Here is a 144,179-nt window from a genome sequence, read left to right as displayed (position 1 = left end):
TAATCCACATAAAAGAGAGCACTGGCTAAAATCTGATGTTCTGTCAGATCGTAAATACATACTTGCATTTAGCTCTGTATGAGCCCCTGACATCTTCATATCAACAGTAAGAAATACAGTGGATCCTCAGAGTTACAAACACCAGCGTTATGAACTGACCAGTTAACCATACACCTCATTTAAAACCAGAAGTACACAATCAGGCAGCAGCAGAGACAACAACAAAAAAATACATAAAGCAAATATAGTACAGTGCTGTGTTAAACGTAAACTACTAAAAAAACCAAAAACACAATAGAAAAGCAGCATTTTTCTTCTGCATAGTAAAGTTTCAAAGCTGTATTAAGTCAATGTTCCATTGTAAACTTTCGAAAGAACAGCCATAACATTTTGATCAGAGTTACGAACATTACAGAGATATGAACAGCCTCCATTCCTGAGGTGTTTGTAACTCTGAGGTTCTACTGTATAGACAACCTGGATCTGACAACAGTCACTGCATAGAAAGGAAAAACTTTCAAAATCTTGCTTTTTTCCCCCTTTATAGAGCCATTTCGACAGATCTGTTATAAAATGTAATCCATCAACACTGGAAATCAATGTCATTATTGCGAGAACATGTTGTTTTGGCTCTGAAACGTGCACCCATATGGCCAAGGCAGGAGATGAATTATTGAATTAAAATCTTGCACTGCAGTTCCTTACTGCGTTGTTCCTCTGTACCAAAGCGTTTGTGCGGAGTAACAAGCAGAGCAGCTCTCTTGCTGGCCGGTACACGTGCATACCTGCGGGCTGTGAACTCATCCGTTTGAATAAATAAGCAAGGTTGAGCCTAGTCATTGCTTGGATGGAGACCTTTAGGGAAAATCCACAGGGCTACAGGAAGAAGCTGGTTAATTACATTCAATTTTCAGCCCTCTGTGGTTCTTGGTCTCCCAAGGGTGAGAGAGCAGCACTGCTGACCGAATGGCCATTCTCATTCTATCTCTGATTTGTCTGAAAGCAGAAACAGATTTAACATTTTTATTAAAGTTAAAAGGTTTTAAATTAAATATACACAAGTTAAGAGCAGGGCCAGCTCCAGGGTTTTTGCCACCCCAAGCAGCGGGGAAAAAAATAAAAAAGCTGCGATCACGATCGGTGGCACTTCGGCGGCAGCTCCGCCGCACCGTTTCATTCTTCGGTGGCAATTCAGCGGCAGGTCCTTCCCTCCGAGGGGGAATGAGGGACTCACCGCCAAATTGCCGCCGAAGAGCCGGATGTGTCGCCTCTTTCCGTTGGCTGCCCCAAGCACCTGCTTGCTGCGCTGGTGCCTGGAGCCGGCCCTGGTTAAGAGGGAAGGTACTGTACATCTGGGGTCCGGCTTGAATTATGAGGGTTTACAGCTATCAGTTACAAGGATCACAGGATACATACATATCACATAACCAGCATAGACCCAGATTGGGGTGCGTGGGTTTTTAAAGCGTCAGTGGATAAGTGGGTTTGGGTAAGCCACCCATGGAATGTATAAAGAGTCCAAGTCAGTATCAGTGTCGCGAATAAGTACATGGGTGGAGTGTGTCCCTTGGTCCGTCAGGGAAAGAAGTGGGTTATTTCCCTGGTTGGTGGTCTTGATTACTCAATGTGGTATTGTCAGTGTCCTACTAGTACTAATGCCAACCCAGGAGCGAGAATTCTGACAAGATTGCTAGGCCAAAGGAGCTAATGCAAGTTCAGCATCCAAACCTTCTGAGCTCATCTCCATGAGGTCATGCAAGTTAGCAGCCTACCCGCTAACATGGGAAGTGCAGCCCAGTGCAGGAATAAGTAACAGGTACCCCAGCAGTACATATGCAGGCACCGTGTCGCCAGCTAATTACATACTTGTAACCTAGGGAACAGAATTCCTGCGGTTTCACTCTGAACTCTGGTCTCACAAGTATTATTTGTATTGCAGGGGCCGACAGGGGCTTCAGCTGAAACTGGAATGCCATGGCGCTGGGTGCTGCAAACATATTGAGAGAATCGCTCACTGCTTGAATTGTTTACAGTCTAAAAATAGAAAAGATGGAAAAAAACATGAGTGAAGGGAGAACAAGTGACTGATCCAGTCAGACACAATTCCAGATTAAAATCCACCATGGCCATATCATAGAATCACAGAATATCAGGGTTGGAAGGGACCTCAGGAGGTCATCTAGTTCAACCCCCTGCTCAAAGCAGGACTAACACCAACTAAATCATTCCAGCCAGGGCTTTGTCAATCCTGACCTTAAAAACCTCTAAGGAAGGAGATTCCAACACCTCCCTAGGTAACCCATTCCAATGCTTCACCGCCCTCCTAGTGAAAAAGTTTTTCCTAATATCCAACCCAAATCTCCCCCACTGCAACTTGAGACCATTACTCCTTGTTCTGTCATCTGCTACCACTGAGAACAGTCTAGATCCATCCTCTTTGGAACTCCCTTTCAGGTAGTTGAAAGCAGCTATCAAATCCCCCCTCATTCTTCTCTTCTCCAGACTAAACAATCCCAGTTCCCTCAGCCTCTCCTTATAAGTCACGTGCTCCAGCCCCCTAATCATTTTTGTTGCCCTCCACTAGACTCTTTCCAATTTTTCCACATCCTTCTTGTAGTGTGGAGCCCAAAACTGGACAGCATTCCAGATGAGGCCTCACCAATGTCGAATAGAGGGAAATGATCACGTCCCTCAATCTGCTGGCAATGCCCCTACTTATACAGGCCAAAATGCTGTTAGCCTTCTTGGCAACAAGGGCACACTTTCAACTGATATCCAGCTTCTCGTCCACTGTAACCCCTAGGTCCTTTTCTGCAGAACTTCTGCCTAGCCACTCGGTTCCTAGTCTGTAGCAGTGCATGGGATTCTTCCATCCTAAGTGCAGGACTCTGCACTTGTCCTTGTGGAATCTCATCAGATTTCTTTTGGCCCAATCCTCTAATTTGTCTAGGTCCATCTGTATCCTATCCCTACCCTCCAGCGTATCTACCACTCCTTCCAGTTTAGTGTCATCTGCAAACTTGCTGAGGGTGCAATCCACGCCATCCTCCAGATCATTAATGAAGATATTGAACAAAACCGGCCGCAGGACTGACCTTTGGGGCACTCCGCTTGATACTGACTGCCAAATCAACATGGAGCCATTGATCACTACCTGTCGTGCCTGACGATCTAGCCAGCTTTCTAGCCAGCTTTCTATCCACCTTATAGTCCATTCATCCAGCCCATACTTCTTTTACTTGCCGGCAAGAATACTGTGGGAGACCGTATCAAAAGCTTTGCTGAAGTCAAGGAATAACATGTCCACTGCTTTCCCCTCATCCACAGAGCCAGTTATCTCATCATAGAAGGCAATTAGGTTAGTCAGGCATGACTTGCCCTTGGTGAATCCAGGCTGACTGTTCCTGATCACTTTCCTCTCCTCTAAGTGCTTCAGAATTGATTCCATATGAATGTTCTTGATAGTGAACTTGTTTACGAGGATGTTTTTTGAGACCATGAAAGCACCATGGACCCAATCACAATGAAATCACTAAATGGTGGTAGGAAATGTTTTCCAACATTTACCCAGCTTTGCCAAAACCTGATTGGGAATTGCGCATTCCCCTCAGAGACTGCTGAGAAGAGAGTAGCACTCAAGGTGCCAAAAGTTCTTGACAAACACTTTCAGGTGTATTTGAGTGGCTGCCTGTGAAGCATTCAAAATCTCTTGTTTTAGATCTTCTGGGGTAGTCTGAGACAGCATCACTTACAAATGCTCTGTCTATGGACTCTCACCGATTCTCTCTCATGCATTCTAATGAGCTCCACTGAGCAACATTTCTATTAGGCCGTTTCCATCTTATGACAGTCCCATTTTCACAGACTTTGCTTCCCTGAGGCAAAGGAGACGGTTTCCAGTTCAGTCAAAAGAAGGCAAACGGAGCGGGAAGAGCACCTCTGTGGTCAGCTGTGCCCTCCTTCCCTCAATATCGAGCACTGTGGAGTCACAGATTCCGGCTGTGATAACTGTACAGGAGAGCTTTTCCCCACAGTACACAAAAACCACCTGCTGCAGCAGGACGCTGGTGCCTGGAGGACAGCAGTAATTGTGTATTTAAGGTGCTTTTCTGAAGGGACATTCTAGGCAACATTACAATAGGCACAACAATTAAAGGGTTATTGAAAAGTACAGGAAAAAAACAAACCCATTTAGATGAAATCAAAACACCTCAACCCCTGTATTGTGCCAAAAAACAGAGCTAGAAATGGGGCTGAGCACTGATTAAAGGAGCCGATTCAACCGAAGAGTGAGGAAATGCCGTGCCAGGCCTCAGACAGAAATGTGGACAGTGCTCCCTCAGTATAAAGGGGAAACACCTACATGCAAATGAAGGCTGATTTGCACTGCAGAACGGTCACAACCAGAAAACATCAGGCATTGATAGGAAAAAGCAAACTACCTTGGCACTAATTTTCCGTACTGCCTTTTATTTTTGCAGATAGCCGTATATGAACGAGCGCTTTCTCCATTGACACCAGATTTTCCTTCAGTTTGGTCCTGCCATGAAGTCATGAGTAGGTGTATGATATTGATTTATGCATTGTGTTTATTACAATAGTGACAAAGGGCCAGTTGAGAACAGGGCCCCATTGCAATAGGCTCTGTACTAACACAGAGCAGCAGACGGGCCCTTTCCTGAAGAGCTCACGGTACAACTAGACCAGGCAGAGGCTCGGTGAGGGAAGGGGCAGAACAGGCCTGCAGCGTGAACAATGGGATGGCAGCAAACGTCATGTTAGAGCCACAATTTGGGGGGCAGAGAGGGACGAGCTAAACATGAAGGGGAGGAGAGGGTAAGAGGGCAGGTGTGGCAGTCAAGAGACTGACTGGGCAGAGGGCTCGAGCTAACAGCCCATCAGCACAGGGCAGAGAAAATCCAGTCACACAGCTCTCTGAATGCCAGAGGAGGGGTAGTGCTGTTGGACTGGGACGGATGAAACGCAGGATGGAGCTACTCTCTGGCATGTCAAGAGGGATTCCCTCCCCCCCCCCCCCCCCCGATGCTCCCGCCGACACATGCACACTGACCGCCAAGCCCAGAGACGCTTTCTGTTCCCCTCACACTAGTGTGCCAGCAGGGTACAGAGCAGCGCTGGAGGAGAACTCAAGAGGCTGAACCGGACTCTTCCTGCCCCTCCACATGGAGCCAGAGAGCGGAGTGGAGCCAGTGGGAGTGTGCTGCGCTCGCAGGGGGGTGGGGTGGGGGATGGAAGTCAATGTCTGTCCCCAACATGGTGGGGCCCACCTTCTTCCTGACTGCTCCCTTGGGGGACAGCTCTCTGGGGAGGAGAGGGGGTCCCATGAACAGGAGGCTAGAGCCTCGCTAGCACCCCTCAGCTAAGCACGTAGTAGGCCCCTGGGCCCCACTCCCACACAGGCCCCAACAAAGTGCCGTAAACTTTAAATGAACTAAAAGAAACACCAAATAAACAAGCACGCCCACTCACCCCAGGAATCTGTGCTCACTCCTTCAGCAGGCATCTCCCACACGTATAGAACTGCTTCTTATTGCCTTTGACATCCATCACGAGGTGTTACTTGGAGATATACATCAGAAATGAGCGGCTTTCCCCCAGACTCAGCTCAGTCGCTGGGACAGTGCCTTGCCTTGAAGTTTCTGTAGCAGCTCCCGCTCCTTAGTGTCTAGCGGCAGGCCAGCTACGCTCTGCCATACCCATATGTATTCACGCGAGCAGCAGCAAATGCCCTCCTGCTGCTATGCAGTACCTTCAATATGGATGCCTAGTGTGACTACTCTTACACTGAGCATGCTCAGTGAAGCCCTATTTGGCTTTCCCAACATGACCCGCTATCTTGCCTTCACTCTTTGGGGCATGCTCTCTCGAGTGAAAAAGCAGCAATGGGCATTTTGCCTTTGGCTTCATGGGGATGTGGATCAGGTGCTAAAGTAGAATGGGGTGTAATGATATTTCTGTGCTTTTCAGTCATCTAGCTTTTTAAAGCTATGCTGTACCCAACTACTCCCTGAAGGAGAGGGCCTGGAATTTCACCTCAAATCCACACGAGGAGCAAAACTTGCTGACATTTGGAGATTTTCACATTTACGTTTTGGATCTTAATGCAGTGTTAGAATTTTCATGTTCAAGGAGTTAGCCTAGATTTCTAACCTAGATTACTGTGACTGTTTAGTCTAAAGCAAGCTGCAAAAATTCAAAGATTGGTTGAATGTTCCCTGCAAAGGTTTTCTAGTTTTTGGTTGTGGAAGTCTGTGTTTAATCATAAATCACTGATGTGTTTGGTCTTGGGAATATTCCTAGAGAGATCAGCAACCTCAGCTTCTGAAAACAAACTACAAAATGTGGAGAGTTCTGTTAGGTCACAACACAGTAGAAGAACAGGAAGGCATCATACTCTCATCCCTGTCTCTAGACATTGGCAGATACGTGAGATTAATGCTATGATATGTTAAAACAAATAAAGTAAAACCTTCTTTTAATGATTTTATCCAATTACAGCTCTAAGCTGTGACCTGTCTGTCTCCTTCAAGTCATAACAAGAGTCTTCAAACACAGGCCCAGTAATTAAAAGGTGCTTTACACAGGTTACATCCAGTCATAGCAGAAGGCTGGTTCTAAAAAATAATCACTAGAGTAAATTCAGGCAAAAGCATCCTAAATTTAGAGGGACTTATAAAGTACAAACAAAAAACAAACAACCTTTTCTTTTTAGAAACTTTTTGGATTTAAAAATAAATTCCTACATTTCTTATCAATTTACAAAGATAATCAAAACACAGAAACAGAGAGCCCCTTAAAACCAAAAAACAAAAATAAACCCTTAGGTATTTTATCCTAGGAGAAGTCCAAACAAGAGAGTTTTTTCCTCTGTCCACTCTGTTTCTTCCGTTAAAAGCAAATACCCTCAGAAACTCCATGCAGAAGCAGCAGCATTATCCATGCATTCACAGCAGTTCATTTGGGGCCAATCGTAAAAGCTGAACATGAAAGTTAGCCTAACTTGCTCTTGTTCTCTGAACCATTGCACTATATATGTAGCGTGTACAGTCTTACATAAAAGTGTTTTAAATCTTTGATACATCCTCAAGACACATTGTAACTTGAGTAGGTCTTATTTCTCTGGTGAATTACGAGCATAAAAACAGCCATACTGGGTCAGACCAATGGCCCATTTAGCCCAGTATTCTATCTCTGACAGTGGTCAATGCCAGGTGCCCCAGTGGGAATGAACAGAACAGGGCAATTATTGAGTGATCCACCCTCTTGTTCAGTTCCATTTTCTGGCATTTGGAGGTTTAAGGACACCCAGAGCACAGTGTTGCATCCCTACCCATAGTGGCTAATAGGCATTGATGGATCTATCCTCCATGAACTTATCTAATTCTTTTTTTGAACCAAGTTATACTTTTCACCTTCATGACATCCCCTGCCAATGAGTTCCACAGGTTGTCTGTGCATTGTGTGAAGAAGTTCTTCCTTATGTTTGTTTCAAAACCTGCTGCCTTTTAATTTCATTTGGTGACCCCTGATGGTGGTTATGTTGATATGAGCAAAGGCTGAAGTAACTGGGTATGTTTAGTTTGGAAAAGAGGAGATTGAGGGGGGACATGATAGTGGTTATCAAATACTTGCAAGGCTGCCATAAAAAAAGATGGAGAAAAGTTTTTCTCTTGTGCCACAGGGGCAGGACAAGAGACAATGGGTTCAAACTACATCATAGCCAATTTAGATTAAATCTCAGGAAAAACTTCCTAACTGTAAAAACAGTAGGACAATGGAACAGACACCTAGGGAGGTCGTAAAAGCTTCTTCAGTGTAGGTTTTCAATAAGAGGCTGGATAGCCACCTGTCTTAGATGGTTTAGACCAGTGATTCTCAATTTTTTTTTTTTTGGCGGACCACTTGAAAATTGATGAGGGACTCGGCGGACCACTTACTGATCTTTCCAAATGTTGTTTGTACCATTAGCTAACTATTGTAAAGTGGTTTGGATAAGCATGCTATATAAAAACCAATAATAATTTACATGTTTTTGTTCTACAAATAAAAGCAAACAACTCATATTTTAATATCAGTAGTCTTACCTTTCGAATGTGATGGATGTGCCCTCTCTCCCCCGCCACGGCAGCTCCAGAGCTGGGGCTGGGAAGGAGGGGAGTCTCTCCCCGGCAGCCACAGCCCCAGAGAAAGTCACCTCTTTCTCTGGCCGCCACAGCCCTGCACATCCCAAATTCCCCCCCACCCCCTCTTCTCAACCCACTGCCCCCTCCCACCTACCTCCATTTCCCCCCAAGGCCACCACCTCACCTTACATGTGCGTCTTCTCCAGGGTCCAGGAACCTAATTAGTGGAGACATGCCTATGTGGCTCCACTAATTAGGTGGGTGGCTCTTCATTCTCTTGTGTGCGGCCACCCAGGCGTGCAGCTTAGAGGGAACTACCCGCGGACCACTGGTGGTCCATGGACCAGTTTGAGAACCTCTGGTTTAGACACAACAAATCCTGCATCTTGGCAGGGGGTTAGACTAGATGTCACTTGTGGTCCTGTCTAACTCGATAGTTCTATGATTCTGTGAGGGAGTAAATAACACTTCTCTATTCACTTTCTCAACATCCATTCATGATTTTAGAGACCTCTATCATAGCCTCCTTTAGTCATCTCATTTCCAGTTGAACAGTCCCAGTCTTTTTAATCTTTCCTCATATGGAAGCTGTTCCACACCCATCATTGTTTATGTTGTCCCTTGTGGAATCTCCATCTTTGGAGATTTTTAAGAGCGGGTTAGACAAACACCTGTCAGGGATGGTCTAGGTAATAAGTCCTGCCTTGAGTGCAGGGGACTGGACTAGATGATCTCTCGAGGTCCCTTCCAGTTCTAGGATTCTATGAAAGAAAGCTGAATGAGTGGGCAACACAGTAGCAAATTAAACATAATGTATATAAATGTGAAATAAAACATACATTGGAGGGAGAAATCTAGACAACATGTTACTGCTGGGTGGAGAAACATAATTCCATTTTGAGGAGGATTTTATTATTTCAAAATCTGGTTTGTTCCAGTTCAACTGCCCTCGAGGCTGGACACTGGAAATGTAGGCTGACGCGGAGCCAGGAGCCTGGGAACTTGGAGCAGGGGGTCTGAGGGCTTCCAGCCTCACTCTCAGCCTACCACGGAGCTGGGTGAGTGAACTAGCAGGAAGCAAGGCAGTTTTCTGGGGGAAAGATACCTGGCAGGCAGGCTTCCATCAAACCTTTTCCTGGCTTCCACTGGAACTCTGTCAAAATGTGATCAGTCTCCGTAAAACACTTTGATTGGCAATTTCCAATGAAAAAATGTTTCAATAGATTTGTTCTCACTATCTCTACTACTCATTCACCTTTCAGGTTTTCAATTTAATCAATTCAAGAAAGGGACCTGGGCATCACTGTGGACAGCTCAATGGAGACCTTTATTCCTGATTCCTATTCTGAGAAGCACTGCTCAGCAGAGACGGGATCAACTCGTCATGGAAGGGGAAGAGCATCTTTGAATACAGACTGGCTAACCGAGGGAGGATGGCTTTAAAACAGGTTTGATGGGGACAGGAGATAAAAGTCCAAAGGTAAGTCTGAAACTGGGAGACCTGTGTGAAGGTTCAAAATCTGGGGGACGGGAGGAGATATTGGAAATCACATCATAAATGAAGGAGAGAGAAGAGGGAATACAGAGGGGAAATCTAATGAGCATCTTAGAGGTCTGTATGCTAATGCAAGAAGTATGGACAATAAACAGGAAGAACGAGAAATACTAGTGAATAATCACAAATATGGCATAATTGGCATCCTAGAAACTTGGTAGGATAATTCTCATGACTGGAATATTGGTATAGACGGGTACAGTTTATTCAGGAAGGACAGGCAGAGGAAAAAGGGGGAGATGTTGCCTTGTATATCAAAGATGTATACAGTTGCACTGATGTGGAGATAGAAGTGGAAGGCAGACATGTGGAAAGTTCCTGGGTAAGGCTAAAACTTGTAAAAAACAAGGGTGATGTCATGGTAGAGGTCTACTATAGACCTCCTAACCAAGAAGAAGAGGTGGATGAGACTTTTTTTTAAGAGAGAAAAATCATCCAAAGCAGATGTAGCCAATTATTTTAGTTTATTGTTCATTTTTTGTATGATGTTACGATTGACTAACATGTTATGTCATATATAATCATTGTATGCTAAATAGAGTTAAGTGGTAGAATTATAGAAGTATAAGACTGATCAGTAGTTAGAAGGAACATAAGAACGACCGTACTGGGTCAGACCAAAGGTCCATCTAGCCCAGTATCCTGTCTACTGACAGTGGCCAATGCCAGGTGCCCCAGAGGGAGTGAATCTAACAGGTAATGATCAAGTGATCTCTCCCTTCCATCCATCTCCATCCTCTGACAAACAAAGTCTAGGGACACCATTCCTTACCCATCGTGGCTAATAGCTATTAATCAATCATAGAATATCAGGGTTGGAAGGGACCTCAGGAGGTCATCTAGTCCAACCCCCTGCTCAAAGCAGGACCAATTCCCAACTAAATCATCCCAGCCAGGGCTCTGCCAAGCCTGACCTTAAAAACCTCTAAGGAAGGAGATTCCACCCCCTTCCTAGGTAACCCATTCCAGTGCTTCACCACCCTCCTAGTGAAAAAGATTTTCCTAATATCCAACCTAAACCTCCCCCACTGCAACTTGAGACCATTACTCCTTGTTCTGTCATGACTTAACCTCCATGAATTTATCCAGTTCTCTTTTAAATGCTGTTATAGTCCTAGCCTTCACAACCTCCTCAGGTAAGGAGTTCCACAAGTTGACTGTGCACTGCGTGAAGAAGAACTTCCTTTCATTTGTTTTAAACCTGCTGCCTATTAATTTCATTTGGTGACCCTTAGTTCTTGTATAATGGGAATAAGTAAATAACTTTTCCTTATCTTCTTTCTCCACATCACTCATAATTTTATATACCTCTATCATATCCCCCCTTAGTCTCCTCTTTTCCAAGCTGAAAAGTCTTAGCCTCTTTAATCGCTCCTCATATGGGACCCGTTCCAAACCCCTAATCATTTTAGTTGCCCTTCTCTGAACCTTTTCTAGTGCCAGTATATCTTTTTTTTAGATGAGGAGACCACATCTGTACGCAGCATTCAAGATGTGGGCGTACCATTGATTTATATGAGGGCAATAGTATATTCTCCATCTTATTCTCTATCCCCTTTTTAATGATTCCTAACATCCTGTTTGCTTTTTTGACCGCCTCTGCACACTGCGTGGACATCTTCAGAGAACTATCCATGATGACTCCAAGATCTTTTTCCTGATTTGTTGTAGCTAAATTAGCCCCCATCATATTGTATGTATAGTTGGGGTTATTTTTTCCAATGTGCATTACTTTACATTTATCCACATTAAATTTCATTTGCCATTTTGTTGCCCAATCACTTCGTTTTGTGAGATCTTTTTGAAGTTCTTCACTGTCTGCTTTGCTCTTAACTATCTTGAGCAGTTTAGTATCATCTGCAAACTTTGCCACCTCACTGTTTACCTCTTTCTCCAGATCATTTATGAATAAGTTGAATAGGATTGGTCCGAGGACTGACTCTTGGGGAACACCACTAGTTACCCCTCTCCATTTACCATTAATTCCTACCCTTTGTTCCCTGTCTTTTACCCAGTTCTCAATCCATGAAAGGACCTTCCCTTTTATCCCATGACAACTTAATTTACGTAAGCGCCTTTGATGAGGGACCTTGTCAAAGGCTTTCTGGAAATCTAAGTACGCTATGTCCACTGGATCCCCCTTGTCCACATGTTTGTTGACCTCTTAAAAGAACTCTAATAGATTAGTAAGACACGATTTCCCTTTACAGAAACCATGTTGACTTTTGCCCAACAATTTATGTTCTTCTATGTGTCTGACAATTTTATTCTTTACTATTGTTTTGACTAATTTGCCTGGTACCTGTGCCATCTGGTCCCGGTGACTTGTTAACGTTAAGTTTATCAATTAATTCCAAAACCTCCTCTAGTGACACTTCAATCTGACAGTTCCTCAGATTTGTCACCTACAAAAGCCGGCTCAGGTTTGGGAATCTCCCTAACATCCTCAGCCGTGAAGACTGAAACAAAGAATCCATTTAGTTTCTCCACAATGACTTTATCGTCTTTAAGCGCTCCTTTTCTATCTCGATAATCAAGGGGCCCCACTGATTGTTTAGCAGGCTTCCTGCTTCTGATGTACCTAAAAAAACATTTTGTTATTACCTTTTGCGTATTTGGCTAGCCGTTCTTCAAACTCCTCTTTGGCTTTTCTTATTACATTTTTATACTTAATTTGGCAATGTTTATGCTCCTTTCTATTTACCTCGCTAGGATTTGACTTCCACTTTTTAAAGGAAGTCTTTTTATCTCTCACTGCTTCTTTTACATGGTTTGTTAAGCCACGGTGGCTCTTTTTTAGTTCTTTTACTGTGTTTCTTAATTTGGGGTATACATTTAAGTTGGGCCTCTATTATGTTGTCTTTAAAAAGCACCCATGCAGCTTGCAGGGATTTCACTTAAATCACTGTACCTTTTAATTTCTGGAAATAATCATGTATTAGGTATCTAAGTAATTACGGCTGAAACGCAGGGGTTCTGGGTGTGGTTCTATTCAATATCTTCATAAATGATTTGGATAATGGCATAGAGAGCACACGTATAAAGTCTGCGGACGATACCAAACTGGAAGGGGTTGCAAGTGCTTTGGAAGTCAAGATTAGAATTCAAAATGATCTGGACAAACTGGAGAAATGGTCTGAAGTAAATAGGATGAAATTCAATAAGGACAAATGCAAAGTATTCCACTTAGGAAGGAAAAATCAATTGTGCAAATACAAAATGAGAAATGACTAATTAAGAAGTATTGCAGACATGGATCTGGGGGTTAGAGTGAATCACAAACTAAATATTTATTACCAGGAGAGTTGTAAGCAAGACGGGAGAAGTAATTCTTCTGCTGTACTCCGCACCAATAAGGCTTCAACTGGAGTATTGCATATAGTTCTGACTCCACACGTCAGGTAAGATGTGGACAAGTTGAAGAAAGTCCATAGGAAAGCAACAAAAATGATTATAGGTCTAGAAAACATGACCTACAAGGAAAGATTGAAAACTTGGGTTTGTTTAGTCTGGAGAAAAGAAGATGTGTGTGGGGGGGAACATAACAGTCTTCAATATGTAAAAGGTTGTTATACAAAAGGGTGATAAATTGTTCTCATTAACCACAAGAGAAAAAGAAATAGGCTTAGTTTGCAGCAAGGGAGATTTAGGTTAGACATTAGGAAAAACTTCCTAACTGTAAGTGTAGTTAATGACTGGAAGAAGTTACCTAGGGAGGCTGTGGAATCTCCATCACTGGAGTTTGTTAAGAATAGGTTAGAAACCTATGTGGGAGGCAGACTATCCCATCTGCTTGTTCAGTGTTCTTATGCTATCCACTAAAACATTTGTCACTGTCAGAGACAGGATGCTGGGCTACATTGGCCACTGGTCTAATCCAATCTGGCAATTCCTATGATTGTGTAAGAACATAACATTTGCAAAATTCGACCAGATAACTACTCCACCTAACGTCAGATACCAGGCTAACAGTCAGAGCCAGAGTCTAGGGTTACCACCGGGCTGGTATTTGACTGCCTGGCCAGTTATTTTATGTAGTTGCCAGAAAAATAATTTAATGTGCTGGTTTATTTTTTTTTTTTTTTTTACATAGGTCTAAAGATTTGCATTATTTTCACAATGCACTGGGATAGCTAATGTTAAAAGTGTCTGTGTCCAGCTAAAGATGCTGCAGTGTTCCCACTTCTGCAGTTTAAGCAATAACAGATCAAAACTTGAAAATACAGCAGCTGTCTGCCCACCAATACGCAAGTGCGGGTGTGTGAAAGAGGGTTTGAGTCACACGAGAATGAGCTCCTAGAAGCTGCTTTTCAAAAAAACTCTGCTGCTTGAGTGTTTGCTCTGTTCTGCTCTCACTGATGTTAATTTGTCTACAAATGATATAAGTAAGCCAGAGGATTTAATTACTTATTGGTATCAAAAGTAATCACATTTTAATGAACTAGCTAAAGGCTTTGTTGTGCTAATTCTAATTCTTTCCTTCTGACCACTTTAGAGGAAGGAAGGGTCTAAATACACTGAAGGGGGCATATGGTCCACAAGTTTGCTTGCCTTGCAGTTTTCACTTGTGTGACCAATCTGTCAGGGTAGGCCCCAGGTGACTTAGCCACCAGGCAGGGTAGGTTCTAGTTCAGGGAAAAGCACTTGAAGGGAAGACTCCTCATGTTTGTTCATCAGGGTAACAAACTACACAATTGCATAAGCCAACTCACACATCAGAGTTGAACCTAGAGGCACTGGGCCTAGCAGTGCTGAAGAGAAATGTCAGAGCAGACACATCAGCTGCATTATCACCATCAGGCTCTGTGAGATGTATGACTCTCCTTGAATGTTCAGAGCAGCAGCAGGCCAGCCAAAGCTCCCAGGAAGTAGTCTTCCTGTATCTGGTCCCAGGCTCCCCAAATTAAACAGCCTCTCTATTAGCAGAGGAATAGGTATAAAATTAGCATCTGTGCCAGAGAAACAGCAGAAGCATCATCATCCAGGCCGGACGTGATCAGAGCAGCAGCAAATGCCATGAGGATAAAATGACCGGACCTGGGGTGCAGGTCAGAGCCACGACTCAGAATGCACGTCTGCTCCATCAATCACAGAATCTGGCTTCAGAGATAAAGCTCCTCGGGTGAGCTAATGCTTCTGGAACTGCAGTGGACACCATGGTATTTGAGACACAGACAGCAGAAGGTGATTAATGTACAACAAGATCACAAGCAATTGTATTTTTCAGGTTATCCATAGAGATCACCTGCATCCTCATAAAAAATGCCAAAGCCCTCATTACCAAGATAAATTGCTCATTAAGAGCACTATGATTATATTGCCATTAGTAATCACCTGCATTTTCAGATCATATGCACTGGACGAGGCAGGACTATTCTATTCCATTCTCTGTAGTCATCCCTAGACCATCGTTATACCATGCTCATCACCATAGTATCTGAGCATGTTTGGTTGATTATCCACTATGACCCCCAAGTTTTTTTTCAAAGTCACTGCTTCCCAGGATAGACTCCCCCATTCTGTAAGTATGGCCAACATTACTACTGGCATATATTTAGCTATATTAAAATGCATATTGTTTGCTTGCACCCAATTTACCAAATGATCCAGATTGTTCTTTATGAGTGGCCTGACCTCTTCACTATTTACAACCCCCCAGTTTTTGTGTCATCTGCAGACTTTATCAGTGATTATTCCAAGCCACTGATAAATAGCAGTCTGCCAACAACATATCCTTGCGGGACCCCGCTAGAACACACCCACTTGAAGATGATTCCCCATTTACATTACATTTTGAGACGTATCAGTTAGCCAGCTTTTAATTCGTTTTGTGTGCGCCATGGTAATTTTATATTGTTGTAGACTTTTTAATCAAATGATGTGCGGTACCTAGTCCACCTTACCAAAGTCTATGTATATTACTTCATAAGAACATAAGAACAGCCATACTGGGTCAGACCAAAGGTCCATCTAGCCCAGTATCCTGTCTTCCAACAGTGGCCAATGCCAGGTGTTCCAGAGGGAATGAACAGAACAGGTGATCATCAAGTGATCCATCCTCTGTTGCCCATTCCCAGCTTCTCGCAAACAGAGGCTAGGGACATCATCCCTGCCCATCCTAGCTAACAGCCATTGATGGACCTATCCTCCATTAATTTATCTAGTTCTTTTTTGGACCCTGTTATAGTCTGGGCCTTCACAACATCCTCTGGCAAGGAGTTCCACAGGTTCACTGTGCGTTGTGTGAAAAAATAATTCCTTTTGTTTGTTTTAATCATGATGCCTATTAATTTCATTTGATGGCCCCTAGCTCTTGTGTTCTGTGAAGGAGTAAATAACAGTTCCTTATTTACTTTCTCCACACCAGTCATGATTTTATAGATCTTTATCATATCCCCCCTTAGTTGTCTATTTTCCAAGCTGAAAATTCTGAGTCTTATTAATCTTGCCTCAAATAACACTAATACCTTTATAAACCAAACATGTAACCTCATCATCTTAGTTTCACAGGATGTATATTCTAAAATCCCATATTGATTGGTGTTAATTACATTACTCTTATTTGATTCTTTATTAATTGGGCCTATATCAACCACTCCATTAACTAGCCCGGGATTGATGTCAGATTGACAAGCCTATAATTACCCAGATCATCCCATTTACTATTTTAAAGTATTGGTACAACATTAGCTTTCTTCCAGTCTTCTGGAAATGGGGAAAACTTCCCCAGTGTTCCAGATTCATTGAAAAAAAAAAAAATCATCCCTTAGTGGGCCAATGAGCTTCTCATCCACCTATTTTAAAATTCTATAACAATAGTACTGTGGATGTGTTTGCACCCAAAATATTGCTTAATGTCAAGAATTTGTGCCCACAAAATTTCATACAAGCCAAATTTGCATGTACAAATCAAGTAACTTACTATCCAACTACTTGATGTTCAGTTGACCATTTGTCCATGAAGTTTGGGTGTATATATCAACATTCGTATATGCATTTTTGCAAGTGAAAAAAACAGACAATGCAGTCTGTCAATAGGAAATTTGGCCCTGAGTTTTCCCATCTTTTCTTACATATATAGATAAATGTCATGAATAAATCAGCTAGTATGTATTTATACCTATGTATACACACACACACACACACACACACACACACAGATACAAAATGTTACATCTACAAGTGAGCCAGGATACAATGTGAACTTGGAATGGCTGTAGTACTCATGATCATGTAATGCAGGTCAACCCAAGGCATGTCAATACCACCTTTATGCAACACCACTCTGTATCTTGTACCCATGTTACAGAAAAAGTATTTTACTAACACTGCTAGAGAATTTTAAGCAATGTGATTAGTCCGGTCTTCTGTAACCCTCTGCTCTTGTTACTCTGAGTCTAACACCCACACAATGGAGGTAAAGATAAATGGTAACTAACACATTTTAGCAAACTCTGAAAGTGGTTCAGTTAGTTTTACTACACATCATAATGCCATGATTTCAAGTACACTATCCTGGAACTAAGGGGCCAGGAAAAAGCCTTCTATTCTACAAAGAGAGATGTCTGGCCTTCATATCACAAATATTCCTATTCCCAGCCTAGTGGGGGGGAGGGGTCAGAAATGATTGGGCCTGGAAGTTGTAACAAGACCAGAAATGATGAGTGCCTATCCACACTCTTGGACCAGTGTCACTGTTGAAGAGGGGAAGAGTCCATATTTAGGTGCAAAGTAGGATCGGTTTGTCTGGCAAGTTGTGGGGCAGAGCTAACAGACAGACGTTTTACATAGGGATTGCCAGATTGAATCAGACTAAAATCCATCTAGTCCATCTGTATCTCACCAGCACCAGTTGCTTCAGAGGAAAATTCAAGAAACCAGGCAATTAGCAGATATGGGCAGAATAGTCTCTGGTGGATCACTCATTTTAGACTGAAATGAAGACTGGCAATAATTCCTGGCTGTGCCTCCAACCCTTCCTAAAAATATTTGTGTTTGTGTTGTTAACAGATCTGTGCAATACTAAAATATTCATCACAATGGTAGCATCTTCCATGGGCACTGCAGTGTCTGTTTCTCACGTACTCTCTCACTGTTGGGGCTTGTTTACATAACACTTTGTCTATTCAGTATGTTTGTACTGCCTTAGAATGACTGTGCCATGTCACTCATGATCACTCACCTGGAGAAGGGCTTACTGCCAGAATCACAGTGTGGCTTCCGCAAGGGACGTGGGATTATTGACATGATCTTCGCTGTGCGTCAGCTACAGGAGAAATGTCAAGAGCAGAATCGTGGACTCTGCACAACTTTTGTGGACCTCACGAAAGCATTTGACTCAGTCAGTCGTCAGGGCCTGTGGAGGATCATGTCGAAATTTGGCTGTCCAGACAGATTTATACGAATGGTACGTCAATTTCATTACGGTATGATGGCTCGTGTCCTGGATGACGGTGAAACATCTGAGGCCTTCCCAGTCACCAACGGCGTCAAGCATGGGTGTGTTTTAGCACCCACTTTGTTCAGCATGATATTCTCTGCCACTTTGACTGATGCCTTTCAACACTGCACTGAAGGAGTAGGCCTGAAGTATAGAACTGACGGGAAACTATTCAATCTGAGGCGACTGCATGCCATCACCAAGGTGAAGGAAACTGTACTTCGAGACTTTCTCTTTGCCGATGATTGTGCTCTGAATGCTAGTACAGAGCCAGAAATGCATGCAGTTGAAAACTTGTCCATACTGGCTTTCAACAACTTCGGTCTCACTATTAACATCAAGAAGACTGAGGTCATGCACCAGCCAGCTCCCCACGCTCCGTACTCAGAACCGTCCATCACTGTAAATGGACAGAGACTTCAGACAGTGGACCCCTTCACGTACCTGGGCAGTACCCTTTCCCGAGCAGTGTCAATCGATGATGAAGTAAACTGCAGAATTGCTAAAGCCAGCTCTGCATTTGGCCGATTGCGCTCCAACGTTTGGAAACATCGAGGGATCAGCCTACCAACGAAGCTGAACGTCTACCGAGCAGTGGTGCTTCCAACTCTGCTGTACGCCTGCGAGATGTGGACTGTATCGGAGTTATGCACGAAGGCTCAATCACTTCCACATTTCCTGTCTGCGAAAGCTTCTAAAAATCAGATGGCAGGACAAAGTGCCCGATACTGATCTCCTTACTAGAGCCAGTCTGCCGTCAGTTCACACATTGCTGATGAGAGCCCAGATCAGGTGGGCCGGACATGTCGTGAGAATGTCAGACGAACGCATTCCTAAACAGCTCTTCTATGGAGAACTCACTCAGGGAAAGCGCTCCCATGGAGGACAAAAGAAGCGGTTCAAGGACACGCTGAAGATCTCTTTGAAGTCCTTGGAGATCAACACCGCCACATGGGAAACCTTCGCACTGAACCGTCCAGCATGGTGCAGCCTCATTCACACAGGCAGTAATACCTCTGAGGCGAGGCGTATTGCTGAGGCTGAAAAAAAGCGTGAGCTGCGCAAGTCCAGAGCTGCTCGTACATCATCGACAGTGCCATTACATGTCTGCCCGACGTGTGATAGGACATTCCATGCCCGAATTGGACTGATCAGTCATCTTCAGACACATAGAGCCCGGTCATCGAAAGAATGAGTTGTTGAGGTCTTCATTGATAACGATGGACGAACATCATCATCAGAATGATTGTACCATGTTATTAACTATAGCCGCTGCACGCCCCAGACTTGCATCAATGAATTAGTTTGAGACCTTGTACAATCTCCTCTCTATGAGATTTACATGGAAGAAGAGAGGGTTGATTTTCAAACACTTAGTTGTTAATAAATCGTGACAAAAATATTAGATGCTGGGCCTGTCCTAGGAGCGAGGTAATTTTCAGCTGCTCAGCAGGCACCATGGGCAGGGAGGATATTCCTCAGGCCTATTCTGTATTTCATTTACAAATGTCTCCTCCTTTTGCTCTCCACCTGCTGGCTGTTAACATGCTATAAATGCAGAACTGGTTCTGAGAAAACCGGTGTTGGCTCAAACCATGGCCACTCCCACTGCTGCCAGCCCTCAGATCCAACCTCCAGCCCTTGTTGTATTAGATTCATTCCATATATATTAAGAGCATCAAAGGTGTTAACATGACCCAGTTGCTGTCCAACTTTAAATAGTTTTATTCAAGGTTTGGGGTTTGGCATACAGAGACCTCAACCTGCTTAGTACCATGGCCAACACCATGAAAAGTCCTTTGAAACTTTTATTAAAGGTACAGAAAAAGAGGGGGAAATAGTGAAAGCATTCAAAGTGTAATGTATTTGTCAAGGCTGTATCCCCACTTTGAACTTTAGGGTACAAAATGTGGGGGCCTGCATGAAGACTTCTAAGCTTAACTACCAGCTTAGGTCTGGTCCGCTGCCACCATCCCAATGGATTCCCTTCCCTGGGAAGCCTTGAGAAACCTTTCACCAATTCCCTGGTGAATACAGATCCAAACCTCTTGGATCTTAAAACAAGGAGAAATTAACCATTCCCCTCCTTCCTCCCACCAACTCCTGGTGAATACAGTTCCAACCCCCCTGGGATCTTAAAACAAGGAAAAAAAAACAATCAGGTTCTTAAAAAGAAGGTTTTTAATTAAAGAAAAAGGTAAAAATCATCTCTGTAAAATCAGTATGGAAAATAACTTTACAGGGTAATCAAACTTTAAGAGCTCAGAGGTCTAGTCTTAGGTTCAAAGTACAGCAAACAAAGATAAACACTCTAGTAAAAGGAACATTTACAAGTTGAGAAAACAAAGTAAAACTAAGATGCCTTGCCTGGCTATTTACTTACAAGTTTGAAATAGGAGAGACTTGTTTAGAAAGATGTGGAGAACCTGGATTGATGTCTGGTCCCTCTCAGTCCCAAGAGCGAACGCACTCCCAAACCAAGAGCACAAACAAAAGCCTCCCCCCACCCAAGATTTGAAAGTATCTTGTCCCCTTATTGGTCCTTTGGGTCAGATGCCAGCCAGGTTACCTGAGCTTCTTAACCCTTTACAGGGAAAAGGATTTTGGAGTCTCTGGCCAGGAGGGATTTTATAGTACTGTACACAGGACAGCTGTTACCCTTCCCTTTATAGTTATGACAGTATTAAATAAGGCTTTGTTTTAACAGCATCCCTTGTTCCCTTCCCTGGAGAGAATTTTAGAAAGAAAGGCCCCGTGGCTGGAGGAGATCTCTGTGCCGGCCACGTCCCTAGGGCTGGAGTAGCTGTCCTTCTCCATTGCTCACTGTAACGATCCCCTAGCTTTACTGAACAGGGGTTCACTATAGCGAGGGTGTACTGTATCTCCACTGCTACGGTGATCAACACCCCCCACAACACACTTTCAAGATCCATGGCTCCTACACCTGCCTATCACAACACGTGGTGTACCTCATCCAATACACTGAATGCCCCAATAACAACTACCTGGGTGAAACCAGATGGTCGCTATGCTCTCGAATGAACTCATGCAGGAAAATGATGGAAGAAAAATCACCACATCACCTGTGGGTGAATACATTTCACAAAGCGATCACTCTACATCTGACCTATCAGTCTTCACCCTCAAAGGAAACCTGCACACCACTTTCAAAAGACGAGCCTGGCAATTTAAATTCATAACTCTGATAGACACTAAAATCATGGTCTGAACAGAGACACTGGATTTATAGCTTATTACAACAATCTTAACTAGGGCTGTCAGGCATCTAAAAAAATTAATCACGATTAATCGCACTGTTAAACAATAATAAAATACCATTTATTTAAATATTTTTGGATGTTCTCTTCATTTTCAAATATATTGATTTTAATTACAATACAGAATACAAAGTGTACAGTGCTCACTTTATAGTTATTTTTGATTACAAGTATTTGCACTGTAAAAAACCAAAAACATAAGAACATAAGAATGGCCATACTGGGTCAGACCAAAGGTCCATCTAGCCCAGTATCCTGTCTACCGACAGTGGCCAATGCCAGGTGCCCCAGAGGGAATGAACAGAACAGGTAATCATCAACTGAACCATCTCCTGTCGCCCATTCCCAGCTTCTGGCAAACAGAGGCTAGGGACACCAAAATAAATAGTATTATTCAATTCACCTAATATAAGTACTGTAGTGCAATCTCTTTATCATGAAAGTTGAACTTACAAATGTAGAATTATGTACAAAAAACTGCATTCAAAAAGAAAACAATGTAAAATTTTAGAGCCTACAAGTCCACTCAGTCCCACTTCTTGTTCAGCCAATCACTCAGACAAAAAAGTTTGTTTACATTTGCAGAAGATACTGCTGCCTGTTGTTTGTTTACAATGTCACCTGAAAGTGAGAACAGGCATTCTCATGGCACTGCTGTAGCCAGTCTAGCAAGTTATTTATGTGCCAGATGTGCTAGAAGATTCATATGTCCCTTTATGCTTCAAGCACCATTCCGGGTGACATGTGTCCATGCTGATGACGGGTTCTGCTCAATAACAATCCAAAGCAGAACGGACCGACACATGTTCATTTTCATCATCTGAGTCAGATGCCACCAGCAGAAGATTGATTTTCTTTTTTGGTGGTTCGGGTTCTGTAGTTTCCGCATCAGAGTGTTGCTCTTTTAAGACTTCTGAAAGCATGCTCCACATCTCATCCCTCTCCGATTCTGGAAGGCACTTCAGATTCTTAAACCTTGGGTCGAGTGCTGTAGCTATTTTTAGAAATCTCACATTGGTGCCTTCTTTGCATTTTGCCAAATCTGCAATGAAAGTGTTCTTAAAATGAACTTGTGCTGGGTCATCATCTGAGACTGCTATAACATGAAATATATGGCAGAATGCAGGTAAAATGGAGCAAGGGACATACAATTCTCCCCCATGGAGTTCAGTCACAAATTAAAATTAACACTTTTTTTTTAAACGAGCATCATCAGCATGGAAGCATGTCCTCTGGAATGGTGGCCGCAGCATGAAGGGGCATGCATATATTTAGCGTATGTGGCACATGCCAGATACAAAAGTGCCAATCAAATGCCTGTTCTCACGTTCAGGTGACACTGTAAATAAGAAGAGGGCAGCATTATCTCCTGTCAACGTAAACATACTTGTTTATCTTAGCGATTGGCTGAACAAGAAGTAGAACTGAGTGGACTGCACGCGCTGAAGTTTTACATTGTTTTGTTTTTGAATGCAGTTATGTAACAAAAAAAATCTACATTTGTAAGTTGCACTTTCACGATAAAGAGATTGAACTACAGTACTTGTATGAGATGAATTAAAAAATACTATTTCTTTGTTTATCATTTTTACAGTGCAAATATTTGTAATAAAAATATATACTTTGATTTCAGTTATAACACAATACATTATATGTGAAAATGTAGAAAAACATCCAAAATATTTAATAAATTTCAATTGGTATTCTATTATTTAACAGTGCAATTAAAACAGCGGTTAATTATTTTTAATCATGATTAATTTTTGAGCTAATCATGTGAATTAACTGTGATTAATCCACAGCCCTGTATACTTAATGTGTAATATAGTGTGTACATAGGATTCACTGTTTATATAGCGTGTCTAGGTTCCAGAGTAGATTAATCTAATATTCTCTTCTGGCCTTAAAATCTATTAATCTAATCTGATTTCCTGTATAGCTCAGGAAATATAATTTCAGCCAATTATCGCTGTACTGATCCCAATAACTTGTGCTAAGCTAACATCTTCCAGAAAGGTATCCAGCCTTCATTGGAAAACATTAAGAGATGGTGAATCCACCACTGCCCTTAGTCAGCTGATTCCAAGGGTTAATCACCCGCCCTGTTAGAAATATGTGCCTTATTTCTAATTGGAATGGGTCTGGCCTCAACTTCCAGCCATTGGTTTTGTTTTGCCTTTCTTGGTCAGACTGAGGAGTGTGACCTTCCTGCTTCTGATACCAATGAAAGAGCTTTTGGACAGAGTCTAGGCTGACGCAGCTGAACTGATGGTGTGGGAGGCTGTGTGCATTCCAGTTCCTGCTTGGTTAGACATAGATCCAGACTAGAGAGCTTATATCTGAACCACCTCAAAGCTCTCTGGGAATCAGATCTACCGCTCGGCTTCAGGCTCATCTAAGATCTCGGCTACATTAGCTCTGCAGGACTAACCACTCCTACTTCCACTGAATTTACTAGGAGGAGGTTTGAACCCTTTTTACATCTCCTTCACAAGCAGGAAGGGAGCTCAAGGGGGTTGGGGAAGCATTGTGGCCAATGAGAAAGTCCCTGTTTCTACAGAGCCATTCCCCACCCCACCCCCCGAAATATAAGATTTCAAGCAAAAACAGAAAGGCAAATATAAAACATTGGAGTAGGAAATGTTGAGGTTGCATCATCCAAAGGCTTCTGGTGTTTGGATCTGTGTGACTCTCTAACCAACCTTCAGTCAGGGTTACCCACCATCAGTTTATTGAAAGATGATACCTCTCTAGTTCCCTCCCCAAACCTTTGTTTTAGATACTGAGGTCTGTTTTAATCTGTTGTTATGTTACAGACACATTAAAAAGGCCTTGGTCAGGTAAATAGATGGCAAAGTGACAGGCACTTTAAATAGAGAAATACACCCTGGATTTGGGGTTTGTTTCTCCCCTGTATCTATGCGAGTGTTTACGACAGCTGCTCTAAGTGACAAGGATCAACAAAGTTATATTGAAAAAAAAAAAGTGAGCAGCCAGGCCTCAGAACCGCACATCATGGCAACACCACGCTGGTCCTTTCAACTTCCCAACACTGGCCGCAGATTGCTAGTGACCAAATAGACCCACTAGCTCCACAAGGTAGTCTTGTTCAGAGTGAGCAATTGCCCAGTCTACCAAAACCATCATTGCTATTAGCACACCTCTTGGCAGTCTCAGCAGTGTAGCCAAGGAATTGATGGGCATTAAGTCCGAGGGCCTGGGTTTCAAAGATATTTGGGTGCCCAAGATTGCAGACGGGATTTTCAGAAGCACCGAGGCACCTCCTGAGCATCTAGAGGGAATCCAAGCTGTGTCACTCAGACTCATTGCCAAGTTTGTTTGGATGCATGCTACTCCAGCATTATGGGGACTCTCACAGTAAATTCCATAACCTGCAGCCGTTCAGCTGGAAAATGTTGGAAATTTCTCACCGTTTCCCCATCTTTTGGGTCAAAATTTCAGGAAAAATTCTCACAAAAGTTTGAAAAACTGACCAGCTTAACTTACCATTACACGTTTTACATCCTGAAGGAATGCAGAGTGCACAGGGCCAGCTGAGTTCAGTGAGGGTGTAGGAGGCCAGTTTAAGTCACATGACAAGAAGCTACAGTAGAGTGTCCCAATAAAAATAATGGTTGTGAACAGTGGTCATCCCACGTTAACTTATACCTTCATTTGGCTCCTCGGGGTGTAGTTTACACCAGTTCAGGCACTTCCTCGCTCGTTCATTGGTAAGTGTGTGTAGATCAGAAGGAATCAGTGACGGAGTACATGTGACCTATCACTATGGCAGGGAGACTGGGTCACTTTTCTCCCTCCAGTCTGGGCACAGGCACTGTCAGATGGGTGGGAATCTTGCACGATCAGCCCTTTTTATAGTTAAGATAACTTTGAGCCAGAACCGCCACCTTTCATGAGCATTGTAGCATGTTTTTTTTTTTTTTTTTTAAATAGGAATAAGCCAAAGAACAAAACTAATGATGCTCTTAGTTCATCATGCATTAGAGGATGGCACAGAGTTCTCACTGATCCCAGTTGTTTTCACGTCTAAACTACATTTACAGTTGTTAACTCTATGCATATTTAACTATAACATTTGCTCACAGAAGTGTACAAGGATAATCCTAGCTTTACAGTTGTCTAGGAGATAATCCCACCACAGAGAAATGTGCAGGTGTTAATACCCAGAAAATACAACAAACTTCTAGAAAGTAAACATATCAGCAAGTTTAAACCTTTGTGACAATACACTGAGGTATTAAGAAGCTGGAATTTCCAGTCTGACTTTTAGATTTAAATGCTCTAGCAACTTAGGTGTAAATAAACTATAATTTTTAAACTTGTTATTGCAGAGAGCACATCCATTAGAAAGAGCATTTGTAGGGGGAAGCTGAAAGTGCTTTTTCCTGTTTGATATGGTTTAAAAATACTTTGATATTCTGCAGCACAATTTATATTACAGAACATTCACTATCAAGGCAAAGAATACAAAAACTGCCATGGCACCATATCTTATAGCACAGTTCAGAAGAGAACAGCTCCAAAACAACCCTAATTAAATATCATTTAATCTCCTAGAAACATCACTTTCAGCAATCGTCTATGCCTCTAAAGCCAAAATGCTAGTAAAAACTGTTTCTTCCTGCTCATTCCATCACACACAGCAATGCCTGCAGACAGCAAAGCAGTTGTATTGTAACTTTTCTGGCGCCAATGTAGGAAACTCTCGTGACAGATTCTACAGCACAGCCTGGAAGTGAGGCACTCTTTTGCTGATGTGTTAGCACCCTTCCCAGAAATGCAGAGATTTACCAGATCAAGTAGGTCTTATTAGCTGTGTTGATTGATTGTCTAGTCAATTGCTTGACCACACTTAGGTTCATTATGAAATATCCTCATGAGACCAACTAACCGATGTCAATCAGGTTTATTAATATGGCACAGGAAAAACGGTCTCTAGGATAGCAGCCTCGGAAGAGCAGTCCCATGCAGCAATGTTACTTTACTTTGTAACTTTGCTCCCCAAAGTTACATCCCTAAAGCCATCTTTTTTGTACCCTACATCGTATACATCACCTGAAATGAGATTCAATTAATCACCTTTTACTTTTTGTTTCTGCTCTCATGGTGCATCTCCTTTATCTCTCGGTTCTGAACTCATGCACTCCAGTTCATTATGCACCTTTCCTCTTTGTTCTTAGCACACACATTCCGGGTACTAAGTGACATGAAGACATCTCCTACATTAGTGTGGGTAACTCTCTTCTTGTTGCCATGAATAAATGGTCCTGATACTGACAGTTTTCATATGTACTCAACGCAAGGTTTACTTCAGCTAATGCAAGGTATTATGGAATACTTAGAGTAAGCCTACAGGATTATAACAAAGCTACAGGCTAATGAGGGCTATAACTGCTGAACAATTTATTGTGGGTAATAGTATCAGCATAATATATATGTATGCTAACAAGCATATATTAATGAACAGCTCCAACCCAGAAATATAAAACAATTTGTATGACTCTGAGGCAGATCGAATTAAAGACTGGATCTGTAGCAAGAAGCCAAGGAATCCATGAGTTCAGGAGAAGGTTTAGACTGAGGTTTATGGCTGTTTCCTTTAACAAGGAAGCAAAACATGGGATGGGGTAAGTTGGACCTTCACTTGAGTGTGTGCATCTCGGCAGGAGGAGGGTGGAAGTGGTGCCTAATTAAAGTGCCCATTAGTTCAGCATTGACCTTCCAGGCAAATATCCAACTTTTACATCCATTAGACATTCAGAACTTACTTAAACTCTTTCCTCACCCAGATACGGGCTCAGTAACTTGACTATTCCAGAGGAATAGTGGCCACAGACTGGTACACCTTTCCAAGTACAACAGAATTGACTGACACCCTCCCAACACCTTGGCTGCATGGCTGGATGCAGTAGTCTTATAGCTGGGGGTCTGCACAACAGTAACCCCAACTGCAGAGTTTTACTGCTGCTTTGACCATTTTTGTTCAGGCACACAGGGCTTGGGTTTGTTTTGCAAATAAACACTGAAGATACCCTGAGTCTGTCACTGATGGCTCTCTGACTGAGACACAGACCCACAGCCAAGCACCAACACCTGCTACCACCAACTTCACCACCACACAAGCCAGAGCAAAAGTTTCAGATACAGATGAACTACAGAATCTCTGGAATTTCCTAGAGTTTAAGGCCAGAAGGGACCATTATCCAACAGGTTCTTGGAATGCACTGGGGATAATTTTTTATTTCAGATGGTGGAGACAGCAATTAAGGGAGAGGCTGTTCTAGATTTGATTCTGACAAATACAAAGAACTTGGTTGAGACTTTGAAAGTGGAAGGCAGCTTGGGTGAAAGTGATCATGAAATGATGAGTTCATGATTCTAAGAATGGTAGAGGCAAAACAGCAGAATAAAGCTAATGGATTTCAAGGAGGCAACTTTAGCAAACTCAGGGAGTTGGTAGGTAATATCCCATGGGAAGCAAGTCTTAGGGGAAAAACAGTTTGAGAGAGTTGGCAGTTTTTCAAAGGGACATTATTAAGGGCACAAGAGCAAGCTATCCTACTGCATAGGAAAAGTATGGCAAGAGACCACCCCGGCTTAACCAGGAGATCTGTAGTGATCTGAAACTCAAAACGAGAGTCCTACAAAAAGTGGAAACTAGGTAACATTATATTCTTCCTTTGTAGACAAACAACACAAGCATGTAGTGACAAAATTAGAATGGCCAAGGCACAAAACAAGACTAAACTAGCCAGGGACAAAGTCTAGGAAGAAAACATTCTGCAAATACATTGGAAGCAAGAGGAAGACCAAGGACAGGATAGGCCCATTACTCAACAATGGGGAAGAAACAATAATAAATAAATGTGGAAATGGCAGAAGTACTAAGTGATAATTTTTATTCCAGTTTTCAGCAAAAAGGTTAGTAGCGATTGGACATTAATATAGTGAATGCTAGTGAAAATCGGATCAGAGCAGGATCGGAGCAGAGGCTAAAATAAGGAAAGAACAAGTTAAAAATTACTTAGACAAGTTAGACATCTTCAAATCACCAGTGTCTGATGAAATGCATCCTACAATACTCAAGGAGCTGACTGAGGAGATATCCGAAGCATTAGAGATTATCTTCAAAAAAATTCATGGAAGACGGGAGATATTCCAGAGGACTGGAAAAGGGGAAATATAGTGCCAATCTACAAAAAGGGAAATAAGGAAAACCCAGGGAATTATAGACCAGTCAGCTTAACTTCTGTACCCGGAAAGATAATGGAGCAAATCATTAAACAATCAATTTGCAGACACCTAGAAGATATTAAGGTGATAAGTAACAGTCAGCATGGATTTGTCAAGAACAAATCATGTCAAACCAACCTGATAGCTTTCTTTGACAGGGTAACAAGCCTTATGGATGGGGGGGGGGAAAAGCAGTAGATGTGGTATATCTCGACTTTAGTAAATACAACGAGGAGTACTTGTGGCACCTTAGTGACTAACCAATTTATTTGGGCATAAGCTTTCATGGGCTAAAACCCACTTCATCAGATGCATGGAGTGGAAAATACAGTAGACAGGTTATATATTTTATATATATATAGTACACCTCTACCTCGATATAACGCTGTCCTCAGGAACCAAAAAAATCTTACTGCGTTATAGGTGGAACCGCGTTATATCAAACTTGCTTTGATCGGCCGGAGTGCACAGCCCCGGCCCCCGGAGCACTGCTTTACCGCATTATATCCAAATTTGTGTTATATTGAGTCGCAATATATTGGGGTAGAGGTGTACATGAAGAGATAGGAGTTGCCTTACCAAGTGGATGGTCAGTGCTAATGAGACAATTCAATTAAAGTGGTAGTGGGCTATTCTCAACAGTAGAATATCAAGGGAGGAAAAATCACTTTTGTAGTGATAATGAGGGTAATGTAATCAGGGTGGCCCATTTCAAACAGTTGACAAGAAGGTGTGAGTAACAGTAGGGGGAAATTAGTTTCTGTAGTGATACATCCACTCCCAGTTTTTATTCAGGCCTAATTTGATGGTGTCCAGTTTGAAAATTAATTCCAGTTCTGCAGTTTCTCATTGGAGTCTGTTTTTGAAGTTTCTTTGTTGAAGAATTACCACTTTTAAGTCTGTTATTGAGTGTCCAGGGAGGTTGAAGTGTTCTCCGACAGAGTTGGCAATGGGGTTTGTTGCAGGGATAGGTTCCTGGGTTAGCGTTTTTGTTGTGTGGTGTGTAGTTGCTGGTGAGTATTTGCTTCAGGTTGGAGGGCTGTCTGTAAGCGAGGACTGGCCTGTCTCCCAAGGTCCGTGAGTGAGGGATTGTGCCACTTCTGCCAGAAGTACTCCTTGTTGTTTTTGCTGATACAGACTAACACGGTACCACTCTGAAACTTGACTTTAGTAAGGCTTTTATATTGTCTTGCATGTAGTAAGATGAGGCCCTGAAACATAAACCCTTGTATCAGAGGCCCGGTATGAGGCCTGAGGCCTGAACTAAAGGAATGGTCAAGACTTTGCTAACATAAAACAAAGTTAAGCTGTGAGCCAGAGGCAGGCCCTGCTCACAGAAGCTGGCAAGGAGAGGACTGATGCTGCAAAAATACACATACCTAAAAAGGTACCGGACACTAGAGATCTCAGAACACTCCGATACTTGCCTTCGTACCCTATCGGAGTCCGTTATCACTGGGGGTTCTCTCGGGGTCTGCTGTGTCAGCTATCTGCAGAGCCGGGGCAGCACACAGAGGGAACACACACACGCAGCCAACTGTTATCAACATTGAATAGAGCAGAACACCACACCGGCATCTCTGACAACAACCTTCTCATAAACAAACTAGGGAAATACAATCTAGATGGAGCTACTATAAGGTGGGTGCATAACTGGTTGGAAAACTGTTCCCAGAGGGTAGTTATCAGTGATTCACAGTCAAGCTGGAAGGGCATATCGAGTGGTGTCCCGCAGGGATCCATTCGGGTCGGGTTCTGTTCAATATCTTCATCAATGATTTAGATAATGGCATAGAGAGTACACTTATAAAGTCTGCGGACGATACCAAGCTGGGAGGGGTTGCAAGTGCTTTGGAAGACAGGATGGATTCAAATTCAAACTGATCTGGACAAACTGGAGAAATGGTCTGAAGTAAATAGGATGAAATTCAATAAGGACAATGCAAAGTCCTCCACTTAGAAAGGAACAATCAATGAATTGCACACATACAAAATGGGAAATAACTGCCTAGGAAGTAGTACTGTGGACAGGAATCTAGGGGCTATGATGGATCACAAGCTAAATGTGGGTTAACAGAGTTACACACTGTTGCAAAAAAAGTGAACATAATACTGGGATGTATTAGCAGGAGTGTTGTAAGCAAGACACGAGACCTAATTCTTCTGCTTTACTCCACGCTTATTAGGCTTCAACTGGAGTATTGTGCCTAGTTCTGCGAGCCAGGAAAGATGTGGATAAATTGCAGAAAGTCCAGAGGAAGCAAACAAAAATGATAAAGGGTCTAGAAAACATGACCTATGGGGAAAGATTGAAAAAGTGGGTTTGTTTAGTCTGGAGAAGAGAAGACAGAGAGAGAACATTAGAACAGTTTTCAAGTACATAAAAGGTTGTTACAAGGAGGAGGGAGGTAAATTGTTCTTGTTAACCTCTGAGGATTGGTCCTGCTTTGAGCAGGGGGTTGGACTAGATGACCTCCTGAGGTCCCTTCCAACCCTGATATTCTAGGATTCTAAGAAGCAACGGGCTTACATTGCAGCAAAGGAATTTTACGTTAGACATTAGGAAAAACTTCCTGTCTGGATGGTTAAGCACTGAAACAGATTGCCTAGGAAGGTTGTGGAATCTCGGTCACTGGAGGTTTTTATGAACAGGTAAGACAAACACTTTTCAGGGATGGTGGTCTTATTATATCGTCCTTCCTTGAGTGCAGGGACTGGACTAGATGACCTACTGAGGTCTCTTCCAGTCCTACACTTTCATGATTAGATCATCTAGTCTGACTTCCTATCTATCACAGGCCATTCAATCTCACCCAGTTACCATCTTGAGCCCAAAAACTTGGGTAAGACTAAAACACTTCAGTCCTCAGTTGACTGAACTGTTGTGTGCCAGAGGCAGAGAACAGGAGAGGCCAAGGTTCCACCAATGCCTGAGGCCCCTCCAATGGCAGGGAATGGATTAGAAGAGAAATGCCCAGATGATCCCAATGGGTGAACCATTATCCATGCTGCACAGGAGGGTGAAAAGATCCCCAGGTTCCCTGCCAATCTGACCTCCCCCCTTCCCCCCGCAAGCTCTCTGTTCTGGGGAACACATGACTCAATCTTGCCCCTATTCTGTATCCTTCACTTCCATCTACCTCCAGGCCATTTGCCTGCGGGTTGGCTTTTCTCAGGCCCACTCCCGGAGTCTCCTCCCCCCCGCTGCCCTCTCCCACTCAGGGCAGGGTGTAAGCTGCCCCCTGGAGTTCCTGTGCTCTCTTACCCAGAGTCCTTCCCGTCTCTCCCTGAAGCCACCTTCAGTTCCAAGCTTCCTCTCTTTGTAGCACCATCCAGTTCCCCCTCCAGCAGGGACTCCTCTTTAACTGGGTCTGCAGCCAGGTGTGTGAATTGTCCTCAGGCCAACATTAGTCATTTCACAACCTGCATGGAACAGACACCCCGTCATACCACATTTATCCTTTTCTGGCATCCTGGCCCTGAGCAGAGCCAAGTGGGAGAAGCAACGCTGTGATGTACGCACCATGCAGCGGTGTTCTAGGGTACGGTCACAGGTTCTGCCTCTCAGGTGTCCCCTTAGTGTGAGGATGGACTTCACGTACCTCACACTTCTTCCCCGGGGGATGGCAATACTGCAGATTGGTTCCTCTAGCTGTACCACTTAGCACTGACACCCCCTTCCAGGGGTATGGAGTAGTGCAATTGGAAAAGGGAAACACCTCTACAGCTCCCAAGAGGCGGAGTTCCTTGCAGGCTCAGCCTGGGGAGGGGAAGCATCTTTCAGACCCCGAGAGGCCATCTCGGCTCCTACCCTCCTGTCCAGCGAAAGCCAGGGCTCAGCCCTAGAGATCTCAACAACAACGACACTGATCTTCCTTTCTCAGAGGGCTCAGGTGGGAGTACTCGCAAGCCATTCCTCTGTTAGTAACCCAGTGTCCTGGTCTGGGAGGACTAAGCTCCAGGTCTGCTTGTTTCAGCAGGCTGTCCAAACTGAGCACGTGCCCTTCCTCAGATGGGCCCTTCTCTGGGCCTGAGAGGCCCCATGGGGTGATGGGCCGGGGCTGACGATAACCACCAGCAGCATCAAACTCCTGTGGTGGCTCATCTGCCTCACCACAGTCATACAACCACAGAGGCTCCAACTGGGGGGGGGGGTGGGAGGTGCTCTGGGGATTGAGTCTGTCTGGGATATAACCGGGCTGAAATGCTCTTAACATTTTGTTAAAAATCTTCCTGTTCTGACTCAGTGGAACAGAAATCCCAGACCCCTGCTCTGACTGCTCAAGGGGAGTCCCAGAGATTGTGGGGTGGGGAACTGATCATCTGCACTTCCTTTGCTGCCTGACATACATGACTAGTGTGCAGGATGCTGAAGGAAAGCGTGTTCCTTACGGTGTTGGTCACGTGACAGTGATCCTCGGCTTTGGACCCAGCGGATGCTGCTAACAACTAAAAGGGGAGGAGGGGGGGAGGAGAGAAAAGCCTGAACCTTTGGGGTAGAGTGATCCTGGAAAGCATGGGATCATTTTAATTCCCCCAGACATGGCCACTCATTCATATGCAGACATTTTTGTGCAGTAACACGTAGACTCAAAACCATGTCAGCCTGTTGGCTTTAATGGGGAGTCTTTGAATAGCCAGCCATTTGTTATGTATGTTTGAGACAGATGAACATATGGACATTTATTGCTGCAATGTAACTGAAACTATTCCCTAATGTGATAATCTAATCATCATCTTCTCTTAGAGAAATAACAGTTTATGCTATAAATCTTTATACATGCATGGGAATGTCAAATTCCCTCAAGTATTGTATATGGATTTACAGAAATAAGTTAATTGCTTTCCTAATGATTAATACGGTTTGCAATGTAATCATTATCAAACCTTCCGGATAGCCTATCTTGTGAACTTCATTTCAGAGAATGAATATTTATAAATGGTTTCATTCTAATATTTTAATAAAATGCAAAGACTTAATGTATGATAATCCCTGCCATCATTGTTGTGCAAAGCAGTTTACTGTTAATTTGGTTATGCTCAATCTTTCCGATTATCACATTCATGACTGCAGTGCAAACAGTTTGAATTGATCAACTAGGATTATTAGAAATTCTTGTCAATAGTCACTCAGCCATGACGCCATTATGGATTTATTAAGCAAACTCACAAGGAAATTAAATTTATGAACAAGAAATTACAAAACAAAATACAGAAAATATAGAGATGATTATGCAATCTGTATCACCGCCACATTATGAACCAATTTTTAATTAAACCCATAAGAAATCTACAAACCGATTCTGTAACAGAGAATGATAGTAAACAGAACATTCATCCTGCCAGATTTTTTCTCTGTGCCAATTCCATCATGTTTATTGATAAAATAATTTCATCAATATTTTAATAAAAAGCATATTGCCGTCAAAATTGAATGTACCAACTTGTGTCCATTGCCCCAACTCTCTTCTTCCAAGTGCCTCCCACTCTTTCCCAGCTTCTAGAAGCTTATTTCTTCCCATTGTCTTCCTGAACCACACCTCTCTGTACAATGACAGGTTTCAGAGTAGCAGCCGTGTTAGTCTGTATCCGCAAAAAGAAGAACAGGAGTACTTGTAGCACCTTAGAGACTAACAAATTTATTAGAGCATAAGCTTTCGTGGACTACAGCCCACTTCTTCGGATGCATCCGAAGAAGTGGGCTGTAGTCCACGAAAGCTTATGCTCTAATAAATTTGTTAGTCTCTAAGGTGCCACAAGTACTCCTGTACCTCTCTGTACGTCTCTTTTTCCAAGGAAGGTTCCCAGCCACTAGCCATCCACTACATGATGCCTGTGCTTTCCTTTTCACTATCTGTCCAGGACTTCCACCAGTCTCCACTATAGGCTTCTTCTTCCCTGTCGCTGCCAATAACTGTGTTCAGAACCGACGCTGCAGTTATCACCACTGCATTTCAGCAGGGTGACCAGTTACGAGCTTATGTACCACTTGCGTTGCTAAAACAGTCCTTAAGGAGGTAGCAATAATTCATAAACACTTCTTCCTCCCATATCCATGTAAGAGCCATTCAAGTTTGTTTTCAGCGGTGCTGGAAAGAGTTCAGTTGATACAAATGTGCCTTTTTTCATTTTCTACAACAGAATCATGGGACAATGCTCTAGAAGAATGTCTGACAAGTGTGGGTAGCATACGAGAGAGTGTGATGCAGCAAACATTTACAAATGCACACCTGAACATTTCATATTGTGTGCTACACTTTGAAACAAGTCCCTTGGAATTACGTTAGGCCACTTACACATGCAAATAGTAAGTCGAATCCTAGTGCTCACTGATGTGCTGCTGAGTCCGAGCTGAGTAAGCAGTGCCAGGTCTGGGTGATTTCATGGAAGATTTATAAAGATTATGTACATCTGTCATTTGGAAGGTGTAAAACAGAAGAAGCTGTAGAGTTTGCAGGCATAAGGTTAATACTTTAAGTTTTTAGAAGTTGTTGGTTATGTATTAAAAATGGAAAGGTTCTGAGTCAATGCATGCAAACCAATGGAATTAAAGTTTTAACCATGTTTGATTACTCCTCTCCAGGATGTATTGGTAGCAAAATGGTTGTCTTTTCTCCTGTAAATGTCATTTCCTGCTAATGTCAGGCTTTACTGACAGTGCCTGCTCTGTGACAATAATGAGAGTAGACACCTATGTCAACCAAGCTAGTAAATATGCTAATGATATAGGGTGATTGAACTTGAGTTTTAGACTTCGGGTATAAATATTAATATAGGCTTGCATTTCATTACCAATTCTCCACTTTCAGATGCACTCTGTTTCCAGGGGCCATGGGAGTCTGGAAAAAGTTTACATGATACTCTGAGTTATCTAATTAATCATTGATTCATTAGATTTTAACCTCTTTCTGATGGTGAAATGGGTTTGAGAAGATTAAAAAAATTCTCAATGTAGTCATTACTCAAAATTATTAGTGAATATCCCCATGATTTTTCCTACCTCATGAATAATTTGCTGCAACTATTCAGACTTTGAAACCTGGGCAGTTCTGATTAATTTCAGAAGTCATGTGCAATTGTTTCTGTTCCTTGAATGGATGACTTCTAACACTGTATATACCAGTGACTTATGCAATAGCATGAATTTTAAAGTTTGAACATTAAATTATACAATTCAAGATGTTCTGTAGGCGATTACTGGAGCAATCAAACACACAATTCACCGCAGCTGTGACTTAGCACAATTTAGCTTTAACTGTAGAACAAAATTCTGACTGTAAGGTACTGGCTGGAACTGGGAGCATTTCATTGTGAAGCACATGCAATGTTATTGATCTGATGGCCTCTTCTGGTCTTAAAATCTGATTCTGTGTATGGTTATACTCCATACAGTCTTCTTCCTTGAGACCAAAAGAACTAATTAATTACTTAAGCTCCTCTAGCACCACAACCACTTCTAATCAGTCTCAGTCTCATCAGTTATTTGCTGTAGCACTATAAGTATTTACTGTAAAATATTTTCTCTATGGTATTTAACGTACAGAAAAATCAATCAATATGACCCACTAGGTAAACGCTCTTTAGTATCCAGCCTATCTATACCAGGACAACCATTTATGGCCTTTCAGATAGTTAGCCTTGCATCTCACCGCTTCTAACTTTACTGGTTTTTTTGGCTAATAGACTTCTGGTACGAATTAGACAATCACTTTTCTCACTGTATGATAGCATGCGTCTTCCAGGCATCCACCTCTAAAAGAAGCAACAGCATCTTTGCCTCTGGGAGTCTCAAGTGACTACTGCTGAAATCCTAAAAGCAATTTTCTTCTGACCCCTGGAATGCTACATGCCTCCATATCCCTTTGTGAGCAATCCCTTCTGACATTTTTACCTAGACCCCATTAGGAAAAGCGTATTCATCGCAAAATACTAATCACATCTTTAAAAGGCAGAACTGATTCCAACACTGGCTTGACGACACGGAAATAAGGACATTGGGCCAAACCCCAAGAGGATCCTTATTTAGTGTTTACTCAACTCTTACTCAGGCAAATCTGCATCCAAAGGTCAATGGGAGGTTTGCCTGAGCAAGAACTGAATGCTGTAGCTATAGGTATAAGTGAAGGTATAAGGCATAGGTATAAATTAAGGCAGCAAAGCAATGAGTTTACAAGCCTCAGGGCCTGTAAAACAACAGTTTAGCTAAACTAATCAAGGCATATGGTCCAAATAGTCTCAGCAGAAATAGCTAATAGAATAACCCTAGATCCTACGATCTCGCAAGATAATATGGAGACAGACCTACCTATCTCATAGAGCTGGAAGGGATGCTGTAATACACAAGGATGACTAAACTGCTGTCAGGTAACCACAAGATGCTCATTTATACCTGTCTGAGATATTTTTAGTTAGGGACATCAGCAAATGTCCAACCACACGGATACCACGGTAACTAATTGACATGTATGCTAATGAACTTGAGGTTAAAAGGCTCAGTGACCTATGGGAGAAACTCTACTAATGTTTGGGGCCTAAGAAAATACAAAGAAGGAAAAGGGGGTGAATGTCACAGCTCTCACCTGAGCAGGAATTCTAAAGCTGGGCCTGATCCTGGAACAAGAACCTTCTAAACTCTTCAGTGTTAATTGGGAATTCTTAAAATGATTAGCAAAATTAATGAACAAATAATACATCAGGCAACAATGCAAACTGAATGAGAACCTTATGATTCGGTCCATAACGAAGTATATTTTTTACATTATTCTTGGTGTTTCAAATAACTATAAAGAATAATATGGTGATGCCCTAAAACAAGTCAAGTCTAGTTATTTGATAACAGTTTGAATAGAATGGAAAATAGTAAAACAGATTGTAAAGTCATATAGATTCCACTGTTAGCATTAACCCAATTTCATTACAATTTATATGGATTTTGAATTAACATAGTGGGCCAAAGTCATCTCTTATTTAAACGAAGAATTAATTTAGTCTGTGGTATTAGAAACCACACAATCAGTGATGCAGAAAGTAAAAAAAACAACCTCCAGCACACATCTCTGGAAATAATTTTGGGTTTCTATTGAAAGCTTTGTATATTTGGGGGGTCAAATTCAAACCTCGCGTTAGTGGTGAAACCGCACTGATTTTCAATTGACTGGATTTTTCACTAGTACCCAGCTGTGAAAAACAATGTTCTGACTTGGTAATGACTTTATACATGGCACTATGAAGTACAGGTCTGTCTCATCTTACGCTGGGGTTACGTTACACAGTCAGCGCCTAAAGCGAAAATCGCTTATAGTCAAAATTACATTGAGTATAATGGCAGGCGGAATGGCCCGCACTACAGAAACAGTATTTAAATTGTTATTTTTCGTTTTTTTTTGTTTGTTTTTTTTGCCGACCGTGTAAAGCTGAAATCACGCATGTGAAATGCGCCTAAGATGCGGCAGACCTGTATTTTTATCCACAGGACATTTTTGTCTATGTAAAGACTGTGGTCCCATTTCTTCTCCCATTGAAGTCATGATCAAGCCACAGAGACTTACAAGCAGTGCTTTATTGTGTCAGGGCTGAGCCCCAACGCCTCTAGACTTGGCAGTTCATAGCTCTGGCACCTCTGGGCTTGCCACGTCAGTTATGAAAAGCAAATAAAAAAAGATTGCTTAAGCCCCAGCACCTCTTTAATTCCAAATTAGGCCCTTCTTACAACTCATTATACATTTGTGTGGAGTGTGAAATTAAATGAAGTGACATGATCTTGGAACACCGAAATACCCTGCACTTCTAGTTCTGTGGAGATGCTTTAGCAGTGCCAGTCTGTATGGAAAAAGGGGAGAGGACAGAGCTTCCAGATTCCAGGGCCAGAAGGGACCACTGTGATCATCTAGCCTGACCTGCATTACACGTAGATCTTCCCCCAAAACATTCCTGGAGCAGATCTTTTAGAAAATCTGTGTACCTTTAGTGCCTCAAGGAAGCATGCTCACACACTCACTCCAGGAGATGGGGTGAATGATGAGTGAAATGCCAGAAAACTAATGAACACAACCCCCCATGCAGTGGGCATACGCTTTGTGGAAGTAGGGGAGGATATAGCAGGCTAGCTCACACACTGGCAATAAAGTGAGTGTGATGGGTTGGACCCCACTTCTGGGAAGCCACCTGATGTGCTGGGGTTTAACTGAGACTCCCCTGCTCAGTCAGGCTGGGTTCCCTCTCCCTGCGGTGCTGAATGAGGCTCTCCGGCCTCTTGCAGCATACACAGGTAGGACCACATCCCGCAGCAGAGACAGACTGAAGTCAGCTCTGTGTGAGAGGGCTCCCCCAGCACTCACCTGCCCACCCCTTTTGGGAAACAAACCCAAAATAATATTGTCTTGCACTGTATAGAAAAATCTGCACAGCGCAAGCTCATAAAATTCACCCTCTTCCTCAATGTGAAGAGAGAGATGTGCACAACTTCTTGCCCCCCAGTTAGAAATTACTTCAGCTAGGTTTTATTATAAACAAGTAATACGTTTATTAACTACAAAAGGTGAATATTAAGTGTTTCAAGGGATAGCAAACAGAACAAAGCAGATTTGTCTTATTAAATAAACAAAAGCCGCAGACTGAGCTTAACACACTAGATATTAGGATACAAATCCTCACCCTGAGTGATAAACAGGCTGGCAGATTCTTAAGGCACAAGTTGCCTTGCTTTCCCAGGTTTTCTTACACAGGCTAAAGATCTTAGCCTGGGACCATCACTTCTCACAGTTCTGCCTTTGTTCCTCAGGTGTTTTCAGGTGTGTTCTTGTAGGGAAAGTGAGGATCCCTCATGTTGTCATTGTCCCTCTCTTATATCTTCCCCCCACTTGCTGGAAAAGGTTTTTTCGCTGTGACCTGAGTCAAATAGTTCCCCTTGTGTGGAGCTCTCTCTGAGAGGTTTCTATTGCACACAGTTCCTGGGGTGATCCTTATCCTTGTGTGCATTTCTTCAATAAGCCACTAACATTGTTTGGCCTCATCCAACGTAGCACATTTAAAATACAGAGACATGGTCAATATTCCTAGCTTCAGACACAGAAATGATGCATGCATACCAATTGGATAAACACATTCAGTAAATTATAATAATCTTTCCAATGATATCTTACAAGACCATCTTGCATAAAGTACATTTCATTTATGCCATATCCATAACCACCATATTTCCATGAAGAATATGGGGTGTAACATCACAGTGAGGTTTTGCCCTCTGCCCTGTTGTGGGCGGTTTATGTTTTTACAATGGATTGCCCATTAAAGTGTCACAGGCACCCACCCAGGGACCTGAGTTGGAGAATGAAGAGAAAGGAACCGTTACGAATCCTTCTGAACCTAGCTACAGCTCTCGCTCAAGAGCGAGCTGTAACAAACAAACCCTGTGCTCCCCAAAGCAGGTCAGCAATGCAGAGCAGCCTAACACCTGCTTGACACGGTCACTTCTGTTCTAGAACAGTCAGCAAGGGGGCAAGATTTCATCTCTGGACCTGTTAATTATTCACAGTCCTGACAAAGAAAAGCAGTACAGCTATCAGGAACACAGGATATTTTTAGGTATTTGATAGAATAAACACAAGCCCCCTCAGATATATTGTCTATAGGGAGCTATCTGGCCACTTGTAATTTTAAACATATTTCAGTTAACTTATTGGTCTAAATGTAAAACCCAGCACTCGGGGACATGCTAGGGAATTTCTGCTGCTTTGGAGGATCATCTCTGTGTACCTGAATAGGCTACAGAAAGGCCATGCTAAGAAAATGCTTTGAAAGATGGTTTCACCAAACATGGTGTTTGGCCCTAATGTAGCCAAGTCATTATTTGGCTTAAATTTTTTTTTGAAAAGTCATTCTCAGCACAATGTCATTCTGAAGAGCAGATTTCAACACTTCCCACTGGGACAAAACCAGACTAATTGATACCATTTTGAAAACTAATTTCCTAGAGTGGCATTTTCTATAACCAATGGACCCAGCAAGACTCTGAACAGAAAATGCTTGAGGTCCTTGAATGGAAGGTGCTATAGAAGTATTTCTACTTTCATTCATGTTGCATATATGCTGTAGTGGCAGGTGTAATATTGATACTTTTTATTTAAGTCACACAAGTATAATTCAAAGTGTTACTCATCAGCTAGATATTGAACAAGTAAATAGAATGGAAAACATAATTCACGTATTGAATGTAAATTACAAATAAGATGTGGGAGGGGACTACAGCATGATGTGACACTCTCCAAAACTGCTGAGCTATGTTTGCTCAAAGCCTATAAAACCAAAAGCATATACACCCCCCTCTCCTTGGGCAGAGTTCGATATCGGATTTTGTCGTGCTCCAGTTGTACACAGGTGTAACTGCTAAGTTCAATGAAGTTACACTGGTGTAAAACAGGGAGTATCTGAGACTAAAATCTGGCTAAAAGACTGGAATTTTTCACTAAGCGAGAATGGATAGGTTTAGGACAACTCTGCTACAGTGGCCACTTCCGTTGCTGCTACAACAGCTTGCATATTGCAATAAAGATAAACAGCATTACATGAACCCACATGAACAACACAGAGTGCAGCACTAGCAGTAGAACGCTAGCACAGCTGGAAAATTGGCCTTTGCTTACGTCACTAATCCCAGTTGAACAGCCCTCAGCAGACTGCAGCGAGGGAACCAGTCACAGGGTCCCCCAGGTATTTTAACTTCCCTGGATCTCAACCGGCTGCAGCACTATTTCCTCAGCTGGCCACTCCGCCACATTTCCTGGGCACCTACCCTCATCTGCTACTTCTTGATGGAAACGGCACCCCTCAGCCCATCAGCACTGCCCCCTAAGATACCCCAGGGACTTAGAGACATCTTCTCCCAGAATTCTACCCAAGAACTGAGCCTTCTGGTTTAACATTTAACTCCCTCAGAGGCAACGTGGCAATTATGAGCCACAAAACACAGACTGTTTGCATAAGATTCTAACACTACAATTCTTTAATTCAGATCATTTCCCTCACTTGCTCACCCTTCCCTTGGGAGTCCTGGGGGGGACCATCTGTGTCCAGGAAGGCAGTCAGGGACTCCTGCCTTATCTGGCTCCTCCACACTGGGCTGCTTCTCCCCACTCTTGAGCTGGAGAAAAATGACCCTGAAGAAGAAAAGCTACTGCCCCTTTTATACCTTTCAGCTCCCATTGTCAGGACTGATCAGCCTCCTCAGGTGGCCAGAGACCCCTGCCAAGTGACTTTATTGCTAGGCAATCTCTCCCCTGACAAACCAGCTCTCCTAGTTGGGAGCCAGCCTGTTGTTCAGAGCTAATACATTTCATTTCAAGGGCTCTCCTTATCCTTCTGCTAGCAGCCTTTGGAATTTCAGCCCAGTCTGGAGGCAGGCAGAGAAAGCAAATTGGCTGCACATTTGAAATGCAGTTTGCAGGTTGACAGATACAAACAGAGTTTGAAATCTCACACAGAATTCGTAAACCGTACAGACAGTCTTCAAGTCAGCACAGTTTAGGCTAGAATTCAAAGAGAAGCATTTTCTCATTTAGCATAAGCAATTAGTCATTTCTTTTTAGAAAAGTCTCTAAATGAAACTTGAAATTTAAACAGTAGCAACAGCTCTCCAGGGGCCAAGTCACAGTCAACTTGTATCTGAATGAACTTTCTGAAAGTAACTTCACTCTCTCCAGGTAATTAGTAGTTTCGTGAAATGATAAATAAGCTGTAAACTTGTCTGAGTTTCCTTGAGGTAAAACACTCTAGCTTATCAGTTTGATTTGTTTAAAGATTGGCGCACAGGGAGATATTGTCAAACTTACTGCACTGACAGATCCTTAATTTACAAAAAGGAATTAACACAGATGATATAAAGCTACAAATTGCTACATTAAAAGAGACTCTTGACAACCTAATAGAAACATGAAAGGATTTAAATGAAGAATGTTACCATATATTTCATAAAACAAGTGTTTTTTAATAACATGAAACTCATTAGCACTGCCACAGACTATAACGCACAAACGAGACTTTTACAAGAGATGTGAATAATCCAATAGCAAACGGTTTCTTACAGAAATGTATCCTTTTAGAGGCAAACGCTGCCCCTGTTGGTATGGAGTGCCTGGGCCACCGCAGGACAGCCAGGTTCTGCAGTGCGGGCAAGCAAGAACATGGGGCAGTGAAAATGCTGAATTTTCAACTTCATCTCTGCATTTCTTGTTTTGTATACTCTGTTTCTCAACTTCATCACTGCATTACAGCAGAACAGTCCATGGGGTTTCAAGGTGCTTTACCAATAGATGCTGGAGCTTCACTCTAAAGGGACGCAAGCGCTGTAAGATAGAACTGTACAAAGCAATCCTGTGGAGCTCAGGAACTGTATAGGGTCACAACTTCAGGCAGAGCTGTAGGAACTCCACAGGACTAACTTGCACAAGAGTTTTATACATGCCATCTGTACAGAATGTATTGCTGTACATGTACGTACACACACACACATATCCTTGGTTAAGTGACCATCTGCTCTAGGTAAACCAGCACAAGCATTTGAAAGTGTTAAACTGTCTGCATCAAATGAATTGTTTTCCAATGCAAAAGAAACTCTTTAATTCATTAGGGGTCTGGAGCACATGACTTATGAGGAGAGGCTGAGGGAACTGGGATTGTTTAGTCTCCAGAAGAGAAGAATGAGGGGGGATTTGATAGCAGCCTTCAACTACCTGAAGCGGGGTTCCAAAGAGGATGGAGCTCGGCTGTTCTCAGTGGTGGCAGACGACAGAACAAGGAGCAATGGTCTCAAGTTGCAGTGGGGGAGGTCCAGGTTGGATATAAGGAAAAACTATTTCACTAGGAGGGTGGTGAAACACTGGAATGCGTTACCTAGGGAGGTGGTGGAGTCTCCTTCCTTGGAGGTTTTTAAGGCCCGGCTTGACAAAGCCCTGGCTGGGATGATTTAGCTGGGAATTGGTCCTGCTTTGAGCAGGGGGTTGGACTAGATGACCTCTTGAGGTCCCTTCCAACTCTGATATTCTATGATTCTATGATTCTATGAAACTACCCAGACTTGATCCTCTGTTCAGCTCTAACCTCTTGCAGAAGGCCCAGTAATGGACCCCCAGTTTTGAACCTCCAGTGCCAGTAAGGCCCACACTGCACATAATCACTATTTGCAGGAAACTCTGCACTTGGTATAGTTCTGGGTCTTCTTTTTCATGTATTATATTGAGAGGTAGATTGATATCAATACATAGAAACTGCAGCTGGCAGGATAATAGGAAGCGTATATATATTTATCTACGTCTTTGGTAGACAAACTTTCAGGGAAAAGAGACCTTTTATACATTAAAATTCTATTTTTATTTTATAAAATGTTTCAAACCATTATTAATAATGCAGTTGCATTTTAAGCTTTCTGTAAACTTTACTGTATTATTTGGTATCAAGTACATAATTTTATTACTTATGGAATTCCCTCTGTGGCAAGATCGTATAAGCAGCTCTTCCAAATAAAGGTAGCTGAGGATTTTAAGTGAAATGCTAAAGTTCTCCAGGATGAAAGAGGGAAGTTTTATGAAAGCTCAAGTTCAGTTCTGCCACCCATAGTCACTTGAGGCGAAAATCACCCCGTTCAGAGAATGAGCACCACAAAGTGTATGCATCTCTGAAACTCACGTGGGGTTAAACAGGATTTGGATAGTGCACCAGCCTTTTGATGGCCCTTATGAACAGGAATTAATTTCATCTGCTGTGTTGGAGCCTTGCTTTGTGAACAGTCCCATTGATTCCAGTAGCATGGCTTGTGGGGTCATCAGCAACAGTATAAGAACCAGGCACTGTCAGGCCATCTTTATGGGCCATAAAAGGACCATCGAAGGGGGAACAGACCTTTTTGGATATGCATCAATTCGCTTTTGCTTTGTAAGAAAAAGGCACCACATTCTCTGCAAATGGAGCTGTACCAGTTTACACCAGCAGATAATTTGGCCCGGTGTATAGATTCCAAGGCCAGATAGGACCCTTGTGGTTACCTACTCTGACCTTCTGTATAACACAGGGCATGCCACTTCCCCAAAACCTTTCTTGGAACAGATCTTTTAGAAAAACACCCAAGCTTGGTTTAAAAATGTATGGCTTATTTCCAGTCTGAATTTGTCTAGCTTCAACTTCCAGCCATTCCATCCTGTTAGACCTTTCTCTGCCAGATTGAAGAGCCCATTATCAAATATTTGTTCCCCACGCAGATACTTCTAGACTATAACCAAGTCAGCCGTTAACCTTCTCTTTGTTAACTAGATCAAACTCCTTGAGTCTATCACTATAAGGCATGTTTTCTAAACCTGCCATCATTCTCATGGGTCTTCTCTGAACCCTCTCCAATTTAACAATATTCACCCTGAATTAATAGATTCATAGATTATAGGACTGGAAGGGACCTCGAGAGGTCATCGAGTCCAGTCCCCTGCCCGCATGGCAGGACCAAATACTGTCTAGACCATCCCTGATAGACATTTATCTAACCTACTCTTAAATATCTCCAGAGACGGAGATTCCACAACCTCCCTAGGCAATTTGTTCCAGTGTTTAACCACCCTGACAGTTAGGAACTTTTTCCTAATGTCCAACCTAGACCTCCCTTGCTGCAGTTTAAACCCATTGTTTCTGGTTCTATCCTTAGAGGCTAAGGTGAACAAGTTCTCTCCCTCCTCCTTATGACACCCTTTTAGATACCTGTAAACTGCTTTCTCTTTTCCAAACTAAACAAACCCAATTCTTTCAGCCTTCCTTCATAGGTCATGTTCTCAAGACCTTTAATCATTCTTGTTGCTCTTCTTTGGACCCTTTCCAATTTCTCCACATCTCTTTTAAAATGCGGCGCCCAGAACTGGACACAATACTCCAGCTGAGGCCTAACCAGAGCAGAGTAGAGCGGAAGAATGACTTCTCGTGTCTTGCTCACAACACACCTGTTAATACATCCCAGAATCATGTTTGCTTTTTTTGCAACAGCATCACACTGTTGACTCATATTTAGCTTGTGGTCCACTATAACCCCTAGATCCCTTTCTGCTGTACTCCTACCTAGACAGTCCTTTCCCATTCTGTATGTGTGAAATTGATTTTTCCTTCCTAAGTGGAGCACTTTGCATTTGTCTTTGTTAAACTTCATCCTGTTTAACTCAGACCATTTCTCCAATTTGTCCAGATCATTTTGAATTATGACCCTGTCCTCCAAAGTAGTTGCAATCCCTCCCAGTTTGGTATCATCCGCAAACTTAATAAGCGTACTTTCTATGCCAATATCTAAGTCGTTGATGAAGATATTGAACAGAGCCGGTCCCAAAACAGACCCCTGCGGTACCCCACTCGTTACGCCTTTCCAGCAGGATTGGGAACCATTAATAACAACTCTCTGAGTACGGTTATCCAGCCAGTTATGCACCCACCTTATAGTAGCCCCATCTAAATTGTATTTGCCTAGTTTATCGATAAGAATATCATGCGAGACCATATCAAATGCCTTACTAAAGTCTAGGTATACCACATCCACCGCTTCACCCTTATCCACAAGGCTCGTTATCCTATCAAAGAAAGCTATCAGATTGGTTTGACATGATTTGTTCTTCACAAATCCATGCTGGCTGTTCCCTATCACCTTACCACCTTCCAAGTGTTTGCAGATGATTTCCTTAATTACTTGCTCCATTATCTTCCCTGGCACAGAAGTTAAACTAACTGGTCTGTAGTTTCCTGGGTTGTTTTTATTTCCCTTTTTATAGATGGGCACAATATTTGCCCTTTTCCAGTCTTCTGGAATCTCTCCCGTCTCCCATGACTTTCCAAAGATAATAGCTAGAGGCTCAGATACCTCCTCTATTAGCTCCTTGAGTATTCTCGGATGCATTTCATCAGGCCCGGGTGACTTGCAGGCATCTAACTTTTCTAAGTGATTTTTAACTTGTTCTTTTTTTATTTTATCCGCTAAACCTACCCCCTTCCCATTAGTATTCACTATGTTAGGCATTCCTTCAGACTTCTCGGTGAAGACCGAAACAAAGAAGTCATTAAGCATCTCTGCCATTTCCAAGTTTCCTGTTACTGTTTCTCCCTCTTCACTAAGCAGTGGGCCTACCCTGTCTTTGGTCTTCCTCTTGCTTCTAATGTATTGATAAAAAATGAATTGTGGGCACCAGAACTGGACAAAGTATTCCAGCAGCAGTCACTCCAGTGCCAAATACAGAAGTAAAATTACCTCTCTGCTCCTACTTGAGATTCTCATGTTCATGCATCTCAGGATCATATTAGCTCTTTTGGTCACAGCGTTGCACTGGAGCTCATGTTCAGCTAATTGTCCACTACAACCCCCAAATCTTTTTTAGAGTCACTGCTTCCCAGGGTAGAGTCCCCCAGCCCGCAAATATGGTCTGCATTCTTTGTTCTTGGATGTATACATTTTATTTTAGCCATATCAAAGTGAATAGTGCAGTACAGCAATTTAACATGAGGAGGGAATTTAGACAAATATGTAACAGTCAGGGCTGTTTAAATGCTAATGAAAAACCCTGCGATAATAAAGATGGTTTGTTCCTGGGGAAGTTTCTTCATTACATGGTAAATGAATGCCAAAAGTAAGAACCTTAGATGCCTCTTTATTCCTGTAGGTTATTAATTGGAGAAATGAAAAAACAAGTAGGTTTCCTAGGAGTTTGCTGTAAATATAATTGTGTATTTTTGGTCTAGGGCCATGCCTCAGAGTTAGCTACCACTTCCCACATTTGCCTGCAGTAGTTTTGAATGCATTATTTATGAAAATACCAAAAGCAGGCAAACAGGTAATGCAGTAATCAGCAACACTGCCCTTTTATCCTTCGCTGAGACTGCTTAGACATCTGTCTTCCTGTCAGTGAAGTAATTATACGCCAAGTCTGTTGTGTGGGGCGGGGAGGGGGCAGACAAAATGGGAACAGGCATGAGCCTTCCACCCAATCCCATGAATTACTGACTTACCAGACACCTCTGAAGTCTGGCACCTCAGAGCATGCAAGAAATGGAAAGAAGTGAGATATCATGACTGTTGATTCAGACTGCTCGGTTGTGTGTGTGTGTGTCTATAGATATAGACAGACAACTGAGGCATCCCTGAAGTCTTGAGGCCTGGTCTCCTGCTCCCAGATGACACTGAAGAGTCATGTGAGCATTTGAGGCATATGATAACCACCATGCTTATGGACTTCTGGCGGTATTCCATCTAAGCCAGGCAACTTTCCCTGTGATGAATGTCTGATGGAGGCATCTGTCCCATTAATACTTGATGGTCTAGCCAGTTTTGTGTATCAGGCACTGGGATATGCCATTGATAGCAAGGTTGCTGATGGATGATTAAGTAGCCTGTGAAGTGTTTGGCCCAGCCATCAATGATGGCTTTAGCAAAGAGGAGTTGAGCTGTGCGGTCTTACCCTGTGATCCCCTTCACTTTAACATGGGTTCAAGTTTGAATACAATTTTTACCATGTTTGGGTTCCCTGGATTTCCTAAGGTTCCTGCTGCATTTGTAATTGTCACTTTTCGATAGGGCTGCTCCTTAAACAAATGGTGTCCCCATGCAGTCATTCAATTACTGGAACTGTCACCTGATTCCCAGCCAAGAGCAGCAACTAAAGCCACTGATCTGGATTCCAGTTCTGACAATAGGAAACCGTCTGTGCCAATGCTGCTCTTCTGGCAAGCACAGTGTATGCCACTCTGCTTTTCAGGGGTGCCCAGAGCTGTGACTGTCCTCTGATGTCTGTTCCTTGTCGTGACGGGACAGCTTGCATGCTCTAACGATCCCCAGAGTCTGTGCTGGTGGGGGCTTTCTGCCCTTAATCATGCCCTTAATATTGCCTCACCGTCACCAGTACAGATAGAGGATCACATTCTCATCGATGTAGAAACATTGACATACTTGGGCAGCACCATCAGCCAGGACGGTGGAACAAGCCAGGACATCCAGAACAGAATCAATAAAGCCAAAAACACTTTCAGGAGCTTAAATACAGTCTGGAAATAATCAAAATACAACACCAAAACCAAACTCAAGATTTATCAGAGCTGCATACTTCCAACGCTACTTTATAGTGCAGAATGCCAGGGAATGACAAAGTATGACATGTCCAAACTGTCTTCATTCCATACAACCTGCCTCAGAAAAATCCTCTGAATCTTTTGGCCCAGAACAATCTCAAACCAAGACCTATTCACACAGTGCAGCCAAGAAGATCAGAGCACCACTGGAGATGGATTGGCCACGTGCTTCAGATGGAAACTGATTCCATCACCAGAGTAGGAATAAGATGGACACCTGAAGGCAAGTGAAAACGAGGCCGCCCGAAAACAACATGGCAAAGATCTGTGGAAGCCGAGCTGAAAAACCTGAGGCACAGCTGGGGAACCATTGAAAGACTTGCCAGAAACAGACAGGAGTGGAGGGGTTCCGTTGCTGCCCCAAACACCAGAGGCGTAATGGGTACTAACTAACAGGACTGTGAGGCCCCCTCACTACCTGCCCTTAGCCGCTCCCCAACTCCACCAGCCACTGGCAAAACAATCCTGCCCTCGGGGCCTTGCAGGTCCCGCTGTGTCTCTGGAGGTTAGCGACAGGCACACACTAACCCCTGACCTCTCCAAGTCTCTCTCTCGAGTGTCCAGCCCCTGGTCTAATGGTCACTCGCACTATTCGCTGATCCGTGGTTACCAAAGAAACAATACATCCCAGCTTACCTGTTCCACCTCAGCTCACAGCTCTGCTTAACTCACAGCACTTAGAATCATAGAATATCAGAGTTGGAAGGGACCTCAAGAGGTCATCTAGTCCAACCCCCTGCTCAAAGCAGGACCAATTCCCAACTAAATAATCCCAGCCAGGGCTTTGTCAAGCCGGGCCTTAAAAACCTCCAAGGAAGGAGACTCCACCACCTCCCTAGGTAACGTATTCCAGTGTTTCACCACCCCCCTAGTGAAATAGTTTTTCCTGATATCCAACCTGGACCTCCCCCACTGCAACTTGAGACCATTGCTCCTTGTTCTGTCGTCTGCCACCACTGAGAACAGCCGAGCTCCATCCTCTTTGGAACCCCCCTTCAGGTAGTTGAAGGCTGCTATCAAATCCCCCCTCATTCTTCTCTTCTGGAGACTAAACAATCCCAGTTCCCTCAGCCTCTCCTCATAAGTCATGTGCTCCAGACCCCTAATCATTTTTGTTGCCCTCCGCTGGACTCTTTCCAATTTTTCCACATCCTTCTTGTAGTGTGGGGCCCAAAACTGGACACAGTATTCCAGATGAGGCCTCACCAATGTCGAATAAAGGGGAACGATCACGTCCCTCGATCTGCTGGCAATGCCCCTACTTATACAGCCCAAAATGCCGTTAGCCTTCTTGGCAACAAGAGCACACTGTTGACTCATATCCAGCTTCTCGTCCACTGTGACCCCTAGGTCCTTTTCTGCAGAACTGCTACCTAGCCATTCGGTCCCTAGTCTGTAGCAGTGCATGGGATTCTTCCGTCCTAAGTGCAGGACTCTGCACTTGTCCTTGTTGAACCTCATCAGGTTTTTTTTGGCCCAATCCTCTAATTTGTCTAGATCCCTCTGTATCCGATCCCTACCCTCTAGTGTATCTACCACACCTCCTAGTTTAGTGTCATCTGCAAACTTGCTGAGAGTGCAGTCCACACCATCCTCCAGATCATTAATAAAGATATTAAACAAAACCGGCCCCAGGACCGACCCTTGGGGCACTCCGCTTGAAACCGGCTGCCAACTAGACATGGAGCCATTGATCACTACCCGTTGAGCCCGATGATCTAGCCAGCTTTCTATCCACCTTACAGTCCATTCATTCAGCCCATACTTCTTTAACTTGGCGGCAAGAATACTGTGGGAGACCGTATCAAAAGCTTTGCTAAAGTCAAGGAATAACACATCCACTGCTTTCCCCTCATCCACAGAGCCAGTTATCTCATCATAGAAGGCAATTAGGTTAGTCAGGCACGACTTCCCCTTCGTGAATCCATGCTGACTGTTCCTGATCACTTTCCTCTCCTCTAAATGTTTCATAATTGATTCCTTGAGGACCTGCTCCATGATTTTTCCAGGGACTGAGATGAGGCTGACTGGCCTGTAGTTCCCCGGATCCTCCTTCTTCCCTTTTTTAAAGATGGGCACTACATTAGCCTTTTTCCAGTCATCTGGGACCTCCCCCGATCGCCATGAGTTTTCGCTTAGATATGCTTATAGCGAACTCAAATACAAATTTATCTAACAAAGCTCAAAGTTTCAAGAAATAGCAGGAAGTAGTATCAGAAACAAATTGATACATGTAAAATGAAACAACATGCATTATAGAGCCAAGACTTCATGAATAAGCTACGCTCATGTCTAGTAGAATATTGCTCACCCAAATCCTTGCAGCGCTTTACAGCCAGGCTGGCTGTGACCTTCCTTTGTGAGACAAGCATGCCGTCCTTTGCCTTAAATCCTTGTCAGTTCCCATAAAAGGCACCAGCGTATACCAGGGAGAGGAATCTCTGTGGAATAACTCCTACAGTGAGCCTAGGGATATGAAGTAGAACTTAGAGAGGTTCTGGGCACCTCCACGCTGCAGCTTTTGGGCTCCAGTGCTATCAGTAGGCGACACTAGGGTGATAGTACTGAGCTTCCTGGAGCTCAAGACATTTCTGCAGGGGGACTGGGCATCATCATCCTAAGGCAGCGGGGAATTAAGTGAGTTGACCATGATGACACAGGGAGCCAATGGCAGAGCCAGGAGCAGAATGCAGGTCTCCTTACTGCCCTCCTGGTCCGCTGTCCACTAGACCTTGCTGCCTCAGCCAAGGGCCAGTTACACTTTTCATAGAATCATGGAAGATTAGGGTTGGAAGAGACCTCAAGAGGTCATCTAGTCCAACCCCTGCTCAAAGCATCCTTTTGTTGAAGGATGTTCTGCACCTGTGGCAGTCCATACATCCTGGGTAAGGGGACATTTGCTACTTTAGTCTCAGCATCATTGCACACTTGTAAACAAAAAAATATTTTAATGAGCAACAAAATACTCTGTATTTTGCACAGACTTGTGTGTGCCAAGAGTCTCTCAGGGTTATTTTACACAGCGAAACTGCCCCACACAACATGGAACCTCCTGGATCTCAGAGAGATGTGTGTAAATGCGGCCGCCAGTCTTTGTTCCTAGGGGATATATAGATAAGTATTGGTTGTGGTGACAGAAGCTTTTCTTTAGCTCTCTTGACAAATTGTATAGACAATTGCTTAACCATAGTTTGGTTCATTATGAAAGATACTCAGGAGACCAAATAACCAAGGCCAGTTGATTGCTATAAGCCAGTAATAATATAGTACAGGACAAACATTTATACAATATCAGACTCCAGGAAGCCAGCTAGTGCAGCACCGTTACATGCATCTTACACAGAAGTTTTGCTCCCAAAGTTAAACCCCTAAGGCAACTTTTTATACCCTACCTGTTTGCAAATAAAGGGCACTATAGATACACATCATCTGGAACTAGATTGAACCAATCAGCTTTCTACCTTGTTCCATAGGGTATACCCTTTATATCTTTGTTCTGAACTCATGAATTCCGTGTACCAAGAGCTGTGAAGGCACCTCCCAGGTCTGTTTCCTAGGGTAAGACATCAGAGTAGCAGCCGTGTTAGTCTGTATCCGCAAAAAGAAGAACAGGAGGACTTGTGGCACCTTAGAGACTAACAAATTTATTAGAGCATAAGCTTTCGTGGACTACAGCCCACTTCTTCGGATGCATATAGAATGGAACATATATTGAGGAGATATATATACACACATACAGAGAGCATAAACAGGTGGGAGTTGTCTTACCACCTCTGAGAGGCCAATTAATTAAGAGAAAAAAAAAAAAAAAACTTTTGAAGTGATAATCAAGCTAGCCTAGTACAGACAGACAGTTAGATAACTGTCTGTCTGTACTAGGCTAGCTTGATTATCACTTCAAAAGTTTTTTTTCTCTTAATTAATTGGCCTCTCAGAGGTGGTAAGACAACTCCCACCTGTTTATGCTCTCTGTATGTGTGTATATATATCTCCTCAATATATGTTCCATTCTATATGCATCCGAAGAAGTGGGCTGTAGTCCACGAAAGCTTATGCTCTAATAAATTTGTTAGTCTCTAAGGTGCCACAAGTCCTCCTGTTCTTCTTTTTAGGGTAAGACAATTATACATCTTGTCCTCTTCCTTTGGGACACTCCAACACTGGCCTGTTTACTGTCAGTAGAAAATCAAACTATTTAGGGCTGCTTAGTGCTTGTGCTTCCTTATTCAAAGTCTGCATTTATCTTCCTCCTCGGGCAGTTCAGGGCTCGGATCCTCTTTCACTGAAATGTACAGGGCAGATTTGATTCAGGGTGTGTATCTGTTGTGACCCCGACTAGTCACTAGAATGCAGGAGAAGGCTGAGGGGAGACTGGCATGACTGATACCTGGTGTAACAGTCACCTGGCTGGAATATTGAAGTCACTGGCTGTAACCTATTCAGGACGGATCGAGTGGGTAAAAGCGGTTGGGGTGGAGGGCACTCTACATTAAAAACATCATTACCCGTTTCAGAGTTACCAATAACTCAGAAGTGCAGGCTCTGGAATGCACTTGGATCAAAGAGCTAATTACACGGAGCCCAGGAGCAGGTAGTGCTGGACGATCTGTTACGTAACAGAGTTTACCCCTTAAACTCCTGCGTAATGTATGGAAAGAAAAAACTAATTATGGGGAACTTCAGTTTGGGAAACATACGCTGGAGGTCTCATGCAGCCAGTAATAAATTAGAGTTTCTAAAATATAAACAATTTGCCAACACAAAAGCTACTGCACCCAACACAAGGTAACTATTTTTGTCAGTCATAGTGAGGTCTAAGATGACCTGATTACATTCAATATTGGCATACAGAGGACCGTCCCAGCCAGTAACCCACACCCATCCGCACACCCCTTCAACAGGGCTAATTTCCCAAAGCAGAGGAAAATGAGAGAAACTGATTAGGAGGTAAAACTTAGACAGAAAGTGGGGAGTTTTTACAGAAGAGTTTATTAGATGGCTAAAAGCCATGGTTACACAATCAGGAAAAAGAGCAACTTTAGCCAAAAAGTGCATCTTGGTTCAGTGGTGGAATGAAGACAGCAATTAGAAATAAAACAAAAACAGAAAAAAGGAGAAGCAGGTAGTAACAGGGCCGGCTTTAGGCCAATTCAACCAATTCTCCTCAATCTGGCTGGACCCCAGGGCCTTTAAATTGCCACCAGAGCCCCACTGCTGGAGCCCTGGGGTAGGGCTGTGGGGCTCTGGGGGCTATTTAAAAAGTGCGGGGCTCCCCTTGCTTCTACTGTCCCAGCCCTTCCCCAGGGCTCCCGCGGCTATTTAAAGGGCTGGGGCAGTAGAAGCAGGGGAGCCCCGGGCCCTTTAAATAGCCCCCAGAGCCCTGAGATAGCGGGGACTTGGGGGCTAATTTAAAGGGCCAGGGCTCCTGCTGCCTCTGCTGCACCCCTGCCTGTACCAGCCCCGCACACTCTGCCCTGCCCACAGCCAACCTGTCTCCAGCCAGCCCTGCACCCCCTGTCCGCAGCCAGCCCCTGCTGCGCCCCCTGCCCTCCCTCCAGCCAGCCCTGCTCTCCCTGCCCTGCCTGCAGCGAGCCCCTACCACACCCCCCTGCCTACAGGGCCAGCTCGAGGCATCAGCTTAACAAGCAGGTGCTTGGGGTGGCCAAGGGAGAGGGGTGGCATGTGTGGCAATTCAGGGGCAGCAGGTCCCTCACTCCCACCTCCCTTTTTTTGCTTGGGGCGGCAGAAATGCTGGAGCCGGCCCTGCCTGCCTGAAGCCAGCCAATCCCACACTCCTGTCTCCAGCCCTGCCAACCCCTGCCACACACCCCTGCAACCCTGCCTGAAGCCAGCCAGCCCACCCCACACACCCCGTCTCCAGCCAGCCCTGCATCCCGTGTGTCCTGCCTGCGGAGACCCACACATGGGAAACGGAGCTCATTAATAACCGATCAACAGCATATATGATGCAATGTACAGAATATATTTTATTTATATAGTTATGGAAAGTAAATAATACATGGAAGAAATGAAAGGCTTTTTTTAAAAAACACGTGGTTTTTTTTGGGGGGGGGGGGGGGGAGGTTAGTCATCCCTGCCAGGGCCCCGCTGTAAATGTTCGAATTGGGCCTGCACTTTCTAAAGCACTGTGTGTGTGTGTGTGTGTGTGTGTGTTATTTGCACCTGCCCTGCCCTGCCCGCTATCCCCTTCCCTGCTCCAGGGACCTTATCCCTCTCTGGCCCCTATCACACTGTCCCCGCCCCCGGGCTCCCTGTGGCCCCTGTTTGTGGGAGCTAGCAGGATCTGGCTCTGGGCATGGGGCTGGCTAGAGACAGGGGCTGGCTGCGGGCAGGGCAGGGGGTGCAGTAGAGGCAGCTGGAGCCCCAGGCCCTTTAAATTGCCCCCCGAGGAAGCTGGAAACAGGGGCTGGCTTGGGGCCCGATTCAGGGGACTCAGTTGAATCGGCCTAAAGCTGACCCTGTGCACACTCACACTCCTCCCCCCCCGGGTTTTCCCGGCTGCCCAAAGACAGTTCAACTCCCCCCCCCCCCCCCCCAGGAGCAACCAGCGCAGTAGCCACCCCGCCCTTAACTGAAGAGGAGGTTTGGGGTGGGGGGTCTCGGCCTAATCCCCCCCAGCTGCAGCTCGAGCCCAGGCCGGGCGCCCCTCTCCTCGCTCGCACTTGCCGGTTCCGCCTCATGCCCAGCGCTTCCCGCCTCAGCAGGCCCCGGAAGTGATGCAGCTGCTGTACGCCAGGCGGGGGGAGCGGGAGACCGAGACACGTGCACTTGCTTTTGGCAGTCCGGGCGTGGCACGTGCATGCGGGGCTGTGAGGTTGCCCCTCCCCCCCCAGGCAGGGGATGAAGCCAGCAGCCGTGCTTCTCACCGGCCGGGGCTGTGAGGTTGCTGTGAGGCGAACCTGGCAGCCCTGCTTCTGACCGGCCGGTTGGAGCATGGCGGGCACGCGAGGGGCTGTGAGGTCCCCTTCCCCCTTCCTCTCCCCCCATTAGGGAGCTAACCCAGCAGCCGCGCTTCTCACCAGCCGGAGCACGGTACGTGCGGGTGGAACTGTGAGGTCAGCTCTGCCCCCGGGCAGGGGGCAAAGCCGGCAGCTCCCCCCGCCACTTGCCCATGGGCTGCACAGTGAGCCCACGTGGGCTGCATGTTGTGCAAGTCTGGTCTAGATAATACTTGTTCCTGCCTTAAGTGCAGGGACTTGACGAGATGACCTACCGAGGTCTCCTCCAGTCCTATACTTCTGCCTTTTCTTCATCATAGAATCATAGAAGTATTCAATAAATATATTTCTCTTCTATATTTGGAAAGGAGCAGGATTATGTACTCGTATCAGATGGATGGTGACGTCAATTGGTAACTGAGGAGGATGTTAGACAACATTTACTAGAGTTAAAAGAGTTTTAAAGTCAGCAGCCAGCAAGTGTGATGACCTGGGTAACTATAGGCCAGTTAGCCTGACATCAGTCCCAGGCAAAATAATGGAAAAACTGATACAGGACTAAACTGATAAAGAATTAAGAGAGAGAACTATATTAATGCTAGTCAACATGGTTTTATTTAAAAAAAAGCTAGGTCAAACAAACCTGATTTCATTCTTCAATGAGATTACAAGTTTGGTTGACAAAAGGTACCTGCACAGATATAATATATTTAGACTTTTGTAAAGCATTTGACTTAGTACCACATGACATCCTGTTTAAAAACAGTATCGCTATGCAATACCAATGGAGCTCACACTGAATGTATTAAGAACTGGCTAAATAACAGATCTCAAAGAGTAGTTGTCAATGGGGAATCACTGAATGAGTTGTTTCATCAGTGATCCAGAAGCAAACCTAGAAATCACTGTTGATGAAATTTGCAGATGACAATGACTAGTTGAGTGGTAAACACTGAGGACAGGGCAGCCTTAAAGAGCAATCTGGACTGGTTGGTCACCTGGGCCCATTCAGACAAAAGTCTGCTTTACTGATTTAGGTGGCCGCTCCCAATGGACCCACCTAGCAGGTTAAGAGTGGCTTTCATGTAAAATCCAGTATTTCTATACCCTAGGATATTTGCTGAGTAAACTAGTTTGGTCTGTCGGTGGCCTAAAGAATGACAGTATTGGGACCATTTTTAAGAAAAGGGGACAAGTCAACGTGTGGGAATTACTGAGGTATTATGCTCCTCCCCATTGCCAGGAAGATCCTTGCTCACATCCTTTTGAACCATCTCTTGTCTCTTGCCGAAGATGTCCTTTCGGAATCCCAATCTGGTTTCAGACTGTTTGGGGGCACCACTGACATTATTTGTTTCATTAGAGAGCCAAGAGAAGTGCAGAGAACATCATCAGCCATTGTTTATGACATTTATTGACCTAAGGCCTTTGATTCCACTAATCGTGAAGCATTAGTGAAGGTGCTGTCTAGGCTTGGTTGCCCATTGAAGTTCATTTGTGTTCTCAGGCTATTTCATGATGGGACGACTGCCACTGTCCTCTGTATGGGCTGGAGACGGACCCGTTCACCATCCGTACTGGCATCAAGCAGGGCTGTTTTATTGCCCCAACCCTTTTTCCATCTTTCTTGCTGTGACCTTGATTCTTATTTGTGATTGGCTTTCTTCTGGAAATGGGACTGAGTATTGCATGGATGGACAGCTCTTCAACCTGCAGCATTTTTGTTCTAAAACTAAGGTCACCAGGACTACTATTACCACCCTTCAGTATACTGACATCTTTGCTATCCTTGCACACATTGAGATCTCTTCTCGGGTGCTTATCAGAGCCTGGGACTTTCCCACTCAATATTGAGAAGATTAAGGTGCTCCCCCGTTCCCCCACAAATTGTCATTGATGGTGAACCCCTGGAAAACACTAAGCATTTCCCTTACCTTGGTAGCCATCGCTGCCAGACAGCCAAATCTTGATATGGAGATTGAACATAGGATCCATTGTGCCAGTGTATCCTTTGGAAAGTTGCTCCATTGTGTCTTTATTGACAGATCTGCAGATGGAAACTAAGCTCCTGGTCTACAATGAGTAGTCAGCCCCACTCTTTATGAGTGTGAAACATGTCTGACACACCGAAGCCATCTTGAGCATCTGGAGTGGTACCATGAGTGCTGCCTTTGAAAGATTCTCCGTATCAGATGGGAAGATCATCCCACCAATACCAGCATTCTCTCTGCAGCGAACATCGCCAGTGTTGAGACAGATTATGAAACATCAACTTCGCTGGGCTGGCCATTTATGGGATGGCTGATACCCATCTTCTGAAGCAAGTCCTCTTTTCTCAACTTAGTCATGGTAAGAGGACCCGTGGACAGAGGAAATGCTACAAGGACTCCCTGAAATATATCTTGACCCCACGGATTGGGAAGAGCTGGCTGGCAATAGACCGCAATGGCATTTTATCCTACACCAAGCCTCAACCCGTTTTGAAGAGACTCGCTTTGCTCCACAGGCTGAGACATAGCAGAGGAGGAAGGAAAGGGTACAGCATTGTGGCCAGTGGCTGTGCTCTCTCCAAGCAACCCTCTGTCACATATGTGGAAAAACCTCTAAAGCACAAGTTAGATGACTCAGCCATTTTAAGACTCAATGACTTTTCCCCCAGCAGACATGATCCTTGTATCAAGGGATAGCCGCGGTGCTGGTCTGTTAACCCAGATGCATGGCCAGTAGCATTCTCATAGCAGCTTCAGCAGCATTTCCCTTGGGTAGGCTCAGAGAAATGCCCCTTATGTTCCATCCACACCTTAAACATTTATCCCTGAGTTTAGCCCCTGGATTACATTCCTTTGTTTATAAGCCTCTGGAAGGTGTGCTTTTAGTGACTGCTAGCTGGATGAGCCAGGAGAATAAAGAGTAATTTGCAAGAGATATGACTTGAGTGTCAGTCTCTGGGGTGTGACACTAAATAGCAGCATAGTTCCCAGTGAATACTGCTGCCCTGTGTACGCTGTGGTAGTAAATATCTGATGTGAACTGCAAATCATTTTAAGGTCCAACAGAGAATGCATCATGGTCACTGTTAACTACTAAAAGTAATTTCCTGCCTTCACAGTTTACTCTTCACTGCTCCTAGCCCTGTCGTTTTGAAGAGTGTGTATATCTGCAACCTAGTCCTGCTGTCAGAAGTAAATCTCTCTAGAAACACTGTTTATGTTTTTGGATGGTGTTAGATGAAGTTTCTGCTAATGTCCCAGTCTGTTCAGGTCAATGTATTTATGGTATGTTAAGTGTCAGAAAATGAAAACTGTTACTACAGTCACATTTTTGTGACCTTAGGAAAGGGAATCTATGGAAGGACAAAGATGCCTTCTTAAAAGTTGCTAGTTTTAGCTGGAAGTCAATTTAAACTGAATAAAAACTAAGCTGTATTTAGCTGTACTTTCCCCAGGAAAAGCTGAAGTACCTTATATACACCTTTAAAAAAAAATCTGTAAGCAGATTCTGAATGAGCTCTCTCCCGATATCTAGTGGTGAGCTGTGGAAAAGGACTTCAGGAGCTGATCTCATTTGCATAGGCACACCCACCCTGCCGAGGTGCTCAGCATGATGGGATTGCTTGCCCAAATGATCACTTATGGCTGGTGTTGGATCCCCAGTCTCCTTGTTATTGGGACAGGAGTAATAAAGGGTTGTTATCCTTGTTGTGTGACTCGAGGGCAGCAAAACTGTACCTGGCATACCCCGATGGAGGGACTCACCCTAATGATACTTGCTAGGCAGGGGACATGGGTTCCAAAACCCAATGAGTTGAGAGAATGTGGACACAGGTACTTGTACCTGGTGGTTTGGGCCCTGTTAAGGGTTCTAGACACTATTTGACTCTTTCTGTCCGCAGTATAATAAAAGAGCTAATTTAGATTTAATTGAGAGTCGTTACATGCTGCAGAGCTGAAATCACTAATACCCATGTCTAAGTATTAGACCTGCTTTAGGACAGTGTCTCATTGCAAGAGACTGTGCACCAGCAGTGAGGCTCCTCCCCTAACAGCTGAAATCACTCAGAGTTGTGTTAAACGGTGGGTCCTCAAGACATCTTGGCGAGTGGCCAGTCAGGCAGCTGTCAGAGGGGGCCAGAGCAGAATCCTGCAGAGAGGTGTGGTAATCGGCTGTCAGGGCAGCGAGCGAGGGCCCAAGCACTGGAGCGTGTAAGGTGCCTCCGTAACCCCCCTTCCCCTCAGGGTGGGAGGTGAACTCTGCAGATGAACCTCTGAATTCTGGGGCTGGGTGAGTGGGGTGCAGAGACAGGACCAGTAAGTTAAAGGGACTTTTGGGTGGCTGGACTTAAGAACCGGAGGGGAAAAGGACACTGTCCAACTTACTTGGGGGGGGTGAGTCTTTTGCTCATGGTTTGTTTATGAACCCTGCTTGCGGTGTTTTCCCAAATTAATGCTGAGTTACTTTTATTTAAAAGTTTTTGCTACACTCAGACTCTGTGCTTGCGAGACGGGAAATATTGCTTCTTAGAGATTCCCAGGGGCTGGTGTGTAATTGTCCCAGGTTACTGGAGGGAGGGGAGGATTCAAGCCAGTTTTATGCTGCATTGGTGAAAAGGAACCCCTAGATACTGAACCCGGCCTGACAGAGCAGCTGGAATACTGCATGTAATATACAGGGACTTGATATATAGATCTCACTTTCAAGCAAATAATGCCAAATTTGCTAAATGCCAACTCTGGGCAAATAATGCCTCTTCTGGAACAAGTGCTCTGTATAACAAATTATGAATATAGTGATAAAATACTGAAAAAAAACAGAACAGGAAAACTGATTTTGCACACTTCATTTATAAGACATGGTTACAGCAGTCACCCTAACATGCTGGTCACTTTGCTGCAAAACTAGCTCAATAGAAGACTTGATGGCCACTGAAAGCAATCCTCATATGTGGAATTACACTGCTCAATAAAAAGGCTATTAAAGACTGTATTATAATTGACCTTAAACCAGCTGGTTGTTAGAGCTCCTATTAAGCAGTAAAGTGCAGTGTACACTGCACTTAACCATTAGTTGTAAACCTAAAGTTGTGCTCACTGCAAAGGAAGTGTATGAAGATGGCTCATGTGTGCCTTAAGGTCATGTCTACACTGCAACTAAAAACCTGTGGCTGACCTGTGCCAGCTCTGTGGGCTCAGGCTAAGGGGCTGTTAAATTGCAGTGTAGACAATTGGGCTCAGCTGGAGCCCAGGCTCTAGGAACCTGTGAGCAGGCAGGGTCCCACAGCTCGGGCTGGAGCTTGAACGTCTACAACACAATTAAACAGCCCCTTAGCCTGAGCCCCATCAAGTCTGAGTCAAGGGCATGGGCCAGCCACGGGTGTCTCATTGCAGTGTAGACATACCTCAGTCGCTGATGCCTGTAAAGCCTAGGGACTTTCTTACTGAAGGGCTCCAAATGGCAACCCTGATACATCTGCAGGTGACCTGGGAATGCCTCCAGACCATTCATGTGTGAAGGTCTCTCTCTTCTCCTCTCGGTTGACCTGCACTCTGTTAACTGCATTCTCTTTGCATAGTTTCTCATGCCTGCTTTATTGCTGATGTTTTCTATTTTCTTTCTGGCTCTATTCATAGAATATCAGGGTTGGAAGAGACCTCAGGAAGTCATCTAGTCCAACCCCCTGCTCAAAGCAGGACCAATCCCCAACTAAAGCATCCCAGCCAGGGCTTTGTCAAGCTGGCCTTAAAAACCTCTAAGAATGGAGATTCCACCACCTCCCTAGGTAATCCATTCCAGTGCTTCACCACCCTCCTAGTGAAATAGTGTTTCCTAATATCCAACCTAGACCTCCTCCACTGCAACTTGAGACCATTGCTCCTTGTTCTGTCATCTGCCACCACTGAGAACAGCCGAGCTCCATTCTCTTTGGAACCCCCCTTCAGGTAGGGGAAGGCAGCTATTAAATCCCCCCTCATTCTTCTCTTCTGCAGACTAAACAAGCAGAGTTTCCTCAGCCGGTCCTCATAAGTCATGTGCCCCAGGCCCCCCGATCATTTTTGTTGCCCTCTGCTGGACTCTCCAATTTATCCACATTCTTTCTGTAGTGGGGGGCCAAAAACTGGATACAATACTCCAGATGTTGCTGCTTAGCCACTCGGTCCTTAGTCTGTAGCAGTGCATGGGATTCTTCCCTCCTAAGTGCAGGACTGTGCACTTGAAATCTGATGAGATTCAACAAGGACTTTTCACCCAATCCTCCAATTTGTCTGGGTCACTCTGGACCATATCCCTACCCTCCAGCATATCTACCTCTCCCCACAGCTTAGTGTCATCTGCAAACTTGCTGAGGGTGCAGTCCATCCCATCCCATCATCCAGATCATTAATGAAGATGTTGAACAAAACCTTTCACAGATGCAAAGGGACCACTTGCCCATTGAGTGCCCTCCAGCATAGCACAGGCCAGAGACCTGCCCCAGTCCATCATGACCCTTGGTAAATGGTTCCAATGGCTCATTCCCCTCCCTGTTAATAATTTACACCTTGTTTCCAATCCACATTTGTCTAGCTTCAGCCCGTGGATGGCATGGGACCTTGCTCTGCTGACATGAACAGCCCTGGCTCTCGCACTTCCCCTCAGTGTGAGCTGGAGTGTTCCTGATTTCACAATTGCTTTCTGATGTTCACTTAGCAGATTGTGAGCGAGAGAATGATGTGAATCAGGGTAACCAAGCAAAGCATGAACGTTCCCCTAGTGACTAACCTTGTCAATTTACACTCATGTTTTATCATCGGCTCAGATGGTTTCTTGTTGTGATCTACGTTTAGTACTGAGCCACTTGTATCTCAGTCATCCACGCAGGAGAAAAGAGTATCACAACTTTAGGAATAAACTGAACCTCATGGCACATAACAGCTTTCTTGTCCAATCTACATGACCTCGCTAAACTGACACCTAGCATTCAAAGAGGCCACCCTTGGGCTGCCTGGATGCAATGTGGGTGGGAAGTGTGCATCCTACAAAGGGTGCAGAGAGGAGGACAAGGAGAGCCCACAGAGAGTGCAGAACTCACAGGGCGCAGGAGCTAGCAATGCCCCAATGTGCCAACTCCTGTTTTTCTTCTTACAGCAACTAACAGGAAACAGCTTCCCCTGCTCCTTGGCTGATTCTGGCACTTCTGCTATGCCAAGCAGCACTTTAACTGTGAGCAGGCTCTTTGAAACCAAGGCCCAGGTGGTGAGGGGCCACCTACAGCAACAGTGACTTGGGCCCTGAGTGCATTGTGGCAGGTGAGGATAGTCAAAGGAGCCTGGGAGAGTTTGGTGCCTAAAGGCCATTGGCAGGCACAGAGAGCCAGGGCTGGGAGCTCTGGCAATCCTGGGTACAAAGCACAGAAGCAGTGCAGTGCCTGTGTGAGAGCTGAGCACGGACAAGAGGGTACCTGGTCTCTCACTGGCTGTGAGACTTGGGGCTAGTTATGCAAGTTCTCCACAGAGTGGCGACCCCATCCATCAAAGAGGGAAAGCTGCTGAACCCGCAGAGGCTGTAGGGGCCTCCCAGGAGAGGCCAGGGGCTGGTGAGAGTGCTGCTGTCACTGTTTCTCAAGGAAAGCTCAACTTAGGAGCAGAGCCAGGCTTTGAAGGAGTCCTACTATCCCCTCCTTCCCCAGCTGGGTCAACCCAGTTCAGAGGACAAAGCATAACTGCAGCAGGCCTGGTCAGGCTGCGGCCAGACTGAGACAGCTCATGGGGGGGCCCAGAAGCCACATCATTAATCCTCCCTCCCCCACAGAGTCCGCTGGGAGCTCTCAGGCAGCCAAGGGGGAAGAAGGGAAGTGGAGGGGGAGCCAGGCCCTCTTGCTACACCAGGTCCCAAGGGGAGAGGCCAGGGCAGGCTCAGTGACTTCTGGCTGCCACTCCAGATCAGCCTCCCCTGGGCCACTTCCTACCTTCCCTGTTTTCCCTGCAGTGTGGGGCATGGCCCCAACCTTCTGCTGACCCCATCTCTGTATTCAGAGGGCCAGGTGTGGGACAAGTGGCCCAGCTCACTCTGAGCCCAGTAGTTCCCCCTAGTCAGGCGGAAGGAGGTTAGGCCTCCCGGCCGAGGTTTGCTCACAGTCTCAGTCCTTCCCCTGCAGATCGCTCTGCCTCAGCAGCTGCTGCATGTCTGCCTTCCTGCACCTAGTCCCTCCTTCGCTCTCTCTCACCCAACGGCCAGAGCCCCCTTTTAAGCAGGGCCTGCGTAGGGAGCGTGGCTGGGAGCTGCTGATGGGTGGGGCCTTCTTGGCCCCCTCCTTTAACGTTGATGTCGGGTCTGTAAAACCCATCCCATTCACAAAGAGGAATTTAAGAGGTGAATTGGGCACAGTTTATACCACCCTCCCTGAGGAGATTTCTGATGGTCGAAGTCTGTCATCAGACAGAACAAAAAATGGGGGAGGGAAGCCCAGGCCCCGACTCAGGGACTCTATAGCCGGCAGCCACGTATTGCCCCTCGTCCAACTCCACCATCTCCTTCCCTGGGCCACTTCCCCACAGCCCCAGCACCTCCTCTGCCCTTATGTCAGGGCCTCAGTTCGGCAGCCGTCAGCCTGGAGCTTTCTCATACGCTGCTGACCCTGCCCAGCATGTCTCTGCCCATGGTGCTCCCGCTGCTAAGCGGCCAGTCCTCCTCCCTTGAACTCCAGGGAGTGCCTGCCCCTGCTTTGCTCAGCAGCCCCTTCTTATATGGGCCAACCTGGCTCTGATTGGCTCCTCCAACAAGCCTTCCCCTAATTGGCTGGCAATACGAGCCTTTTCCTTATTGGCTGCCTCCTCAGGTGGCTTTAACCCCTTACATACCAGTGAGGGGCAGCCATCCCATCACAGTGAGATTTATTGGGGTTAGTTTCAAGCAAGCATAGTTCTATCGCCGCAGAGCCTTTTACTTGTGTCCCAACTCCCACCTCCTCCTCAGGAGGCCCAAATATACCTGCAGTGCACGCTCCTGGTCCCACCCCTTACAATTTATGGTCATGTTTTGTTTTGGGGGGGTTGAGAGTCTGAGGACTTGGTACCACCTCTTTTTGTATCCCATGGGAGGGATAAGGAGTGAGGTTGTGCTTCGGTCAGGGACAGGCATTTCTCTGGTCTTTTAGTGTTGCTTATGCCTCCCCTTCATCCCCCTTTGCCCCTCCTACCTGGTTGCTTGACCTTGTCTTGAGAGGAGCCAGGCAGCCTTCTAGTGTGTGCGTGTATATTATGCTCCCACCATAACCAGTAACACTTTAGCTCCATCTCTTACCTTTTCTCATTATACTAACAAACCCATCTGGCTGGGCATCAGACACACACAGTGGACTACAAGCTATCAGGAACAGTATCCCCGATAATGTCACAGCTAACCTGGTGGCTGAACTTTGTGACTTTGTCCTCACCCACAACTATTTCACATTTGGGGACAATATATACCTTCAAGTCAGTGGCACTGCTATGGGTACCCGCATGGCCCCACAGTATGCCACCATTTTTATGGCGGACTTAGAACAATGCTTCCTTAGCTCTCGTCCCCTAACTCTACTTGCGCTACATTGATGACATCTTCATCTGGACCCATGGAAGAGAAGCCCTTGAGGAATTCCACCATGATTTCAATAATTTCCATCCCACCATCAACTTCAGCCTAGATCAATCCACACAAGCAGTCCATTTCCTGGACACTACTGTGTTAATAAGTGATGGTCACATAAATACCACCCTATACCGGAAACCTACTGACCGCTACACTTACCTACATGCCTCCAGCTTCCATCCAGGACACACCACACGATCCATTGTCTACAGCCAAGATCTAAGATATAACTGCATTTGCTCCAATCCCTCAGACAGAGACAAGCACCTACGAGATCTCTATCAAACATTCTTAAAACTACAATACCCACCTGCTGAAGTGAAAAAACAGATTGACAGAGCCAGATGAGTACCCAGAACTCACCTCCTACAAGACAGGCCCAACAAAGAAAATAACAGAACACCACTAGCTGTCACCTTCAGCCCCCAACTAAAACCTCTCCAGCGCATCAAAGATCTACAACCTATCCTGAAAGATGATCCCTCACTCTCAGAGATCTTGGGAGACAGACCTGTCCTCGCTTACAGACAACCCCCACAACCTAAAGCAAATACTCACCAGCAACCACACATCACTGAACAAAAACACCGACCCAGGAACCTATCCTTGTAACAAAGCCCGATGCCAACTCTGTCCACATATCTATTCAAGTGACATCATCATAGGACCTAATCACATCAGCCATACCATCAGGGGCTCGTTCACCTGCACATCTACCAATGTGATATATGCCATCATGTGCCAGCAATGCCTCTCTGCCATGTACATTGGCCAAACCAGACAGTCTACGCAAAAGAATTAATGGACACAAATCTGACATCAGGAATCATAATACTCAAAAACCAGTGGGAGAACACTTTAACCTGTCTGGCCATTCAATGTCAGACCTGCGGGTGGCTATCTTACAATAGAAAAACTTCAAAAACAGACTCCAGCGAGAGACTGCTGAGCTGGAATTGATATGCAAACTAGACACAATCAACTCAGGATTGAATAAGGACTGGGAATGGCTGAGCCATTACTAACATTGAATCTATCTCCCCTTGTAAGTATTTTCACACTTCTTATCAAACTGTCTGTACTGGACTAGCTTGATTATCACTTCAAAAGTTTTTCTTCTCTTACTTAATTGGCCTCTCAGAGTTGGTAAGACAACTCCCACCTGTTCATGCTCTCTCTGTGTGTGTATATACACATACACAATCTCCTCAATAGATGTTCCATTTTTGCATCCGAAGAAGTGGGCTGTAGCCCACGAAAGCTTATGCTGAAATAAATGTGTTAGTCTCTAAGGTGCCACCAGTACTCCTGTTCTTTTTGCGGATACAGACTAATACGGCTGCTACTCTGGAACAGTGTCTTTGTTTACACATTTGTACAGATATAAGAAGATCAAAAGTCAAACCCAAAATTCTCTCTCAGGCTAATGAGCAGGCCAGTATACTAACAAGAGTCCAACCCTGTCTCCACTGCCAACAATGCACCACATTCTGTTGCACCATAGTAAGTACAAAGCAGTGGTAATGAATTTAATTTCAGATTATTCAGTGTTTTTTCAAAGATCAGGTTCAGACAATATGTTGCTCATTCATTCTTGATTTAATGTTCTGTCAACTTATTTGTCACTTACTAACCTAGTGGTTAAAAAAAACAACAACATGCTAATGGAACCGCATAGATCAAGCCACATACAATACAATTCCAAACATATGTGAGAGAGTCTATTGAGACAGTCCAATGGCTTGGCAGATAACACATGGAAAGCCACAAGGGCGACTGGGCCAATCTCTGCTCGGGTACGTCGATGTACATTCAGTGAGACTCTATAGAATACTCCGGATGCACAACACTAACAGGGGAGAGGGTCCGGCCCATGGTGACTAATGACTGTTTTTAAGCCTCTGGGATTTATTAGTGTATTAATTCACACCTGCCGAGGCAATGAAGGATGAGTTACACCATTTCATTTCTTCCAGGGATCTTTATCTACATCTTTGTGCCTCTCTACTGTACATATGGACATTAAGCTTTGACTAGGAATTTATCCTTATCACTAGAGGCAGTGCTGTCTTAGATCAGAACATGGGAAAAGATTGTCAAAACAGGCAAAAAGACCTTTAAGATTCCAAGATCAAGTTTCATGCAGGAACCTTTTGTCTAAGATTTCACAGGGAGACATGCCATAGGTAAAACAAACTCCCCATTGCTAAAAAAGTCCATATAGTGATTGAGCTCTGGGGCACTCTCAGAAAACCACTCTGCATTCCTTCCTTCCTTTTCAGTGCATTAGGCATCTCAGACTAATCAGAATTCCCTTCTTTTCACACTGTAATCCTTTGTCTTTCAACAGTGTTTTCCATGTTACAGACCACAAAGAGAATGCAATTATCTAAAGTACAGGATAAATAAAAATGTGAAGTCATGTTTAGCTATAGCTCTACTTAAAATCAAAACAGAGACTACTATTAACACTACTACTCACATTCAACAGTAATATTTGATATTACAGTATGAAAATTAGCAAGCATAATTTAAGGCTACACTTTCAGCAACAGGCAGCGCTAACTACTTTCACCACTGGTTTAAAAGCCAGAATCATTTTTTAGTTTTATGTTTTCACCAGTAGACAGCATTAGACATATTGGTATTTGTTACAGTGAGACCTGCTACTGCACCATGTCATTACCTACAGTAGACATCATTAAAATCATGATGTTTATCAAATTGTGGTATAAGATTTCTTTATACTTCAAATGGTTTAGAACTTTAAAGCTGTGGGAAGTACTTCCAGGCCCCCCCCCCAGTAGGCATTTGAGTTTAATCACAGTTCTCACTGTACCAATCCCTCAGCATAAGTCACAGTCCCACCTGAAGTCTTGAGTTACTTTGGTCTCCTCCTCTCCAGTATCCTTGCATTAATTGTACTTTACTTGCCCCTGGATCTGTGGAAAGCTGAGCAATATTATTGGCCTGCTCTAATTTTCTCTTTCTACATTTAAAACAGTAACAGACTGAGAAAAATGCTTTCAGAAATACTGAGGGACTGTACACAAAGCACAGTATACTCCGGAGCAGATTCGCAGTCACCCTAGGTTTGCATGCGCAGCACTTGAGGAACACAGATCTACATACTAGCATTAGACTCTCTTCTTGTGTTTTATAGTCGCTGATCTCAGAAGGGCACCAGATCCTTTAATCTGCATCACGTGTTTGCAAACAGATGCTGCAGTCTGAGGTACTTCATGTATTTCCAAAGCTCAGCAGTCAGGTTCAGACAGCAATAGCGCTCGCCCTGCCTTAGCTTGGAGTTCTCCACTCACTTCCTTATCATGCTGGAGGCCTTCGCAGAGACTTTCAAAGCAGGACAAAGGTCCACAAACAACACAATGGCTCAGCAGCTAACTGATGGGCTGCTCTAGGAGAGACCTAGGTTCAGGTTTGTGTGGCTCTGACTCTATGGGCTGCGTCCCACTCAGTGGAGGGATTTAGAGCCGTTCCAGTCTTGCGGGAAGTTGTGCCAGGTCTTCCATTTGCCAGGCTGGCTGTAGCTGTCTGTGGGTGAACAGCAGAAAGGCTGAGAGGAGAATGCGTGTTCAGAGTGAAGGCGAGCTGTGTGACACTCCTGCACTGAGCTGTGTTCACGGCTTAGCATTCTTCTGCCAGGGCAGAGCGCGTCTGAGGGCTGGTCCACACTGGGGCGGGGGAATCGAGCTAGGAAACGTCGACTTCACCTACGCTACTCTCATAGCTGAAGTTGCATTTCCTAGATCGAACTCAGTTTACTTACTACGGGTCCACGCAGCGCAGGCAAGCTCCCACGTCGACAGCGCTTAGTCCTCTCGGCGTGCAGGAGTTCCGCAGTCGACAGGGGAGCGCTTCTGGGATCGATTTATCACATCCAGATGAGACGCGATAAAAATCAATCCCAGAAGATTGATCTCTACCCACCGAATCGGGCAGGTAGTGTGGACCTAGCCTGAGAGCAACAGCTCACAGATGTCACATCAAAATTCACAACCTCGGGACAGGGGCGCAGAGCTCTGGGGAGAAGGTGCTGGGAGGGTCAGCCCACCGGGTCGTGCCTGATGACATCTTCATTAGGCAGGTCTTGGGGCTTATTCTGGGGGTGAGGAAAACAGGGAACCCCCTGCACATGATGGCAGCACATTGCAGGCAGGGACTGAGTGCATTGTGACACATGCTGCTGTTATATGGATGGACCCCATGACTTCCCCCAGGTGGCAGGAGAGCAAACTCGGGTCTCCGAGGATGATAACTTGGAGGAACGGAGACCTGGCGATTGAGGCCCTGCCCTGAGACTCTTGAGATCTGGGCTCTCGGCTCTGTCACAGACGCTCTGCATGACTTGCGCTAGTCATGGACTTGCTCTTCGTCTCAGTCCCCTGCCACGTGGAGAGGCTGCTGCTGCCGCCGTTTCCCGCACAGCGTCTTGTCTGTTCAGACTGTGAGTGCTGCAGGGCAGGGACTGCCCCTTGGTGCTAGGCTCTGAGTACACAGGGCCGGTTCCAGACACCAACAAACTGAGCATGTGCTTGGGGCGGCACATTTTCAGGGGTGGCATTCCAGCCAGCTTTTTGTGTGTTTTTTTGTTTTTTTGGGTACTTGGGGTGGCAAAAGCCTAGAGCTGGCCCTGGCAGCAGCAGCGCGTCCTGCATGGGGGGTGCCCTGGGGCAGCTATGGTTTGAGTCTGGGAGCTGCGCCCGCACCTTGTGCCGGGCAGGCTCCGAGCGCGGGACATTTAGGCTGGGGGCCGCCCTGCGGGGCACGGGGAGCTGCCTGCAGGTGCCGCAGGGCGGCCGCCCCCCAGCGCTGCAGCCGGGGCTGGGCGAAGTGGCCCGAGTCACCCAGGGACTGGGCAGGGTGGCCAGGAGCAGCAGCAGCGGGGCCATAGTGGGGACCGGTGCCCGGGGTGCTGCCATGTGGGGCCTGCGTCCCGCTCTCCGGGGCTCCACTCCCTCTGGGGCTACCCTGCCCCGGCTCCTCAGCCGGGCGGTCCCCCGGCTCCTGGACGGTCCTGGAGGCAGGAGCCCCGACTGGAGGGACCCTGAGCTGAGGCACGGCCCAGGAGCCCCACTGCTTACCTCGACACTGCCAGCGCCGGATCGGCTGGTGGCGAGGGGGGAGCGGGCGGAGTCAGCACTGGTGGGGGCTGGGGCAGCATGGAGTGCGGGTGGGGTGGGGATGAGAGCCCAGAGTTGGAGTGGCGGGGGGGGGGGGGGGGGGGGAAGAGCCCAGGGCTGGGGGTGGGGGGCAGCCAAAAATTTCTTTTGCTTGGGGCAGCAAAAAACCTAGAGCCAGCCCTGTGTGTACACAGCAGGCCCTGGGCTAGGCAGGGGCCTCTAGGTGCTAACCTCATAGCCACCACCACAATGTGAAACACTGGTAGGCCTCATCCCCAAACTGTGTCCATCTTACTTGACAGAAACATGTTTAAACACGGTTCTGTCCAACACAGTCTCCCTGCCGTGCAGATGGGGTGTGAGCGGGTACAAGGACGAGGCTGTCAGTGTGTCAGAGCCAACCACTGGAAAGGGGCAGAGGTGTTGACCTTAATTATCTACAATAGCTGGAAAATTCTCTAAGAGAGCACTCCGATAGTGGATCCTTCGGTGCAGCTGTGTTGTGAGAAGGGGGCGCTCTGCCCCTAGCTGTGCCCACTAGCCAAAGCTTTACTCTCCAGGAGAATCAAGCGACCCACTGTGACGGTGCTGCCCATGGGAGCCAGCTGAGGTCACTCAATTAGGGTGAACTGTAAACAGAACGAGGCAAACAAACCCCCAAAGGTGGTATATATTCCAATACTTAGATTTACCAAGCCAGCACAAAACAGCTTCTATAGTACCTCACTGGTTACTCAGAAGTCCAAACGCAGTTCCCTTAAAGTGCCCAGCCTCAGGCCTCCATCCAGACACACCTGTCAGATATGATGATTATTACTGAAAATCTTATCATATAAAAGAAAAGGTTCTCCCCAATCCCAAAGGATCAGCCACATACACAGGTCCAATTATAACTTAGATCTTACCCATAATACACACTTATAGCCAATTCTTGTTAACTAAGCTAAAATTTATTAAAAAAAGAATAGAGCTGGTTAAAACATCAATATACATATAGACTTGAATTCAATTCTTGAGGTTCAGATACATAGCAGAGATGAGCTTGTAGTTGACAAAAGTACTAGTAGAAGTAGTCCATAGGTTATAGTCCAATATCCATATTCAGGGTAACTCCAGTCAGTGACTGGGGATCTCAATCCTTATGGCTTAAGGTTTCCCCCTCTTGAAACCCAAAGCAGATCTGAGATACAGAAAAATCATGTCCCAAGGTTTTTATACATTTCCAGCAGCCTTTTGGCCTGAGAAAACAATAGGCTTAACTTTCCTTCTTCTAAACATCATGGCAATTAGCACAAGATAATTTATACATTAAACAGTTCAGGTACCGGTTACCACAACCTTCAAAGAGACATATAGACAATAATACTGTTTCCCCTCAAGTGTCATAAATGTTAATACTCCTTCTTTGATCTTTGAATAAAAGCTGTAGCAATAGACAAGACTTGTTTGCTTACATCACAAGCCCTGAGCAAACATCTACCCTTGGGATCTCTAACAATGCAGACTTGCATTTCAAAGCTCTATTCCTTTACCTATCTTCCTAACCAGTCTCTACAGTTCAGCCATGGGTCAGATCAGTCTGTCAGTTACTTAACTCTTTCTGGCCCTGTCACCTTTCAATTAGATATTATATTATACTCATATCACACCCACAGACCAATTTTATTGTAGAATTCATCTATATTTTCTGCCAGTTACAAACTGAGTATGAAAGAAATGCCCAGTAAGCTGGCGCTGACTCACCCCATGGCACCTCCTGCTGGTCATCTCCAGGAATTAGCTCTTTGACCCAGGAGCGCCCTCTGCAGGCCTGTGATCTGCTTGCCGTTGACCCCCATGTCCCTCCCAGAACCCCAGTGCCATTGTCTTGGGTGCTGCCCCCCTGGCAGTACCCCACTTTCTCTGGATTTCCCCACCCACTATCCCTACTTCACCTCAGTTTTGGCTACTGCCCAGTCTCCATCTAGCCCCCATTCACTGGGGCAGATACAGTATCAGCCACTTATCATAGGCAAAGGGGTTTGGACTGGCTACCTTTACCCACCCTCAGGCTGCCCATCTGCAAGCCCAATACCTAGGTGGGCCTAAGACTAGGCCCTGCAGCCTGGGGAGTTGCTGGCCTAGGGCTTCCCAGCTCCTAAGGCCTTTCCCCAGCCCTGCCTCACTCTAGGTCCCCAGATGAGTGCCCCAGCCAACAGGCCTGTCTCCTTCTCCAGTCAGAGAGAGACTCTTTCTGCTTGAGCTCCTGGCTCAAGCCTTTATAGGGCCAGCTGGGCCCTGATTGGGGCGTGGCCCCAGCTGAGCCTGCTTCCTCCCAATCAGCCCAGGCCATATTGCCCTTCCACAGCCCTCCTCCAGGGCAGTTTAAACCCCTCAGGACAGGAGCAGGTGACCATCCTGCTACAGGCCCCTTTTCCTTTGGGTTTGTCTTTGTAAAGGTGTTTAGCTTCTTATTCATGGGTATCAACAATTTCTCCACTGCCTGCTTCTGTCTATATATTATCTTAGAAAACCTAATTGAATTCCCTTGTTAGGAATACCTCTCTTGTCATAAAGTTATTTAGCATGGCTTCAGAGAGTGTAATAACCTTGCAGCAGAAGGGAGTGAATTCTAACAAAAGACTCTGAAAACTAATTAAGATGTTAAGCCTTCCATATCACAGTGGTTCAGAGCTTTAGTGCAATAAATTATTGACCCTTAATGCCTAAGGATTATAATTTGTACTGCTGTCTATGCTGCTAAAGCTAGGACCTGAATGGTAGGACTAAACATATTCAGTTTTGATAGCAATAATATTTAACCTGCCTTGAAGGAGCCAGCTCTCAGCTGGGATGGAGACTGAAAATATGCTAAGATTCAGTTAGTTACAATGGGTGAGTGGATATCATGGTGGTTTTTTAAATCTTGTCGTAAAAGAAGGGTTTTTATATAAAAACCCAAACCATGCACACATTAAGGAGACATTTAGACCACAAAGAATTATATCAGTTCATTCAAGTGGTCATAAAAATCACACCAAATGAAATCAAACTGCTATCATACAAATAAAAGTCTACATTCCAACTCCTAGCAATATTCATTTTTCCTCTAACAATAATTTAAAATCTCTTTATCTAAATTTCTTGTTTGAACACTTGAGTAATCAAGAAAGTCTAATAAGAAACACCGCAATTCTAAACTAAAAACCAAAGGTTGCAGATATATATGGTATTTGTGTACAGGTATGAGTAATTCACTAGAAAAACATTTGCAGCATTTATGTATAGTTCTCAGAAGCTTTGCTCTGAAAAAGCCATGAGGGATTTTATTACCCATATTAACTAGGCTGTGGTCTTTTGCAGTTGATTAAGTAAAGCAGTGCTTTTCAGTTTTTTACATACCAAGACCCCTTTTCCCTTACTAGCCCCCTTCAGAACTCCTCATTCCTCTAGGTATGATCTAGCCAGGACTGCTTTCCCATTGAACAATATGAGAAAGGCAGAGTGGTCGTGCCCCCCCGACACAGTTTCCAGGTTGAGAGCCCATGAGTTAAAGAAATGAATAGAAAAAGGTATGTTTAATCACTCTCTAGAGAGTTCTTTAGCAGGGATATAATTCTCTAGTAAGATCTGCAAAATGTTTTTTAAAAAAACCCTATGGCAAGGTCATCATTTCCTGTTATATTCTACAGGACTTTTCCATCAGGTGCAGATGCTTTTTTCATGCAAATGCTGTCTATTTCCAATAAAAGTCTTTCAGCAAAAGTTACAATGTGAAACATTCAAGACCAAGCCAGGCCAGGCCGATCTAATTTATCTGTGTAAGGGATAAATTAGAAGAGGTTCCTCTTGTCTATGAAATCTCCAGCACATGATGAGATATCTGTAGTTTTCCCACCGGAGTTAATTTATGATTTATCGAAGACAATTAACGTGCATGATTGCAGTACCCGTTTGCTGAGAGGTGCTCGAGAAGAGTGAGCAAATTCCTCATGCTCAGAAGGTCATGAAAGGATGTTTTTAATCTATAAGGTAAGGGAGTCCTGGCTGCACTTTCTCAGCCTCTCTCTGAAATGTCTGGAGAGGCCATTCACCGAGTGTGCCAATCAGGGAAACAACTGCAGGCTGATTTACTACTGTGGGCAAAATACTCCAGCAGCCTTGAAGCTGTCAAACACCTCATCCATCTATAATAGCTGCCACTAGGGAATGATGGGGAGGAGGTGGAAGAAAAAAAGGAGATAATTCAATAGGGAACCAGGAGTCTTTTGGAAGAGGTGTCAGATACTGAGTCTTCTATAAGAAGAACAGGAGTACTTGTGGCACCTTAGAGACTAACAAATTTATTAGAGCAGAAGCTTTCGTGGACTACAGCCCACTTCTTCGGATGCATAGTATGTGGGCTGTAGTCCACGAAAGCTTATGCTCTAATAAATTTGTTAGTCTCTAAGGTGCCACAAGTACTCCTGTTCTTTTTGCGGATACAGACTAACACGGCTGCTACTCTGAGTCTTCTATAAGACAGTCTGAAGGAGGAGGACTGCCCAGCACAACAATTTGCAGGGGCAATATTTTTTTAATATAGCATTGAAGTGGCAACACCTACAACCACCCCTTTGAGATGCAGGCCACTGAAAGCCAAGTCTGGCAAGAGCTAGCCCTCTTTAGGTCCTTCCTACCTGGAAATCTCATTTCTTCTCTGTACACTTGCCAGCTGACCAGAGACACTTTATCCGCAGTAAAGGGGGAGGATCAGGACTGCACAAGTTACTGTGTGGTTCTCAAGTATTGTGATGGTAAATAGCAAAATTGTTTTAAATCAAATTGCAGAGTCAAAAGCGAAGAAATCACTGTATTAAATTTCAGAATGGTCATGTAAAGCACAGGAGAGTACAGTTCCTATAAACCAAAAGGAGCCTTTAGGAATCTGTCACCTCTTGCTCTGCTCCTCGCTCTGAGCCTCCCAAGGCTCCAGGAGGCAACACCTTTGGTGTTTGACCGGTTAGTGCAGTGGTGTGGCGCTGTGGTTATGGTTGTCTAGTACTAGTGCTAGGCGCGCTTCCTTTTGCCAACAAGTGTCCAGGGCCTCAGGCATTAGTGGTGTCGTGTGATCAGTCAGCATTTTGAACTGCCGTCCGAGTCAGTAGGAAACGCTATCCATGGCAGCTCTCTGGGTGGTAGGTGCTTTTACAGTGGAATGTTTTGGACACGTCACAGACAATTTTCTTTGGCAGCTTTACACAAAGGGGTGAGGTACAGTCAAGCAGTGGGCTGAAGGCAAGAGGGCAAGCCCAGCTACTAGGTGGGAGATCTGCAAATTGGTTAAATCTACTCTAGGGTTAATGACAAAACTCCAATTGACTTCAATGGGGCCAGGAGTTCATCCCAAAAGGCTGCCCATCAGTAGCAGACAACATTGGATCATTTCAGTCCCATTGTCTTGGGGCACTCCCTTTTTAAACAGGATGCAGAGTAACATGGAAAAATAAGTTAAGGGGCATATCTGAGCTAGTGGAGTGGAGAGGAGAGGTGTCAAGGAATTTCTCATTCCATGTTCCCTGATAAAGGTAATTTCCTTTCCGTTTGCAGCTTCTCTTCACATTCATCACTCATGGGCTAAGGCCCACCTCCTGTGGAGTTCAGAGGCAGTCCAGTGGTGTGGGACTGGGTTCTGCCCTTGAGTTTGGCCAGCAGAAGATTTCTTCCACAGCTGCAGAAACTCTCCAGCAACCAGCCAGTTAGTAGCATTAAGACAGCTTGACAATGTATTAAATTCTCGTTAAGAGAGTATATGTTGAAGGCTCTCTTGAAAGAAGATTTTCAATTTATATTCTAGTCATTTACCAGACTACCAGGGTGGGTTGAATTCAGAGAAAAGCCATGCCAAAAATGAGAAATTTCTTACCTGATAATGTGCTGTGTCTGTTACATTCTGTCTCATTTGTTACTCATGGGAAGCAGCAAGCACTGAATCCCAGAAGTAGAGAGGGAAAGGATCAGCAGTGTTTAAATCATTATTCTCGAATAGATAGGCATAGCAGTTCCTCCATATAAAGTGAGAGATTTATAACTAAGAAGTTGTGTGGGAACCAGCTGAGTGGCACCTTCCTACCCAAGGAAGCCTCCACAGAATAGAAACTTACTTTGTAAATTTTCCTCAGATGAAGCTCACACACTTTCCCCCCAGTGTCTCTAGGGACTTCTGTGAACAGTCTCCCAGATGCCCAGCATGCCAGCTATTGTGGGACTTTTCCATCTTGCCTGCACCAATACTGAAGCCCTAGAGCCTAAGTTGTTGGATTCCAACTACACCTCCGGGAGAAACTCCAGTGTAGCTGAGGTCACCTGACCTTTGGGGTTATAACAACATTTGTATCATGACAGCACCCAGGGGTTGGGGCCCCATCATGCTGGATGTAGCTAAGATCCGGCCTGACGTGAGTAATTAACACATGGAGGGAGGCCTTATTTCTTAGAAGATATAATTAGGTAGATAAATACATCAGGTTAAAAACAGAATGTTTGTGCTAAATAAAATAAGTAACTAGGTCAGTAGGCTAAGATGACCATGTCTGAGCCAATTAAGGTAAGAGGGGAGAACACCCAGGAACTATTTACTGTGAACTAGATAACAAGGGACAAAATACATTTTTAAATTAAAGATAAAGGTTCAGAGGAAGTCAAATCATGGGCAATGCATAAACAGCACATGCTGCACAGGGATTGGTTCCTGCAAAGTAACCAAGTCAATAAAAACGTGTTCCTGGTCTGAATGAAGGACTCCCTGCTTCAAGACTCTGGTGTTTTCTGCAGGTACAATGTGCGGTCTTTGGCTAGCTAACAAGTTCAAAATGCCTTCTGGGCCAGGGGAGGACAATGAGGAGGACCTCATTTCTCCCTTTTCTGTATCATTTATGTGAACTATTTTAAAAGACTGTCTTTTCTACCCGGGACATTATTTCTATTGCCACAGAGAGGCTTTGCCTCTGTTACTCCCTAGTTTTGGAGGAGATATAAACCACTTATGTCTCAATCATAAGCTGCCGCCCCTAATGGGAAGTAGGAGGAGCAGCCTTCCTTTCTGGAGTTCCAATATTGACCATTAAGTGGTTTCTTGCAACTTCTACTGATACAGCGGGTACCGGTCACTCTCACAGACATGATGCTAGACTAGATGGACAACTGGTCCAATCCCTTATGTGCACTGTGACGGTGCACTCCGTATGATGTTATGAAAATACGCTAATGAGTGTGAATATAACGTAACTGGAATATGCTTCATGCAAAAGGTCTCTTGTAAGGTAGCATTACAAAGTTTATAATCTACTGGGTGTGTTCATCCTATTTGTATAAATGTATCATTCTTGTATTTGAAACTAGAAATATGAAATATAACTCTGAGGGCCTATTGTAATTATGCAAAGTGTGGGCAATTAATGGTGGCTTGAATCTTGATGGCTCCTATTAACCAGGACAATTGGTTGTAAATGGCTCTGTTTACTTATAAGTCTTCCTGTCTACATGTGTGCTGGCAAGTGGGTAATGAAGTTTTACAGTGACATCTGATCATGTCACCTGAACTGGAATCCATCTTAAACCTGGTGCTTATCTATTTAGAAGGTGGGGTGGGGACCAGAGTGGGACACAGGATTCCCGCCTTGTGCAAAAGATATATAAGGTGGGGGAGAACAGAACAAAGGGGGAGGCAGTCATGAGAAATCCCCTAGCTAACACCTGAGTTGGAACAAGGCCTGTACCGGGGAAAGGATTGTGTCCAGACGAGGAAGGCATCCAGTCTGTGAAAGAAGCTTATTGAAACATCTCTGAGGATGAGATTTTATCTGCATTCAGTTTTCTACTGTATTAGGCTTAGACTCGTTTTATTTTTGTTTTATTTTGCTTGGTAATTCACTTTGTTCTGTCTGTTATTACTTAGAACCACTAAAATCCTACTTTTTGTATTTAATAACATCACTTTTTACTTATTAATTAACCCAGAGTAAATATTGATATCTGGGGGGGCGGGGGGGGACGACAAACAGCTGTGCATCTCTCTCTATCAGTATCATAGAGGGTGAACAATTTATGAGTTTACCTTGTATATGCTTTATACAGGATAAAACTGATTTATTTGGGGTTTTGACCCCATTGGGAGCTGGGTATCTGAGTGCTGGAGACAGGAGCACTTCTTATAGCATTACCATATTTCAGCAAGCAAAAAAGAGGACGGGAGGAGCCCTGCCCTAGCCCCACCCGGTCCTGCCCTAGCCCCGCCCCCATCCTGCCCTAGCCCCGCCCCTGCCCCTTCCACTTTCTGCCCCCCCTCAGAACCCCCAACCCTCCCCCCGCTCCTTGTCCCCTGACTGCCCCCTCCTGGGACCCCTGCTCCTAACTGCCCCCCAGAACTCCACCCCCTACCTAAGCCTCCCTGTTCCTTGTCCCCTAACTGCCCCCTCCTAAGACCCTCCCCCACCCTAACTGCCCCCCAGGACCCTACCTCCTACCTGTACCCCGACTGCCCAAAACCTTATCCACACCCACCTCCCAGAAAGCCCCCCCCCGAACTCCAGGACCCCCCCGTCTCTTGACTGCCCCCTCCAAAACCTCCCTGCCCCTTCTCCGACCCCCTGGCCCCCTTGTTGTTGGCCTTCGCCTAACGTCTCTGTGAGCTGTTCGTCCCGGCAGGCTGGCTGGCAGGGGAGAAGCAGCGGGGGAGGAGCTCCAGACTGCTGGTGCGAACTGCCGGAGGCGATCTGCGAATGCAGGGAGGGAGGGAGTGAGCTCTGCTGCAGGGGAGGCGGAGGACGTGCTCTCTCTGGCTGTCGGACCCCATGTAAGTGACACCATCCGGCCGGCTGCCCTGTTAGCGGCGCGCTCTGCATGGGGGGGGGGAAAGTCCGGACATTTACAAATTCCCCCCGGACCCTATTTTTAGCTCAAAAAGCCGGACATGTCCGGGGGAATCCGGACGAATGGTAACCCTAACTTCTTAAGCTGTTTTCAGTTAAGCCTGCAGCTTGTGGGGAATGTGGTTCAGACTTGGACCTGTGTTTGCAGCAGGCAAGCGTGTCTGGCTCAACAAGACAGGCTACTGAAGTCCCAAGCTGGCAGGGAAAATGGGCTGAGAGGTAGTCTAGGCACATCAGGTGGCAGTCCCAAAGGGGTTTCTGGGATCCAACCCGTCACATCCACGTCTGTACATTTTGTGTCTCCCTCTTTTTTTTAAACATGCCCCTATAGAAAAGTTACACCAGGAAAAGTCCCACCCATATGGCCAGCCACATGTACAGTGTAGTACAGAAATATGCTCCAAGCAGATCTGACACCACAAGTTCTTACACTCAAATTCAGTAAAGATTCCATTAGAATCATAGAAGATTAGGATTGGAAGAGACCTCAGGAGGTCATCTAGTCCAACCCCCTGCTCAAAGCATGACCAACACTAACTAAATTATCCCAGCCAGGGCTTTGTCAAGCTGGAGCTTAAAAACCTTTAAGGATGGAGATTCCACCACCTCCCTAGGTAACCCATTCCAGCGTTTCACCGCCCTCCTAGTGAAATAGTTTTGATTGATAATGACAAATGGAGCTGGTTGGAAAACTGAATTTTCATGCCCTGGGAAGCTCCAATATTTGGATTTTTTTTGTTTGTTCTGAATCAGACAAAGTCATAATGCTGACATTTACCACTGAAAATTTGCAGAATATTGGTTCTGAAACATTAAAATGACATCTCAAACTAAAATATTTTGATAAGACACAATGCTGTGACCTTAAGTTAAATTAATAATGTAACAAGTCAAAGAATTTTGACTTTATTGAAGTGAAACATTGATCTCATAAGAACGGCAATACTGGGTCAGACGAAAGCTTCATGTAGCCCAGTATCCTGTCTTCTGACAGTGGCCAATGCCAGGTGCCCCAGAGGGAATGAACAGAACAGGGAATCATCAAGTGATCCATCTCTTCACCCATTCCCAGCTTCTGGCAAACAGAGGGTAGGGAAACCATCTTTGCCCATCCTGGCTAATAGCCATTGTGGACTTATCCTCCAAGAATTCATCCAGTTCTTTTTTGAACCCTGTTATATTCTTGGCCTTCACAACATTCACTGGCAAAGAGTTCCACAGCTTGACTGTGCGTTGTGTGAAAGAATAATTCCTTTTATTTGTTTTAAATCTGCTGCCTGTTATTTTCATTTGGTGGCTCCTAGTTCTTGTCTTATGAGAGGAAGTAAATAACACTTCCTTATTTACTTTCTCCACACCACTCATGATTTTATAGACCTCTATCATATCTCCCCTTAGTAGTCTCTTTTCCAAGCTGAAAAGTCCCAGTTTTATTAATCTCTCCTCATATGGAAGCTGTTCCACACCCCTAATAATTTTTGTTGCCCTTTTCTGACCCTTTTCCAATTCCAATAGATCTTTTTTGAGATGGGGCGACTATATCTGCACACAGTATTCAAGATGTGGGTGTACCATGGATTTAGAGAGAGGCAATATGATATTTTCTGTCTTATTATCTATCCCTTTCTTAATGATTTACAACATTCTGTTCGCTTTTTTGACTGCCACTTCACATTGAGTGGATGTTTTCAGAGAACTATCCACAATGACTCCAAGATCTCTTTCTTGAGTGGTAACAGCTAATTTAGACCCCATCATTTTATATGTATAGTTGGGATTACGTTTTTCAATGTGCATTACTTTGCATTTATCAACATTGAATTTCACCTGCCATTTTGTTGCCCCATCGCCCAGTTTTGTGAGGACCTTTTGTAGCTCTTTGCAGTCAGCCTGGGCCTTAGCTATCTCGACTAGTTTTGTATCATCTGCAAATTTTGCGATCTCACTGTTTACCCCTTTTTCCAGATCATTTATGAATATGTTGAATAGGACTTGCCCCAGTACAGACCCCAGGGGGACATCGCTATTTACCTCTCTCCATTCTGAAAACTGACCATTTATTCCTACTCTTTGTTTCCTATCTTTTAACCAGTTACCAAACCATGAGGGAACCTTTCCTCTTATCCCATGATTGCTCATTACAACTAAGATTTGATTCAGTCAAATCAGTGGAAAACTTTGTCAGAACATTTCAATCAGCTCTAATTACAGCCTCCTCTTTTGGGCCTTGCACTCTGAGCACTCCTCACCACAAATCGCACTGAGATTTCAGCACAGAAGTTGAGTGGATGCATTTCAGGATCACAGCTCTACGGCTTTACAGTTTTCCTGCAGCAGTGAAACATGAAGCGCTTTCTCCAGCCCTATTTGAACTCATGGCCTGCCCCATACGGAAGGTTTTGTAGACAATAGAGGTGCATGTATTTTCCACAGTATTAAATTCAATAAGCCTGATAGCCAGGGTTCCCGAGTTGGAGCAATGAACATGAACACCGTCAGCATATTCCTGCCTTATTTGATTGCCAATGGCAATGGAGAAATGATGAAAATAGCTTTCAGGCACTCTTCAAAGCACAGTATGGTTATCACCTGCTAGCATTGTTTCTTGTGAAGAACAGAGAACCATATATGCACCATTTGTTTTATTATGCAATATGTAACTTTTTTCTCAGCATCTCTGAAAAGTGGTGATTTATATAAGGCCTTCACAGGGGCTGAGCACCATGACTCCAGGCAGAATCCATGGTAGGTGCAGCTGTGCTGCAAGCATTGCAAAGCATGTGTTTTCATAGTTTTATATATAAAGTTCATTTACAGTATATTAGAGGTTGTGTGTGTAAATAAGAGAGAGAGAGTAGAGTAGATGTTCACGAAGTGGTCTACTCATTTTCAGTCAAGATGTCAGGATAAAGCTGCCATCACCACAAGGGTTAAAAGGATGAGCTGTACAAAAAAAGTTGGGTTTTCAATTTAATAGCATTCTATATTACTCATTTGGACATGTAATTACCTATTAATTTAGGTAATGCGTAGGGTGTAAAAATTATGAACTCCCTAACCTAACAGAGAATGCGTCTCTTGTATCTGTATTTCAGTTTATATCCACCTCCAGAATATGTTAATCGAATGTAGGCTAGAAACCTGACTGGAATTTAAAACACCACTCCGCGCTTTTTGTATCTAGAGTGTTTTAAAGCTAAGCAAACAAGGCCTGATAATCTGGGTACTGTTATCGGTAGAAAATTTAAACCTTAATTCTTAATGGGATGCTGTTCTGAGAAGGACTGTGAGCAGAGATGAGATCGACCTGCCAAGGAAGGGGAAAAGCATCTTTGGATACAGACTAGCTAACCTAGTGAGGTGGGCTTTAAACTAGGTTCAACGGGGGCAGGAGACAAAAGTCCACAGTTAAATCAAAAGCATGGAGCCCTGGGTGAAGGGTCAGAATCTGGGGGCAGAGACCATGGGCAATCACAACAGGGACAAATAATACACAAGGAGGGGAGAGAGAGAGGGAAGCTAACAAACATCTTAGCTGTACAAACGCTAATACCATAAGTATGAGAAGGACTTGGTGGGATAATTCACATGACGGGCACGTGACGGGTTCGGTCATAGAGACCCCCTTGGGACTGTCACCTGATGTGCAGAAATTACCACTGAGCCCGTTTTCCCTGATGGCTTGGGACTCCAGAACTCTGCCTTGTTGAGCCAGACATGCTAGCCTGCTGCAACACAGGCCCAGGTCTGAACCACGCCCCCAAAGATGCAGGCTTTAACTGAAAACCACTCAGCAGGTTACCTATCTCCAGCACCCAGACACCCAGTTCCCAATGGGATCCAAGCCCCAAACAAATCCATTTTATTCTGTATAAAAGCTTATGCAGGGTAAATTCATGAATTGTTCACCCTCTATAACACTGATACAGAGAGATTCACAGCTCTTTGCTCCCCCAGGCATTAATCACTTACTCTGGGTTTGTTAATAAACAAAAGTGATGTTATTAAGTATAAAAAGTAGAATTCAAGTGGTTTCAAAGAAATAACAGACAGAACAAAGTAAGTTACCAAGTAAAATAAAACAAAACACGCAAGTCTAAGCCTAATACGTTAAGAAACTGAATATAGGTAAATCTCACCCTCAGAGATGTTCCAATAAGCTTCTTTCACAGACTAGACTCCTTCCTAGTCTGGGGCCAATCTTTTCCCCTAGTACAGTCCTTGTTAGTTCCAGCTCAGGTGGTAACTAGGAGATTTCTCATGACTGGCAGCCCCCTTGTTCTGCGCCACCCCCTTTTATAGCTTTGGCCCAAGGTGGGAATCCTTTGTCTATCTGGCTCCCCACCCCTCCTTCTAAATGGAAAAGAACCAGGTTTAAGATGGATTGCAGTATCATAGAATCAGAGAATATCAGGGTTGGAAGGGACCTCAGGAGGTCATCTAGTCCAACCCCCTGGTCAAAGCAGGACCAATCCCCAGACAGATTTTTGCCCCAGATCCCTAAATGGCCCACTCAAGGATTGAACTCACAACCCTGGGTTTAGCAGGCCAATGCTCAAACCACTGAGTTATCCCTCCACCTCGAGACCCCAGCCTTCATTCTTCCAGGACTGGCCTACACATACCCAGGAAGGTTTGCAAGTAAACAGAGCCATTCACAACCAATTGTCCTAGTAAATGGGAGTCAAGATTCGAAGCCACCATTAATGGCCCACACTTTGCATAATTACAATAGGACTTCATATTACTAGCTTCAGACACAAGAATGATACATACAAACAAATAGGTTGAACAACTCAGTAGATTATAAACTTTGTAATGAAACCTTACAAGAGACCTTTTGCATAAAGCATACTCCAGTTACATTATATTTGCACTCGTAGGCATATTTCCATAAAACATTTGGAGTGCAACGTCACAGGCCATATTGGTATAGACAGGTACAGCTGGTTCAGGGAGGACAGGCAGGGGAAAGGGGAGGAGGTGCTGCTTTTGTGTATGAAAGATGCATACAGGATACTCAATTAGATCTACCCAGGGGCTGATTGGAGGATCTTAGGACAAGAAGCGGGCCATTGTGGAGAAAGCTGACAAAATAAACCACCACCACAACTTCAGGTGCCAATCAATAAAGACCTTGATTGCAACATAAGTATTAGTGTTTCTATCTTTTAACAATGTTTATAAATCAACATTGCTACTTGTGTTTTGGTTTCCAAATGGGGCAGGGTATACAGGAGAGCAGTGCTGCCCCCGCCCCAACCCCTGTGTGCTTAAAACTGAATTAACTTGACTAACAGGAAAGAGAAACCATGCAAGGGAAGCTGCTTGGGAAGTCTGTAGGAAATTCTCTTAGCTCCATGAAGCCAGAGTAATTAGGCTTTGTAAAAGTGATGTGCACAGAGAAAACCCACCTCACTTGGGGTCAAGGAAATAGTTCATCCATTCCCTGTGCTTTCCTCTGCCCATCCTGAGTGCGCTCACTAGATGGGCCTATGCAGTCCCAGAGTAGAAGCCACCTCAGCAATGGGCTGTGATGCTGAGACCCCAGTGTTGGCTCCCCTGCAATTGTGGGGCTGCCGAGGGCCAAGGACCTGGCATGAGACATCCCATCAGGTGGAGGCCACCCCAGAACGAAGACAGAGGGAGGAGCTATTTTAACAGAGATTTTACACCCACACAGGCTGGTCTCCCTAGGAAGGAAACTGCAGTGACTACCCAGGTAGCGCTCATGGTGAGAGTGGAAGAATTTGACCAGCTAAGCATGTTTACACATGTTTTGTGAAGTTGCACCAGGGCAAAGTACTACCGCTAGTCTGACAGAAATTAAACGAGTTTCACCTATAGCCATTTGCCACATTCTAAAGAGATATTTAGTGTCCCCTTCCGCCCTGGAGGAGTGGAATACCTTGCAAAAATGTATGAATCAGTATATTTTGCAGTTTCTTTAAATGAAAAAAGAATTGCTGGAGGCTTCGCTGGGGTTTGGATTTCTTCATATGGCTCATTAGGTACAACAAACAGTCATAACTCCATGAACGTCATGTTTTAAACACAGCACATTTTCAGACATTTGTCACCCTGTCACAAACACCCGCAATGGAACACTAAAAGTGATGTTTTTTACACAAGAATGTGTAAAACTAAAAAAACTCCACTACAAACACACACACACACACGGAAGTGTCTAGATACTGTAATTGCAATTGCCAGTTATCAATTGGAAAAAAAATGCTGTTTTTTGTAGCAAACGCACAAACTACAATGAAATCAAATCAGAGCTGGAATAACGATGATTCACTTCATAAGAACATAAGAACAGCCCTACTAGGTCAGACCAAAGGTCCATCTGGCCCAGTATCCTGTCGTCCGACAGTGGCCAATGCCAGGTGCCCCAGAGGGAATGAACAGAACAGGGAATCATCAAGTGATCCATCCCCTGTCGCCCATTCCCAGCTTCTGGCAAACAGAGGCTAGGGACACCATCCCTGCCCATCCTGGCTAATAGCCTTTGATGGACCTATCCTCCATAATTTATCTAGTTCTTTTTTTAACCCTGTTATGGTCTTGGCCTTCACAACATCGTCTGGCAAGGAGTTCCAGAGGTTGACTGTGCGCTGTGTGAAGAAATACGTCCTTTTACACCTCTACCTTGATATAACACAACCCAATATAACACGAATTTGGATATAACATGGTTAAGCAGCACTCTGGGGGTGGGGGCGAGGCTGCGCACTCCGGCGGATCAAAGCAAGTTCAATATAACGCCGTTTCACCTATAACGTGGTAAGATTTTTTGGCTCCTGAGGACAGCGTTATATCGGGATAGAGGTGTATTTGTTTTAAACTTGTTGCCTATTAATTTCATTTGGTGACCCCTAGTTCTTGTGTTATGAGAAGTAGTAAACAACACTTTATCTACTTTCTCTACACCAGTCATGATTTTATTGACCTCAATCATATTTCCCCTTAGCCGTCTCTTTTCCAAGAGTCTTATTACTCTCTCCTCATACGGAAGCCGTTCCAGACCCCTAATACTTCCATATAGAGCCGTTCCATACCCCACACTTCTATATACAGAGTCTGAGTTACAGAGCTCAGAGGGCTCACAGGTTTCGAACCTGGGCCCATAGGGAGTGGCCAGGCGACGACCACCACCCAGCAGCTCACCTGTGTAACCAAGAAGGGTTAAAAGAACAGGAGTACTTGTGGCACCTTAGAGACTAACAAATTTATTAGAGCATAAGCTTTCGTGGACTACAGCCCACTTCTTCGGATGCATATAGAGGAGACATATATACACACATACAGAGAGCGTGAACAGGTGGGAGTGAAGAAGGGTTAGTTCACAGAGAGCCATGTCCCCAAAGCTGCCAATTAGGGGAACATCCAGCCCCCTGAGTGGCTGAGGGACTCTATATAAACCAGGAAGTTGCCTGAGCAGCTAGAGTGGGCGTGACTATGGACCCCTCCTGCTTACCTGACTCCTGCCCCACCGGACTGCCTCCAGTGCCTGCTCCCAGTTCCTGTTCTCCCATCTGCTCTCCGTTCCCGTTGTGCTGCCCTACGCCAGCTCCCTGCTCCTCCACCTTCCCTCTGACCCCTGGCTTCGTACCTTTGGTTGTGACCCTTGGTGCCAACCACTAGGCATGACTCTGGCTCTGACCACTAGGAGTGACAGCCACACACAGTCACTGCAAGCTCCTCCTCTTATTAAAGCTCCCCAACACTGCACACAAGTTCTAAGACCCAGCATTGGTCATTGACTGTATGGGCTGATGTTTTCCCACGCAGGCTGTTGTGGTCTCTGGCTCAGGTGGAATGTTTTAGGGATGATCTCAGCCAAAATGGTTCAAAATCGTCTGGCTGCTGATTATGCGCAGCCAGACACCAGGGCAATTAGAAGAGCACACCAGGAAGCGCTGTGCATCAGAGAAGCTTTGAAAACCAGTTTCATGACTGGCCAGGCTACAGTGTGAAATATCTGTTTGTTTCTCCTTCATGAAAACCCGCCCTCTTTATTGACTCATTCTCTGTAAGGAACCCACCCTCCCCCTTCCCCCAGCTTGCTTTCAAACCAAATAAAGTCACTATCGTTTAAAAATCATTTATTCTTTATTAATAGATTATAAAAAGAGGGAGGGAACCCGGGTGGGGTTTGGGAGGAGGATCGGCAGGAAGGAAAAGGCCACTAAAAAAAGGTTAAAAAAATGACAGCCTTTTGCTTGGGTTGTCCCCTGGGGTGGAATGGGAAGGTGTACGGAGCCTCCCCCCGCCCCACCCGCGTTCTTACACGTCTGGGTGAGGAGGCTATGGAACATGGTGAGGTGGGAGGGGGGTTATACAGGGGCTGTAGCGGCACTCTGTTATCCTGCTGCCGTTCCTGAAGCTCCACCAGACGCCGGAGCGTGTCTGTTTGCTCATGCAGCAGCCCCAGCATTGCATCCTGCCTCCTCTGATCTTCCTGCCACCACCTCTCATCTCAAGCATCTCTCCTCTCCTCACGTTGGTCCCTCCTGTCCTCATGTTGGTCCCTCCTGTCCTCACGTTCACTGGCATCTTTCCTGTACTTTGAAACTGTGTCCTTCCACTCATTCAGATGAGCTCTGTCACTGCGGGTGGAGTCCATGATTTCTGCGAACATCTCGTCTCGCATCTTCTTTTTCCGATGCCTTATCTGTGATAGCCTTCGGGACGGAGGAGGGAGGCTTGAAGAATTTGCAGCTGCTGGAGGGAGGGAAAAAAGGAGAGAATTTTTTTAAAAGATACATTTTGCAGAACAATGCTTATACTCTTTCACGGTGACCAACACTATTCACATTACATAGCACATGTGATTTCTGTGCAAGGTCGCATTTTGCCTCCTAATATTGAGTGTCTGTGGCTTTGCTGCTAGAGATCACAGACACAGGTCCGGGCAACAGAATTCGGCTTGCATGCGGCCATGGTAAGCCATTGTCTTTCAGCTTCTGCGCCCTCCTTTCCCACATACCAAGCAAAGCCCGTTGAGTGCTGCGGTTTTCCTGTTAGCCTTCAGCAGCACAAAACAAACTAAACCCCCCCCCATCCAATTCTCTGGATGACCGCTTTATCCCTCCCCCCACCGCGTGGCTGGTATCAGGGACGATCCCGGCTAGCCAAACGCGAAAAGCTCTGGGCCAATTCCCCCCCCGCCCCCTGCGCTTGGCTAACTGCAGGGAAGGATTTCTTTTCAGCCACAGGCAAACAGCCCAGTAGGAACTGCCACCTCTGTCCCCTTAATTAAATTCCCGTATTTCAACCAGGTTATCATGAGCGATATCACTCTCCTGAGGATTACACAGCGAGATAAAGAACGGATGTTGCTTGAATGCCAGCAAACACCGGGACCATACGCTGCCAGGCTTTGTCATGCAAGGATACCAGATTACTTGCTGCAAGCATGGCGCGGTCAAGTGTCCTACCATGGAGGACGGAATAAGGCTGCACTGCCCAGAAACCTTGTGGCAAGGCTTTTGGAGTACCTCCAGGAGAGCTTCATGGAGATGTCCCTGGAGGATTTCCGCTCCACCCCCAGACACGTTAACAGACTTTTCCAGTAGCTGTACTGGCTGTGAATGCATCCCAAGTCCTCAGGGCAAAGTAATCATTAAAAACCCTTGCTTTTAAAACAAGTTTTATATTTTAAAAAGGTAAACGCACCTGAAGTCCCTTCCATGGTGTCGTGGTCTTGGATACTAGGTTGGGAGGGTACTTCAGTCAGACTGAGAAAAAGATCCTGGCTGTTGGGGAGAACGGAGTGCTGGGTGCTCTCTGCAAGCTCGTCCTCCTCCTCCTCCTCTTCCCCGTCCGCAGAATCCTCAAGTGTAGCTGATGAGATTATCCCCGACCCGGAATCCACGTTCAGAGGTGGGGTAGTGGTGGCAGCCTCCCCTAGAACTGCATGCAGCTCGTCGTAGAAGCGGCATGTCCGTGGCTCTGACCCGGAGCGACCGTTTGCCTCCTTTGTTTTTTGATAGGCTTGTCTGAGCTCCTTGACTTTCACGCGGCACTGCTCTGAGTCCCTATCGTGGCCTCTCTTCATCATGCCCTTGGAGATTTTTTCAAAAGTTTTTGCATTTCGTCTTTTAGAACGAAGTTCTGCTAGCACTGAATCCTCTCCCCATATAGCGATCAGATCCAGCACCTCCCGTACAGTCCATGCTGGTGCTCTTTTTCGATTATCGGCCTGCATGGTTACCTGTGCTGATGAGCTATCTGTGGTCACCTGTGCTCTCCATGCTGGGCAAACAGGAAATGAAATTCAAATGTTCGCGGGGCTTTTCCTGTCTACCTGGCCAGTGCATCCGAGTTCAGATTGCTGTCCAGAGCGGTCACAATGGTGCACTGTGGGATAGCTCTCGGAGGCCAATACCATCGAATTGCGGCCACACTAACCCTAATTCGAAATGATAAAATCGATTTTGGCGCTACTCCGCTCGTTGGGGTGGAGTACAGAAATCGATTTAAAGAGCCCTTTATTTCGAATTAAATGGCTTCGTTGTGTGGACGGGTGCAGGGTTAATTCGATTTAACATTGCTAAATCCGAATTAAAGTCGTAGTGTAGACCAGGCCTCAGTTTAAGGGACTTGCCACAGCACCCAGATGTCCACCCCTCCTTGGAGTACAAACCCAGAATTATATGAAATTCACCTCCACCCTCAATGTGGAAGAGAGTGTACACAACTTCTCACCCCCCAGTTAGAAATCACATAAACCAGAAATAAATGTATAATATAACCCAGTTTATTAACTATAAACAGGTGTATTTTAAGTAGTTAAGGAGGTAGCAGACAGAATAAGGCAGATTACTAAGAAAATAAAACAGAGCACACAAACTAATCTTAATACACTAAAGAAACTTGTTACATGCAAGTTCTCACCCTAAATGTGGTTCTAATAATCTTCTTCACAGGCCAGACGCCCTTCCCACCTGGGTTCAGTTCTTCCCCCAGTTCAGTCTTAGTTGTTTCCAGATGTCATCTCGGGTGTGGTAGCCGGGGAGAACTGATGACCAGGATGACCTCACTCCCCACTCTGAAATAGGATTTACATAAGGCGGGAGTCCTTTGTTTCCTCATTTGACCCCCCCCTTCCCTTACAGTGCAAAGTTACAAGATGTCACCATTACCTGGGACAAGACCACCTGACTCTGTAGGGCCCCTGAGGCCATTCTTCACAGGCTGACCCACAGGTTCACAGGAAGACTGAGCTCTTTTACAGTCCATTGTCTCCTGCTGATGGGCCATCATCCGTGTTGGGCTTTTTCACTGTTGTACCTGAAGTGTTAGCAGGGGGCATCCCCCAAAGTAACATAGTTGAAATATAGATACAGAAATGATACAGGCATACAAATTGGATAATTGCATTCAGTAAACCATAACCTTTCCAATGATATCTCACATGAGCTATCTAGCATAAAATATATCTCAGTTATGTCATTCATATCATAAGCATATTTTCATAAAGAATATGGAATGACATCACAATGGGGAGAGTTTGTATTTTCCTTTGTTAAGAGGTTAGAGACAGCCGTGTGATTGCTGGGTCTCCCCTTTCTCTGTAACCTATGCACTATCCTGGCGTAACTTAGCATTAAGGAAGAAAACCAGGCTGTCAATGGCTTGCCGGAGGGGCAGCTAGAAAAAAAAATCACCCTTTGGAGTGTGAGAGCTAACAAAGCACATGGCCCAACAGCACTCAGCAAATTGGACTACCACCACTTATCCTTCACACCTCCCCCATCCCCTTGGTAAATTCGTTGTGGTAGGAGTATGTTTTACATGCTGGTGCACCTTCTAGGACAGTGGGGCTTCAATCTGGAAACAGCCACACTCAAGAGTCAATTGTACTAGCAGCCAATGGTAACATCATCCCAAGTCCCTCCCTCTGTATCCCAAAGGCTGGTGCTCAGATACCAGAAGAATAGGTGCAGTATGGGGTAAGAGAGAGGAAAGTGCTGGGGAGAAGTTTGATGGCATACTATAGGGATGGTTCTTGTGGTTTATCAATTTATCCTACAGCTGCTAAGCTTACATGTAATGTTTACCATACCTAATGCAAATACACTCACCCTTCTTCCTAGTTGCTCTCTGCTGTGCAGTATTAAAAGTGGTCAGAAGTATCTCCTGCACCTTGTACAAAGGGGCACTTGGCTTCAAGGAAAGGGGCAGTAGTGATATCAGAGTTAGTGTTTCTCTAGCACGACTCTCTCAGTGTTCTGTGTCCGTGCCTTGGAATTTAGGGCTCAGACACATTTCTGGGACCCTTCGTTCACCTATTGAAGACAGTTGTGGAGTACAATTCCCAAGAGTATTGCAGAAAGTGAGTCAGAGAGAAATCTGCATGAGAATAGAGCGTCCTACACCCTGGAAGTTGCAGAGCCCGGTGGGAAATATTACAGTTCTCCATTCATTTCCACTATAGCAATCTGGCTCCCTTCAGTCCTGCCAATCATGTGTAATGGTGTTTCATTGCAGTGGCTATTACAGGCTAATAGTTGGGGGTATTGCTTAATTACTGGACTAGCTTGTTACACTGGAGCCATCGATCAGATTCTGCACGTCTTTTGGCACAGCCCTTTGGACAGCTGCTGCCAAACGAATAAGCAGAATTTGCCAAGAAGATAAATATTTAACCTGACAACAAAGTGGACAGTTTCAGTGTTCCATAGAGAGTGTTCTTCCGAGAGTTTCAGGTGCTCCTGAGATACACTCGGTTATTAATTAGAGCTGGCCAGAGAATACAATCTTATTTTCACAAAAAACAATTGCTGGTCATGAAGTGTTCAAAACACTTGCTTTCCTGTTAAAAATGTTTGGCTAGTTTGGGTTAAAAATAAGATGTTTGGTTAAGATTTAACTGAAGACTTAAAGAATGTTGTAGATATTTACTGAAAAGCTGGACAATGTTGACAATTAAAAAAAAAACACAAAAACAAAAACAAAAAAACCTAAGGCCTTTGTCAAAGATTTTCTACTAGTTCTATTATTTGTCAAAGACCAGGACTGCATCAGGTTTCTTTATAGTAAGTCTGGATAATATAAAACAATGTAGTTCTTTAGCTTTGAAGATATACAGAAATTCCTGGAGACTCTAAACAGTAGATCTCAGTTTGGTGTTGAGGTCTAGAGCTATATCACAGACATTTAACATCTGGCCAGTTGTACTTTGGTTGTTGTTATTTTAAGCCATTTAGTAACAAACACTAACAAAACACTGACACCTTATTTTACCATTAACAGAAAAAAAGCAATTTCACTTACAGAGATGTTTAACAGGAAGTAAATTCACATTTCTACACAAGCATAAAATTTTTGTGTATGCACAACTATTCCTTGCAGTCAGTCTAGATTTTCTAGACAGTGAAAGTAAGCATGTCATTTTCCTCTTACTAAGAGTTGTGTGTGTGCTGCCATGTACATGAGCATTGTTGTAGGGTGGGGTATCATGAAAACATTGTTATGATGTTCTACTCATTGTACTTTGCGGAGTTTGCATCTATTTTCTTGTCCCCTTTGTTGGCTATGCACATTGAATTAATCTGTTGTCAGTCACCAGTTAAGGAATGCTCCTGGTTCCTTGCTCATGCCGGGCTCTTACAAACTGCTACTATCTCTGGTTGGGTGGAAGACTATGCTGTGTTGGTGGATGATAATGACATCTCCCCCACCCCTTTGTCACTGTCCATCTGTACTACAGCAATGCAATGCACCTGGATATGGAACCATCAGCCCATGGGAAACTCCAGCAAGCATGAAGGGCTTCAGTGAATCAGCTCCATGGTTGACAGGGAACAGCTGGGCAAATAACTGATTTTTCAGTTTGCTGGAAGTTTGGAAAAAGTGAAGAGTCTTGTTCAACCTGAACTTTCTGGCAAATCAAGAGTTAGACACAGTGTCTGGGGCACTGGGTTTTGTGGACCCAAGAGGAAATTAAGGGCTAAATTCACAAAACAAGAGGAGAAGAGGAGATGCTCCACTTTGTGTACTGTGGACACTTCCATTGACTTCAGAGCTGATGAGAAGTTACAGGCACAGCTTTCAACCCAAGCCACTCCAAGGCCTGGCAAATTCAATTACCAGGCTAAAAGCACTATACACACCTGGACTTTTCCATTACAGCAGGCTGGAAGATCATGTTTAGCGGGCGAAGGCAAGCCTGACGCTTAGATGGCAAACAGAAGTGAGGCTGGGGGAGAGGGAAAGTGAAGAGACCCACTGGAAGGGTGGAGAGGATTCACTAGCATGAACTTCAGCTCCTCATCCCAGGTATAGATAGCTGAATCATATGGAGGTGGCGATGTCAGCCGATTCTCTCTACAGCAGACTGGTCAGGAAATGGATGGCTCAGGGATGTGACGGATGAGCCCTGTAAGTAGCCCGTCTCAGCGTTCATACTGGAGAAGCTCATTCCTTCTGCAAACTAATCTCTCCATCCTGAAACAGTGGTTTTTCTGTTGGGTGTAACTGAACAACATCCAGGAAGTGAGTCATCATCCCATCAAAGTTACCCAACTATTATCCAGCAATTCCAGTTATAAATGTGTCATCTTAACTACTTTGTCTATTGCTATAACAGTGTAACCTAAACAGGAAATGGGAAAGCCACTTGTCAGTGCTTTTAGCTTAAAACATCCAGTTTGTGCCAGTCTACGTTTTATTTACAATTAGTTTTACAGCCTGAGCTTTACCCACTCTAGTTTTAAAAATCTGATTAATTTTAAAACTTTTTTTAAAATGCCTATTTAAAATTGACAACCTATGTTAAGGTATCATTTAAAATTAAATTATAAGGATTACATTTTTGTTGCCAAGTTTTAAAGAACTTCAGATCACTGACCTGGTGGAGGTCACTGGCTTTGGTTCCAGTTTCTTAATCTGTTGAAGTGCTAAACCAGCTTTTGACAACAGCAGGTGCAGTGAGAACATTTAATTTCAGTTTATTCAACTAGATTAGTTCAGTGACCAGTTTATTCAAAATTAAGAAACCAATTGGGAATTGAAAAAGCAGAAAAGCTTGTTTTCTTCTTCTAATTTATGAATTAAAAACTAGGTGGGAAGAGGAGAAATACTAGTTCTAAAGTTAGTTCAATTATTAACTACACAATAGCAGTTTCAAATGCAAAACATTGATAAAGTTTACATATTTAGCATATTAAAACTAGTTTTATTTAAAATTAGAATGCACTTTGTGCATTTTAATTTGAATTTCCAGATAGATGGACACAAATCACAGGTTAAATCTAGTAAATAAATGTACCATTCACCATTTTTGAACATAATAAAATGTAAAACTGAATATGAATAAGTGAAAGTTAAGCTATATAATTACTTAACTAAGAGGGTATAGATATTGTATATCCCCCTGCTTAACAAAGAGAAGCATCAAATTTAGAGGCTATATTCAGGTTCAAATCAATGTTTTAATGGTTACCAACCAATGAGAATCAACCTTTCTTTAGGGAAAAAAAAAAAAAAAGTACAGTTGCAAAACAATTAAAAATTGATGATTTAAATCAAGGGTATCCTGCTTGCTGACTTACATTGTGATTAAAACTGGTGATTCAAGTCAATCCAATTTGCACTCAGAGGAAATTAGAATAAGCCATTTGCACAAGAGCTAGGTTGAGGAGGACAGTCATAGATGGTATCAGAGGCTGCATAGAGATTGAGACAAAGGATCAAGTACAGCCATGAGACTTGACCAGGTATTTGGTAATAGAAAATGAGCATTACAGCTCCTCTGCCAACACAGTTTTTCCTAATATAGGTCTGATTTTGGTCTTTTCCACCAAGAACTCAAGTGGATTTCATTCCAGTTTCGGGTGCCTAAGGAATTCAAGATTTGTCCCTAGATTTAGATCTCCTGTCCTGTATCTGACTTCAAAATAAAAGTCCAGTTCTCTCATTTTAAGTCTCACTATTCAGAAAGTCTGCAGATTTTGTTCCTATGAAGAAAACATACTACACTGAAACTGAATATTTTCTGATTTAGAGTACAGTATCAAAACATTATGCCATGCTTCTTTGGAACTTCAGTCTATCAGATGTTAGTGACATTATACATTTTCTTTCTTTGTATTGGCCTTAGCTAATTTGAATGCTATATCATTTCTCAGTAAATTGGAGTTAAATATACGTAAAGTTAAGCATAAAACAAAAATGAATTAACGGTATGAAGCCATTAACTACATCTTAGTTATTACTAGTGAATGGTTCACAAGAAAGCGAAGCTGTTGCAAGTATTAAGGAATGAAATCAATGAAGGACAATAGGCGGAGATTAGTTATTGGCTGAATATAGGGTTACCATATTTCAGCAAGCAAAAAAGAGGACGGGAGGAGCCCCGCCCTAGCCCCGCCCACGCCCCTCCCACTTCCCGCCCCCCTCAGAACCTCCAACCCTCCCCCCGTTCCTTGTCCCCTGACTGCCCCCTCCTGGGACCCCTGCCCCTAACTGCCCCCCAGGACTCCACCCCCTACCTAAGCCTCCCTGCCTCTTGTCCCCTGACTGCCCCCTCCTGAGACCCTCCCCCCATCCTAACTGGCCCCCTAGAACCCTACTCCCTTCCTGTACCCTGATTGCCCTAACCCTTATCCACACCCCCACCCCCAGACAGACCCCTTGGACTCCCACGCCTCATCCAACCACTCCCCACCCCCTGACAGCCCCCCCCAGAACTCCCGACCCATCGAAACCCCTCTGCTCCCTGTCCCATTGACTGCTCCGATTCCTCTCCCCACTCCTGCCCCTTGACACCCCCCCACTCCTTGCCCCCTGACTGCCTCCCTGTTCCTTGTCCCCTAAGACCCCCCCTAACTGCCCCCCAGGATCCTACCCCCTACCTTTACCCTGACTGCCCAAAACCTTCTCCACCACCCCCCCCCAAGAAGTCCACCCCCGAACTCCCGACCACCCCCGTCTCTTGACTGCCCCCTCCAAAATCTCCCTGCCCCTTCTCCTGCCCCCTGGCCCCCTTACCCCGCCACTCAGAACATGGTGTTGGGCTCTGTGCGGAGCCGGACATGTGGCTGCGTTCCCCAGCGCAACACACAACCCGGTCCCTGCCCCCGCACAGTGCTGCCGGAGCGGGGCGCTGGGCTGCAGGGGAGGAGGAGCTGCCGAGGCCGATGCGAACGGCCTGGCCGGCCGGCTCAGAATACAGGGGGGTGGGGAGCTCTACGGCTGCTCCGGAGTCCAGCCCGGCAAGCTGCGGGGGAAGGGCTCTGGCTGCCAGAGCCCCATGCGAGAGGCTGACTTTCCTGCAGCCCTCCCAGCCGCGCCTCGCTCTGCATGGGGGGGAAATCCCGGACATTTTGAGTGATTTACAAATTCCCCCCCGGACACTATTTTTAACACAAAAAGCAGGACATGTCCAGGTAAATCCAGACGAATGGTAACCCTAGCTGAATATTCAGGTATTACGTAGTAATCTTGAGAGGCAGACAATATGGTTAAGTGCAGACATCAGGTTCAAAACAGGCACTGGATTATTGTTCAGGTGAAATACTTATCCAGAATGCATGCACATGCATGGAGGGAGAGTTTCTATTAGTAACTAGAAACGCCAATAATCACAGGTTCATTGTCATTCCTACACAGCAGCTCTTGTCTGGGGAGGGCCATTCTAGGTGAGCGCAGCCTCTTGAGTAGCTCCAACACAATCTAGACACGGCAGGATTTTGCAATTTGGTGTCAGGTTGAATCCTGGACAGAGCAGCAGCAGCAGCCGCCCCAGGGAAGTTGCTGGGTATGCTTGCAGAAGGGGATTGCGCCGCATGAGTACCAGCCTACCCCTTTGAAATGTAACAAGGTATTTTAGTGACAGAATCTGCAATAAGACAGTGCAGACAGGTTTGCAAACTGAAATGGCAACATGTAACTTGATATTTTTCACTTAATCTGCATGTTTATTCTTTAGGCTCATTACATTGCTAGGTTGGTTGAAGTTACAGAGTTTTCATACTGTGGCAGAGCTCCAACCTTGTCCCCGTGGGTCCCGCGCTTCCAGGCGGTTTATGCTAGCCTCAGTGGCTCTCTGTGACCCTCCACGTAGCCCTTCTCTCTCTAGGGTTACAGTCTACTGAGCCCTTTTCATCATAAGCCAGCAAGGAGGTTGGTGAGAGAATTCCCACAGTCTGTGTTGCTCCTACGGCCTCATACCAAAACAGTTTAGCCTCCTGTTCTGTCGGGCCTGTCTTCCCCTCCCAGGAGGTGTTTCTGTAGTGGCAGGTTAGGGGGAACCCGGGCCCGCCCTCTATGCCGGGTTCCGGCCCAAGGACCCTAATGGTAGCAGCTGTTGGCAGCCAACCTTTCACTGCCAGAGTTGCTACATTTCCCTGGGCCACTTCCTCACCGCTCTCCTGCTTCTCCCTTCTTCACCTTTACTTTAGGGCTCCCTTACCGATGGTTTGAGGGTGTCGTCATTAACCAGCCACACTTCCTCTCCCCTGGCTCTCCCCAGCCTGACTGGAGTGAGCCCTTTTATAGTAGCAAAAGGGCCTTAGAGTCAGGTGTTCACATTACCTTAATGGCCTCCCCTGACTCTTTGCAGGTTAGTTGGAGTCAGTTCTCATTAGCCTGGAGCAGCCCCTGCTCTGGTCAGTCAGGGAACAGAAAACTGTTAATCCTGTGGCCAGTATATCTGCCTTCTGCTCCTCTGCTGTACCCAACTGGCCTGGGTCTATCACAATACCCAACATGGGAAAAACAGAAGCTACATACAAAACCCTCAGCAAGACAGATTTCCACCCCTCCTCCCCCCTTACATAGCTGGGAAGGGTGGCATTGATTTGTGTTCCTGATGGATGAGCACCTGCAGTGTAAGTGGACTACACAGTGTCCTGTGTTAGGTGCATATTCAGCACTTTGATAGTTTGGGGGGGGGGAATACTACAGGGCTGCTCCCCTAGAGCCGTACCCTGCTTCCAGGTAAACAACCATGCGGCTCTGGAAGCATGAGTGACAGTGCCCCTCCTCTTCTAGGTTGTGCTGAGGGGTGGAAGGTGCCTCTGCAGGCCCAGGTGACAGTAAAGCCATTGTGGATGGCAGTACGTACAGGGAGACGCAGCATGGTTGTTTACCTGGAAGCATTTTCCCCTTTCTCTTGGGCTGGGGCTAAACAAATCCTGATGCTGCACTATTTTAATTCCTAACATTAAACAGGAGAGCTCAGGTTTATCCATCTGTTTCCTTACTGCGTGTGTGAATACCACATCCTGCTAGCAAAACTAATCTTGCACACGTTCATACACATGAGCTCCTTTGACTTCTGTAGAGGATAGATTTAGTCTTCACCAGCCTCAAACTCTTGCCTGGTAGGGTGAGGGCTAGATCATTTCACAGCAGACACAAAACTGGAATGCAAATTCACCATTGGTTCTTGTTGGCTAGGCTGCCTTGCCAACAGCTCTCACTGTTCTACTGGTCCCTTTTTATAAGAACAGGAATGTCAGGTTTCAAATAGCCCTCGGGGAAGGCCTTAAAGAAAAACCCTCTCCCACAGTTCCTATATCAAGAATTCAGTATTGTGACTAGATTGTTCTCTGAACTAGTGTTGTGTGTTAGCTGATCTGGGGAGAAGAGCCGTAAAGTCCTGGGACACATTTAGCCTCAGATAAGAGCCAACTTGAACTTGTCAGTTAGAGCTTGAGAATTAACCAAATCTTTTCATGTTTCAGTACTTCCTGGTTCTGGCTGGGACTGGAAGCAGATGTGCCAAGTCATTACGAGGAGGCTGGTCTTACTGTATTTCTATCCCAGAGATTTGATTCTTGTCCAAATTCACATCAATAAGATGCCTACTCATTTCATGAGGAGAGGGAGTCCCTGTTTTCTATCCAGATTTTTTAATGCTTTTCAGCCTAAATCAAGCGTCCAAAGCCCAGATTTTTAAACAAGGTATTAGGGTATTGTGGAGCTCAACGTTACAATGCCCAACTGATTTAGGAGCCTAGCTTGCATTTTCAAAAGGGATTTAGGTTCCTAATTGCCCCTTTAAAAATGCATTTTAGGCTCCTAAATCAGTTGGGCATTATCCAGTGTGAAGCTCAACATTGAAGAAACCATTACAAATCTGGGCCCATTCTTACTCATGTTTAGCTGCCAGCCTCAGGTAATTATTTCCTTTGTGACTAACCATTAACATCTCTTCTTTTGATAAATCCGGTCTTGCCTGAGTTAGGCTTACACCTAGCCCAGACTTCTTGTTTCGTGTGCCTGCTTTCTAGACTGGGAAGTTAGAATTCCTCGGGGATATTTCATGAGTTTATATTATCCCCAGGGTGATAAGACAATAGTATTAAGTGACAGCACAACACTGAATGTGATGGGGTTACGACTACCATATTTTTCAATAAATCCTTCTGTTTATCCGTTCCTTTATGGAAGACCTAGCCAAGGGCCATTCAGTTCTGATGGTGTCACCTTTCAGTTGTTTCTTTCCCTTAGTATTTGACTGTGAAGTGCACAAGCTACTATTTTACGGTATGAACGGGTTTATTTTGTTTCAGTCGTGTGAGGCGTTTAATCAGGTATCTTTTAATTGCCTCTAAAAAAAGTGGCAGAACAAGCAGCAGCATATTTGCTGCTCCTCGGAGAATCATACAAGATGTTATGGAGATGTTATGATTAGTTCTTGCATCTTCCTGTTTTGTTTTTTAATCTGTGCAAGTTTGGTTTCCAGGCAGTTCTGACAGCTCTCAAATTCAACGTGAGAAAGATGTGATTTAGTACGGCCATTTCACCACACCTCCCCCTCTTCCCACCAAGTTCTAATGCCTTTGGAGTGTGACAAAACCAACACATTTGCCCATTCTGTCCAGCAAGAGCCACGAGAAGAGAATTGTCAGCGGCGACTCCTGAGAATTAGCAGATACTGTTCAGTTGGAAAGATGGCAGCACTCTATAGTTTTTGATCTCCAACTGAAAACACCAAATACTGGAAAGAGGATGTACAACATTTGTTTCATAATATAATTACCATATGCAAGAGAGCCAGCCACATGCCCAATCTCAATTCTACTTCAACACCATGAAATTCATCTTCAAAAAGCACTCTTGCAAGTGGTTTGTTCCTCCACTCAGCACAAGAAAACTTCAATGACATTAGATTTGCTTCTTCCTCCCCCCCCCAAACTTTTCTGCAGCAACATAATGCAAAGCCCTGGATTCTTTGTTTTGCCTCGAGACTTTCAAACTATGTTCTAAAATTACATCTAGTTGGTCCTGCTTGATTAAACTGATGCAGGAATGGGCTGGAAGGTAGCGGCAACCTTCACACAAATGCAAGCTTCAAACTGATGCACTTTGCGTGCACTGAATACCCCCTTACCACCCCCCCCCCCCACACACACTCCTGTTAGTCCTTAGAAGCAAAGTAACGCTTTGTATCAGCAAAAACAACGAGGAGTCCTTGTGGCACCTTAGAGACTAACACAGTTCGGGGGGTGGGGGGTGGGGGGAAGAGTGAGAGCTGGAGGGGGATTGGCTCATGATTTGTGAATACGCGGGGCTGAGGATACGGCCATGTGTTCTAAATATATTTTGTTTTATTGTTCAGAGCAGCTTCATTCTGAATTTCTGAGACAATGCAGTTTGCTGCCAAATTGTGTCTGGTTGAGTCAAGTTATAGTTTTGACTATTATGAAATTTTCTTCAAATTGATAGTTTTGGTAGTAATAAATAGTGATTATTTTGCTACTTTGGGAAGCAAGCTACATATAACATTTTGCAGGAAGCATTTCAAGTTATGATTTTCTTTTTAAGTGAAATGTCAATGATTGTTTTGAAGCTTTGTTTAAGCCTACAGCAACTTCCGAACCCTAGACATGACCGTTCTAAAAAAACCATGCTCATTAGCAAACATCTGAGTTTATTCACTGAGAATCTGATTCTGCTCTCAGATTCAGCAATATAAATATAGGTTAACTCCATTGAAGTCAATGGAGTTACTCCAGATTTCTAATCTGGTACCCAATGTAACTTTAATTCCATGGTTCTGATCCTGAACGCCTGTACTCTAGCAAAGCCCCGTTGACTTCAGTGTGTCATGAAATCAATGAGAGTTTTGCCAGAGCAGAGAACAGAGTAATAAACTTTGGTTTTTGTTCCTTAGGGTTGAGTTTTGCCTATAGACACGGGCTTCCGTGTTATGCTCTGAGCACACTCAGAGGAGTTCTCTTGCTGGAAAGTTGCCACGTTCCACTATTTTCTTTAGAATTTAGAACACAGAAGAACCCCCAAAACAGGGGGACAAAGCAGGCTGCTCCCAAAAACCAGGCACTACTCACCCCACCTTACTCTACACGCTGTGCTGACTGACTGCAAGCTCTCGTACAGAGCCCCCTAGCCTGCAAGCAGCACCAGGAAACCCCTTACAAATCAATGGGACAACCTACAATTCCCACAGCTTTCAAATACACCACATGCCTCCCCTCCCTTTCTAGCAGGATCTCGATACACCTCTGTTCATGCCAAAGGCACCCCAAAGAGCTGTTCACTGCATTCGGTTCCAAGAGTGCAGCGACTATGTAGGCTCAACAATGACTAACACCAATAACCAGCAAGATTCAGCCATGCTGCTACGACATGCTCAGCTCTCCTCAGAATCTCAGGAGAGTTGGGTGCTTCCCAACTAATGGAAAGGGAATATTGGCCATTACACCAGCATTATCCTCCTCCCTTTTCAGAAGAAATCAAGGGCCGACCCCACCCAAAAGCATATTGGCTTAACTTTAGGTCTGCAGGATGGGACCGCTAGCACCATGTGACTGGATGAGAGTGCCGATGTGACATCTCAATAATCAAAAAAAGTTCCTCTGAATGTTTTCTATCACTCCCTGCCAGTTTCCACCGCCGGGTTATTGTCCTGCCAGACAGCTCATGAGCTAGGATGTTTGACAAACAAAGAAGGGGCATGGAGAGGAACAGTGTACGGGGAGACTCTGGCAAACCAGTAAAGTGCCTAAAACCACTATGGCTTATTGTTAAAAACTAACCTAGTCAGCAAGTTGTAAATTGATCATTCAGCAATCTCGGCTTGACCAAGGCAGGAGGGGAGGGGTTTTTGGGTGCCATGGAAAGGGCAGCTTGACCCCGCGTCCTTCCTGATAAGAATTGTGTTGAAGTTGCTAATACATGCATTTTAAAAAGAGCAGGAATGTTTATTGGGGTCTCAGAGCTGCAGACTCTGGAAAACCCACACCTGGTTAATCAATAGTCAGAAGGAACCTCTTGCTTGAAACTTCTTACTTAACAAGGTTTCTTTAAGGGACATGTCATTCTACTACTAATGTATAAATAAGGGGAAAAGCTTGAGATAGTTGTTTGGGGACTCCTTTGGACTCTCCCTCTGGATACATCTTGCGGTCCCCACTGGCAGACGGAAGAAGATTTGGCCACCGGAAGCCTGCCGCTGTGCCACTTGAGAGCCACACTCAGCGTTGGTAATGATCAAGGGTTGGGGGTGTTCTACTAACCTGTTGAGGATGTGTGTAAGTGGTTGAGACTAGTAAAGTTTAGCTTTAAGTGAAAGCACTCTTGTGTTGTCCTGTTTGTGCCAGCCATCTATCGGTCGGACAGCCGTGTCTCCCCTGATTTATTTCCTGACACCTCCTCGCACAGAGTAAAGTTACTAAGGGCTTTGGGTTGAAAGAACCCCGGGTAACAACAGGGTGGAGGCCAACAGAACCCATCTGGGTTCTCCCCACACCCACAGTAACATAAGTCACTGTGATGTCTGCATGTTCCTCCCAGGCCTCTGTAGGTCCACAAGTCCTTCCCAATGGAGGAATTCCATGGGCATGGGAGAGTGGAAACGGGGCACTCCTGCTTTCCTACACAGATCAGTCCCATGTAGGGGAGAACTGTGCTGGGGATTTTTTAGTTCTCAGGGCTTACTTTCCCCATGAGTTTCTATGTTGTGGGGAACACAGCTGTCAAGGCTGTATCCCCACTTTGAACTTTAGGGTACAAATGTGGGGGCCTGCATGAAAACTTCTAAGCTTAACTACCAGCTTAGCTCTGGTCCGCTGCCACCATCCCAAGGCTAGTTCCCTTCCCTGGGAAGCCTTGAGAGACCTTCACCAATTCCCTGGTGAATACAGATCCAACCCCCTTGGATCTAAAAACAAGGAAAAATCAATCAGGTTCTTAAAAAGAAGGCTTTTAATTAAAGAAAAAGGTAAAAATCATCTCTGTAAAATCAGTATAGAAATTAACCTTACAAGGTAATCAAACTTAAAGAGCTCAGAGGACTCCCCTCTAGTCTTAGGTTCAAAGTACAGCAAACAAAGATAAACGCTCTAGTAAAAGGTACATTTACAAGTTGAGAAAACAAAGTAAAACTAAGATGCCTTGCCTGGCTATTTACTTACAAGTTTGAAATAGGAGAGACTTGTTTAGAAAGATGTGGAGAACCTGGATTGATGTCTGGTCCCTCTCAGTCCCAAGAGCAAACGCACTCCCAAACAAAGAGCACAAACAAAAGCCTTCCCCCCCCCCCCAAGATTTGAAAGTATCTTGTCCCCTTATTGGTCCTTTGGGTCAGATGCCAGCCAGGTTACCTGAGCTTCTTAACCCTTTACAGGGAAAAGGATTTTGGAGTCTCTGGCCAGGAGGGATTTTATAGTACTGTACACAGGACAGCTGTTACCCTTCCCTTTATAGTTATGACAACAGCTGTATCCCTTTGAAGTTCAGATGCACTTGAGGTATGGTGCCAACACACGAGCATTCTTGGTGCATAGTGTGTCAGTTTTGCTTGCTACATGGAGATGCATTTTGTCTGGGGATGCGTAGAGGGCAATCGCAAAGGGGTTAAGCCACAAGACCAGTCTGCATTAGGCAGAATCATAGAAGATCAGGGTTGGAAGGGACCTCAGGAGGTCTTTTAGTCCAACCCCCTGCTCAGAGCAGGACCAATCCTCAACTAACTCATCCATTAGTCAGCTCAGACTTCTTTGCACTGTGAACCATCCACGCCTGAAGAGGACATTGATTGTGTGTTTCTTGTCTGCTGCACAGCTTGCCTTAAGGTGCCGACAACAAAAATAGCTTTTCCCTTCCTTTCACCTCAGCTCACTCACCTACAAGGAGAAAACAGCACAGGGCTGCTGTGAGAATGAACAAATCACAAGTGTGTAGCTTAAATGTGCTCCTTCTCTTTGGGCCTGTGAGGTAAGCAGACAGGCAGAAAGGTCAATTTAAAGCAAAACCAAAAAGAGTTCTCCAAGTCCCATAAGCTGTAAAGGCGATACACATGACAGGTGGATTTGTGCTCCTGTATTATCACACACACTACCTGCACCTCCGGAATTGTTCGATCGGCAGGGGTAAATCAGCAGTTTGTGACTACTCGCATACAGATGCTTCTCTCTGTAGCCAGGTGGTTGGACACAGAGGGCAAAATACCCTGTTTATGGAAAGCCAGTCTACTGCCCCTGCCAGGTCAAACTGCATGTACTCTGCCAGAGGCAGCCTCTCGAACTGGGCAATGTGGAAGAGACAAACAGAGCCAAAAGCGAAGTTTATAACTGCAGTGCTGCTAGCCTTGGTCAGTTCTATTTTACCTCTGGACGAAGCTGGTGCTCAGGAGGGGAGTTCAGCAGGCGGCACTGTTCTGCTACCGGTTACAGCCTGGACACGCTTCCCTGCTCTGAGGCCTAGGTGCAGAATGGAAAGCAGCAGGGGAGTTCCCTGCATTGCCTCATTAGCGTGCCTTAACTGAACTCCGGGAGCCCAACGGCAGCTCAATCCCCCCAGAGGTTCACTCCTGCGCTGTGGCACTACCCCGGGAAGACTCAGGGCTAGCACTGACCTCAGGACAACAATTACATTTCACAGCAACTTTTGCAAGAGTGACCCCAGACGTGGGAGACCGAGGATCAAGACTCCACACTGTCTGATTCAGAGCAGAGCTGGCCAGGGCTTTATAAAGCAGCGCACAAGCGACCAGGGAGCTTTGCGACCAGGGGCTGCTAACAGGGAGTTTCAAAAGGGAGTTTGGAAGGGGAGCAGGAAGGGGGCGAGGGTCCCTTGCTGGTTCCATCCGTTTTCTCTTGATTCCCCTTAATACCTATAAAGCAACTACATTCATAACTTTTTGCTTAAACAACCCTTTCAGCTGACAGGGGGCTGCAGACGGGAGTTTGACAGAGGGAGGCTTACGATGGTTAGGAAGACCCGCAACACCTGTGCCAGCACTGCTACTGTCTCCTCCACCTGTGCCTGTAGCCAGACAGAGTGCCTAAGCATGGATGCCTCTACCCAGATCCTGGTGTGGTTTTGCAAAGACTGTAACTTGCAATTTCCACTTACTGATATCCAGGCTGGGGGGACCATCCAATGTGAGAGGTGCCTGCTGGTGGAATCTCTCAGGCAGCAGGTGGGAGAGCTACAGGAGGAGGTGGCTAGGTTGAGGAGCATCCGTATCCACGAGCAATTCCTCGACAGTGTCCATGTGGAGACAGCTGAGGTAGCTGTCCCAGTACACAGGACTGCTGATACACCACTGGTGGAGGAGGAGATGGCTCAGGGTGGACACTGGCAGCTGGTTACTTCTGGCAGCAGGCAGCGCTCCACCCTTGCTCCGAACCCTCCTGCCGTGGTTATAGGTAACCGTTATGCTCTTCTTGATACAGGAAAGAAGGAATCACTCCCTACAGTAAAGGAGGAGAAGCCTCGTACTCCTAAGGCTGGAGAGTCTGCTGCCACCACTGCGAATAGGAAACGTAGGGTAGTGGTGGTCGGAGACTCTCTGCTGAGGGGGACGGAGGCGCCCATCTGTCGCCCTGACATTTCATCTCGGGAGGTATGCTGCCTGCCGGGGGCCCGTATCAGAGACGTTACGGAGGCATTGTCGAGGATTATCCAGCCCTCTGACTACTACCCCATGCTACTCATCCATGTGGGCACAAATGATACTGCGCGGTGTGACACTGAGCAGATCAAGAGTGACTACAGGGCTCTGGGAGTACGGGTGAAGGAGTTTGGAGCGCAGGTGGTATTCTCTTCAATTCTTCCTGTCAAAGGTAGGGGCCCGGGCAGAGACAGATGCATCATGGAGGTGAATGCCTGGCTGCGAAGATGGTGTCGCCAGGAGGGCTTTGGCTTCTTAGACCACGGGATGCTATTTGAGGAAGGACTGCTAGGCAGAGATGGCGTTCACCTTTCGAGGAGAGGAAAGACCCTATTCGGCCACAGACTGGCTAACCTAGTGAGGAGGGCTTTAAACTAGGTTTGACGGGGACAGGTGAGCAAAGCCCACAGGTAAGTGGGGAATATGGAGACCGGGGAGATGGGTCGGAAACAAGAGGGAGTGTGGGCTATATTGGCAGAGAGAAAGGAGAGTCAGGACAAAACTGGGAGGAAAGATCAAACCAGTATCTTAGATGCCTATATACAAATGCGAGAAGTATGGGGAATAAGCAGGAAGAACTGGAAGTGCTAATAAATAAATACAACTATGACATTGTTGGCATCACTGAAACTTGGTGGGATAATACACATGATTGGAATGTTGGTGTGGATGGGTACAGCTTGCTCAGGAAGGATAGACAGGGGAAAAAGGGAGGAGGTGTTGCCTTATATATTAAAAATGTACACACTTGGACTGAGGTAGAGATGGACATAGGAGACGGAAGTGTTGAGAGTCTCTGGGTTAGGCTTAAAGGGGCAAAAAACAAGGGAGATGTCATGCTAGGAGTCTATTACAGGCCACCTAACCAGGGGGAAGAGGTGGATGAGGCTTTTTTCAAGCAACTAACAAAATCATCCAAAGCCCAAGATTTGGTGGTGATGGGGGACTTCAACTATCCGGATATATGTTGGGAAAATAACACAGCGGGGCACAGACTATCCAACAAATTCTTGGACTGCATTGGAGACAACTTTTTATTTCAGAAGGTTGAAAAAGCTACTAGGGGGGAAGCTGTTCTAGACTTGATTTTAACAAATAGGGAGGAACTCGTTGAGAATGTGAAAGTAGAAGGCAGCCTGGGTGAAAGTGATCATGAAATCATAGAGTTTGCAATTCTAACGAAGGGTAGAAGGGAGAACAGCAAAATAGAGACAATGGATTTCAGGAAGGCAGATTTTGGGAAGCTCAGAGAGCTGATAGGTAAGGTCCCATGGGAATCAAGACTGAGGGGAAAAACAACTGAGGAGAGTTGGCAGTTTTTCAAAGGGACACTATTAAGGGCCCAAAAGCAAGCTATTCCGCTGGTTAGGAAAGATAGAAAATGTGGCAAAAGACCACCTTGGCTTAACCATGAGATCTTGCATGATCTAAAAAATAAAAAGGAGTCATATAAAAAATGGAAACTAGGACAGATTACAAAGGAGGAATATAGGCAAACAACACAGGAATGCAGGGGCAAGATTAGAAAGGCAAAGGCCCAAAATGAGCTCAAACTAGCTACAGGAATAAAAGGAAACAAGAAGACTTTTTATCAATACATTAGAAGCAAGAGGAAGACCAAAGACAGGGTAGGCCCACTGCTTAGTGAAGAGGGAGAAACAGTAACAGGAAACTTGGAAATGGCAGAGATGCTTAATGACTTCTTTGTTTCGGTCTTCACCGAGAAGTCTGAAGCAATGCCTAACATAGTGAATGCTAATGGGAAGGGGGTAGGTTTAGCGGATAAAATAAAAAAAGAACAAGTTAAAAATCACTTAGAAAAGTTAGATGCCTGCAAGTCACCCGGGCCTGATGAAATGCATCCTAGAATACTCAAGGAGCTAATAGAGGAGGTATCTGAGCCTCTAGCTATTATCTTTGGAAAGTCATGGGAGACGGGAGAGATTCCAGAAGACTGGAAAAGGGCAAATATAGTGCCCATCTATAAAAAGGGAAATAAAAACAACCCAGGTAACTACAGACCAGTTAGTTTAACTTCTGTGCCAGGGAAGATAATGGAGCAAGTAATTAAGGAAATCATCTGCAAACACTTGGAAGGTGGTAAGGTGATAGGGAACAGCCAGCATGGATTTGTGAAGAACAAATCATGTCAAACCAATCTGATAGCTTTCTTTGATAGAATAACGAGCCTTGTGGATAAGGGTGAAGCGGTGGATGTGGTATACCTAGACTTTAGTAAGGCATTTGATATGGTCTCGCATGATATTCTTATCGATAAACTAGGCAAATACAAATTAGATGGGGCTACTATAAGGTGGGTGCATAACTGGCTGGATAACCGTACTCAGAGAGTTGTTATTAATGGTTCCCAATCCTGCTGGAAAGGCGTAACGAGTGGGGTTCCGCAGGGGTCTGTTTTGGGACCGGCTCTGTTCAATATATTCATCAACGACTTAGATATTGGCATAGAAAGTATGCTTATTAAGTTTGCGGATGATACCAAACTGGGAGGGATTGCAACTACTTTGGAGGACAGGGTCATAATTCAAAATGATCTGGACAAATTGGAGAAATGGTCTGAGTTAAACAGGATGAAGTTTAACAAAGACAAATGCAAAGTGCTCCACTTAGGAAGGAAAAATCAATTTCACACATACAGAATGGGAAAAGACTGTCTAGGAAGGAGTACGGCAGAAAGGGATCTAGGGGTTATAGTGGACCACAAGCTAAATATGAGTCAACAGTGTGATGCTGTTGCAAAAAAAGCAAACATGATTCTGGGATGCATTAACAGGTGTGTTGTGAGCAAGACACGAGAAGTCATTCTTCCGCTCTACTCTGCTCTGGTTAGGCCTCAGCTGGAGTATTGTGTCCAGTTCTGGGCGCCGCATTTTAAAAAAGATGTGGAGAAATTGGAAAGGGTCCAAAGAAGAGCAACAAGAATGATTAAAGGTCTTGAGAACATGACCTATGAAGGAAGGCTGAAAGAACTGGGTTTGTTTAGTTTGGAGAAGAGAAGACTGAGAGGGGACATGATAGCAGTTTACAGGTATCTAAAAGGGTGTCATGAGGAGGAGGGAGAGAACTTGTTCACCTTAGCCTCTAAGGATAGAACCAGAAACAATGGGTTTAAACTGCAGCAAGGGAGGTCTAGGTTGGACATTAGGAAAAAGTTCCTAACTGTCAGGGTGGTTAAACACTGGAATAAATTGCCTAGGGAGGTTGTGGAATCTCCGTCTCTGGAGATATTTAAGAGTAGGTTAGATAAATGTCTATCAGGGATGGTCTAGACAGTATTTGGTCCTGCCATGCGGGCAGGGGACTGGACTCGATGACCTCTCAAGGTCCCTTCCAGTCCTATAATCTATGATTCTATGATTCTATCCCATGTCACACTCAGGAAGAGTGAGCACTTGCAGCTGGGTCTCCCGCATCACAGGCCAACCCTGTAAACACCAGGTTAGAGTGTCTGTCTCTGCGGCTCCCTCTAAACCCTTCCGGACAAACATCAGAACGTTTGATCTCCATGGACCATGTCGGCTTTAGTGAGAGCATCATTCAACCACATTTTAATTCCATCAGCGTTCTGCGCTGCTCTTACGCAGAGCCCTGACGCCCAGAGTCAGCAGCACAGAGCCCAGCACGCTGCTTCACACGGGTGAAGGTTTATCAGAGCCTGCTCTTGGGGGAACCTGCTATCAGCAAAGCAGAGAGAGGAAACAAATCGACACCTAATACTAATTGCCCATTCCAGGAGCCCTACCCCGGTTCTAACAGAGTCAGCAGAGACGTGGGGCTGAGTTTGAGCTGCCTTCCCAAGATTAGTTCTAATCCGGTTCACACTGGGGTAAAATCAGCAGTAGCTCAATGTGTAATGAGAATACTGCACAGGCAGGTAACGTCAGAGCGAGCGCGAGAGAGCGAGCGCACGCAGGACAAAGCTTAACCTTTGCTGCAGCAATTCCCTCCCACCATGAGGAGGAGGGAAATCCTAGAGCATCTCCTCTACTCAGCAAGTGTGGTTGCTGCTGCCACAACATGTAATGTTGATACTTTTACTGCTAGCTGTAAAATCAAGCTAAGCTGTGCAAAGCGGAACAGGTTGTGCTAGCGCCCAGGTGCCGGTTATTGAATTACACACACTTAGCAGCTGGCTTTACAAAATGGATTAAAACCAAACGGCAGCAGGATTTTAAATCATGACAATTGATTTTGGTCACAGCTCCTTGTGACTTTCACGCCCGTTACCTAATGAGCTGCATCGCAGCCTGACAGCTCTCTTGCATATCACCATAACCCCCTTCTTACATGGTGTCCTAGTAGTGCCTGCACAGCCAGGGGACTAAAGCCCTTTAGCTAGAGGGCAGCATCAGGGCAGGGTTCCCCACACACACTGCCCTGATCGGTGCGAAGGGGACTTCAGTCTCCACTGGCCTCTCTGCTGTGCCAGCCAGTTGGCACAAAGAGTGGTGAGCTGGAAGCGAGACCCACCAAACCCGTCTCATGCAGGGGCTACCAGGCATCTTGTAGATGGGAACAAGTTTTAATCCTCCTGTGTGGTGCTGGATTCACACTGGTGACCAACAGGCCAAAGGCTCGGAAGCCCCTGATTAGAAACACTTCCCGGCCCCAGCTCCCCGAGCACTAGTGTTACACAGTATGGGTTATGCCTGGATACTGATTTTGGTAAAAATCTGCACCCCTGATCAAAGTAGCTGCCTGGTACATAACCCACGCGTAGTCCAGACCCTGTGCAGCCAGGATCTGCCCCTCTCTGCATACGGACAAGGTCTCCAAGGCACAACAGTCTGCCACCCCCTGCTCCTAGGGTGAGTCCCCATTAGCCAAAATACAACTAATACGAACATAACATCCAGATTCACTTCTGCATACAACCAGGTCAACACTTATCCCAGGGTCCGCACACAACCATACCCCCAACAAGTGTCATCCGCTGGGTTTGAGCCCAGTCTTTAGATAGCCCAGGCCGCCTACTTCAGCTCCAGGAGAAACTTGGGGGCGGGGAGGAAGGTGTGTGCGATCAGGATCATCTGTCAAGAGCAGACCATAAAGAGATACCTCTCTGTGAACTATTAGGGTGTTGGGTTGCCAGAATTCCTAGCTCTGAGAGCAGAGTGTGGCCTAGTGGTTAGACACAGCATAGCCAAGTGTCAGAACAGTGTCCTTTCTGGGCCAAGTACTGAACCACACAGCTCTAGAGCTAATAATGGGAGCCTCTACATTTGAGCTAAAGGCAGTAGCAAATTCAGCCCACGGAGAGATTTACATGGTTGAGAGAGACAAAGATCCCCATGTATCATGGGTTCATCAAGCACATAATCTGGCCCATTTCATTTGAAAGGCAGTGGGGCACAGTGAATGAGATTCAGGTCTCTGGTTCTAGTCCTGTTTGGCCTTCAGGTACTTGTCCAGCCTTCTTGCTACCTTATCCATGGAGTGGGGGAAGGAGAGGTGCCTCCCCTCAGGCTCAGCAATAAGGCCTTGACTAACTAGGACTGAAGTGCATGGAACTGGTAAACCATTCAATGAACTGAGTTTATTCTAATCATGTATTGACTGTGAGCCGGGAAGCGTTTGCCTCAAGGCAACATTCCCATCCTTCATAGAAAATATTGAATTTTTATTCACTACACATCTGACATTAAACATTATTTTGTAGGACATTTGGTACATTCCTTTTTGTATGACATGGTAGACTATTAAGAATTAATGTTAATGACTTTAGAAGAGATATTACTCATATTTCCCACAAACTCACTGGTATCCAGAGAGGGAGGTTAAGGTTTTGCAGTCTTGAAGGAGTTAATTCTATGTCCTTCCCCATTCTCACTAGGATTAATTAAAGCACACTTGGTTTTCATTCTTTCCATAGTCTGTCATCCTACAGTGCCACAGAAAGTTGACAAAAGGTTATAGACTGACTTACAGTACAATACTTTAGCTGCGGTATGCCAGAATCTGGAGATCCTCCAAGAAATAACTGAAAAAAGCAGAATTTTCACTCACATACTCCATAGGGAAACCACTGAAGCAGAAGTGTGTCATGCAAAAGACTATTCCTGAAACAATTTGTGGGCTCTGTGCAGTCCTAGTGGGCAGGTGGCTATGCATCAAAGTACTGAGGTACACCCTTAGTGGAAGTCCAGCAGAGAGCTAAGAACTGAACAGACACGGATATGAAGAGCTTCCACAGCCATCATGACTAACACGCGCACGATAAGGCAGTGACTCTAAAACCTTCCAGAGTACTGCACCCCTTTCAGAAATCAGAGGGGTAGCCTTGTTAGACTGTAGCAGCAAAAACAACGAGGAGTCCTTGTGGCACCTTAGAGGCTAACACATTTATTTGGGCATAAGCTTTCGTGGGCTAAAACCCACTTCATCAGATGCATGCAGTGGAAAATACAGTAGGAACATTATATATATACACACACACACACACACACACACAGAACAAGAAAAATGGGGATTGTCATACCAAGTCTAATGAGACTAATCAATTAAGGTGGGCTATTATCAGCAGGAGAAAAAAAAAACTTTTGTAGTGATAATCAGGATGGCCCATTTCCAACAGTTGACAAGAAGGTGTGAATAAAAGTAGGGGAAAAATTAGCAGGGGGAAATAGTTTTTAGTTTGTGTAATGACCCATCCACTCCTAGTCTTTATTCAAGTCTAATTTGATGGTGTCCACTTTGCAAATTAATTCCAGTTCTGCAGTTTCTCATTGGAGTCTGTTTTTGAAGTTTTTTTGTTGAAGAATTGCCACTTTTAGGTCTGTAATTGAGTGTCCAGGGAGGTTGAAGTGTTCTCCAACTAGTTTTTCAATGTTATAATTCTTGATGTCTGATTTGTGTCCATTTATTCTTTTGCATAGAGATTGTCCGGTTTGGCCAATGTACATGGCAGAGGGGCACATGATGGCATATAGCACATTGGCAGATGTGCAGGTGAATGAGCCCCGGATGGTGTGGCTGATGTGATTAGGTCCTATGATGGTGTCCCTTGAATAGATATGTGGATAGAGTTGGCAACAGGCTTTGTTGCAAGGATAGGTTCCTGCGTTAGTGTTTTTGTTGTGTGGTTGCTGGTGAGTATTTGCTTCAGATTCGGGGGCTATCTGTAAGCGAGGACTGGCCTGTCTCCCAAGGTCTGTGAGAGTGAGGGATCGTCCTTCAGGATAGGTTGTAGATCTTTGATGATGCACTGGAGAGGTTTTAGTTGAGGGCTGAAGGTGATGGCTAGTGGCGTTCTGTTACTTTCTTTGTTGGACCTGTCCTGTAGTAGGTGACTTCTGGGTACTCGCAATTCTTCAACAAAAAAACAACAACAAAACTTACACCTTCCCCTGAACCATTTGGTTCTGGCCAGTGCCAGACTGATTCCAGGACAGGCTGGACCTCAGGTCTGGTACAGTCTGCTAACTTCTAATTCCTGGCTCCTAACCTTTCCAGTTACTAGGGCTAGACACAGGAAAAATTAAACTGCACGGGAACATGGAGCAAAGCAAGGATTGAAGTCAGCAGGAGACAGGAAGTATCATCTTATAAGAAAACCAATGTGGAAGATAGTAACATGGCAGACCTCCAACAATGCATAAGAGAGTCAGTAACTATTAAATCCATAGACCCAAGCTAGAAAGTCTAAATAAAATTGCAGCTAAGAGGCCCATCCACCAAAAAGAACCCAGGAACACTCGGAAAAACAGCTAACCCCAGAGTTCTCCCCAAAGCTTTCCCTGAACCCCGTCCCTACGGCCTCAGCATCAAAGCAAACACCCCCCCTCCCCTCCCCTCCCCAAATCACCACCCATGGGGCTCACACACACATTAACCGCTGTGTCAAAGGCTCCTGCTACAAGCCCCCTGCTCTCCCCTGGCTGGCTCCCACGCAGCCCAGCAGCTGGTCCCTCACTCCCCCCAGAATGGTTTACAGGGAGGCCGATGGGCTCCAGCTGCTGCTGGCTCCGGCCCATTAACTCTTGCCTCTCCACTCAGAGCCTTAGCCCAGAACTCAGCTGTTCCTACGCAGCCTGCTTCTGGACCACCCTGGGCCCGGCCAGCCGCAGCCCCGGCAGGAGGTAGAGCTGCAGCCGGGGTAGAAACAAGGCAGTTCTGCATCCTAATTAGGGCATGGTCTTCTCTTTCCTCTTTTTAGCCACCCTTCACTTAGTCAGCCTGGCTGTCCTGGGGGAAGACTCAGACACAGCAATCACTATCCACTGCATGTCCACTGGTGCTGGGACATACGGCAAGGCTGGACAAGCGTAGCCAATCCACGGGGACCCATAGAGCGCGCTCCCAGCCCACACCTGTCTCAGGGCTATTTCAAGTCAGTTTGTCACTGTGATTCTCCCAGACCCCTTGTGCTGTCCCCAGCACTGGCTGCTGAGGGGCCTTGTTACAAACTCCTCACAAATTGTTATCGTTATGTGAATTATGATAGTGTCCATTGGCCCCAGTCAAGGCCCCCCTCGTGCTGGGCATTGTATAAACCCTTGCCAAAGCGTTCCTGCCCTGAAGAACTCACAATCTGGGCCCAAGATTCAGCAAGGAGGAGGTCATGAGAGACTTGGCGGAGAGCAGTGCATTGTAGCATAACAGCACTAATAATCTGGTTGCCTCCATGCAATGGAAGAGATTTGCACCAGTCATGTATGACACTACAGATCTCCCCCACCCTTTGCCGCTGTGCAGGGGCCCCGTAGCGGGGGACCTGGTGTGGTTCTGTGAAGAGAGGCAGGTCTCAGGCCAGATGTTGCAGGTAACATGCACACCACTTCCACAGCGCTGAGCCCCACGCGGCGTGAGCTCCCTGGGCAGCACTGTGAGGGATGGCCTGAGGCAGGCGAGGCAAGAAACTCCCATCATCTGCCCCAGAAAGGGGCTGCATAAGAGCCCCCAGAGGCATCTTCAGCTAGACAGCAGGCAAGAGTGGCAGTAGAAGAGATGGAGAAAAGTGGTGTGTGAGAGAGAGGGAGAGACCGCGTGATCTGATCAGCTAGTCTGACCTCCTGCATAGCACAGGGCACAGACCTGCTTCAAAATAATCCCTAGAGCAAATCTCTTAGAAAATCATCCACTCTTGATCAGGGCCGGCGCTTCCATTTAGGAGACCTAGGCGGTCGGCTAGGGCACCAGGATTTGGGGGGGGCGGCATTTTGCTGCCCTTGGCGGCAATTCGGCGGCGGGGCGTCCTTCCACGTTCTGGGTCTTCGGTGGCAATTCTGCGGCGGGTCCTTTACTCGCTCCGGGACCCGCCACCGAAGTGCCCCAAAGACCGGGAGTGCGGAAGGACCCCCCCCCCACCGCAGAATTGCTGACAACGACTGGGCGTGTGGAAGGACCCCCGCCTAGGGCGCCAAAAACCCTGGTGCCGCTCCTGCTCTTGATTGAAGAATCGTCAGTGACGGAGAATCCACCACAACCCTGGGTAAATTGTTTCAATGGTTAATTCCTCTCACCATTAGACATATACACCTTATAACTGCTGGGAGGAGGTGGGAAGAAAGGGATATTTCAACAGAGAAATCTCTCCTTCGCAGACTGTACACACGGGATATATTTTCTCTCAGCAATCATGGTGGCGTATGCATTGCAATGATCTTAAACATCCTAGTCACTCATCCAAATACTAATTTTGTTATCAAAATATAAATATAAAATTGATTAAAAATCATCCAAATAAAAAAGTATTTGAAATGGAAATGTAGCTGAGATGAAAAGATGAGGAGATGAATGTGGAATCTAATGAGGTTATTTAAAACACTTTAAGATTACTTTGATTCTTCATACTAATTGCCAGGATTTAAATATGCATCAGGATTAAAATTTAGGAAGGCAGCGTTGTTCCCTTTGAGCAGTCCTTTCAGTCTGTCATTCTTTGACAGCCACAGAGAAATTCCATACAGGCATGAGACTCTTTGGGGATATCTAGGGTGAAACATTGGCCCCATTGAAGTCACTGGCAAAAACCCAACTGATTTCAATACAGCCAGGATTTCATCCCTAGCAATGACGGTGAGCAAAGACATGGCAACTCGTTCTGTTCATTGCATACAAAACATTTGCCTCTTCCTTAAAAAAAAAAAAACAACAAAAAAAACCACCCACACACACCACTTTTTGCTGCTCACTGACCCTATAAATTCCCAAAGATTAGCTACAAAGAACAGAACAGAAATTGGAAGTATTGATGCAGAGCTTTAGAAAGTACGGTGTGGTTCTGCTTTTAGTAAGAAATTGGTTGGACTGGATTCAAACAGGTCTTGAGGGACCCAATCATGCTCCCAGTGATGTCAACAGCCAAACTCCTACTGATTCTACCCACCTTTGCAGCACCTTTAAATTTATGCAAACCTAGGCGCTGGGTCACGGACAGTTGAACCATCACCTAAACTCGATATAGTGCATTGGTCCCACAGACACTGTACACTCCAAAGTCATGGTGATCAGCGTCTGTCCTGAACAGTTTACAGTGTAAGGCCCTGATCCCGCACTTGGCATATAGACACCTCTCCACCTTCAAACCTGCCAAGACAGGATGTGAGCCAAGCCCACGTGGGACAAACGGCCAGGATGTGGCGGAGTTTCCTTCAGAGCGAGTGCCCTGCAGTACTATGCTGTATATTGTAGCTCCTTCTTTATTAGACCTGCAGGGGCAGGGCTCACAAAGGGGAGGGCTCTTTTAGCAAACTGTTTTCTCCCTGGAGTGCTCACTTAGCTGAAAAGTCAGCAGCCAGTCAGTTTCAATCCCCATTAAAGGGATGAGAATCTGCCAGATATTAATGACAGCTAAACCCCATTAAAACCAGCCGTTATTAACAGCATTGCCACGCTCCTCCTTCCCTTCACCCCTTTCCTGCCTTCTGGGAGCAACGTAGCACTGACGGAGCAAGTCAGGGGCCAGGAGCTGTGGGGGCAGCGGCCTTTCTCCACTGCCCCTTGCTCTGGGATGCAGCAGTAGCCCCTCTCCTCTGGGCAGGGAGTAGCACATGACTTGGAGGTTGAGAGGTAAGGGTGAATGCAGCAAGGACCTCTCTTCTCTGGGGCAGGGGGTACATTGCTGTGGGAAGGAATGGCAGAAGCAACAGAGGTAGAGGAAATTTGATAGGTGAAGGCCTTTCAAAGCTGGGATGATTTTCTAAAAGATCTGCTCTAGTTCAAACAGGAATTATTCTGGGGAAGTTCTAGGGCCTGTGCTATGCTGGACGTCAGACTAGATGATCACAAAAGTCCCTTGTGCCTTTACAGTCTAATGAAGGTGTTGCAGGATCCCCAGTGTAGTCCACAGGAGCCTTGTACACAGAGTACCAAACGCTCAACCTGCGGCATGCAGAGACAGGACAGAGGTTTCTGGCCTGCTGTTCAAGGGAAATTAGACTGTTCCAGGGGAAATTTTAAAATCTTTAGAATTTTATTTATTTGTTAAAGTTTGTACGTTTTTGATGTGAAGCTAGTAATCAGACCATATCAGAGTTTGATTACAAATATACTCCTGCCTGTTTCATATGCATTAGCGCTCTTAGATTGGAGTATTTTTGAAGTCTTTGGTGGAGTCTACAGATGGGCAATTATCTTTAATGGCAGCTGGGGAGAAATACTTTTCAGAGCTTTTGGATCAAACAGAGAGGAAATATGTAGCAAGCCAAACAAACTGCATTTAGTCAAGCAAGTGTACAAGAAAAAAGGTTTCACACCATCCAAACACACAGATGGCGGTAAGGACCTGCAGGTGGACTGAGACGCATTGGGCAGTGTGATGGAAAATAGAATTCACCTTGGATGTACGTCTCTGTCTGCCTGGGTAGACAGTACACCCATCACTGGGGTATCTGCCTGATTTACAGGGTTATAAAAATGACTTGACCTGAATTTTTTCTTCTCTCCCCCCTTTCAGGGGCAGCTAGAACTGCCAACGACATCATTCCCCGTATCCTCATGTAAGCAGAGTCAGGATGAGCTCTACCCTGACATCTGGTGGCGAATTATGGCGAGGGTGGAAAAGAACTTCAGGGGCTGATCTCGTTTGCATAGGCACACCCACCTGCCTAGCCTGGGACAACAACTGAAAGTGGTTACTTTGGCTGGTGTGGATCCCCAGTTTCTCTGTTATTGGGGCAGGAAGAATAAAGTTTTGTTACCCTGATTCTGTGAATCAAGGCCAGTGGAACTGTTGTATGACAGAGGGACTCACCAGTAACTAAGTAGCACTCGCTAGACAAGGGGCATGGGTTACAAAACCCAGTGAATTGAGAGAGGTTGGGGACAGGTATGTACCCCTTTTGAGGGCCTAGAACACGTTTTGCGCTACCCCCTCTTTCCACTGTTGAATAGCAAAGCTAAGTTTGCTTCTATTAGGAGTCTAGCTAGAAGTTGCTGAGCTGAATTCACTTTGGGCCAATGGTGCACTCCCCTACTACAAGCTGAAATCACTAAGAGCTGAAATCACTACAAGAGCTTAAAATTGCTGAGCTGAGATCACCAAGTACTGTGTTAACTAGTGGGGGAGGTTGAAGAAATATTGCTAAACAGCTGGCAGAGCCAAGCAGTTTGTGGGACGGTTGGAGCGGCCCATGGAACAGCGAGCGGAGCCGTTTGTGAGGGCAGCTGGAGCGGTTCATGGGATGGCTGGTGGAGTGGAGCGGCTGGCAGAGCTGAGCAGTTTGTGGGAACGGCTGGAGGAGCAGCGCGGCTGGTAGGGTGGAGCCATTCATAGTAAAGGCTGCAGCAGAACTCCACAGAGAGGCAGGGCAGTTGGCCTCGGACCATGTAAGGTGCCCCTTAACACCCCATGTAACCCCCCCATTTCCACCCAGGCTGGGGGGGTAAAACTCTGCAGATAAACTTTTGAACTCTGGGGCAGCATTGACCAGGGACAGAGACTTTGGGGTTGTTGGACTTTGGGGTGATTGGACTTAAGACCCTGAGGGGAAAAGGACACTGCCAAACTTACTTGGAAGTGGGTCTTTTGCTCATGGTTTGTGTTATGAATCCTGTTTGTGGTGTTTCCCCAACATAATGCCGCATTGTTTCCCTCCTTTATGAAAAGGCTTTTGCTACATTCAGACTCCGTGCTTGCGAGAGGGGAAGTATTGCCTCTTAGAGGTGCCCAGGGGGTGGTATGTAATTGTCCCAGGTCACTGGGTGGGAGCTCGAGCCAGTTCTGCATTGCGTTATTGAAACGGAACCCCTAGATACAGAACCCGGCCCTTGTTGCTGCCAACTTAGAGGGGCAGAAGGGTTACACTCACATTCAGTATAAGGAAAAGGCAGAGTGGCCTGTACTTTTCATATACGTTGATATCCACTGATTTTGCAGAAGCTTCTAAAGAGTTAGGTGTAGGAATTATTTTAGGTAGCTCCATGAGGGTGTATCTAAAATATAGCAATAATTTAAAAACCAACTAGGGTGCTTGGTTCCATTAATAAAGGTTACAATAGAGGTCACTTGGAAGTCACAATATACGGGACAGTCATGCATTATCCATTGGAACATTGTGTTCAGAGAATGTCCTATATTCCTTCAAATGAAGCCACTGGAGTTAGAAATGTCCAGAGAAGGGATAAAGAGATGCCTCAAGGGACAGGACTGAGGCACTACCTGAGAGACTATTTAGCCTGCAAAAAGACGAGTTAGTGCTGACTTCACAAGGGGAAACTGACCAGTTTTTATGCTGCCTCATTATAGAAAAACAAGTGGCCACTCAATGAAATGAAGGGAAAATGAAACAAAAGAAGTGCAAGGAAATGCTGCTTCTCAGAGTGTGAATGCAGCCTATCTAATCCCCGACCCCCTGTGGTCAGTGCCACTGCATTGTTTTTTTAAATCCCGCCCATTTTGTTCTTTAAGCATCATGTAAAAACCATAACTGTGTGGTCATGAAAGCCCTCAGTCCAGCAAAGCACCGACACGTATACTTCACCTGGAGATCGAGGAGTCCCACTGACTCCAGCAGTACTTCTAAAGCTCAGCACGTCCACAAATGCTTCGCTGAAGGGGGCCTGACATGGGAGATGGATCAAACAAGGAGCCGGATGACTCAGTGAACAAGAGTGGTTACGGATACACATGCCATCCGAGGGATAATCGTATTGCACGGCTCAGGGTATAAGCTGATCCCACATGAGCATTGCACAATTGGCTGCACATATCACAGCTTCTCAGATTCTTCTTGTATGTTCAGATACTGCCCCCTACTGGATGCCAGACTCATCCAGACTAGCAAACCCTGGTACCTGAATGACATTCCCTCTCTGCCTCTGGGGCTGGTAAGTAACTGTACGTTCCATGGCATCCAGCACTTGTCATCTCAACTTATATTATTGAATTTTAAATTAAAAAAAAAGTGAAACTTTGGAGAATTTCCAGAGGAAAACTCATTTGAATACTTTGGGTTTATTTAAAAAAAAAAAAAAAAAAAAAAAAAGGTGTTGGTGAGACCTCGCCTTCAAGATTTAGCAGACTTACAGCCAGAGAAGACATTTTCATTTCTTTGGCGTAAGACTTCAGGTACAAATTGATCTGGGGTAAGTGATTTGTCTCTTGGGACTGGGAGCTACCTGAAAATTGTGATTTTTGGTGTTAGTGAACACTGATCACTAAGTCCTGCTCGCCTGGGTGGCAAGTGCCCTCAGGCACTGTCTAACTCCACAGTAAGACTGTTACAGTGATCCAGGAGTTCACATTAATTGGATTTCACCAACCAGAGAACATATCCCCAGTCTGGGATGTCTGCCCTGCCTTTGACAGAATGCCCCGGGGTGGCACTCATGGCCGTGAACTGCTCCAGGCAGTGTGATACCCTCCTCTCTGTAAATTGCCCAGCTGCAAATACTTGCCTTGATGCTAGAAGCAATTCCCAGATCCAGGCATAAGAAGCTTCAACCCACCGTACCGAGCCTGGGGTTAATCGGACATTTAACGTTACTCAGTTATTCTCTTCAAAAGAATTGCTCTAAACATTTTCCATTTGTGTCATTTTTCTTACTTCCCCACAATCTGTTGTGACTGTTCAGATCACCGCAGGTAATAAAGTGGCATGTGACATCTGCAATTAATTCTTTCAGGTCCATAGACTCCAGTTTCCTGCCTGAGTTACAAACATTATAAAAGTCTTAGAAATGCAGAATTCTTTTGTATTGGTAGCCAAGTATCATTTCACCATTTTTTTTTATACCAACCCCTGGAGGACTCGAGAGTGTATCTCCCACTGTTATGTCCTTACCAAGGGATTTTACCATTATGTAATTTCCCCTCCTATTTGCTGGGCCTTCTAGTTCCCGAGAATCTACTCTTTAGTGGTTTCTTGTTTGCGTGCAGTCTCCTCAAAGCTTTCCCGACCCTCACTGACAAGCCTGGTTTCAGTTCCATTTGTTGTCTCTTCCCTCACCCTCTGCCTAGCCTGGCACCCAAAGGCTCAGCCAGCCAGCAACCCCCGACCAGACGCTTCCCTCACTAACCACATACAGCCGGGTCAGGCCTATCCATAGCCAGCCACCAGCCTCAGGCCCCAACAAATCCAGGCTCAGTGCTTCTAACCCCTGCTTCCAGGCTTGACAACTACCGCAGGGGCACCAGGATCAGGCTGATGGAGCCTGCAGGCTGTCATTAACCCTGTTAGCCCAGGGTGGGGTTCATAGAATCATAAAAGTTTAGGGTTGGAAGGGACCTCAGGAGGTCATCTAGTCCAACCTCCTGTTCAAAGCAGCACCAATCCCCAACTAAATCATCCCAGCCAGGGCTTTGTCAAGCCAGGCCTTAAAAACCTCCAAGGAAGGAGATTCCACCACCTCCCTAGGTACACCCCGTCACACCTTATTACTGCTTTCCCCTGTGAACAATTGCTGTGGATACCAAAGGGACATTATGTGATTGTGGATGGTTGGAGAGGGAGCCTGCAGAAGCATCAATGGCTGGAGTGCCAGTTCACGAGACAATTCAGATACTCTGCTTGTATGTTGTCTCTTCTCCTATTAGGATGACCAGATAGTGTAAAAAAATCGGGATGGGGCGATGGTGGGGAATAGGCGCCTATATAAGACAAACATCGGGACAGCTGGCCACCCTATTTCCCCACTCTGAGTGCCTTGTCTACACAGATTATAAAACACTTTGGGACTGGGACATTAATCTATGTTTATACAACATCTAGCACAATGGGGTCCCATTCTTGGTTGAATCTTAGGCACTACAATAAATAACACCGCTATAGTGAAATGTAGTCCAAGCCTTGACAGATTTCACGGATCTGTGTTAAATAAGTACAGTTGACTATAGAGTGCTTTATTTTTAGCATATAATACATGCAAAAGCTTGTAGATAAATCCCAGGTTGAGTAGAGATTTAAAAAGATGCCTAGATAACTTCACTGTAGAACGACTGCCAAAGTCTTTTACCCCTCCTCCCTCCCACAAAATTAAAGAATAACCTCTTACTAATTCATAAGGAATTTCCAAAACACACACAAAAGTATTTAAAGAAAATGTTTGTTGTAGAGTTTGATCCATTGTTTGGAATAAAACACCACCTAGGCCCACGCCCACATCCACAATCCTGGCACTAGCTTCAAACAGAATAACCAACAGATTTGATGTAAGATTAATTACTGCCAAGTTGGGAGACTGGTTGCTCACTAAAACCATTAGCAATATGCGAACTACTGAGCTCCACAGTGACATGTTTATTGGAAGCATCTCTGAATGGAACTACATATTTATGCTTTTTCATATAATGGTTTCAACTAAACAGTTCATGTTTCTTGTTGTTCAGAGAAAGGGACGCTTTCCCCTAGCATATTGAACAGAGATATATCTGACACTAAAGTTTACATGATGTTTTAATCAAAATACTTTGCACACGTTTTGCTAATGAATGTGCCGCAGACATGACGACGCAGGAGTGGTGAGGCAGAGTATATGACAGAACGGTATGTGGGAACACAAGCCTCAGTATGGAAAATGCAGAAACATGTATTTGTCTGTGCATGATGAATATGCAAATGCTAATAAAAATAACTGACTATTAACAGAATTTTTCATCTAGCATGAATAATCACTTAATAGAATCTGGATCCTCTGATGAGGACAAAAAGATTTATGCTTAATAGGGCACCCCAATCAAAGTAATTTAGAAAGCCAAATATATTTCAGGAATGTAGCTGCATGTATCACAATTACTCCAATTACTAGCTCTTGTTTGATTATTATTAGCCATTCATTACCATAGTTTCCAACCAAGTCTATATCTCCGTTGAACTTGGCCTTATGCAAATTGAGTAGCTGACCATGCCTGTCCCGGAAAGTTTGCAATCTAAATCAAAGAGACAGACAGGATGGGGTAAGGGTCGTGGCACACAAGCAGAGGGAACCTGGTGATGGTGACAAAGTGTGCTAGTTACATGATTTGGGGGCGGTAGTTACCTGGGAAGCTAAATGGACAGAAAAGTGAAGGGAGAGGGAGATTGAGCAGGAGGGGACAAGGCAGGGGAGAAGCAGAGGGTAAGAGAGGCAGGTGTGGAGTGAATCCAAAGGGAATAGTTGGTTGGAGCAAACAGCCAATCAGCACTAGGAAGAGAAAGTCCAGTCAAAGAAAACTGTAGTAAGTGTTACCAGTCTCCATTGGTTCCTGAGTAAGGGGCTTCTGCAACTGGTCCTTCAGCTCAGTCTCTTCTCCGGCTTCTCCCTGCAGGTTTCCCCAAGACGACATAGTTGGAGGGTGTGGGGCACCTGCGTGGCCCATAGTGGGGCCCTGGAGAAGGGGCTACCTCTGCACAGTCCTGGGGCCGGGAGGTGCTGGGAACAACAACAGCACAACTCTCCTGCTATAGGAGAGATCTTGGTCGGCATTTCCTGAACTTCCAAGAACTGGGATGCCATAAGAGCAGAGACCCTTATTTCCAGGAGTTCTGAGCACCCACAGCTGCCCTGGCTTCAGCTGGAAGAGTGGGTGCTCAGCACATCTGAAAAAAAAGAGTCAAGCCCAAGGTGTCATAGGTTGGGCACCGAAAACTGGGACCCCAAAATCATAAGCCACTTTTGAACATTTTTGCTCTTAGAACACAACTCTGCTCCCTTTGAAGTCAAAGACAAACCTACAATTAGTTTCAATGGGGTCAAAGTTAGGCCTTAAGAATAAGCAGAGCAAAATAAATCTTGCTGAGGATCTCGTGCTGCCCCCCTTATTCATAGGAAGTTGCCCCTTTCTCCATTCACAGTGCCATTAGGACAGCTGCTCATGCAAATCAACTAATGTATGGACACATTAGATAGCTAATGGTAGCTCTGGCAAAAAGGTTTCCATGAACATGGGTGGCAGACCTGGGCCCTTCAAAAACTACATTTTTTTTCAGAGTAGCAGCCGTGTTAGTCTGTATCAGCAAAAAAAACAGGAGTACTTGTGGCACCTTAGAGACTAACAAATTTATTAGAACATAAGCTTTCGTGGACTACAGCCCACTTCTTCGGATGCATATAGATATCCGAAATAACAATAATAAATTTGTTAGTCTCTAAGGTGCCACAAGTACTCCTGTTTTTTTACATTTTTTTTATAACACAAAGTCCTGCTGTTATCCTAGCTGGACCTTATCATTGGGAAGCTGAATGTCCAGGGACTCCTTCTGGCAGCTTTTAAAGCAGTGAGAACAAGGGATTAGGGGAAAATATCACAGTAACATTTGCAGATGAGAAATCCTATTGGGGGTCTAAAGAAAAAGACTGGGTACATTGACAAGACAGGTAAAGTTAAGGGCTTACAGTGGAGAGTTCATTCTTGCTCGGGGCACATGCACACTGGGGTCAAGTTAAAAAATAAGACTGAAATAATAAAAGTTTCTAATTGTGCCAGGAAAATACATGCCTCTACTGCTCCTGAAAACATGTCAAGCCCTAGGGTTAATACAGAGACCATGCTCAGAGGGGCAAGGGGACTCCAGCATTGAGCAGGCTCATGTCATCTAAGGTCATAGGAAAGCTGCCAACAGAATATCAAATTGAATTGACAGAATCCAATTGTCCCATTAGACATTCCCCTAGGAATGTTCCTCTAGCCACGAGGAAAAAAACCTCAAAGAGGAACTAGACAGTTTAGTGGCACTAGAGAGAATCGAGAAAGTAGAAGAGCCTACTGAACAGGTTCATTCATTAGTAACTGTGAAAAGAAAGATGGAACCCTTAGGTTATGCTTAGACCCTAAAGAACTTAAAGATGTCAAAAGAGCACATTTTCCCATGCTCACTAGGGAAGAATTTTTTGGAGAAATGGCTGCTGCTAAATATTTCTCCACATTGGATACATCACCGGGGTTTTGACAAATCCCCTTAGATCAGAGTAGCACATGTTTAGAATCATAGAATCATAGAATATCAGAGTTGGAAGGGACCTCAAGAGGTCATCTAGTCCAACCCCCTGCTCAAAGCAGGACCAATTTAGGTACTTCTAATACACCATATGGGAGATACTGCTGGTATTTCATAGAACAGTGCCACAAATATTTGAAGGTATAGAAGGTGCTAAGGTATACGTTGGTGACACTCTAATATGGGTAAGACCAACAGAAGAACATTACCCCAAATTACAGAGAACGTCGGAAAATTTGAGAGAAACTCTGGGTAGAGGCATGTTACAGCAAGTCTTAGCTACCCCCGGTCAAATGGTCTAGTAGAGAATGGGTAAAAATAATAAAGAAGATACTCTAAAAAGTAAAGGAATTTAATTTAGATCCTTAGCTGGCATTGCTTAGCTGTAGCCCTTGAGACACGGGCTCTCTCCTGCAGATTCTGTTTAACTAAAAACTCAGCTGCCTCATTTAGCTAAAAACGATGCTAAGAATGAACATGGTGTGAACAGGTTGAAGAAAAACAAATAACGTCTTGCAGCCGCGGGTCCCGAGACCTAGGGCCCCAGGAGCCGGGGGAGGCTGTTTGTGTACATGAGGGCAGTTTGGGGAACTAAAGGTAGCAATAACTCAAGCAATGGCTCCAAGGTGCCATGAACTCGTCACTCCAGTAAGGATGTCCTGCCGAAGGACCAGGGGACGTCTCTAATAGGCTCCTGAAGAAAGGCCGGATTCGGAGGAAACTTCACTTACTGACGCAGGACAGGAAGTGCAGCAGGCACCAGACGACTGTGCCCATTGCTGCAGAGGCAGCACCGTGTCACGCAGATCAGCCAGAGTGTGCAGGACACCTCAGAGACTCAGTGAGAACGGTTACAGTTGTAACAAGAGACATGTTTGGATTAATATTGAATAAGTTCTTTAATTGGAAGAGGGGAGATGGGAGGATGTGTCCTGCTAAGGCCTATATCCGGTTTGTCTGAGTAGATACATTGGGGGAGCTGCTAGCAGAGCTGATACCACCATCTAAGCAGCGACACTGTATTCTGAGTTGCTGAGCCGATAATAAACTATATTCTCTGATCTTCCTACCATCCTTACGCAGAACCCGCAACCACCACATGTTGGATGGAGCAGTCTGTGCTGCCCAGTGCCTGGGGCCAGTTCAGAGTCACCTGCTCCCCACCCTTCTCCATCCCCATTTGGCAGCTTGGAGACTGGAGCTGCATGTACCAGAATGCAAAGACAAAACATTGGAGTTTTTAAATCTCATAAAAGAGAGAGAGAGAGAGAGAGAGAGTGTGTGTGAGAGAGAGAGAAAGAAAGAGAGAGAGACACACAGACTCATGACTTTTGAATGTGAGGGGTGGGTGATGCTGCGCATGCAAACTTCAGGGCCTTCCACTAGTCACAGACAAGGGGGTGTACTAGATTTCATAGGGTTACCATACGTCCGTTTTTTCCCGGACATGTCCTGCTTTTCGGCAATCAAACCCCCATCCAGGGGGAATTGCCGAAAAGCCAAACATGTCCGGGAAAATGCCGGCCGGGCACTTCCCCTCCCGCGGCTGCTCTGCTCCGCTCCTCCCCGCTCAGACTTTAAGAGCCGAGCTGCCCGAGCCAGCGCTACTGGCTTCGGGCAGCCCCCGCTGCCTCCGGACCCCGAGCTAGGCACTTCTCCCCGGCTCCAGCTGCTCTGCTCCGGCAGTGCAGGGTCCGGAGGCACGGGGGCTGCCCGAAGCCAGTAGCGCTGGCTCGGGCAGCTCGGCTCTGTTTAAGAGCCGGGCTGCCCGAGCGCTACCGGCTTCAGGCAGCCCCCGTGCCTCCGGACCCTGCGCCGCCGGAGCCCAGGAGGGGAAGGGCCCGGCTGGGGCGCAGGGTCCGGAGGCATAGGGGCTGCCCAAAGCCCGAGCGCTACTGGCTTCACGGTTTGCTGGGCAGCCTCCAGACCCTGCTCCCCTGGCTGGGCGCTTCCCCTCCCGGGCTCCAGCTGCGCTGGGGAAGCGCCGGCCGGGGGCGCAGGGTCTGGGGGCTGCCCGGCAAACCGTGAAGCCGGTAGTGCTGGGTCAGCCTTTTCCCCGTGGCTGGGAGTGGGAGGGAGGAGGGGGTGGAGTTAGGGTGGGGAAGGGGCGGAGTTGGGGCAGGGCTAGGGGTGGGGAAATGGGCGGGACCAGGGCCCGTGGAGGGTCCTCTTTTTTTATTTATTAGATATGGTAACCCTAGATTTCATGGCTTTACCGCCAAAACCCCTAAGCTTCTGTATGGTGTGAGATTGCTACTAGCTCAACCGCAAAACAAACTGACAGTTCAGCAGACACTGTGTGGGATACAGGCCAATTACAGGGGCTGAGTCTCTGCTCACTCCCAGTGTTGTATCCATTGCTCTTTATACAACATACAGAATATGAAGGAACCACCGAGGCACAGCAAGGTCCAGAGAACTGTATTTACTAACTCCATAAAAACACACAAGGATACACACACACAAATGATCTGGTGGCTTCCAGAGCCTAGAGACAGCAAGGTCCTCTACAGAGCTCAAAAAACGCTATTTAGAGATACACTACTCATTTCCTATACACGCCAAAGCTTTTACAGCAGTTTCTCTCCATGGACTTCACTGGAGTTGCTCTGATTTACAGCAGTGCTGGTGAATGGAAATTCTGGCCCTTTGAGCAGACAATACATGGTGCAAGATAAAGCTCATTTATTCAGGGTCTGTCTGTACAGCATTTAAGGGACAGTTCTGCTTGTTACTTATGGGCTTAATCTCTTCAAGAATGAATGATAGCGATGATGGACCTGATCTCCAGCAGAGCTGAATGAGTGGAGACTAGAGCTGGTTGGGAATTTAACAATTTTGTTTTTGTTGAAAAATGCTGGTTCATCAAAACAGAAACTGTTCATGAAACAGGGTCAGTTTCAACAGACATCCCAACTCGGAAAAGGGTGGAGAATAAAAGTTTCCAATTGGCAAAGCATTTCATTTTCACACCTGAAAAATTCACTTTCCAAGTTCAAAATGACTGTTTTGAAATAAAAGCTAACAAAAAAAAGTTAAAGAAAAGGTCAAAATCGAAACGTTTCAAAATTGTCAAAACAAAATGTCTCTCGACCTGAATTGAAGAAAAATTTGGTTGTCTGGGTTGCAAATATTTTCAAGTTTTTGAATTTTTGTTACATTTAGAGATGGGAAAAAGTCTGAACTGAAAATATCCACAGGACAGGAAAACTACTTTTTTCCTAGATCTAGTGGACATCTCAGCCTGTCATGCTGGCCAGGATTATTCCCTTGTACTTTCCCATCTGTCTGCCTGCATTCATTGTCTCTTGTCTCAGACTGTAAGCGCTGTGGGGAATGGACTATCTTTTTGTTCTGTGTTTGAACAGCACCGGGCACCTGAGGACCTGCTCTGTGAATAGGGCACTTAGGTGAAACATATAAGATTAGGGTTGGAAGAGACCTCAGGAGGTCATCTAGTCCAACCCCCTGCTCTACTGTATTATTTGTATGTGCTAGTGCAATACAAATAATAAATAGTCTCAGATATGTTACCTGCATACATTTCAGTGACTTCTAAAGAAAGTTTTCTTTTGCTAATGTCGCGCTAGCCAAACTTTGTTCATACTGGTGTTTGGAGAAAACACAATTTCAGGTGTAACGCCAAGATTTTCCTTAGCATGAAACAAAATCTGTTGTGGGTGGAACAAGGTGCAGTTTACGAAGACCCCCCCCTTGCTGAACAGAAACAAACACCATGTAGGTTAGGGTGACCAGTCACACAGTTCAAATATTGAATTGCAATTGTCAAATAACAGTGACAATTTTGTGAGTGATCCAGCCGCTTTTATAAGTCTGTAAGAAATATTCAAACAACTGCAAATAGGAACCAAATAGGAACAATTCAGCCTGTTCCAGACAGACAAGGGTGTAAAGTCACCAGACAGAATGCTCTTTGAAAATTGTTCTCCCAGCTCTAGTCTCCTGTGCTATTAATTTAAACATCATTTCACACCCAAAGAAATCTCATTAAAAAAAAAAAAGTCCAGGAACAAATTCCCTGTTGTATAGTGGGACTATAAAGCAAAACAGCTCATTTAAGAATAACAGCACTAAATTTGCTGCATAATTCATTTGTTTTTTTAAATCAGTCATTTACTGCAATACAATTCATCATATCTTCCTGTTTTAGGTGATTAAACAAATATTTGATTGGGTTTTTCCCAGACTATTGTCAAAACAGCAGGCCTGGTAATTCCATTGCTCTAATAAATTACTCACTTATTTCTTCTGCCAAACATTGTATTAAAAATGTGTGTGTGCTGTGTAATGAGCCTTCTACCACCCTGTGACCAGGAGCTTCTGGGCTCAGGGCAAACCATGGTGTGGATGCCAGTAGAGGGGACAGATATATGGAGGGTTGTCACCCACTTCAGGTAGGCAGCACCTGCAACAGCCTTATGTGGACTGAAGCCAGTCCTAGGTAGAAAAGCAAATACAATAGTTCTATGATGGACCTACCTTCCCTCAGGAGGCTCCAGCTGCTACGAGCAGTCTCTGAATTTGTTTTTCTCCCAGCTGGCCCTACTCTCAAGGCATGAGAGGTCTGCCTTTCCCTTCACCTGAGCATGGGTCCGATTGAACTCCCAGACGCTCGTTAACCCTTGTGAGTCAGTGTGGGGGTTGTACGCCCCACCACACACACACAAATGAAGGCCCCCAGATAGTGTAAGTTAGCACAGCCCTACTGAACCTAAGGAACCAATTGATGCTAATTCCCACCAGCTGCAGAACTGGTGCCAGGTGCCTAACCAGGATCCCACTGGAATACTGTGGAACCTAAAGTCTGGCTTGAACCCAAAGGTCACATTCTGCTTTGCAGAAGCTGTGAGAAAAGGAGCAGAGAAGAGGTAGAATGAAGGACAGAATGCAGAGAAGGAGGAGGAGGAGAAGAGGGGTGGGGTGGGGGAGAAAGAAATGCTAGTGAAAGAATGAGTTTGAGTTTATACCCCAGGTGCAGGCCACCCTCTTGTGGGCCAGTGACAAGGTCAAAGTGTGGCTCTCCTCTGAGAAATGACTGTACACGTGTCACCTTTGGGCTCTGCAGAGCAACTCCCCATGTACTCAGAGCCAGATTGGCTCACACTGGTGTTAACCCCACAGAGCCAACACAGCTAAGGGTCAGGAGCTGTGTAAATTTCTGCTTTAGTAACCCATGCTGCAGAGGATGCTAAGATTCAATCAATTACACCTGATGCCTATCCCATGTTATGTTCCACCCTTCTCTCTGATCTCAGTCTTATCTCTCTGGCCTGGCTTTCAGGACCCAAATTTCCCTCCAAGTCAATAGGTCTCCTCCCTCACCCTGCCTCCCTGTGCTATTAGTCTGTATAGCTTGGAGAGGTACTTGATTCCTCTTGGATATTTGCAGGGGAACCCTGCCCGCCACACCCCTGCCATGTTTGCATTTTGGCTCCCACAGTCCCTCCTCGATCTGGAGCTAACTGAGAGGTTTGATTCGGGCCTTCTGCTTCCAAAGCCACAATACCATTCCCCAAAGCAAAGCATGTGAAGTGTCTGACACTACACCCAGCACCCCAACCATTCCTGGTCTGGATAGAAGTCTGGGCTGTAGGCAGAGTGAAGGCTTTTGCACTAGGAGCTTTCACCCACATTTCACACCCTGGGAGCGTGAGATAGGGTTTCAGGACATGGGGCTTCACTATGGCCTTAGCAATCCTAGTATCTCTCCATCCAGTGAATGTCACCCCATTAACTACCCCCTTCTGCGCCCACCATATAGGTCACAGTCCACAGCATGTATTCCCCTCCTCGGACCACCAAGGGCAGCCACTCTAGGCTCTTGGCTCCACAACTCTTAGCTCTCTTGGGCAGAGAGGCACATTTCGTGCTCTCCAGGCTGGGGGTTTTGCAGGTTGCACAGTTCCCTGCCTATTCCGTGATATTCCCAGCAAGCCAGTCAGCCTAAACAGGCCAATGTGTGCACTTTGCAGTTGTTCATAGCCTTTGGAGAGAAAGCATTTGCCAGGACTGATGAGATACCACACAGCTCTTTCCAAGCCAGCACACTTAAGGGGAAATCATTACGGAGAAAACATATGAAAAATAGAACCTACATGCAGGTTAATAAGCTTAGCAGAGGTCATCCCACCTCCACCAAGCGCTCTGGTAGGAGTCAGCACTTCAGACCCCAACAAGGGTTTTTCTGTGATTGCAAGTTCATAACAGCCTTGGATCAGAACCACAATGAATTATAGGTGCTGGAACCAGGGCTGCCACACCCCCTGGCTTGAAGTGGTGTCCGTTATAGACAGGGTTTACTGTTTGGTTCAATAGCTCTCAGCCCCCTCACTACACAAATTGTCCCAGCACTCCTGCCATGAATAGTTCAGTCTTTCCTTGATAGGACTTGGGCCTTTGATCTTGGCCTCCTGTAACAGACAAAGGCCCACTCCTCAGGGCCAGATTCAGCAGGCCCGATTTTTGCATAACCAAGGGTGGGGAGTTTGCATTTGCATCTCCCTTGATATTTCCCAGGAAATCCCCTTCACACTTCCCAAAAGATCCTCCTTGCCTGCCCCATTGTTCAGTAAAGCCCTTTGGCTCTTCAGGCCCACAATAATATTCAACCTTTTCATTTATGTGATGGACTCCAGAGCTACTTAACCTTAAGGATATAGCAGAAAATTGCCATATTGGTCACACTCAGCTTTTCTGTAAACCAGCCCCGAGGGGCTCCGCTTGGGAACCCAACAAATGAGGAACACACAGTTAGTGACCACCAGTGAGAAGTTTGGTTCAGTGACTTGCCAGGCAGCACATAAGAACTCTGTGCCAGACACAGGGATGGACGCCAAGGCAGCATTTAGCTGCCTTAAGCCTCAGTTCCCACCCCCCTGCCCCCACTTATTTCCTGAGGTCCCATGCACACTTCCCAACCTGTACAACAAATACAGCAGGAGTCCCTCAGACACCACCCTTCTTCCCTGCAAAGCCCTGATTCATCCCCAGAGCAGGCCCATCCTGCGCACTGAATGAGGCAGGGGTCCCATAGAAAAACAACAACCTGTGATCATGTAATTAAAGACCGTATCGTAATGCATACACACCAGGAGGAGGAGGTCAAATTAAGGTTGCAAAGGCAACCTCAATTCTGGCAAATCCTAAGCTTTGCAATCTTAGTAATGCAACTTTGCACAATCTCCCCCCCCCCCCCCGTACCATTCCTAAGATTGCGATTTCTTAGGTTTTAAAAAAATCAAACTGAAAAACAGCAATTCCATAGAGTAACAGATAGCAGTAGTAGGTTGTCATCCTTTGTGAGGACCTGGACTAGAGGGGGCTGGGACGCTGCCATGGGCCTCACTGATATTTTCTGACAGTAGAGGAATGGTGAGATTCAGGGATCTTGGAGCAGTGGAGAATCTGGTGGGCACAGACTCTTCTGCCCATTACCTCTGAAGCGTGACCCCTTCCTGCCCCCTCCAACCTTTCCTGCCCCAGTTCTGGCTCTTCCCTACTCCTGGCTCCTCATCCCAGTCACATTCTATTCATCAGGCCAGTCCTAGGCACCACTCCTCATACTTTACATCCCAGTCCAAGCAGGGCTGCTGGGGGGGGGGGGCACGAGAGTTTTTCGGGGTCCCTGAGCAGGGTCCTTCACTTGCTCCGGGGGCCCTGGAAAACTCTTGAGGGCCCCGGGCCCCCGGAGCATCTTCCACTCCGGGTCTTTGGCGGCAGTTTGGTGGCGGGGGGTCCTTCCGCTCCAGGACCCGCCGCTGACGTGCCCTGAAGACCCGTGGCGGGGGGTCATAGAATCATAGAATCATAGAATATCAGAGTTGGAAGGGACCTCAAGAGGTCATCTAGTCCAACCCCCTGCTCAAAGCAGGACCAATTCCCAGCTAAATCATCCCAGCCAGGGCTTTGTCAAGCCGGGGTCCTTCCGCCCTGGGTCTCACCGCTGAAGTGCCAGGTCTTCGGCGGCAATTTGGCGGCGGGGCCCCCTGCCGCTGAAGACCCCAGGCTCCCTGAATCCTCTGGGCGGCCCTGAGTCCAAGTCTCCTTGCCCAGGAGTAGCAAGTCCTACTCTATCCTCTCCAGACCTCCAATCCCAGTCCCCCCGCAGCTCTCTGTCTCCCTGCCCAGCCAGTCCCAGTACACTCTTCTCCAGGTTCCTCACCCAATACGTATCTCTCCCCTGGCACGGCCTCTAGTTGTCATAAGACCGGCCACACTGGCTCAGACCAATGGTCCATCTAGCCCAGGGTCCTGTCTTCCAACAGTGGCCAATGCCAGGTGCGCAGAGGGAATGAACAGAACAGGTGATCATCAAGTGATCCATCCCCCGTCGCCCATTCCCAGCTTCTGGCAAACAGAGGCTAGGGACACCATCCCTGCCCAGCCTGGCTAATAGCCATTGATGGACCTATCCTGCATAAGCTTATCTAGTTCTTTTTTGAACCCTGTTATATGTCCCTTCTCCTGTGCCCACATTCAACAACCCCATTGGCTCCCAGTCCCAATTACACCTCCTCCTCATGATTCAGCCCTCCAGCAAGGTCATTATGTGGTTTCCCCTTCCTGGAGTGCACTCCATCACATCCCAATTCACCCCCCCTGCCTGCCTGCAGGTAAAACACTTGTTCCTCTCTGCATTTGAATTAGACAGCTTCTGCCTCTAGACTAGGGAGAGCGTCTCCCTTCTCTGTCTGGCCCTCAGGGGCCCAGAGCTCCAAGTGAGGGAGTCCTGCTGAGCCCTGGACTGGAGCTTGCTCAGTGCACCTGGAAACGTCAGGAAATTCAGCTGCTAAAATTGGAAACATCTCTACTGAGCATGTGTGAACTGCATTTTCCCCAAAGGCTTATAACTTGGCCATATGGGGAGAGGTTTTCATGGAAGTGTCCATAGGCACATCCCTGATACAAAGGATGCTCTCCTGCCAAATTTCAAGTCCCTGCTCCAAAGCATGGAGACCACAGCATTTTTCATGTTAAGGTTTTCAATTTTATTTTTTAAATGGGTGCTGCTGGACCATTCTGAGCGATGATTCCCCCCCAAAATTCAGCTTGAGACAGACACCATGTAAAACTTCAGCCCAAATACTCAAAGTTTGCCAAAGTTCTAAGCAACGGAAAACTAATTCTTATAATGGGATTGTCGGAGAATAACAAAGTTCTCACTTTTTTTTTTGGGTACAGCAAGTCAGATACTTTATTTTCTCTAGCAATTGCGTAGAGGGAGAGAGCTAAACAGGTCTCTCCACAGGTAAACAATTACAGCAAGCATTTATACCTTTTGTTACAGACAATAATGAGCAACAGCTGCATTTTGTTTATACATAGGTCATTCTAATATTTTGTTTTGCTCACTAATGTAGACTCTTAGTCTACATTCCACATTATCTATACATTATCTACACAAGGGCGCAACAACTTCTCACACAGTTCTTTCCCACTCACCTCACACAATCCTCGCTTCTACAAATCCCGCGTTATTAGGGTTACAGTTAGCCTGACTCTTGCTAACGAACTGTCATGAATTGCAATTCCCTTCCTATCAGTTCTTTCTCTGCTTCCACAGGATGCATCAGGCAATTCCTGCCTAGACATATACAAACACCGTATTGTATTCCCAGATAGCCTCACCCCATCTCTAGCTGGCCAGGACGCTGCAGACACTCCTTGCAATAGACACTCCCCATACTTTCGGGACAGCACCTCCTGGAATGAGACCTACCCTGGAAATTAACCTAGTGACAACTCCACACCGTGCAAAATGAAGCTACCCATCCACCTAAGCGGTGATGGCCGGTGTGAACCCTCAGCCACTTGTAGACCCTTCCCTGAGGGAGGGAGAGGAATTTAAGTTAAACACCAATTTGACACAAGAACAAATGGATATAAACTGGCTATCAACAAGTTTAGGCTTGAAATTAGATGAAGGTTTCTAACCCTCAGAGGAGTGAAGTTCTGGAACAGCTTTCCAAGGGGAGCAGTGGGGGCAAAAAACCTATTTTTTTTTTAAGACTGAGTTCGATAATTTTATGGAGGGGATGGTATGACGAGACTGCCTACCCTGGCATGTAGCCGATCTGTGACTGCTGTTAGCAAAAATCTCCAATGGCCAGAGACAGGACACTAGATGGGGAGGGCTCTGAGTTACAACAAAGAATTATTTTCCAGGTGTCTGGATGATGGGTCTTGCCCACATGCTGAGGGTCTAACTGATCATCAGATTTGGGGTAGAGAAGGAATTTTTCCCTGGGTTAGATTGGCAGAGACTCTGGGGATTTTTCACCTTCCTCTGCAGCACGGGGGACAGGTCACTTGCAGGTTTAAACTAGTGTAATGGTTGGATTCTCTGTAACTTTAAGTCTTTACACCACGATGTGAGGATTTCAGTAACTCAGCCAGAGGTTGGGGTCTATTACAGGAGTGGGTGGGTGAGGCTCTGTGGCCTGCAATGTGCAGGAGGTCAGACTAGCTGATCATGATGGTCCCTTTTGGGATTAAAGTCCGTGAGTTGTGGGTTACACCTCCTCTCTCTTCGCTCTGCTCTTTGCCCTCACCAATATTAGGAGCAGCTCCTGCTTGTGTGGGTCAGGTCCTGGGTTCTTCTCTGGTCCCTCTGATCCAAGTGGCTCCTCCCTGTGCCAAGTACGTGGTGGGCTGGCCCTTGAGAAGTCAATGGCAATATGGCACCTGGCAAGGAGGGTAAAGCCCCGTACACAGGGAACAATACAGTAAGTAAAACAAATCCCAGCAAAGGAATGCACACCATGACTACCGATGGAACAGAAGTGGGGTGGGTGGGAACAGGACATAAGGGAATAGGGAAGGAAGAGGTGAAGGTTAAATAATAATAAATAATCCTTGATAAATAAGCCAATTCCCAAACACCTCATATCAACTCTTCCAGTCCCAGCTCCCTCCCTGGCCCTGTCACGAGGTGGATGGTGTGGCTAAGGTGCTAAGGCTTGGGGTGGAGACTGCTGTAGCACTGGGGTAATAGCTGGCTTTAACAGAAGTCACTTGACTTTTTCTTCCCACTGGGTGAGGCAGAGTCCTCTCCCGGCTGCAGTGGAGCTCGCTGGTTCCCTGGCCTGGAATCCTCCGGAGGTCTTGGCTGGCTCTCGATAGCTGGGCTGGGTCGGATCTCTCTGATGGATGCCGGTCACTGCGGTACTGGAGCTGCCGGATCCACGCAGCTAGAATTTCAGAGCTGGACAAACACTCTCGTTTGGGGAGTGGGAGTTTAGCAGTGACTCCCGGGCTGAGTTGTTGCTCTCCCAGCCTCCAAACTCAGACTCCCTGTTGGTGATCAGGCTGTTCTCCAGCACAAACTGCAAGGTGCCTTTGTCTTGTCCGGCATTTCATTAACTGGTTTTGTTTCACACTTTTGGTTTTTTTTGTAATTAAAACACCTGGTTGCCGTGGCAAGCAGTGCAACAATTCAATCTGCCTGCTTGCTATTGGACACAGGACTGGTGCCTGAGTGACATGTGCTGCTGTGTGTCCATCTGCCCACGCTTTACTTGTGGCTGTTTGTAAAGATAGATGCACTGTGTTGAATAAGAGGGCCTGAAAGGAGCATCCTTCCTTTCCCGCAGTTAGTGCTCTCGCAAGGGGATAACTATAGAAGATTCCTCTTTTTAAAAACCCAAATCTTGTGGCTGCTGTCAGTGTGGTAAAGCTGTAAAAAGCAGGACAGCAATCATCTGGCCTTCAGAGCACCATCTGCTTCCATTTTTCATACCTTCATGAAGGCAATGGAGCTATGGCTATTGGAGCCAGACTGCCCTGGAGTGGTGACAGTTCACAGCAGATGAGAAGCTGCCCGATTGTTTTTCAAGTTCTCCAGATCTCGGTCTTTTCCTTGGGTGCATTGTTGAGTGTGTCGGCTCATTATGAAAAGTGGCATTTCAAGTAGCTGCTCTAACTTCTAACATCCTGTGATGTTGTTGACATGAACTGTGACCGTATAGATCATTCTTGCAACCACTGTTATATATTTGCAGCAAATATTGTACCAAGGTTGTCCTGTGAGGTGTCTATGACAACTTTATGATTTGCTGGTTATGATTATGCTATCTGTGTGCATGTACTTAAAGTTGTAAGTATGGGCTCTATACTGTCTGCATTTCAAACTTGTGCTATGCTTCTGGCTGACACCCCAGACAATTTGGCATCAGCACTGCTTATCCTGCTTGATGGCCCATTAAGGACCAACAGCTATACAACTGATCCATTGAGAGAAGGCAGATACAGTTTGTGACTCAACAAGGCATGCAGGGACATGCCTATGGACAGAACTCTAAGGTTTTTCCATGCCATATGCTGGGTGGTTTGTGGTTGGAATAAAGAAAGCACAATACATGGCAAAAGGACTATAAAAGGCAGCATCAGCATTTCCATTTTGTTTTCAATCTCGCTTCTTACTTCTGGAGGAACCTTGCTGCAAACTGAAGCTCTGAACAAAGGACTGAATGACCCATCCCAGCTGTGGATGCTCCAGAGACTTGATTTGAACCTGAAGTTTATTCCATCACTGCTGCAAGCCTGAACCAAGAACTTTGCCATTACTGTATGGAATTGATTCCATTTAACCAATTCTAGCTCTCATCTAGATCTTTTTCCTTTTATGAATAAACCTTTAGAATTTAGATTCTAAAGGATTGGCAACAGCGTGATTTGTGGGTAAGATCTGATTTATATGTTGACCTGGGTCTGGGGCTTGGTCCTCTGGGATCAGGAGAACCTTTTTTCTTTTACTGGGGTATTGGTTTTCATAACCATTTGTCCCCATAACGAGTGGCACTGGTGGTGATAAAGGGAAACTGGAGTGTCTGAGGGAATTGCTTGTGTGACTTCTGGATAGCCAGTGGGGTAAAACCGAAGTCTTCTCTGTTTGGCTGGTTTGGTTTGCCTTGGTGTGCAAAGGATCCCCAGCCTTGGGCTGTAACTGCCCTGCTTTAAGCAATTTGTCCTGAATTGATACTTTCAGTTGTGTCCTGCCAGAGTCAGCATCGTTACACATCCCCACTGCATTGCTACAGTTCTTAGCAGCTTACCCCGCTCTGCAAGCCAGTTTAATAGGCAGAGGAACATACCCAATGTTCCAGCTTGAAGGGCTTCCTCAGGGGCTTATTGGGCATTCCTGAAGGCTCCTGAGATCGGCCGGGGGTTCTGACACACCCTGTCTGCTGATTAAAGTACAGAAATGGAAGATGGTAAATTGTATCTAACCAGGGGGCAATGGCTAAAGTCCTAGTAACTGGCAAATGTAAAATGATTAGCCAGGGGTGTACAAACTCCATAGCTCTACGCTAAATGTAGTGCATGCCCCCTGTAAACATGCCACATCCCAATTGCCTCTCGTAGGGCCTCATTCACCTCTGTGCAGAGAGTCTAGGAAAAGCTCAGGGAGGGGTACAGAGATTTAAGTCTCACTTAGATGGCACTCGAGCTGTCTCTCTGCACAGGGGTGAATGTCACCCAGAAAGAAAAAACCCCAACCATAGAATCATGGACTATCTGGGTTGGCAGGGACCTCAACGGGTCATCTAGTCCCACCCCCTGCTCAAAGCAGGACCAATCCTCAACTAACTAAACTTAAAACCAATGTTTCTCTTCCTGCTGCTCCCTTAGTTTGTCTCCTAACTGTTCTCAGTTTCATTTCCTCTTTTAGTCTGCCTCCGAGGCACTGAATGCTGATGAGACAATAGTTGACCTAACCTCCAATGTTCATTTTGGAGGAATTAATTAGGGTTTCTATATTTGCTTAATGCAAAGGCTACAGCTGCCTTGATTAAGAAACAATTTTAACAATTATTAAAAAAAAAGTTGGTTTCCTTGCACAATATTTCTTAACTCAAATTAAATGCTAGGATGTCTAAACTCTTGGAACAGTCTGAGATCATATGCAAGCATTTTTCTGCCCTACATGACAGGAATTATTATGAAAAAATGATAGTTGTGATCCTTTCCTCTAATTAATTTTTAATTGCTAGCTCACTGGTAGCTATTAATATTCCAAATCTGTTTATTTTCCTAATATGACCTACCTTTTGGGGACATTTTAGTGGTTAGTTAATAAATACTGACAGCTCCATCCTGCCAACACTGCATGAATAAAACTCCTGAAGGTACAAAACAAAACAAAACTTTTCAAACACCGTATCTGCAAGATGTGGAATAGAGATTGACTGAAATGTGTGCCCCAGGGATCTCTCCATTGGCAAGGCATGCCGATACCTAGCGCCTGGCCTACACTTGACTTAGTTTCCTAAAATGTCTCACCTTTGCTTGCAGTGGTGCCACTCCTGCAATGGTTACAGTGCAGAGAACTCATAAAATCATCAAATATCAGGGTTGGAAGGGATCTCAGGAGGTCATCTACTCCACCACCTCCCTAGGTAACGCATTCCAGTGTTTCACCACCCTCCTAGTGAAATAGTGTTTCCTAATATCCAACCTGGACCTCCCCCACTGCAATTTGAGACCATTGCTCCTTGTTCTGTCATCTGCCACCACTGAGAACAGCCGAGCTCCATCCTCTTTGGAACCCCCTTCAGGTAGTTGAAAGCAGCAAGAAAATCCCCCCTCACTTTTCTCTTCTGCAAACTAAACAATCCCAGTTCCCTCAGCCTCTCCTCATAAGTCATATGCTCCAGACCCCTAATCATTTTTCAACAGAGGGTCCTGTGGCACCTTTAAGGCTAACAGAAGTATAGGAGCATACGCTTTTGTGGGTGAATGCCCACTTCATCAGACGCCCCCCTTGGGCGGCTTGAAACCGGCTGCCAACTAGAGATGGAGCCATTGATCACTACCCGTTGAGCCTGACGATCTAGCCAGCTTTCTATCCACCTTACAGTCCATTCGTCCAGCCCATACTTCCTTAACTTGCTGGTAAAAATACTGTGGGAGACCGTATCAAAAGCTTTGCTAAAGTCAAGGAATAACACATCCACTGCTTTCCCCTCATCCACAGAGCCAGTTATCTCATCATAGAAGGCAATTAGGTTAGTCAGGCACGACTTCCCCTTGGTGAATCCATGCTGACTGTTCCTGATCACCTTCCTCTCCTCTAAGTGTTTCATAATTGATTGCTTGAGGACCTGCTCCATGATTTTTCCAGGGACTGAGGTGAGGGTGACTGGCCTGTAGTTCCCCGGATCCTCCTTCTTCCCTTTTTTAAAGATGGGCACTACATTAGCCTTTTTCCAGTCATCCGGGACCTCCCCCGATCACCATGAGTTTTCAAATATGATGGCCAATGGCTGCGCAATCACATCCGCCAACTCCTTTAGCACTCTCGGATGCAGCGCATCCGGCCCCATGGATTTGTGCTCATCCAGTTTTTCTAAATAGTCCCGAACCACTTCTTTCTCCACAGAGGGCTGGTCACCTCCTCCCCATACTGTGCTGCCCAGTGCAGTAGTCTGGGAGCTGATCTTGTTTGTGAAGATAGAGGCAAAAAAAGCATTCAGTACATTAGCTTTTTCCACATCCTCTGTCACTAGGTTGCCTCCCTCATTCAGTAAGGGGCCCACACTTTCCTTGACTTTCTTCTTGCTGCTAAGAAACCCTTCTTGTTACTCTTAACATCTCTTGCGAGCTGCAACTCCAAGTGTGATTTGGCCTTCCTGATTTCACTCTTGCACGCCTGAGCAATATTTTGATACTCCTCCCTGGTCATTTGTCCAATCTTCCACTTCTTGTAAGCTTCTTTTTTGAGTTTAAGGTCAGCAAGGACTGACTAGACAAGTCAGACAACTCCTGTCTAGACAAGACACCAACAGCTGGTCTGAGCTGGGTTTGATGACACAAGTGGTTAAAACAATGTCAGCTGGTCAACATTAATGATCCCACCATTGCTACCATCATTAATCATTATCATAATTTACTCTGTGGTAGCAGCTATGTGGCTCAACCAGATTGTGAGCCCATGGTGCTAGGCCCTGTACAAACCTACCACAAGTGACTGGCCCTGCCCCAAGAGCTTCCAGACTAAAAGACAAGATGTAACGTGTGACAGGGCCTGGCGTAATGCAAACAATTGTATGTTCAGCACAGATAGCTGTGTGTGCAACCTGTGGCCAAGCTGTCAAAGTAATCACAGCTCATTACTGGCCTTGGGGTTGTCGCAGGAAGAGAGACTGAGACATAAGCCCTTGTATCAGAGGCCTGGTTTGAGGCAGGACCTGCTCACAAAATCTGGCAAGAACAGGGCTGATATTGCAGAAACACACATTCCTAAAAAGTGCTAGTCACAGAGCGCTCACGCAAACACATCCCGATGTCAAGTGGTAGCAGAACATCCCGATATCAGGGATGGTACAAAAATATTCCCCAAGGATAACAGGAACACACTGACCCCTCCTCCAAGATAAGGTCAGGATGACAGTACGTAACAGAGATGTTTTGATCAAACCAACATGTACAAGGTGATGTGTGATAACTAGCCACCTCAGGGGGCAGTGACTATGCCAGAGGCAGTATGTAATTTGTTTGTATCAGGGTATAAAGCTATATCTCAGAGGAGGTATCTCTGCCCAGCTGAGGGGGGAATGGAAAGTCCCACCATTCACTGAGCTGCGTCCATTGTCACGGGCATACAGGTCTTAATATCCTCATCGAGTCTGCCAGGGGCAATTACCATGCTTTCTCTGTACCTTAAGAGATCTTGTGACCATTGGGCAGTTCGCTCGAGGTCTGCTGTGCTGTCTGTCTGCGCAGAGCTGGGGCAGCACACAGGAAGAAAACACACACACAGCCGAACATCTAACCGCAGGGGTTATCAGAGGGCACTTGACTAGATGCATTAGGGCAGCGATTACTTGTAAGGAGGGATTAGAAGGAGGTGAAGATGGTGACGTTGCAGATTTTGGCTGTGCAACTGCACCAGTGATAGTGACAGTGGGAAATTTCAGGAGGAAGAGTCTAGTTGCAGACCCCAGGGAGTCTCTGCCCAAACTTTTGGGGAAATAGGGAAATAAATGGGGGGGGGGAGGAAAAGAGGGAGAGAGAGAAAAAATGTTAAAGAGAACAAATGGAAAACTAAGACGACAAAATAATGAGAAACCAAAAACATCCCCAAACTGAAAATCTTTGAGAAACATTTTTTGTGAAAAATATTTGTCAACAAAAAAGTCATTGTCCTCCAAAAGCACCCCCACCCCCACCATTTTGTGACCATCTCCAAACCAGCCCTGGGTTGTTCTTCAGTAAGGGCAAGAGCTCACCGGCATCCTTCCAGCCGAAGAGAATACCAAACGGAGCCTGCAGAACTCAGTAATCAGACCCTTGGCTTTAGTCTCCTTGAGTAAATAGAGACTTGACGTAACAGGAAGAGTGCAGGACTGGGCACCCACCATGGAGACTCTGTAGAATGGTTGGCTGAAAAGCTGGAAGAACATTTATGCAGTTAATTAAAACAGAAAACAAAATTAGCTGGGGCCAAATTCTGCTGTCAGATTCCTGTCCACAGCTTCTATTGCCTTCAGTGAGCGCTGGGTGCACACATCTATGGCAGAGTGCTCTATTATTGTTATTAGTCACTGAAAGCCTAGGTTGTTCCATGGGTGTAATTAGTAAAATCATGTGGGTAAACAAGCCGAAAATGACTGAGAACTTGAAAATTGGATGGTCACCGCCCATGAATCCCAGTGATGACTGGATCTGATATTCTAAACAAAAAGAGCTCCCAAACCATGCATGTGGCTGTCTCCATTGCTTCATAGTCCAGACTTCAAAGTGATATTAAGGGTTGTTGTGTGTGCTGGTTGTATTGTTGTGTGGATGGCTGTGTTTATGTGTGTGGGGGTTGTGGTGTGCCAGGAGATGTGTGTTATTTTGTGTGGGTGGCAGTTGGGTGCATGTGGGTGGCAGTTGTCCAAGTAATCTACCATCTGTGCAGTCTCCCTCATACAGCCAATGGAATTATTTCATGCAAATTAGCTGGAGAGTAAGCACAGTGATTGGTTTAGTCACCTCTGATGTCACAAGGATCTAGGACTCTTGACATGGACCTGATACATGCTTAATTATAACTGTAAAACCCTGGCAGTGAACTCCTACCGCCAAAATGGCTGAGAATTGGAAATTGGACAGTAACCGATCACAAATGCCATGAATGATTCAACTTGGTGATACTCTGAACTAAAAGAGCTCTCAGCCATGCTTGTAATTGTTCCCATCACTTACCAGTGGCTCTGATATATTAGGCTTTGTACTGATACACAGAATGACATTCCTGGATTTCTATTCTATAGGTTATTTTTGTCACCACTGTGTAGAGGGCACGTACAAGGCCTATGCACCATATAAGCCCACTCAAACTCTTGGAACCCACTCATTTTCCATTGGGGCATTCAACCACTGACCTGCCCCTTGTCCAGCCCAGCTCCCAAGAAACCCGGAGATGTTATAGGTCAGTGCTTGCTGTGAATGGAGAGAATTGAGTCCTCATGTACAGGGAAATGGCCTCCCATTCAACGGAACTGCATTGGCTCCCTAATCTCTGAGCCCTT

This window comes from Chrysemys picta, chromosome 4 (genome assembly GCF_011386835.1).
Source record: "Chrysemys picta bellii isolate R12L10 chromosome 4, ASM1138683v2, whole genome shotgun sequence".
Taxonomy (NCBI): Eukaryota; Metazoa; Chordata; order Testudines; family Emydidae; genus Chrysemys; species Chrysemys picta.
This window is presented reverse-complemented; position numbering follows the sequence as displayed.